Below are 144,179 nucleotides of genomic sequence, written 5' to 3'. Positions count from 1 at the left end.
TTTAGACGCACCCGATGGTACTCCTAGGTGACAAGGCTCAAGTGGAATCTTGTTTCGGTCTGTTTGGAGATAGTGTTAGTATCAGTGTAAGATAGGTGCACGGTTTGTGCCAAACGTACCATAGGATCATAAATCGTTTTCGACGCACCCGATGGTACTCCTAGGTGACAAGGCTCAAGTGCAATCTTGTTTCAGTCCATTTGGAGATAGTCTTAGTATCAGTGCAAGATAGGTGCACGGTTTGTGCCAAACAAGTCTTGGAAATCATTTTAGAAGCACCCGATGGAACTCCTAGATGACGAGGCTCAAGTGGAATCTTATTTTGGTCCGTTTGGAGATAGTGTTAGTATTTGTGCAAGACAGGTGCATGGTTTGTTCCAAACAAGGCTCGGAAATCATTTTGACCACACCCGATAGAACTCCTAGGTGACGAGGCTCAAGTGGAATCTTGTTTCGGTCTGTTTGGAGATAGTGTTAGTATCAGTGCAAGATAGGTGCACGGTTTGTGCCAAACGTACCATAGGATCAGAAATCATTTTGGACGCACCCGATGGTACTCCTAGGTGACGAGGCTCAAGTGGAATCTTGTTTTGGTCCCTTTGGAGAAAGTGTTAGTATTAGTGCAAGACAGGTGCACGGTTTGTTCCAAACAAGGCTCAGAAATCATTTTGACCACACCCGATAGAACTCCTTGGTGACGAGGCTCAAGTGGAATCTCATTTCGGTCTATTTGGAATTAGTGTTAGTATTAGTGCAAGATGGGTGCATGGTCTGTGCCAAACGTACCATAGGCTCAGAAATCATTTTGGACATACCCGATGGTACTCCTAGGTAACGAGGCTCAAGTGGAATCTTGTTTCGGTCCGTTTGGAGATAGTGTTAGTATCAGTGCAAGATAGGTGCATGGTTTGTGCCAAACAAGGCTCGGAAATCATTTCAGAAGCACCCGATGTATCTCGTAGATGACCAGGCTTAATTGGAATCTTGTTTCTGTCCATTTGGAGTTAGTGTTAGTATTAGTGCAAGATAGGTGCACGGTTTGTGCCTAATGTACCATAGGCTCAGAAATTGTTTTGGACACACCCGATGGAACTCCTAGGTGACGAGGCTCAAGTGGAATCTTGTTTCAGTCTGTTTGGAGATAGTGTTCATATCAATGAAAGATAGGTGCCCGGTTTGTGCCAAACAAGGCCTGGGAATCATTTTAGAAGCACCCGATGGAACTCCTAGGTGACGAGGCTCAAGTGGAATCTTGTTTCAGTCAGTTTGGAGATAGTATTAGTATTAGTGCAAGATAAGTGCATGGTTTGTTCCAAACAAGGCTCGGAAATTATTTTGACCGCACCCGATAGAACTCCTAGGTGACGAAGCTCAAGTGGAATCTCGTTTCAGTCTGTTTGGATATAGTGTTAGGATTTGTGCAAGATAGGTGCACGGTTTGTGCCAAACGTACCATAGGATCAGAAATCATTTTGGACGCACCCGATGGTACTCCTAGGTGATGAGGCTCAAGTGGAATCTTGTTTCAGTCCGTTTGGAGATAGTGTTAGTATCAGTGCAAGATAGGTGCACGGTATGTGCCAAACAAGTCTCGGAAATCATTTCAGAAGCACCTGATGGAACTCCTAGATGATGAGGCTCAAGTGGAATCTTGTTTCGGTCCATTTGGAGATAGTGTTAGTATTAGTGCAAGACAGGTGCACGGTTTGTTCCAAACAAGGCTCGGAAATCATTTTCACCGCACCCGATAGAACTCCAAGGTGACGAGGCTCAAGTGGAATCTTGTTTCGGTCTGTTTGGAGATAGTGTTAGTATCAGTGCAAGATAGGTGCATAGTTTGTGCCAAACGTACCATAGGATCAGAAATCATTTTGGACGCACCTGATGGTACTCCTAGGTGATGAGGCTCAAGTGGAATCTTGTTTCAGTCCGTTTGGAGATAGTGTTAGTATTAGTGCAAGATAGGTGCATGGTTTGTACCAAACAAGTCTCGAAAATCATTTCGGAAGCACCCGATGGAACTCCTAGATGATGAGGCTCAAGTGGAATCTTGTTTCGGTTCGTTTGGAGATAGTGTTAGTATTAGTGCAAGACAGGTGCACGGTTTGTTCCAAACAAGGCTCGGAAATCATTTTGACCGCACCCAATAGAACTCCAAGGTGACGAGGCTCAAGTGGAATCTTGTTTTGGTCCGTTTGGAGATAGTGCTAGTATCAATGCAAGATAGGAGCATGGTTTGTGCCAAACATACCATAGGATCAGAAATCATTTTGGACACACCCGATGGTACTCCTAGGTGATGAGGCTCAAGTGGAATCTTGTTTCGGTCCGTTTGGAGATAGTGTTAGTATCAGTGCAAGATAGGTGCACGGTTTGTGCCAAACATACCATAGGATCAGAAATCATTTTGGACGCACCCGATGGTACTCCTAGGTGACGAGGCTCAAGTGAAATCTTGTTTTGGTCCGTTTGGAGATAGTGTTAGTATTAGTGCAAGACAGGTACACCATTTGTTCCAAACAAGGCTCAGAAATCATTTTGACCGCACCCGATAGAACTCCTTGGTGACGAGGCTCAAGTGGAATCTTGTTTCGGTCCATTTGGATATAGTGTTAGTATTAGTGCAAGATGGGTGCACGGTCTATGCCAAACATACCATAGGCTCAGAAATCATTTTGGACGCACCCGATGGTACTCCTAGGTGATGAGGCTCAAGTAGAATCTTGTTTCGGTCCGTTTGGAGATAGTGTTAGTATCAGTGCAAGATAGGTCCACGGTTTGTGCCAAACATGGCTCAGAAATCATTTCGGAAGCACCCGATGGATCTCGTAGATGACGAGGCTTAAGTGGAATCTTGTTTTGATCTGTTTGGAGTTAGTGTTAGTATTAGTGCAAGATAGGTGCACGGTTTGTTCCAAACAAGGCTCGGAAATCATTTTGACCGCACCTGATAGAACTCCTAGGTGACGAGGCTCATGTGAAATCTCATTTCGGTCCGTTTGGATATAGTGTTAGTTTTAGTGCAAGATAGGTGCATGGTTTGTGCCTAATGTTCCATAGGCTCAGAAATCATTTTGGATGCACCCGATGGAACTTCTAGGTGACGAGGCTCAAGTGGAATCTTGTTTCAGTCTGTTTGGAGATAGTGTTAGTATCAATGAAAGATAGGTGCACGGTTTGTGCCAAACAAGGCTTGGAAATCATTTCAGAAGCACCCGATGGAACTCCTAGGTGACGAGGCTCAAGTGGAATCTTGTTTCAGTCCGTTTGGAGATAGTATTAGTATTCATGCAAGATAAGTGCATAGTTTGTTCCAAACAAGGCTCAGAAATCATTTTGACCGCACCCGATAGAACTCCTAGGTGACGAGGCTCAAGTGGAATCTCGTTTCGGTCCGCTTGGATGTAGTGTTAGGATTAGTGCAAGATAGGTGCACGGTTTGTGCCAAACGTACCATAGGATCAGAAATCATTTTGGACGCACCTGATGGTACTCCTAGGTGACGAGGCTCAAGTGGAATCTTGTTTCAGTCCATTTGGAGATAGTGTTAGTATTAGTGCAAGATAGGTGCACGGTTTGTGCCAAACAAGTCTCAGAAATCATTTTGGAAGCACACGATGGAACTCCTAGATGACGAGGCTCAAGTGGAATCTTGTTTCGGTCCGTTTGGAGATAGTGTTAGTATTTGTGCAAGACAGGTGCATGGTTTGTTCCAAACAAGGCTCGGAAATCATTTTGATCGCACCCGATAGAACTCCTAGGTGACGAGGCTCAAGTGGAATCTTGTTTCAGTCCATTTGGAGATAGTGTTAGTATCAGTGCAAGATAGGTGCACGGTTTGTGCCAAACGTACCATAGGATCAGAAATCATTTTGGACGCACCCGATGGTACTCCTAGGTGACGAGGCTCAAGTGAAATCTTGTTTTGTTCCGTTTGGAGATAGTGTTAGTATTAGTGCAAGACAGGTACACCGTTTGTTCCAAACAAGGCTCGGAAATCATTTTGACCGCACCCGATAGAACTCCTTGGTGACGAGGCTCAAGTTGAATCTCATTTCGGTCCATTTGGATATAGTGTTAGTATTAGTGCAAGATGGGTGCACGGTCTATGCCAAACATACCATAGGCTCAGAAATCATTTTGGACGCACCCGATGGTACTCCTAGGTGATGAGGCTCAAGTAGAATCTTGTTTCGGTCCGTTTGGAGATAGTGTTAGTATCAGTGCAAGATAGGTCCACGGTTTGTGCCAAACATGGCTCAGAAATCATTTTGGAAGCACCCGATGGATCTCGTAGATGACGAGGCTTAAGTGGAATCTTGTTTTGATCTATTTGGAGTTAGTGTTAGTATTAGTGCAAGATAGGTGCACAGTTTGTTCCAAACAAGGCTCAGAAATCATTTTGACCGCACCCGATAGAACTCCTAGGTGACGAGGCTCATGTGAAATCTCATTTCGGTCCGTTTGGATATAGTGTTAGTTTTAGTGCAAGATAGGTGCATGGTTTGTGCCTAATGTTCCATAGGCTCAGAAATCATTTTGGATGCACCCGATGGAACTTCTAGGTGACGAGGCTCAAGTGGAATCTTGTTTCAGTCTGTTTGGAGATAGTGTTAGTATCAATGAAAGATAGGTGCACGGTTTGTGCCAAACAAGGCTTGGAAATCATTTCAGAAGCACCCGATGGAACTCCTAGGTGACGAGGCTCAAGTGGAATCTTGTTTCAGTCCGTTTGGAGATAGTATTAGTATTCATGCAAGATAAGTGCACAGTTTGTTCCAAACAAGGCTCAGAAATCATTTTGACCGCACCCGATAGAACTCCTAGGTGACAAGGCTCAAGTGGAATCTCGTTTTGGTCCGCTTGGATGTAGTGTTAGGATTAGTGCAAGATAGGTGCACGGTTTCTGCCAAACGTACCATAGGATCAGAAATCATTTTGGACGCACCCGATGGTACTCCTAGGTGACGAGGCTCAAGTGGAATCTTGTTTCAGTCCATTTGGAGATAGTGTTAGTATTAGTGCAAGATAGGTGCACGGTTTGTGCCAAACAAGTCTCAGAAATCATTTTGGAAGCACACGATGGAACTCCTAGATGACGAGGCTCAAGTGGAATCTTGTTTCGGTCTGTTTGGAGATAGTGTTAGTATTTGTGCAAGACAGGTGCATGGTTTGTTCCAAACAAGGCTCGGAAATCATTTTGATCGCACCCGATAGAACTCCTAGGTGATGAGGCTCAAGTGGAATCTTGTTTGGGTCCGTTTGGAGATAGTGTTAGTATCAGTGCAAGATAGGTGCACGGTTTGTGCCAAACGTACCATAGGATCAGAAATCATTTTGGACGCACCTGATGGTACTCCTAGGTGATGAGGCTCAAGTGGAATCTTGGTTTGGTCTGTTTGGAGATAGTGTTAGTATTAGTGCAAGACAGGTGCATGGTTTGTTCCAAACAAGGCTCGGAAATCATTTTGACCACACCCGATAGAACTCCTTGGTGACGAGGCTCAAGTGGAATTTTGTTTCGGTCTGTTTGGATATAGTGTTAGTATTAGTGCAAGATGGGTGCACGGTCTGTGCCAAACGTACCATAGGCTCAGAAATCATTTTAGATGCACCCGATGGTACTCTTAGGTGACAAGGCTCAAGTGGAATCTTGTTTCGGTCTGTTTGGAGATAGTGTTAGTATCAGTGTAAGATAGGTGCACGGTTTGTGCCAAACGTACCATAGGATCATAAATTGTTTTCGACGCACCCGATGGTACTCCTAGGTGACAAGGCTCAAGTGGAATCTTGTTTCAGTCCATTTGGAGATAGTCTTAGTATCAGTGCAAGATAGGTGCACGGTTTGTGCCAAACAAGTCTTGGAAATCATTTCAGAAGCACCCGATGGAACTCCTAGATGACGAGGCTCAAGTGGAATCTTATTTTGGTCCGTTTGGAGATAGTGTTAGTATTTGTGCAAGACAGGTGCATGGTTTGTTCCAAACAAGGCTCGGAAATCATTTTGACCACACCCGATAGAACTCCTAGGTGACGAGGCTCAAGTGGAATCTTGTTTCGGTCTGTTTGGAGATAGTGTTAGTATCAGTGCAAGATAGGTGCACGGTTTGTGCCAAACGTACCATAGGATCAGAAATCATTTTGGACGCACCCGATGGTACTCCTAGGTGACGAGGCTCAAGTGGAATCTTGTTTTGGTCCGTTTGGAGATAGTGTTAGTATTAGTGCAAGACAGGTGCACGGTTTGTTCCAAACAAGGCTCAGAAATCATTTTGACCACACCCGATAGAACTCCTTGGTGATGAGGCTCAAGTGGAATCTCATTTCGGTCTGTTTCGAAATAGTGTTAGTATTAGTGCAAGATGGGTGCACGGTTTGTGCCAAATGAAACATTGGCTCAGAAATCATTTTGGACACACCTGATAGTACCCCTAGCTGATGAGGCTCAAGTGGAGTCTTGTTTCGGTCCATTTGGAGATAGTGTCAGTATCAGTGCAAGATAGGTGCACGGTTTGTGCCAAACAAGTCTCAGAAATCATTTCGGAAGCACCCGACGGAACTCCTAGATGATGAGGCTCAAGTGGAATCTTGTTTCGGTCCGTTTGGAGATAGTGTTAGTATTAGTGCAAGACAGGTGCATGGTTTGTGCCAAATGAAACATAGGCTTAGAAATCATTTTGGATGCACCTGATGGTACTCCAAGGTGACGAGGCTCAAGTGGAATCTTGTTTTGGTCCGTTTGGAGATAGTGTTAGTATGAGTGCAAGATAGGTGCACGGTTTGTGCCAAACGTACCATAGGATCAGAAATCATTTTGGACGCACCCGATGGTACTCCTAGGTGCTGAGGCTCAAGTGGAATCTTATTTCGGTCCGTTTGGAGATAGTGTTAGTATTAGTGCAAGATAGGTGCACGGTTTATGCCAAGCATACCATAGGATTAGAAATCATTTTGGACGCACCCAATGGTACTCCTAGGTGACGAGGCTCAAGTGGAATCTTGTTCCGGTCCGTCTGGAGATAGTGTTAGTATCATTGCAAGATAGGTGCACTGTTTGTGCCAAACAAGGCTTGGAAATCGTTTCGGAAGCACTCGATGGATCTCGTAGATGACGAGGCTTAAGTGGAATCTTGTTTCGGTCCATTTGGAGTTAGTGTTAGTATTAGTGCAAGATAGGTGCATGGTTTGTGCCTAATGTACCATAGGCTCAGAAATTGTTTTGCACGCACCCGATGGAACTCCTAGGTGACAAGGCTCAAGTGGAATCTTGTTTCAGTCCGTTTGGAGATAGTGTTCGTATCAATGAAAGATAGGTGCCCGGTTTGTGCCAAACAAGGCTCGGGAATCATTTCGGAAGCACCCGATGGAACTCCTAGGTGACGAGGCTCAAGTGGAATCTTGTTTCAGTCAGTTTGGAGATAGTATTAGTATTAGTGCAAGATAAGTGCAGGGTTTGTTCCAAACAAGGCTCAGAAATTATTTTGACCGCACCCGATAGAACTCCTAGGTGACGAGGCTCAAGTGGAATCTCGTTTCGGTCTGTTTGGATATAGTGTTAGGATTTGTGCAAGATAGGTGCACGGTTTGTGCCAAACGTACCATAGGATCAGAAATCATTTTGGACGCACCCGATGGTACTCCTAGCTGACGAGGCTCAAGTGGAATCTTGTTTCAGTCCGTTTGGAGATAGTGTTAGTATTAGTGCAAGATAGGTGCACGGTTTGTGCCAAACAAGTCTCGGAAATCATTTCAGAAGCACCTGATGGAACTCCTAGATGATGAGGCTCAAGTGGAATCTTGTTTCGGTCCATTTGGAGATAGTGTTAGTATTAGTGCAAGACAGGTGCACGGTTTGTTCCAAACAAGGCTCGGAAATCATTTTCACCACACCCGATAGAACTCCAAGGTGACGAGGCTCAAGTGGAATCTTGTTTCGGTCCGTTTGGAGATAGTGTTAGTATCAGTGCAAGATAGGTGCACGGTTTGTGCCAAACGTACCATAGGATCAGAAATCATTTTGGACGCACCGGATGGTACTCCTAGGTGATGAGGCTCAAGTGGAATCTTGTTTCAGTCCGTTTGGAGATAGTGTTAGTATTAGTGCAAGATAGGTGCATGGTTTGTACCAAACAAGTCTCGAAAATCATTTCGGAAGCACCCGATGGAACTCCTAGATGACGAGGCTCAAGTGGAATCTTGTTTCGGTTCGTTTGGAGATAGTGTTAGTATTAGTGCAAGACAGGTGCACGGTTTGTTCCAAACAAGGCTCGGAAATCATTTTGACCGCACCCAATAGAACTCCAAGGTGACGAGGCTCAAGTGGAATCTTGTTTCGGTCCATTTGGAGATAGTGCTAGTATCAATGCAAGATAGGAGCATGGTTTGTGCCAAACGTACCATAGGATCAGAAATCATTTTGGACACACCCGATGGTACTCCTAGGTGATGAGGCTCAAGTGGAATCTTGTTTCGGTCCGTTTGGAGATAGTGTTAGTATCAGTGCAAGATAGGTGCACGGTTTGTGCCAAACGTACCATAGGATCAGAAATCATTGTGGACGCACCCGATGGTACTCCTAGGTGACGAGGCTCAAGTGAAATCTTGTTTTGGTCCGTTTGGAGATAGTGTTAGTATTAGTGCAAGACAGGTACACCATTTGTTCCAAACAAGGCTCGGAAATCATTTTGACCGCACCCGATAGAACTCCTTGGTGACGAGGCTCAAGTGGAATCTTGTTTCGGTCCATTTGGATATAGTGTTAGTATTAGTGCAAGATGGGTGCACGGTCTATGCCAAACATACCATAGGCTCAGAAATCATTTTGGACGCACTCGATGGTACTCCTAGGTGATGAGGCTCAAGTAGAATCTTGTTTCGGTCTGTTTGGAGATAGTGTTAGTATCAGTGCAAGATAGGTCCACGGTTTGTGCCAAACATGGCTCAGAAATCATTTTGGAAGCACCCGATGGATCTCGTAGATGACGAGGCTTAAGTGGAATCTTGTTTTGATCTGTTTGGAGTTAGTGTTAGTATTAGTGCAAGATAGGTGCACGATTTGTTCCAAACAAGGCTCGGAAATCATTTTGACCGCACCCGATAGAACTCCTAGGTGACGAGGCTCATGTGAAATCTCATTTCGGTCCGTTTGGATATAGTGTTAGTTTTAGTGCAAGATAGGTGCATGGTTTGTGCCTAATGTTCCATAGGCTCAGAAATCATTTTGGATGCACCCGATGGAACTTCTAGGTGATGAGGCTCAAGTGGAATCTTGTTTCAGTCTGTTTGGAGATAGTGTTAGTATCAATGAAAGATAGGTGCACGGTTTGTGCCAAACAAGGCTTGGAAATCATTTCAGAAGCACCCGATGGAACTCCTAGGTGACGAGGCTCAAGTGGAATCTTGTTTCAGTCCGTTTGGAGATAGTATTAGTATTCATGCAAGATAAGTGCACAGTTTGTTCCAAACAAGGCTCAGAAATCATTTTGACCGCACCCGATAGAACTCCTAGGTGACGAGGCTCAAGTGGAATCTTGTTTCGGTCCGCTTGGATGTAGTGTTAGGATTAGTGCAAGATAGGTGCACGGTTTGTGCCAAACGTACCATAGGATCAGAAATCATTTTGGACGCACCTGATGGTACTCCTAGGTGACGAGGCTCAAGTGGAATCTTGTTTCAGTCCATTTGGAGATAGTGTTAGTATTAGTGCAAGATAGGTGCACGGTTTGTGCCAAACAAGTCTCAGAAATCATTTTGGAAGCACACGATGGAACTCCTAGATGACGAGGCTCAAGTGGAATCTTGTTTCGGTCCGTTTGGAGATAGTGTTAGTATTTGTGCAAGACAGGTGCATGGTTTGTTCCAAACAAGGCTCGGAAATCATTTTGATCGCACCCGATAGAACTCCTAGGTGACGAGGCTCAAGTGGAATCTTGTTTCGGTCCGTTTGGAGATAGTGTTAGTATCAGTGCAAGATAGGTGCATGGTTTGTGCCAAACGTACCATAGGATCAGAAATCATTTTGGACGCACCTGATGGTACTCCTAGGTGACGAGGCTCAAGTGGAATCTTGGTTTGGTCCGTTTGGAGATAGTGTTAGTATTAGTGCAAGACAGGTGCACGGTTTGTTCCAAACAAGGCTCGGAAATCATTTTGACCACACCCGATAGAACTCCTTGGTGACGAGGCTCAAGTGGAATTTTGTTTCGGTCTGTTTGGATATAGTGTTAGTATTAGTGCAAGATGGGTGCACGGTCTGTGCCAAACGTACCATAGGCTCAGAAATCATTTTAGACGCACCCGATGGTACTCCTAGGTGACAAGGCTCAAGTGGAATCTTGTTTCGGTCTGTTTGGAGATAGTGTTAGTATCAGTGTAAGATAGGTGCACGGTTTGTGCCAAACGTACCATAGGATCATAAATCGTTTTCGACGCACCCGATGGTACTCCTAGGTGACAAGGCTCAAGTGGAATCTTGTTTCAGTCCATTTGGAGATAGTCTTAGTATCAGTGCAAGATAGGTGCACGGTTTGTGCCAAACAAGTCTTGGAAATCATTTCAGAAGCACCCGATGGAACTCCTAGATGACGAGGCTCAAGTGGAATCTTATTTTGGTCCATTTGGAGATAGTGTTAGTATTTGTGCAAGACAGGTGCATGGTTTGTTCCAAACAAGGCTCGGAAATCATTTTGACCACACCCGATAGAACTCCTAGGTGATGAGGCTCAAGTGGAATCTTGTTTTGGTCTGTTTGGAGATAGTGTTAGTATCAGTGCAAGATAGGTGCACGGTTTGTGCCAAACGTACCATAGGATCAGAAATCATTTTGGACGCACCCGATGGTACTCCTAGGTGACGAGGCTCAAGTGGAATCTTGTTTTGGTCCCTTTGGAGATAGTGTTAGTATTAGTGCAAGACAGGTGCACGGTTTGTTCCAAACAAGGCTCAGAAATCATTTTGGACGCACCTGATGGTACTCTTAGGTGCTGAGGCTCAAGTGGAATCTTATTTTGGTCCGTTTGGAGATAGTGTTAGTATTAGTGCAAGATAGGTGCACGGTTTGTGCCAAGCATACCATAGGATCAGAAATCATTTTGGACGCACCCAATGGTACTCCTAGGTGACGAGGCTCAAGTGGAATCTTGTTCCGGTCCGTTTAGAGATAGTGTTAGTATCATTGCAAGATAGGTGCATGGTTTGTGCCAAACAAGGCTTGGAAATCGTTTCGGAAGCACTCGATGGATCTCGTAGATGACGAGGCTTAAGTGGAATCTTGTTTCGGTCCATTTGGAGTTAGTGTTAGTATTAGTGCAAGATAGGTGCATGGTTTGTGCCTAATGTACCATAGGCTCAGAAATTGTTTTGGACGCACCCGATGGAACTCCTAGGTGACGAGGCTCAAGTGGAATCATGTTTCAGTCCGTTTGGAGATAGTGTTCGTATCAATGAAAGATAGGTGCCCGGTTTGTGCCAAACAAGGCTCGGGAATCATTTCGGAAGCACCCGATGGAACTCTTAGGTGACGAGGCTCAAGTGGAATCTTGTTTCAGTCAGTTTGGAGATAGTATTAGTATTAGTGCAAGATAAGTGCACGGTTTGTTCCAAACAAGGCTCGGAAATTATTTTGACCGCACCCGATAGAACTCCTAGGTGACGAGGCTCAAGTGGAATCTTGTTTTAGTCCATTTGGAGATAGTGTTAGTATTAGTGCAAGATAGGTGCACGGTTTGTTCCAAACAAGGCTCGGAAATCATTTTCACCGCACCCGATAGAACTCCAAGGTGACGAGGCTCAAGTGGAATCTTGTTTCGGTCTGTTTGGATATAGTGTTAGTATTAGTGCAAGATGGGTGCACGGTCTGTGCCAAACGTACCATAGGCCCAGAAATCATTTTAGACGCACCCGATGGTACTCCTAGGTGACAAGGCTCAAGTGGAATCTTGTTTCGGTCTGTTTGGAGATAGTGTTAGTATCAGTGTAAGATAGGTGCACGGTTTGTGCCAAACGTACCATAGGATCATAAATCGTTTTCGACGCACCCGATGGTACTCCTAGGTGACAAGGCTCAAGTGGAATCTTGTTTCAGTCCATTTGGAGATAGTCTTAGTATCAGTGCAAGATAGGTGCACGGTTTGTGCCAAACAAGTCTTGGAAATCATTTTAGAAGCACCCGATGGAACTCCTAGATGACGAGGCTCAAGTGGAATCTTATTTTGGTCCGTTTGGAGATAGTGTTAGTATTTGTGCAAGACAGGTGCATGGTTTGTTCCAAACAAGGCTCGGAAATCATTTTGACCACACCCGATAGAACTCCTAGGTGACAAGGCTCAAGTGGAATCTTGTTTCGGTCTGTTTGGAGATAGTGTTAGTATCAGTGCAAGATAGGTGCACGGTTTGTGCCAAACGTACCATAGGATTAGAAATCATTTTGGATGCACCCGATGGTACTCCTAGGTGACGAGGCTCAAGTGGAATCTTGTTTTGGTCCCTTTGGAGATAGTGTTAGTATTAGTGCAAGACAGGTGCACGGTTTGTTCCAAACAAGGCTCAGAAATCATTTTGACCACACCCGATAGAACTCCTTGGTGACGAGGCTCAAGTGGAATCTCATTTTGGTCTGTTTGGAAATAGTGTTAGTATTAGTGCAAGATGGGTGCACGGTCTGTGCCAAACATACCATAGGCTCAGAAATCATTTTGGACATACCCGATGTTACTCCTAGGTAACGAGGCTCAAGTGGAATCTTGTTTCGGTCTGTTTGGAGATAGTGTTAGTATCAGTGCAAGATAGGTGCATGGTTTGTGCCAAACAAGTCTCGGAAATCATTTCAGAAGCACCCGATGGATCTCGTAGATGACCAGGCTTAATTGGAATCTTGTTTCTGTCCATTTGGAGTTAGTGTTAGTATTAGTGCAAGATAGGTGCACGGTTTGTGCCTAATGTACCATAGGCTCAGAAATTGTTTTGGACACACCCGATGGAACTCCTAGGTGACGAGGCTCAAGTGGAATCTTGTTTCAGTCTGTTTGGAGATAGTGTTCATATCAATGAAAGATAGGTGCCCGGTTTGTGCCAAACAAGGCCCGAGAATCATTTTAGAAGCACCCGATGGAACTCCTAGGTGACGAGGCTCAAGTGGAATCTTGTTTTAGTCTGTTTGGAGATAGTATTAGTATTAGTGCAAGATAAGTGCACGGTTTGTTCCAAACAAGGCTCGGAAATCATTTTGACTGCACCCGATAGAACTCCTAGGTGACGAGGCTCAAGTGGAATCTCATTTCGGTCTATTTGGATATAGTGTTAGGATTTGTGCAAGATAGGTGCACGGTTTGTGCCAAACGTACCATAGGATCAGAAATCATTTTGGACGCACCCGATGGTACTCCTAGGTGACGAGGCTCAAGTGGAATCTTGTTTTAGTCCGTTTAGAGATAGTGTTAGTATTAGTGCAAGATAGGTGCACGGTTTGTGCCAAACAAGTCTCAGAAATCATTTCAGAAGCACCCGATGGAACTCCTAGATGACGAGGCTCAAGTGGAATCTTGTTTCGGTCCGTTTGGAGATAGTGTTAGTATTAGTGCAAGACAGGTGCACGGTTTGTTCCAAACCAGGCTCCGAAATCATTTTGACCGCACCCGATAGAACTCCAAGGTGACGAGGCTCAAGTGGAATCTTGTTTCGGTCCATTTGGAGATAGTGTTAGTATCAGTGCAAGATAGGTGCACGGTTTGTGCCAAATGTACCATAGGATCAGAAATCATTTTGGACGCACCCGATGGTACTCCAAGGTGACGAGGCTCAAGTGGAATCTTGTTTCGGTCCGTTTGGAGATACTGTTAGTATCAGTGCAAGATAGGTGCACGGTTTGTGCCAAACGTACCATAGGATCAGAAATCATTTTGGACGCACCCGATGGTACTCCTAGGTGCTGAGGCTCAAGTGGAATCTTATTTTGGTCCATTTGGAGATAGTGTTAGTATTAGTGCAAGATAGGTGCACGGTTTGTGCCAAGCATACCATAGGATCAGAAATCGTTTTGGACGCACCCAATGGTACTCCTAGGTGATGAGGCTCAAGTGGAATCTTGTTCCGGTCCGTTTAGAGATAGTGTTAGTATCATTGCAAGATAGGTGCACGGTTTGTGCCGAACAAGGCTTGGAAATCGTTTCAGAAGCACTCGATGGATCTCGTAGATGACGAGGCTTAAGTGGAATCTTGTTTTGGTCCATTTGGAGTTATTGTTAGTATTAGTGCAAGATAGGTGCATGGTTTGTGCCTAATGTACCATAGGCTCAGAAATTGTTTTGGACGCACCCGATGGAACTCCTAGGTGACGAGGCTCAAGTGGAATCATGTTTCAGTCTGTTTGGAGATAGTGTTCGTATCAATGAAAGATAGGTGCCCGGTTTGTGCCAAACAAGGCTCGGGAATCATTTCGGAAGCACCCGATGGAACTCCTAGGTGATGAGGCTCAAGTGGAATTTTGTTTCAGTCAGTTTGGAGATAGTATTAGTATTAGTGCAAGATAAGTGCACGGTTTGTTCCAAACAAGGCTCGGAAATTATTTTGACCGCACCCGATAGAACTCCTAGGTGACGAGGCTCAAGTGGAATCTTGTTTCGGTCTGTTTGGATATAGTGTTAGGATTTGTGCAAGATAGGTGCACGGTTTGTGCCAAACGTACCATAGGATCAGAAATCATTTTGGACGCACCCGATGGTACTCCTAGGTGACGAGGCTCAAGTGGAATCTTGTTTCAGTCCGTTTGGAGATAGTGTTAGTATTAGTGCAAGATAGGTGCACGGTTTGTGCCAAACAAGTCTCAGAAATCATTTCAGAAGCACCTGATGGAACTCCTAGATGATGAGGCTCAAGTGGAATCTTGTTTCGGTCTATTTGGAGATAGTGTTAGTATTAGTGCAAGACAGGTGCACGGTTTGTTCCAAACAAGGCTCGGAAATCATTTTCACCGCACCTGATAGAACTCCAAGGTGACGAGGCTCAAGTGGAATCTTGTTTCGGTCCGTTTGGAGATAGTGTTAGTATTAGTGCAAGATAGGTGCACGGTTTGTGCCAAACGTACCATAGGATCAGAAATCATTTTGGACGCACCTGATGGTACTCCTAGGTGATGAGGCTCAAGTGGAATCTTGTTTCAGTCCGTTTGGAGATAGTGTTAGTATTAGTGCAAGATAAGTGCATGGTTTGTACCAAACAAGTCTCGGAAATCATTTCGGAAGCACCCGATGGAACTCCTAGATGACGAGCCTCAAGTGGAATCTTGGTTCGGTTCGTTTGGAGATAGTGTTAGTATTAGTGCAAGACAGGTGCACGGTTTGTTCCAAACAAGGCTCAGAAATCATTTTGACCGCACCCAATAGAACTTCAAGGTGACGAGGCTCAAGTGGAATCTTGTTTCGGTCCGTTTGGAGATAGTGCTAGTATCAATGCAAGATAGGAGCATGGTTTGTGCCAAACGTACCATAGGATCAGAAATCATTTTGGACACACCCGATGGTACTCCTAGGTGATGAGGCTCAAGTGGAATCTTGTTTCGGTCCGTTTGGAGATAGTGTTAGTATCAGTGCAAGATAGGTGCACGGTTTGTGCCAAACATACCATAGGATCAGAAATCATTTTGGACGCACCCGATGGTACTCCTAGGTGACGAGGCTCAAGTGAAATCTTGTTTTGGTCCGTTTGGAGATAGTGTTAGTATTAGTGCAAGACAGGTACACCATTTGTTCCAAACAAGGCTCGGAAATCATTTTGACCGCACCCGATAGAACTCCTTGGTGACGAGGCTCAAGTGGAATCTCGTTTCGGTCCATTTGGATATAGTGTTAGTATTAGTGCAAGATGGGTGCACGGTCTATGCCAAACATACCATAGGCTTAGAAATCATTTTGGACGCACCCGATGGTACTCCTAGGTGATGAGGCTCAAGTAGAATCTTGTTTCGGTCCGTTTGGAGATAGTGTTAGTATCAGTGCAAGATAGGTCCACGGTTTGTGCCAAACATGGCTCAGAAATCATTTCGGAAGCACCCGATGGATCTCGTAGATGACGAGGCTTAAGTGGAATCTTGTTTTGATCTGTTTGGAGTTAGTTTTAGTATTAGTGCAAGATAGGTGCACGGTTTGTTCCAAACAAGGCTCGGAAATCATTTTGACCGCACCCGATAGAACTCCTAGGTGACGAGGCTCATGTGAAATCTCATTTCGGTCCGTTTGGATATAGTGTTGGTTTTAGTGCAAGATAGGTGCATGGTTTGTGCCTAATGTTCCATAGGCTCAGAAATAATTTTGGATGCACCCGATGGAACTTCTAGGTGACGAGGCTCAAGTGGAATCTTGTTTCAGTCTGTTTGGAGATAGTGTTAGTATCAATGAAAGATAGGTGCACGGTTTGTGCCAAACAAGGCTTGGAAATCATTTTAGAAGCACCCGATGGAACTCCTAGGTGACGAGGCTCAAGTGGAATCTTGTTTCAGTCCGTTTGGAGATAGTATTAGTATTCATGCAAGATAAGTGCACAGTTTGTTCCAAACAAGGCTCAGAAATCATTTTGACCGCACCCGATAGAACTCCTAGGTGACGAGGCTCAAGTGGAATCTCGTTTCGGTCCGTTTGGATATAGTGTTAGGATTAGTGCAAGATAGGTGCACAGTTTGTGCCAAACGTACCATAGGATCAGAAATCATTTTGGACGCACCCGATGGTACTCCTAGGTGACGAGGCTCAAGTGGAATCTTATTTCAGTCCGTTTGGAGATAGTGTTAGTATTAGTGCAAGATAGGTGCTCGGTTTGTGCCAAACAAGTCTCAGAAATCATTTCGGAAGCACACGATGGAACTCCTAGATGACGAGGCTCAAGTGGAATCTTGTTTCAGTCCATTTGGAGATAGTGTTTGTATTAGTGCAAGACAGGTGCATGGTTTGTTCCAAACAAGGCTTAGAAATCATTTTGACCGCACCCGATAGAACTCCAAGGTGACGAGGCTCAAGTGGAATCTTGTTTCGGTCCATTTGGAGATAGTGTTAGTATTAGTGCAAGATAGGTGCACGGTTTGTGAAAAACGTACCATAGGATCAGAAATCATTTTGGACGCACCCGATGGTACTCCTTGGTGACGAGGCTCAAGTGGAATCTCATTTCGGTCTGTTTGGAAATAGTGTTAGTATTAGTGCAAGATGGGTGCACGGTCTGTGCCAAACGTACCATAGGCTCAGAAATCATTTTGGACGCACCCGATGGTACTCTTAGGTGACGAGGCTCAAGTGGAATCTTGTTTCGGTCCGTTTGGAGATAGTGTTAGTATCAGTGCAAGATAGGTGCATGGTTTGTGCCAAACAAGGCTCGGAAATCATTTCAGAAGCACCTGATGGATCTCGTAGATGACAAGGCTTAATTGGAATCTTGTTTCTATCCATTTGGAGTTAGTGTTAGTATTAGTGCAAGATAGGTGCACGGTTTGTGCCTAATGTACCATAGGCTCAGAAATTGTTTTGGACACACCCGATGAAACTCCTAGGTGACGTGGCTCAAGTGGAATCTTGTTTCAGTCTATTTGGAGATAGTGTTCGAATCAATGAAAGATAGGTGCCCGGTTTGTGCCAAACAAGGCTCGGGAATCATTTCGGAAGCACCCAATGGAACTCCTAGGTGACGAGGCTCAAGTGGAATCTTGTTTTAGTCTGTTTGGAGATAGTATTAGTATTAGTGCAAGATAAGTGCACGGTTTGTTCCAAACAAGGCTCGGAAATCATTTTGACCGCACCCGATAGAACTCCTAGGTGACGAGGCTCAAGTGTAATCTCATTTCGGTCCGTTTGGATATAGTGTTAGGATTTGTGCAAGATAGGTGCACGGTTTGTGCCAAACGTACCATAGGATCAGAAATCATTTTGGACGCACCCGATGGTAATCCTAGGTGACGAGGCTCAAGTGGAATCTTGTTTTAGTCCGTTTGGAGATAGTGTTAGTATTAGTGCAAGATAGGTGCACGGTTTGTGCCAAACAAGTCTCAGAAATCATTTCAGAAGCACCCCATGGAACTCCTAGATGACGAGGCTCAAGTGGAATCTTGTTTCGGTCCATTTGGAGATAGTGTTAGTATTGGTGCAAGACAGGTGCACGGTTTGTTCCAAACAAGGCTCAGAAATCATTTTGACCGCACCCGATAGAACTCCAAGGTGATGAGGCTCAAGTGGAATCTTGTTTCGGTCCATTTGGAGATAGTGTTAGTATCAGTGCAAGATAGGTGCACGGTTTGTGCCAAATGTACCATAGGATCAGAAATCATTTTGGACGCACCCGATGGTACTCCAAGGTGACGAGGCTCAAGTGGAATCTTGTTTCGGTCCGTTTGGAGATAGTGTTAGTATCAGTGCAAGATAGGTGCACGGTTTGTGCCAAACGTACCATAGGATCAGAAATCATTTTGGACGCACCCGATGGTACTCCTAGGTGCTGAGGCTCAAGTGGAATCTTATTTTGGTCCGTTTGGAGATAGTGTCAGTATTAGTGCAAGATAGGTGCACGGTTTGTGCCAAGCATACCATAGGATCAAAAATCGTTTTGGACGCACCCAATGGTACTCCTAGGTGATGAGGCTCAAGTGGAATCTTGTTCCGGCCCGTTTGGAGATAGTGTTAGTATTAGTGCAAGACAGGTGCATGGTTTGTTCCAAACAAGGCTCGGAAATCATTTTGACCGCACCCGATAGAACTGCTTGGTGACGAGGCTCAAGTGGAATCTCGTTTTGGTCCATTTGGATATAGTGTTAGTATTAGTGCAAGATGGGTGCACGGTCTGTGCCAAACATACCATAGGCTCAGAAATCATTTTGGACGCACCCGATGGTACTCCTAGGTAACGAGGCTCAAGTTGAATCTTGTTTCGGTCCGTTTGGAGATAGTGTTAGTATCAGTGCAAGATAGGTGCACGGTTTGTGCCAAACAAGGCTCGGAAATCATTTCGAAAGCACCCGATGGATCTCGTAGATGACGAGGCTTAAGTGGAATCTTGTTTCGATCTGTTTGGAGTTAGTGTTAGCATTAGTGCAAGATAGGTGCACGGTTTGTTCCAAACAAGGCTCGGAAATCATTTTGACCGCACCCGATAGAACTCCTAGGTGACGAGGCTCAAGTGAAATCTCGTTTCGGTCCGTTTGGATATAGTGTTAGTTTTAGTGCAAGATAGGTGCATGGTTTGTGCCTAATGTACCATAAGCTCAGAAATCATTTTGGACGCACCCGATGGAACTCCTAGGTGACGAGGCTCAAGTGGAATCTTGTTTCAGACCGTTTGGAGATAGTGTCAGTATCAATGAAAGATAGGTGCACGGTTTGTGCCAAACAAGGCTCGGAAATCATTTCAGAAGCACCCGATGGAACTCCTAGGTGACGAGGCTCAAGTGGAATCTTGTTTTAGTCTGTTTGGAGATAGTATTAGTATTAGTGCAAGATAAGTGCACGGTTTGTTCCAAACAAGGCTCGGAAATCACTTTGACCACACCCGATAGAACTCCTAGGTGACGAGGCTCAAGTGGAATCTCATTTCGGTCCGTTTGGATATAGTGTTAGGATTTGTGCAAGATAGGTGCACGGTTTGTGCCAAACGTACCATAGGATCAGAAATCATTTTGGACACACCCGATGGTACTCCTAGGTGACGAGGCTCAAGTGGAATCTTGTTTTAGTCCGTTTGGAGATAGTGTTAGTATTAGTTCAAGATAGGTGCACGGTTTGTGCCAAACAAGTCTCAGAAATCATTTCAGAAGCACCCCATGGAACTCCTAGATGACGAGGCTCAAGTGGAATCTTGTTTCGGTCTGTTTGGAGATAGTGTTAGTATTAGTGCAAGACAGGTGCACGGTTTGTTCCGAACAAGGCTCAGAAATCATTTTGACCGCACCCGATAGAACTCCAAGGTGACGAGGCTCAAGTGGAATCTTGTTCGGTCCATTTGGAGATAGTGTTAGTATCAGTGCAAGATAGGTGCACGGTTTGTGCCAAATGTACCATAGGATCAGAAATCATTTTGGACGCACCCGATGGTACTCCAAGGTGACGAGGCTCAAGTGGAATCTTGTTTCGGTCCGTTTGGAGATAGTGTTAGTATCAGTGCAAGATAGGTGCACGGTTTGTGCCAAACGTACCATAGGATCAGAAATCATTTTGGACGCACCCGATGGTACTCCTAGGTGCTGAGGCTCAAGTGGAATCTTATTTTGGTCCGTTTGGAGATAGTGTCAGTATTAGTGCAAGATAGGTGCATGGTTTGTGCCAAGCATACCATAGGATCAAAAATCATTTTGGACGCACCCAATGGTACTCCTAGGTGATGAGGCTCAAGTGGAATCTTGTTCCAGCTCGTTTGGAGATAGTGTTAGTATTAGTGCAAGACAGGTGCATGGTTTGTTCCAAACAAGGCTCGGAAATCATTTTGATCGCACCCGATAGAACTGCTTGGTGACGAGGCTCAAGTGGAATCTTGTTTCGGTCCATTTGGATATAGTGTTAGTATTAGTGCAAGATGGGTGCACGGTCTGTGCCAAACATACCATCGGCTCAGAAATCATTTTGGACGCACCCGATGGTACTCCTAGGTAACAAGGCTCAAGTGGAATCTTGTTTCGGTCCGTTTGGAGATAGTGTTAGTATCAATGCAAGATAGGTGCACGGTTTGTGCCAAACAAGGCTCGGAAATCATTTCGAAAGCACCCGATGGATCTCGTAGATGACGAGGCTTAAGTGGAATCTTGTTTCGATTTGTTTGGAGTTAGTGTTAGCATTAGTGCAAGATAGGTGCACAGTTTGTTCCAAACAAGGCTCGGAAATCATTTTGACCGCACCCGATAGAACTCCTAGGTGACGAGGCTCAAGTGAAATCTCGTTTCGGTCCATTTGGATATAGTGTTAGTTTTAGTGCAAGATAGGTGCATGGTTTGTGCCTAATGTACCATAAGCTTAGAAATCATTTTGGACGCACCCGATGGAACTCCTAGGTGACGAGGCTCAAGTGGAATCTTGTTTCAGACCGTTTGGAGATAGTGTTAGTATCAATGAAAGATAGGTGCATGGTTTGTGCCAAACAAGGCTCGGAAATCATTTCAGAAGCACCCGATGGAACTCCTAGGTGACGAGGCTCAAGTGGAATCTTGTTTTAGTCTGTTTGGAGATAGTATTAGTATCAGTGCAAGATAAGTGCACGGTTTGTTCCAAACAAGGCTCGGAAATCACTTTGACCGCACCCGATAGAACTCCTAGGTGACGAGGCTCAAGTGGAATCTTATTTCGGTCTGTTTGGATATAGTGTTAGGATTTGTGCAAGATAGGTGCACGGTTTGTGCCAAACGTACCATAGGATTAGAAATCATTTTGGACGCACCCGATGGTACTCCTAGGTGACGAGGCTCAAGTGGAATCTTGTTTTAGTCCGTTTGGAGATAGTGTTAGTATTAGTGCAAGATAGGTGCACGGTTTGTGCCAAACAAGTCTCAGAAATCATTTCAGAAGCACCCCATGGAACTCCTAGATGACGAGGCTCAAGTGGAATCTTGTTTCGGTCTGTTTGGAGATAGTGTTAGTATTAGTGCAAGACAGGTGCATGGTTTGTTCCAAACAAGGCTCAGAAATCATTTTGACCGCACCCGATAGAACTCCAAGGTGACGAGGCTCAAGTGAAATCTTGTTTCGGTCCATTTGGAGATAGTGTTAGTATCAGTGCAAGATAGGTGCATGGTTTGTGCCAAATGTACCATAGGATCAGAAATCATTTTGGACGCACCCGATGGTACTCCAAGGTGACGAGGCTCAAGTGGAATCTTGTTTCAGTCCGTTTGGAGATAGTGTTAGTATCAGTGCAAGATAGGTGCACGGTTTGTGCCAAACGTACCATAGGATCAGAAATCATTTTGGACACACCCGATGGTACTCCTAGGTGCTGAGGCTCAAGTGGAATCTTATTTTGGTCCGTTTGGAGATAGTGTCAGTATTAGTGCAAGATAGGTGCACGGTTTGTGCCAAGCATACCATAGGATCAAAAATCGTTTTGGACGCACCCAATGGTACTCCTAGGTGATGAGGCTCAAGTGGAATCTTGTTCCGGCCCGTTTGGAGATAGTGTTAGTATTAGTGCAAGACAGGTGCATGGTTTGTTCCAAACAAGGCTCGGAAATCATTTTGACCGCACCCGATAGAACTGCATGGTGACGAGGCTCAAGTGGAATCTTGTTTCGGTCCATTTGGATATAGTGTTAGTATTAGTGCAAGATGGGTGCACGGTCTGTGCCAAACATACCATAGGCTCAGAAATCATTTTGGACGCACCCGATGGTACTCCTAGGTAACGAGGCTCAAGTGGAATCTTGTTTCGGTCTGTTTGGAGATAGTGTTAGTATCAGTGCAAGATAGGTGCACGGTTTGTGCCAAACAAGGCTCAGAAATCATTTCGAAAGCACCCGATGGATCTCGTAGATGACGAGGCTTAAGTGGAATCTTGTTTCGATCTGTTTGGAGTTAGTGTTAGCATTAGTGCAAGATAGGTGCACGGTTTGTTCCAAACAAGGCTCGGAAATCATTTTGACCGCACCCGATAGAACTCCTAGGTGACGAGGCTCAAGTGAAATCTCGTTTCGGTCCGTTTGGATATAGTGTTAGTTTTAGTGCAAGATAGGTGCATGGTTTGTGCCTAATGTACCGTAAGCTCAGAAATCATTTTGGACGCACCCGATGGAACTCCTAGGTGACGAGGCTCAAGTGGAATCTTGTTTCAGACCGTTTGGAGATAGTGTTAGTATCAATGAAAGATAGGTGCACGGTTTGTGCCAAACAAGGCTCGGAAATCATTTCAGAAGCACCCGATGGAACTCCTAGGTGACGAGGCTCAAGTGGAATCTTGTTTCAGTCTGTTTGGAGATAGTATTAGTATTAGTATTAGTATTAGTGCAAGATAAGTGCATGGTTTGTTCCAAACAAGGCTCAGAAATCATTTTGACCGCACCTGATAGAACTCCTAGGTGACGAGGCTCAAGTGGAATCTTGTTTTGGTCCATTTGGATATAGTGTTAGGATTAGTGCAAGATAGGTGCACGGTTTGTGCCAAACGTACCATAGGATCAGAAATCATTTTGGACGCACCCGATGGTACTCCTAGGTGACGAGGCTCAAATGGAATCTTGTTTCAATCCATTTAGAGATAGTGTTAGTATTAGTGCAAGATAGGTGCACGGTTTGTGCCAAACAAGTCTCAGAAATCATTTCGGAAGCACCCGATGGAACTCCTAGATGACGAGGCTCAAGTGGAATCTTGTTTCGGTCTATTTGGAGATAGTGTTAGTATCAGTGCAAGATAGGTGCACGGTTTGTGCCAAACGTACCATAGGATCAGAAATCATTTTGGACGCACCCGATGGTACTCCTAGGTGACGAGGCTCAAGTGGAATCTTGTTTTGGTCCGTTTGGAGATAGTGTTAGTATTAGTGCAAGACAGGTGCACGATTTGTTCCAAACAAGGCTCAGAAATCATTTTGACCACACCCGATAGAACTCCTTGGTGACGAGGCTCAAGTGGAATCTCATTTCGGTCTGTTTGGAAATAGTGTTAGTATTAGTGCAAGATGGGTGCACGGTCTGTGCCAAACGTACCATAGACTCAGAAATCATTTTGGACGCACCCGATGGTACTCCTAGGTGATGAGGCTCAAGTGGAATCTTGTTTCGGTCCGTTTGGAGATAGTGTTAGTATCAGTGCAAGATAGGTGCATGGTTTGTGCCAAACAAGGCTCGGAAATCATTTCAGAAGCACCCGATGGATCTCGTAGATGACAAGGCTTAATTGGAATCTTGTTTCTGTCCATTTGGAGTTAGTGTTAGTATTAGTGTAATATAGGTGCATGGTTTGTGCCTAATGTACCATAGGCTCAGAAATTGTTTTGGACGCACCTGATGGAACTCCTAGGTGACGAGGCTCAAGTGGAATCTTGTTTCAGTCTGTTTGGAGATAGTGTTCGTATCAATGAAAGATAGGTGCCCGGTTTGTGCCAAACAAGGCTCGGGAATCATTTCGGAAGCACCCGATGGAACTCCTAGGTGATGAGGCTCAAGTGGAATCTTGTTTTAGTCTGTTTGGAGATAGTATTAGTATTAGTGCAAGATAAGTGCACGGTTTGTTCCAAACAAGGCTCGGAAATCATTTTGACAGCACCCGATAGAACTCCTAGGTGACGAGGCTCAAGTTGAATCTCGTTTCGGTCCGTTTGGATATAGTGTTAGGATTTGTGCAAGATAGGTGCACGGTTTGTGCCAAACGTACCATAGGATCAGAAATCATTTTGGACGCACCCGATGGTACTCCTAGGTGACGAGGCTCCAGTGGAATCTTGTTTTAGTCCGTTTGGAGATAGTGTTAGTATTAGTGCAAGATAGGTGCACGGTTTGTGCCAAACAAGTCTCAGAAATCATTTCAGAAGCACCCAATGGAACTCCTAGATGACGAGGCTCAAGTGGAATCTTGTTTCGGTCCGTTTGGAGATAGTGTTAGTATTAGTGCAAGACAGGTGCACGGTTTGTTCCAAACAAGGCTCGGAAATCATGTTGACCGCACCCGATAGAACTCTAAGGTGACGAGGCTCAAGTGGAATCTTGTTTCGGTCCATTTGGAGATAGTGTTAGTATCAGTGCAAGATAGGTGCACGATTTGTGCCAAACGTACCATAGGATCAGAAATCATTTTGGACGCACCCGATGGTACTCCAAGGTGACGAGGCTCAAGTGGAATCTTGTTTCGGTCCGTTTGGAGATAGTGTTAGCATCAGTGCAAGATAGGTGCACGGTTTGTGCCAAACGTACCATAGGATCAGAAATCATTTTGGACGCACCCGATGGTACTCCTAGGTGATGAGGCTCAAGTGGAATCTTGTTTCGGTCCGCTTGGAGATAGTGTTAGTATTAGTGCAAGATAGGTACACGGTTTGTGCCAAGCATACCATTGGATCAGAAATCGTTTTGGACGCACCCAATGGTACTCCTAGGTGACGAGGCTCAAGTGGAATCTTGTTTCAGTCCATTTGGAGATAGTGTTAGTATTAGTACAAGATAGGTGCACGGTTTGTTCCAAACAAGGCTCGGAAATCATTTTGACCGCACCCGATAGAACTGCTTGGTGACGAGGCTCAAGTGGAATCTCGTTTCGGTCCATTTGGATATAGTGTTAGTATTAGTGCAAGTTGGGTGCACGGTCTGTGCTAAACATACCATAGGCAGAGAAATCATTTTGGACGCACCTGATGGTACTCCTAGGTAACGAGGCTCAAGTGGAATCTTGTTTCGGTCCGTTTGGAGATAGTGTTAGTATCAGTGCAAGATAGGTGCACGGTTTGTGCCAAACAAGGCTCGGAAATCATTTTGAAAGCACCCGATGGATCTCGTAGATGATGAGGCTTAAGTGGAATCTTGTTTCGATCTGTTTGGAGTTAGTGTTAGTATTAGTGCAAGATAGGTGCACGGTTTGTTCCAAACAAGGCTCGGAAATCATTTTGACCGCACCCGATAGAACTCCTAGGTGACGAGGCTCAAGTGAAATCTCGTTTCGGTCCGTTTGGATATAGTGTTAGTTTTAGTGCAAGATAGGTGCATAGTTTGTGCCTAATGTACCATAGGCTCAGAAATCGTTTTGGACGCACCCGATGGAACTCCTAGGTGACGAGGCTCAAGTGGAATCTTGTTTCAGTCCGTTTGGAGATAGTGTTAGTATCAATGAAAGATAGGTGCAGGGTTTGTGCCAAACAAGCTCTGGAAATCATTTCAGAAGCACCCGATGGAACTCCTAGGTGATGAGGCTCAAGTGGAATCTTGTTTCAGTCTGTTTGGAGATAGTATTAGTATTAGTATTAGTGCAAGATAAGTGCACGGTTTGTTCCAACAAGGCTCAGAAATCATTTTGACCACACCCGATAGAACTCCTAGGTGACGAGGCTCAAGTGGAATCTCGTTTTGGTCCATTTGGATATAGTGTTAGGATTAGTGCAAGATAGGTGCACGGTTTTTGTGCCAAACGTACCATAGGATTAGAAATCATTTTGGACGCACCCGATGGTACTCCTAGGTGACGAGGCTCAAGTGGAATCTTGTTTCGGTCCGTTTGGAGATAGTGTTTAGTATCAGTGCAAGATAGGTGCACGGTTTGTGCCAAACGTACCCATAGGATCATAAATAGTTTTGGACGCACCCGATGGTACTCCTATGTGATGAGGCTCAAGTGGAATCTTGTTTCAGTCCATTTGGAGATAGTCTTAGTATCAGTGCAAGATAGGTGCACGGTTTGTGCCAACAAAGTCTCGGAAATCATTTTGGAAGCACCCGATAGAACTCCTAGATGACGAGGCTCAAGTGGAATCTTGTTTCGGTCCGTTTGGAGATAGTGTTAGTATTTGTGCAAGACAGGTGCATGGTTTGTTCCAAACAAGGCTCGGAAATCATTTTGATCGCACCCGATAGAACTCCTAGTGACGAGGCTCAAGTGGAATCTTGTTTCGGTCCGTTTGGAGATAGTGTTAGTATCAGTGCAAGATAGGTGCACGGTTTGTGCCAAATGTACCATAGGATCAGAAATCATTTTGGACACACCTGATGGTACTCCTAGGTGACGAGGCTCAAGTGGAATCTTGGTTTGGTCCGTTTGGAGATAGTGTTAGTATTAGTGCAAGACAGGTGCACGGTTTGTTCCAAACAAGGCTCGGAAATCATTTTGACCACACCCGATAGAACTCCTTGGTGACGAGGCTCAAGTGGAATCTTGTTTCGGTCTGTTTGGATATTGTGTTAGTATTAGTGCAAGATGGGTGCACGGTCTGTGCCAAACGTACCATAGGCTCAGAAATCATTTTGGACGCACCCGATGGTACTCCTAGGTGACGAGGCTCAAGTGGAATCTTGTTTTGGTCCGTTTGGAGATAGTGTTAGTATCAGTGCAAGATAGGTGCACGGTTTGTGCCAAACAAGGCTCGGAAATCATTTCGGAAGCACCCGATGATCTCGTAGATGACAAGGCTTAAGTGGAATCTTGTTTCGGTCCATTTGGAGTTAGTGTTAGTATTAGTGCAAGATAGGTGCATGGTTTGTGTCTAATGTACCATAGGCTCAGAAATTGTTTTGGACGCAACCGATGGAACTCCTAGGTGACGAGGCTCATGTGGAATCTTGTTTCAGTCCGTTTGGAGATAGTGTTCGTATCAATGAAAGATAGGTGCCCGGTTTGTGCCAAACAAGGCTTGGTAATCATTTCGAAAGCTCCCGATGGAACTCCTAGGTGACGAGGCTCAAGTGGAATCTTGTTTCAGTCCGTTTGGAGATAGTATTAGTATTAGTGCAAGATAAGTGCATGGTTTGTTCCAAACAAGGCTCGGAAATCATTTTGACCGCACCCGATAGAACTCCTAGGTGACGAGGCTCAAGTGGAATCTTGTTTTGGTCTGTTTGGATATAGTGTTAGGATTTGTGCAAGATAGGTGCACGGTTTGTGCCAAACGTACCATAGGATCAGAAATCATTTTGGACGCACCCAATGGTACTCCTAGGTGATGAGGCTCAAGTGGAATCTTGTTTCAGTCCGTTTGGAGATAGTGTTAGTATTAGTGCAAGATAGGTGCATGGTTTGTGCCAAACAAGTCTCAGAAATCATTTTGGAAGCACCCGATGGAACTCCTAGATGACGAGGCTCAAGTGGAATCTTGTTTCAGTCCATTTGGAGACAGTGTTAGTATTAGTGCAAGACAGGTGCACGGTTTGTTCCAAACAAGGCTCGGAAATCATTTTGACCGCACCCGATAGAACTCCAAGGTGACGAGGCTCAAGTGGAATCTTGTTTTGGTCCATTTGGAGATAGTGTTAGTATCAGTGCAAGATAGGTGCATGGTTTGTGCCAAACGTACCATAGGATCAGAAATCATTTTGGACGCACCCGTTGGTACTCCTAGGTGACGAGGCTCAAGTGGAATCTTGTTTTGGTCCGTTTGGAGATAGTGTTAGTATTAGTGCAAGACAGGTGCACGGTTTGTTCCAAACAAGGCTCAGAAATCATTTTGACCGCACCCGATAGAACTCCTTGGTGATGAGGCTCAAGTGGAATCTTGTTTCGGTCCATTTGGATATAGTGTTCATATTTGTGCAAGATGGGTGCACGGTCTATGCCAAACGTACCATAGGCTTAGAAATTGTTTTGGACACACCCGATGGTACTCCTACGTGACGAGGCTCAAGTGGAATCTTGTTTCGGTCCGTTTGGAGATAGTGTTAGTATCAGTGCAAGATAGGTGCATGGTTTGTGCCAAACAAAGCTCGAAAATCATTTTGGAAGCACCCGATGGATCTCGTAGATGACGAGGCTTAAGTGGAATCTTATTTCAATCCGTTTGGAGTTACTATTAGTATTAGTGCAAGATAGGTGCACGGTATGTTCCAAACAAGGCTCGGAAATCATTTTGACCGCACCCGATAGAACTCCTAGGTGACGAGGCTCAAGTGAAATCTCATTTCGGTCCGTTTGGATACAGTGTTAGTTTTAGTGCAAGATAGGTGCATGGTTTGTGCCTAATGTACCATAGGCTCAGAAATCATTTTGGACGCACCCGATGGAACTCCTAGGTGATGAGGCTCAAGTGGAATCTTGTTTCAGTCCATTTGGAGATAGTGTTAGTATCAATGAAATATAGGTGCACGGTTTGTGCCAAACAAGGTTTGAAAATCATTTCAGAAGCACCCGATGGAACTCCTAGGAGACGAGGCTCAAGTGGAATCTTGTTTTAGTCCGTTTGGAGATAGTATTAGTATTAGTGCAAGATAAGTGCACGGTTTGTTCCAAACAAGGCTCGGAAATCATTTCGGAAGCACCCGATGGATCTCGTAGATGACGAGGCTTAAGTGGAATCTTGTTTCGATCCGTTTGGAGTTACTGTTAGTATTAGTGCAAGATAGGTGCACGGTATGTTCCAAACAAGGCTCAGAAATCATTTTGACTGCACCCGATAGAACTCCTAGGTGACGAGGCTCAAGTGAAATCTCATTTTGGTCCGTTTGGATACAGTGTTAGTTTTAGTGCAAGATAGGTGCATGGTTTGTGCCTAATGTACCATAGGCTCAGAAATCATTTTAGACGCACCCGTTGGTACTCCTAGGTGACGAGGCTCAAGTGGAATCTTGTTTTGGTCCGTTTGGAGATAGTGTTAGTATTAGTGCAAGACAGGTGCACGGTTTGTTCCAAACAAGGCTCAGAAATCATTTTGACCGCACCCGATAGAACTCCTTGGTGATGAGGCTCAAGTGGAATCTCGTTTCGGTCCATTTGGATATAGTGTTCATATTTGTGCAAGATGGGTGCATGGTCTATGCCAAACGTACCATAGGCTCAGAAATTGTTTTGGACACACCCGATGGTACTCCTACGTGATGAGGCTCAAGTGGAATCTTGTTTCGGTCCGTTTGGAGATAGTGTTAGTATCAGTGCAAGATAGGTGCATGGTTTGTGCCAAACAAAGCTCGAAAATCATTTTGGAAGCACCCGATGGATCTCGTAGATGACGAGGCTTAAGTGGAATCTTATTTCGATCCGTTTGGAGTTACTATTAGTATTAGTGCCAGATAGGTGCACGGTATGTTCCAAACAAGGCTCGGAAATCATTTTGACCGCACCCGATAGAACTCCTAGGTGACGAGGCTCAAGTGAAATCTCATTTCGGTCCGTTTGGATACAGTGTTAGTTTTAGTGCAAGATAGGTGCATGGTTTGTGCCTAATGTACCATAGGCTCAGAAATCATTTTGGACGCACCCGATGGAACTCCTAGGTGATGAGGCTCAAGTGGAATCTTGTTTCAGTCCATTTGGAGATAGTGTTAGTATCAATGAAATATAGGTGCACGGTTTGTGCCAAACAAGGTTTGAAAATCATTTCAGAAGCACCCGATGGAACTCCTAGGAGACGAGGCTCAGTGGAATCTTGTTTTAGTCCGTTTGGAGATAGTATTAGTATTAGTGCAAGATAAGTGCACGGTTTGTTCCAAACAAGGCTCGGAAATCATTTCGGAAGCACCCGATGGATCTCGTAGATGACGAGGCTTAAGTGGAATCTTGTTTCGATCCGTTTGGAGTTACTGTTAGTATTAGTGCAAGATAGGTGCACGGTATGTTCCAAACAAGGCTCGGAAATCATTTTGACTGCACCCGATAGAACTCCTAGGTGACGAGGCTCAAGTGAAATCTCATTTCGGTCCGTTTGGATACAGTGTTAGTTTTAGTGCAAGATAGGTGCATGGTTTGTGCCTAATGTACCATAGGCTCAGAAATCATTTTGGACGCACCCGTTGGTACTCCTAGGTGACGAGGCTCAAGTGGAATCTTGTTTTGGTCCGTTTGGAGATAGTGTTAGTATTAGTGCAAGACAGGTGCACGGTTTGTTCCAAACAAGGCTCAGAAATCATTTTGACCGCACCCGATAGAACTCCTTGGTGATGAGGCTCAAGTGGAATCTCGTTTCGGTCCATTTGGATATAGTGTTCATATTTGTGCAAGATGGGTGCACGGTCTATGCCAAACGTACCATAGGCTCAGAAATTGTTTTGGACACACCCGATGGTACTCCTACGTGACGAGGCTCAAGTGGAATCTTGTTTCGGTCCGTTTGGAGATAGTGTTAGTATCAGTGCAAGATAGGTGCATGGTTTGTGCCAAACAAAGCTCGAAAATCATTTTGGAAGCACCCGATGGATCTCGTAGATGACGAGGCTTAAGTGGAATCTTATTTCGATCCGTTTGGAGTTACTGTTAGTATTAGTGCAAGATAGGTGCACGGTATGTTCCAAACAAGGCTCGGAAATCATTTTGACCGCACCCGATAGAACTCCTAGGTGACGAGGCTCAAGTGAAATCTCATTTCGGTCCGTTTGGATACAGTGTTAGTTTTAGTGCAAGATAGGTGCATGGTTTGTGCCTAATGTACCATAGGCTCAGAAATCATTTTGGACGCACCCGATGGAACTCCTAGGTGATGAGGCTCAAGTGGAATCTTGTTTCAGTCCATTTGGAGATAGTGTTAGTATCAATGAAATATAGGTGCACGGTTTGTGCCAAACAAGGTTTGAAAATCATTTCAGAAGCACCCGATGGAACTCCTAGGAGACGAGGCTCAAGTGGAATCTTGTTTTCAGTCCGTTTGGAGATAGTATTAGTATTAGTGCAAGATAAGTGCACGGTTTGTTCCAAACAAGGCTCGGAAATCATTTCGGAAGCACCCGATGGATCTCGTAGATGACGAGGCTTAAGTGGAATCTTGTTTCGATCCGTTTGGAGTTACTGTTAGTATTAGTGCAAGATAGGTGCACGGTATGTTCCAAACAAGGCTCGGAAATCATTTTGACTGCACCCGATAGAACTCCTAGGTGACGAGGCTCAAGTGAAATCTCATTTCGGTCCGTTTGGATACAGTGTTAGTTTTAGTGCAAGATAGGTGCATGGTTTGTGCCTAATGTACCATAGGCTCAGAAATCGTTTTGGACGCACCCGATGGAACTCCTAGGTGATGAGGCTCAAGTGGAATCTTGTTTCAGTCCATTTGGAGATAGTGTTAGTATCAATGAAATATAGATGCACGGTTTGTGCCAAACAAGGTTCGAAAATCATTTCAGAAGCACCCGATGGAACTCCTAGGAGATGAGGCTCAAGTGGAATCTTGTTTCAGTCCATTTGGAGATAGTATTAGTATTAGTGCAAGATAAGTGCACGGTTTGTTCCAAACAAGGCTCTGAAATCATTTTGACCGCACCCGATAGAACTCCTAGGTGACAAGGCTCAAGTGGAATCTCATTTTGGTCTGTTTGGATATAGTGTTAGGATTAGTGCAAGATAGGTGCACGGTTTGTGCCAAACGTACCATAGGATCAGAAATCATTTTGGACGCACCCGATGGTACTCCTAGGTGATGAGGCTCAAGTGGAATCTTGTTTCAGTCCGTTTGGAGATAGTGTTAGTATTAGTGCAAGATAGGTGCATGGTTTATGCCAAACAAGTCTCGAAAATCATTTCGGAAGCATCCGATGGAACTCCTAGATGACGAGGCTCAAGTGGAATCTTGTTTTGGTCCGTTTGGACATAGTGTTAGTATTAGTGCAAGACAGGTGCATGGTTTGTTCCGAACAAGGCTCGGAAATCATTTTGACCGCACCCGATAGAACTCCAAGGTGACGAGGCTCAAGTGGAATCTTGTTTTGGCCTAGTTTGGAGATAGTGTTAGTATCAGTGCAAGATAGGTGCACTGGTTTGTGCCAAACGTACCATAGGATCAGAAATCATTTTGGACGCACCCGATGGTACTCCTAGGTGATGAGGCTCAAGTGGAATCTTGTTTCGGTCCATTTAGAGATAGTGTTAGTATCAGTGCAAGATAGGTGCACGGTTTGTGCCAAACGTACCATAGGATCAGAAATCGTTTTGGACGCACCCAATGGTACTCCTAGGTGACGAGGCTCAAGTGGAATCTTGTTTCAGTCCGTTTGGAGATAGTGTTAGTATTAGTGCAAGATAGGTGCACGGTTTGTTCCAAACAAGGCTCAGGAAATCATTTTGACTGCACCCGATAGAACTCCTAGGTGACGAGGCTCAAGTGGAATCTCGTTTTTGTCCGTTTAGATATAGTGTTAGTATTAGTGCAAGATAGGTGCACGGCCTGTGCCAAACGTACCATAGGCTAGAAATCGTTTTGGACACACTCGATGGTACTCCTAGGTGATGAGGCTCAAGTGAAATCTTGTTTCGGTCCATTTGGAGATAGTGTTAGTATCAGCTCAATATAGGTGCACGGTTTATGCCAAACAAGGCTTAGAAATCATTTCAGATGCACCCGATGGAACTCCTAGGTGATGAGGCTCAAGTGGAATCTTGTTTCAGTCTGTTTGGAGATCGTGTTAGTATTAGTGCAAGATAAGTGCACTAGTTTGTTCCAAACAAGGCTCAGATATCATTTTGCCCGCACCCGATAGAACTCCTAGGGTGACGAGGCTCAAGTGGAATCTTGTTTTCGGACCGTTTGGAGATAGTGTTAGTATCAGTGCAAGATAGGTGCACGGTTTGTACCTAATGCACGGTTCAGAAATTGTTTTGGATGCACCTGATGGTACTCCTAGGTGATGAGGCTCAAGTGCAATCTTGTTTCTGTCATTTTGGAGATAGTGTTAGTATCAGGTGCAAGATAGGTGCACGGTTTGTGCCAAACAAGGCTCGGAAATCATTTCGGAAGCACCCGATGGATCTCGTAGATGACGAGGCTTAAGTGGAATCTTGTTTCGGTCCGTTTGGAGTTAGTGTTAGTATTAGTGCAAGATAGGTGCATGGTTTGTGCCTAATGTACCATAGGCTCAGAAATCGTTTTGGTACGCACCCGATGGAACTCCTAGGTGACGAGGCTCAAGTGGAATCTTGTTTCAGTCCGTTTAGAGATAGTATTCAGTATCAATGAAAGATAGGTGCCCGGTTTGTGCCAAACAAGGCTCGGAAATCATTTCGAAGCACCAGATGGAACTCCTAGGTGACGAGGCTCAAGTGGAATCTTGTTTCAGTCCTGTTTGGAGATAGTATTAGTATTAGTGCAAGATAAGTGCACGGTTTGTTCCAAACAAGGCTCGGAAATCATTTTGACCGCACCCGATAGAATTCCTAGGTGACAAGGCTCAAGTGGAATCTCGTTTCGGTCCGTTTGGATATAGTGTTAGGATTTGTGCAAGATAGGTGCACGGTTTGTGCCAAACAGTACCATAGGATCAGAAATCATTTTGGACATGCACTCGATGGTACTCCTAGGTGCCGAGGCTCAAGTGGAATCTTGTTTCAGTCCGTTTGGAGATAGTGTTAGTATTAGTGCAAGATAAGTGCACGGTTTGTTCCAAACAAGGCTCAGAAATCATTTTGCCCGCACCCGATAGAACTCCTGGGTGACTGAGGCTCAAGTGGAATCTTATTTCGGACCATTTGGAGATAGTGTTAGTATCAGTGCAAGACAGGTGCACGGTTTGTGCCTAATGCACGGTTCAGAAATCGTTTTGACGCACCCGATGGTACTCCTAGGTGACAAGGCTCAAGTGGAATCTTGTTTTGGTCCGTTTGGAGATAGTGTTAGTATTAGTGCAAGATAGGTGCACGGTTTGTGCCAAACGTACCATAGGATCAGAAATCATTTTGGACGCACCCGATGGTCCTCCTAGGTGACGAGGCTCAAGTGGAATCTTGTTTCGGTCCATTTGAAGATAGTGTTAGTATCAGTGCAAGATAGGTGCACGGTTTGTGCCAAATGTACCATAGGATCAGAAATCGTTTTGGACGCACCCGATGGTACTCCTAGGTGACAAGGCTCAAGTGGAATCTTGTTTCGGTCCGTTTGGAGATAGTGTTAGTATTAGTGCAAGACAGGTGCATGGTTTGTTCCAAACAAGGCTCAGGAAATCATTTTGACCACACCCGATAGAACTCCTTGGTGACGAGGCTCAAGTGGAATCTCGTTTCGGTCCAGTTTGGATATAGTGTTAGTATTAGTGCAAGATGGGTGCACGGTCTGTGCCAAACATACCATAGGCTCAGAAATCATTTTGGACGCACCCGATGGTACTCCTAGGTGACGAGGCTCAAGTGGAATCTTGTTTTAGTCTGTTTGGAGATAGTGTTAGTATCAGTGCAAGATAGGTGCACGGTTTGTGCCAAACAAGGCTCAGAAATCATTTCAGAAGCACCCGATGGATCTCGTAGATGACGAAGCTTAAGTGGAATCTTGTTTTGGTCCGTTTGGAGTTAGTGTTAGAATTGATTTGGGTGTTGTGAAAAAGGTTTGATTAGTTTGACTTGCCATTGTACCATGAAGGAAAGTTGTATTCAAATTCTGAATTTTTGTATCCATCATCGAGCATCATGTTTCGTATTCTGCATCATGTTAAATATGGCATTGTTATTACGTGTAGTGAACGAAGTTGAACACGTGGTAGTTAATCAAGTTGTTGAGGAGGTTAATCCGTCTATTGAGGTCGGATCGAATACTTGTGAAACATCGCAGGAGTCGGACTTTTCCGTCAACGAAGGCAAGCCCCGAATGCATACAACCCTACCTTGTGTTTTACAAATTAATTTCGCTTTTGCTTTCCGTTACTGCATTAAGTAATTAGGAGTTAAGTAAGAGTCTAATTGGTGCATTACCAACCTTGTTATTCCATATTTACCATATTACCAGTTTTAAATTCATATATGCCTAGTTTTGCTTAGCTATGCGTAGCACGATGAAGTCAGGTGATTAACTATCACATGCAAGTTTCAAATGGAACCTTTGTTACTTATGTTATCATGTGATATGGGAATGTGGAGTAATAATTCTAGACCGGGCGGACTCGGTGTGTGTGAGCCACAAGACATGGAGGTCTTGTGAGCGGGTTCTTTCCGCTTGTGTCGATTAAGGCACGTCCGTTGTTGAATTGCATGAGGTGAGAATTTGTAGTACTAACCACATACTCCGGTAAGCCTGAACTTGGTGATTCTATTACGAGAATGGCTACTCGTGCACTGGGAGTGGAGAGATGGCGGGAATAGCGTGTACCCACGTGGCAATGGGCTAGATTGGTGGAGTATTGTATTCTCGGGTGGCGCAGACCCATTCTTGCTTTAGAGGATCCGAGAGTAGGTTGATATATGTAGGTCAGGGACCTGCATATGTCGTGTGGTCTGGAATCCCCAGCTAGGGTTTAATCGGTTCGAATCGTCGTTGCTCCTCGGTTATGGAGACTCAACTCACTGTTCATCATCGTAGTACTAATAACTGGAACTCAAATAAGACTTGTGAAGGTGTTGGATATAAAGTTTCATGATCTCATCATGGATCGTGTCAGCTTTGTATATGATTTTATGAAGTTTTCTATATAAAGAATTTTGTTAAAAAGCTTTTACGCCAAAGGACTTTGATTATTGTTAAAGCCATACCTTGAATCCCATGAACCGGCATTCCTGAGTTCTATCAGTTTTTTTTGGTTAAGTCTTGTTGAGTACTTTTGTACTCAGGGTTCGTTGACCCTTGTTGCATGTGAGCCTCATGAGCAGATCTGTTTTGGATCGTGCTGCATGACAGTTGTACCTTGTGATGACGTTGAGAAGTAAATGTGTGATCCTTGGGCAGGATGTTTATTTTGGGTGTTATGTATATGTTAATTATGCCACTCCACTACTACTATGGTTTGTAATAATTATCGAACTTAGTTTGTAAGGTTTGAAACAACTGGTTTGTAAACTATGTTATCGTAAGACTTCCACTGTTTTTACTCTGGTGTCGATATTTGAAGAAATGTTGTAATACTGCAATAACTTTGTAATGTGATCCTGCTCGGAAATCGTGGATGATTCGGGGTTCCCCGAGGACACCCGACAGACTTCTTAAGTTACCAGAAACATATGCATTGTTGTCAAAGGTCGTTGGACAGTGACAAGTGCATGTGGGTCCTATAATTTAGGAGGTTCTGCCACAAAAGACGCCTGAGCATACCGGCCGAGAGCAAAAGAGTTGAAAACATGCTTGAGCCCACCGATGAGGGTAGCTAATAAGCTAACACCCAAACCAAAAAGCAAAACGACTGAAAATAAGCCTAAACATAAATCAGAGCAATTCAAAGACAAGACCCTCCATCCCAAGAAGTGCCACATGGTTTCGCTCAAGAAAGCACTCGAACAACGCTTTATTCCTACTCGACAAGACTTGGAGAAAACAAGACGAGGCTTCTAGAGCTCTACCATGAAGCGCTCGAGGACTTATTGGTCCTAGGATATTTTTGCAATGAGAGATAGGACCAGATGCTAACCACACTACGAGCTAAGCCAAGAAGAAGAAGCTGGAGATATCCTAAGTCTTTTCAGTACTAACAAGAACATGAAGTTTATCGAGACAACGGTCTACACAGGGATGTTTACAAATCATAGACAAGCACTCGATAGATCAAGGAAGCCTGCTAAAACATCAACCTACATATACCGAGTTGTTTACAAGGCGCAAACTAAAGCCAGAGAAGAACATGACAGATCAATAGGGCTGGTCAAGACAATGATCTACCCAACCTGGGTTGTTTACGAGACAAAGAAATACAAACAAAGAAGACATCAACAAAGAACAAAAAATATCATTTTAGTTTTCAAGTATAGTGTTTTGTTACAGAAGCTAGAATACAAGAGTCGATTACATCAGGCATCAGGAGAAGAAATATCAATGTCAAGATTATCTACAATCTTCCTGGCCAAGTCATCAACTTCAGGCTCCAACCTCTCAACAGCATCCAAGTACTCTTGGCTCTCGGCTTCATCGGCAACCTTGGACAAAGGAAAGTCCAGAGAAAGAACTCGGACCTAGGCAAGGACATTCCTGGTACACAGATGGGCACACCTCTTCACGAACCCCTTGAAACGAGTCAGCACTTGGGGAATAAATGGAGCCTAAGATTGATCGTCATCCACTGGAGTCCGGAGAAGGTCAGCTACTGACCAAAAAGACTTCCACAAAGCATTCCAGTTATCAGTAGCCGTTGCCAACCTACCAGTCAAGTCTTGAATAGTCTTTTGGGCCTGCATAAGATCCCTGTTAGCTCCACGCCTAATCAACTTAGCAAGCGCGAGTTCTTCTTCAGCTCGAGTAATTACCTCCTCAGCTTTATTGTGGTTAGTGCAGACGAGTGTCTTCATCTCTTCGACACCCTCCGAGAGCTTCTGCTTTTCAACTCGGAGAGCTAGGAGAAGCAACAAAAACAAGTCAACAAAAAAAGAAGTTAGAATACAAAAGGAAACAAGCGGAACCCGTGATACCTTTGCACTCGTTCTTCATGGATTCCACCGCAGCATCCTTTTGCTTCTCCGCCTCCACCACCCAGGCACGAAGAGCCTTCTCCTCCTTTTGGTGTGTTTGGCGCTCAGTCTCCAACTCGGCCCGGAGGAGGTCAAGATCGGCCTTCAGGGCGCTCACCTCAGAAGATAACTTTTTCTCATTTTCAAACGAGAAAAAGAAGCCAGTATGATCATGAGAGAAGGACTGAGCAAAAAGAGACAAAGAAAAACAAGACATAAGGGCAGAGGAAAAATGAACATCCAAAGAAGGAATGGCAGAAAAACTTACCTGGAGCTTTTCCCCAAAAGAAGTCGCAAGGGTCGATAAGCTTCCCCAGGCGGTAGTCAGCTCCGACAGCCGATGAGTGGCATCAAAATGCTGCACCACATCATTAGCAAAGGGTGGACCACCGAAGGTAAGAGAAGGAGAAGGAGAAGCCGGTCGAGGCGAAGAAGGCACGACTAGAGCTATCTCCTGGGAAGCCAAGTCCAATCCCTCAGATGGACCCACCGCCATGGCCACGGTCAGTTCGAGAGCTGGCAAATCAGTAGCTATAGATTCTATCCCCCTCACAGCCACCTCAGCGCCTGTGCATTCTGAGTCCTAAGACTCAGTATGCAAGGGCACACTAGAGGTTTGACAAGAAGTCGACTAGAGGCACGGGGAAGATGAAGGCCTGAAAGATGACAAGGAAACCCATCAAAAAAGAATAAAAAAAGGAAGAACAGAAGCAGAGAAATAATACCAGAATTCACTCACTCAGCTATCTTCTTCCTCATTAAACTAAAAGAAGACCTCACTGGGGGAACCACGGCAGCAAAAACATCCCCCATCACTCGGCGGTAGGAACGGCGTAGCCGGTACCGGAGCCTCGGAAGAACTCGGTACCGGGGCTACGAAAGAACTCGGTACCAGAGCTACAGAAGAACCTGGTGCAGGAGCCTCAGAAGAACTGATACCCGACGACCGCTTACTACAAAGAGATCGAGACCAATGTCAAAATAAAAAGAAGGTTTCAACTACAGGAAAATAAGAAAATAACTCACTGCCGCATGATAAGGGGTGCATCATCATCCTCTTCTTCCTCAGTCTCGACCAAGGCCACCATAGCACCAGCTAAAAAAGGACAAAAGTACTCGGTTAAAGACAAAAACAATCAACAGAAGGACAGAGCGTATTAATGTGCTCACCTAAGAGCATGCTAGCTATAACTTGAGTACCTGAAGAAGTACTCGATTGGTGAGCTTTCTTGGCAATGGGCACACTAGAAGAAGAACCAGCCACTCGCCCCCTCTTGCCAACGCTACGAGTAGCTCGAGGAACTAAACGAGGAACGTACTCTACATATACATCAGGGTTCATGGAAGAAACACTAGGAAACATTACGACGATTTGCAACTGACTGGTTAAAGAAGCCCCAGCAAGACTACCCCTAGCCCCCATAATGGTAGGGAGGTCGTGAAGGGGAATCGGGTCAACAAAGTTACGCCTCAATTCCTACAAAAAGAATAAGACAAGGAAGATTAAGCAAAAATGGATACAGCAAAAAGAAATACAAAAGTACCCGCACAAAGAGAAAACAACTTACAGCTAGAGGCGGGTTCTTTGCACAGTACTCGAAGACGGTAAGCAGGACAACGCTTGCTCCTTTTAGCATCTTCTAAAGGCGCTCGAGTACCCCCTCGTCGGTCAACTCAAGGGCAGGGACCATGCGTGAAGGATCCTCAGCCCCAGAGTACTCGAAGCCAAAGTTATCTCGCTCCTTCAGAGGCTGAATATGACGGTGAAGAAAACTCAAGACGATTCTAAAATCGGTCAAGCCCTGCTGCTTCAGAGTGCTTATCTGCTTAAGGAACGGCTGGATCACCTGGAGCTTGTCCGATGTCAGGGAGTTCTTTTCCCACCGGTCATTAACCGAGGGACTGGATCCAAAATGAACGATAAGAGAAGGAATCAAATTGGCGGCATAGAACCAGTCAACACGCCAATCCCTCATAGAATCAACCAGGTCATAGTCAAAGAACTTGCTTTTAAGACCCTAGCGAAACTGAATCCCGTAGCCACCAAGAACATTGGTGTCTTCGCGATGGGGTTGAGGCTGCAGACAAAAGAAGTGACGGAAGAGCGAAAGAGAAGGAGAAATTCCAAGGAAAGCTTCACAGAGATGTACAAAAATAGAAAAATGGAGGACAGCATTGGGAGCAAGATGATTCAAGTTAACCCCAAAATAATTGAGAAATCGATGAAGGAAGGTGAAAGCAGGAAGGCAAAGTCCAGCACAGATAAAGGAGACAAAAAGAATGATCTCACCAGGACCTGGAGCAGGGACCCGATGCTCACCTAGAGCTCTCCATTCGACAATGTCCTTGCTCTAGATCAAGCCATCGTTGACAAGCTCACGAAGCTGGTCTTCTGTTGTTGTTGGAGCTGGCCAAAACTTCTGGGTAGCCCTCATGGCCATGAACTCTTGGTTCTCGATCACGGAGAGGGATGACTCCTCGTCCATGAAGGTTGCCTGGGACTTGCTCGTAGCTTTCTTCCTACCCATGTACTAATGGGGGCAAAAAGGCACTAGGGAAAGAGAAGGCACGGACGGCGGCGCTCAGATGGTGGCGGCAATGGCGACGGTGGAGTTGTGAAAGCTAGGGTTTTTTAAGGCGAAGGCAGAGTACCAAAGAAAAGGAGGACAAAGGCCTTTAAATAGATTTTACACCGGTAAGAACACGGCCCACCAGGCCCATTAAAACACGGTGTGAGAACGCAACGGTCCATTTACTGACATAGCTAAAATGACGGAAGGCACAAATCCACAATGGTATAGTTCAACAGGCAGATTTCAGACTTATCCATCCAGTAAAACGGTAGAGTTACCATGTGGCTGCAAAAAGAACTCATCAACCATGAAGCAATGGGAGGTTACCTCACAAGGAACATAACAACCCGGTTCTAACATAAAGAACTCGGGAATCTCATAGACAACCAGGACATCAGCAGAATAAAGAATGGCAACCCAGAACTGCCAGATGAAGGAACAAAGCCCACATCACAAGACTTCCTCCAACTACTGCCACATACATCCTAGTACATTGCTGCTGTGGGATTAGTCTACCTCTAATCCCTATCATAAGACTTCCTCCAACTACGACAAGATATATGAGAACTACAAAATGCGCCTAGAGGCTGCTCTACTTCGCAAACTACAATATTCATAACTACAGAGACTTCAGAACAAGCAATAGAATGCTCAATGAATCAAAATAGCACTCTATGGGGCTATTTATAGAGCGAAGGAGCAGTGCACATGGACCAAGAGCACCAACAGAATAAGCCTAACAAAGGACACAGTGAAAAGATAGAACTCAATAATAAAAGGGAACTCAGGCGTGAAGGAACAGTACTCAACAATAAGAATATTCATGAGAATATACCAACACAGTACAACCCATGAACAAAAGGCATTTACACTTAACCACCACCATACAACTACACCTGACAACAGCACACTACCAGAGAATATGCCAAGATTCTGTATCTGAGCTCTTTTTGAACAATGCTCGGGGGCTGCAACAGGGGAAGTTTTCAATTCATTGAACAACTCAAATTCAAGACCCTCCAACTTTTTGTTCCAAATAGCAAGAGGCTTGGAGGGCTACACTCAGAATTTTCAAACAGCATAAAGATTCAAGACCCTCCAACTTTTTGTTCCAAACAGCAAGAGGCTCAGGGGCTACACTCAGTGAGTGCACTTTTTTATTCAAAAAAGTGCACATCACTCATAAGACTTCTTCAAGATAGACGACTTCAAGGCCACACGACGAAAAGAACCCAGAAATAGCTATATCCGAGCTCTTCTCGACAAAGAACCCAGATACACGCTCGGGAACCTTTCGATGAAGAATCAAGGCGATTTCAAGAAAAGACCCTCAAGCTCCTTGTGCCAAACAGCAAGAGGCTCGGGGGCTACATCCAAATAGGAGTACTTTTTTCTTCAAAAAGGTACACACCACGCAAAGATCTCATGAAGCGCTATATGGTTTCACTCAAGAAAGCACTCAGACGACGCTTGTTCCTACTCGACTAAGACCTGAAGGAATAAGATGAGGCTTCCAGAACTCAACCATGAAGTGCTCGAGGGCTTGTCGGTGTGGGACCCACGGGATACCCCGTACGAAAGGGAGAACTAGTCTAACTAGGACTCTTCTCCTATAATCTTAGTAGTAGTATTACTCTGTAATCCTACTAGGAACTCTTATTGTAAACTGACTAGGGCTCTGGCCTCCTGACTATATAAAGGAGGGCATGGCTTCCTTGGATCGGGAGTTTAGAGGATAATTGTACAACACAACACTGGACAATCAATCCAACACAAAGGCTAACGCCGAATTGGATGTAAGGCTATTACTCGATCAAAGATCGAGGGTCCGAACCAGGATAAATCGACTGTCTCTTGTGTTTACCGTCGAGTTCTGCATACGCCAAAGCCTGAACATACTGCCCCAGGGACCCCCGTGGCAGGCTATCAGGTGGTCAAACATTGACACTTGAGCCTTATTTATTTACTGATAGTCTCAATTCACGAGTTTGGTGTACCAATGTTAGATACTTTACTGGTAAAATATATTAGATACTTTTCTCTTATCAACTTTTTTTATGGCCACTGAATTTTTGGCTTGCTAATTTTTTTATTACACTATATGGTAATCAGATGTTTAGCATCAAGCCTTTGCACCTCTAGACCTCGCTCGCTGAATTGGTGTTCCCGTAACAGCAACACCAAGCCAAGTCACTAAGTTATCTCTGCACTGCAAAATGCATGTAGATTGATCTTTGTTCATTTTTGAACAATCTGATGTAGGCAGGCAAGAAAAGAATGATGATTTCTCACTGAAGTTAAACCTTGAAAAGGAGGGATTTCTCACTGAACTTGCCTTGAATTGTTGCAATTTATTGCCATGGCTTACATTTATAAACTCTAGAGGATGAGTCAATGGTTGGCATTGATACACTGATGCTTGATGCAAAGCACAATCACCTACCATGTTATTGAGCTTAATATAATGATATTGTAACTAAAGTAACTTTTTATGTCTTGGCATGGCCATGTTGAGTCCAGGTTATAAATATGAAGCTCAGATAATTTTACTGGCAAAAATAGAAAGATGACAAGCAGTTCAGTTTTTAGGTTATACATATAAAGCTCAGATAATTTTACTGGCAAAAATAGGAAGATGACAATCAGTTCAGTTTTATGGGAATGTGACAATTCATAGACATTGTTTTCTTAAAAAAATTATGGTCCTCTCTCTTCAATTGGATTAGTGATGATGTAAAAAAAAGTTAAAAACCAACAATGTCTCTCCATCACATGTTTTCTTAAAAAACAAAGTGAATAGTCAACAAAAATATGGCAGGGCATTGCTTATGTGTTACTTATCTGAGTCAATAAAAATTTGGAAAGGTCTATATAGTAGAGTCGGTGAGCTTGCGACGTCGTGCTCTTCATGACCGTGTTAATTTTATGAACTTTGCTTTTTGGATTGATGTCATTTTAATGTGGGTATTTAACTTCACAGTATTGTTATCTTATTGTGCAATCTGTGTATTTTTAATATAAAAATTTAGTTGTTCCGTAACGACGCACGAGCACACTATATGTCCCGCATTTTTTGGAACGTTTATCAAGGTTGGTCATCCGGTTTATGTACTGCAATCACTATCTTCTTAGGCTTTAGCCATATTCATGGCTATACATTTATGCAAAAATTGCCTCCACAAGAAACTAACAAACGTATGTATATCCAACAGACATCGTACTAATTTAGATGCATGTGGTTGTCTGTCTAGACTTGCTCCTGCTCTCGTGAAATGAACTTTGCTTTTTGGCATTGATTATGCCTTTGTCTGATTATTTACTCAGTTAATGAGTGTACATTTATCTATCATAGGTTATTATTTTTTCAGTTAATGAGTGTACATTTGTCTATCATAGGTTTGCTCAAAAGAAATAAAAAAAAGATCTTGTTCTCATGTTCACTTGAATGGTTGAGCTGATGTTCAATTTAACAAATACCGTACTTGATAAACCGCTATGGTCGACAGATCCTCAACACCAAGCTACAAAGTATTTTCTTCGCTAGAGTCCTACTCACCATCTTTGCACAAGACACATAATTTGGCTAGGTACCTAGCATATCTCTCTTTTTTATTTGCATGCGGGCAGGGATGGAAAAATATTGATTGTTTTAGTTTCGCATGGAGATAGGAAAAGATGCAGCTTGAGATGAAGGCATCAGGCGTTCCCAATCTAGGTGATCGTGAGTGACGTGCGTATAGTCTTTAAGTCATTATTTTGTTTCTTTTTATTTTTTTCAATTTAGCTTGATTTGTTCTGTTGATTATGTTAATGGTACTGTGTGCATTCATTTATTCATTGCTTGGGTGCTCCACGGAGGTCGTGTTCTGCCGAGTTGGAGTCGACAGCGTATGGACACTGCTCAACACCAAACTAGAGTTCTTCGTGGGGTCCATCGTCCACTATCAAGACAAGTTCTTGGCGATCGACTGCACTAGAGAAATCTCCGTCTGCAACAACAACGCCGTTGGCGCTACTCCAACCGCGATGCTACTGCCATCGCTGTCGCCACCTGCGGGGCTCTGCCACCGTAGCTACCTAGAATCAAACAGTGAGCTGCACATTGTGGGTGTCATGGTGAGCACGTTCCACGAGACACAGAGCTTCACCTACAGCAGTGCGATCTACAAGTGCAACCTCCACGACCGTACGCCGAAGTGGTCCAGGGTGAGGGACATCGGTGATCAGACACTGTTCGTGTCTAAATATTTCCATAAAAGCTTCAGTGGAACAAGTGTATCCAAGTACAAGGAGAACAAAATCTACATGTCTAAGCTATTGTATGGGGATCCATACGACTTAGTCCATTGACTAGAAATCGTTGATATTGCTACCGGCGCATCCGAAGTGAAGCCCGTCTAGGAAAAGATGCAGGGTTCCGAGGCTCTAGGTTGGATTCGACCCAATCTCTGGAAGCTTTAGAGTTTGTGAGCCTGCGACGCCGCACACTCCGTGACTGTGTTAAATTCATAAACTTTGCTTTTTGGATTAAATGTCACTTTAACGTTGGTATTTAATTTTTACAGTATTGTTATCTTATCGTGCGATCCGTATGTTTTTAGTATAAAATATTAGCTATCGCGTAGCAACGTACGGGCACGCTACCTATTTCCTACAAACTTCCAAAACATATGTAACATGCACGTTCTGAACATATATCTAACTACCTTCGGGTCGCCGCATTTTCATTGCCTCTGCACGCGATGGTGTGTGATTCATACTAGTATAATACGTTGTGGGATATTAGGGGGCGAAGAAGATAAAATTGTTTGTTTTTATGGTGGTTTGAGGCATGAAATATAGGATATTGTTTATTATAATGACTTTTATACTATCAAACGTTTGTTCCAGCTTGCTATGCTTGCAGAAAAAAAAATTACATGGATGTCAGTAAAGGATCCGAAACAACTTTGGTGACAACCTCACAAATCAGGTATTAGCCGGGGCGGAGCAAGTGATAGATCAAGCATTTGTGAAGGTGGACACTGCGATGAGCAAGCAACAGCCGCCTCCACCAGTGCAATAGTGTCACCACCAACTCCCACACCCACCTGGGGGTCTGGTAAAATTGTAAACCCTGCTGAAATTAGACAATGTGAGAGAGAGAGAGAGAGAGCGCGCGCTGCAAACGGTAAAGAAGTGTGATTTAAATTGAAAACTACACAAGTACCTGAATTGGAAGGTTGGTGGGACCATCCCTAGGGAGTCGGCCGACCACCCCTATGGGCCTAGCAGGGTTAATAGTGTATTTTGGAATTATTAAACTACAAACGGTTGGGTTGTCGATGGTAAATATTGCCATGGAGTCTGCATTTTTGTTTGCTTTCAGACGTTCTTGGACAGTTGGTTCTTCAACTATTAACTTGCAAATAGTTAGTGCTAAAGCTTAAGTCTTCTTGTATTAAATGGATGTTGGTAACTCTCACCTGAAGGGGAAGTGCTGAGAGGCATCTACTGGGGCCAAGGGTTCCAAACAAGCAGGACAATAATCTTGCCAGCAAAAACAAGCTCCTAGCAATGTTACCAAACAGCTTGCCAAGAAATCTTGCTCATCCTGACAAAACTGCCAAACAAGCCTCTTGCCACAGCTAACCTTTAATAAGGAATTTTGCTCATCCAAGCAAGGCAAGATGCGTAGAACCAAGCAGACCCTAACCCTTGTACGGATTAATTTTAAATATATAGGAAATCCGGCTTCAGCAGCTGAAGCTCCTTTAGAAAGTTGGGTAATGTAGGTAATACTGCAGTAAAATATGATGAGTTTAGTAAAAATAGAAGAACAAATTCATACAGTTATTTTGTATTTCTAGGCTTAATTCATTCCTTTGCGTCAGGCTAGGAAATTTCATCTATGAGGTTTTATCGAGTCTACCCAAGAATTTCAAATTCACGTCTCTACTCTAACCGAAGAAATGATAAGTTAAATCATGGCCAAAATCCAAAAATGTGATTCAAACTTAACGGAATTAGTAACCTTTCCCACCAAAGAAAATACAGAGGAATTGCTGAACATTTTTGCTCATGAGAGCCACGATAAGAACCATTGCTTCACCAGAAGGCTTATTTATTTGCAAAAATTACACTGGTCTCCAGAATCGGAGGAAGCAGTACAAAAATCACCAGATCTGGTATAACATAGCAGTAAACGAATTTACATTCAACCTTTTAACTAGGAGGCAAAGGAAGCTAGTTATATCAGCACTCTTGCCGCAGAGCTCTACTACTGTACCCACCCGATCGACATCAAATTCACCATGAGCATTAAGATCCTTTCACCGATCTATGTTATGCATAGCATTGTGACCATCCCAATTGCCTTCAAAATCTGCAAAAAATAACCAGCAATTACACATGGAAATATCAAACTGAAGAAACAATATATTTTTCAATTGTAAATTTTCAACCACTGCAAATACAAGCTCAGATACAAAATGCTAAAGTACATGTTCCACCCAGAAGCTTAAAACTATCAATTAGCATGACACCACAACTTCCAGGGCTGCTATCACAAATGAAAAATTAAGCTAGCATTAACATGAATAGTGCGGTCAACATTTTAGGTCTGACCCATGTAAGATGCAGATTGCCCCCTAGGTTTACAAAATGAAAAGGTTCGACGACTCATTTTAATATCTTAATATCAACAGATTTAAAATAGGTGTGGCATTCGAGGATTATGTCCATTATGCCAATGAAGTTGCTCTTGTTATTTCATAACAGCATGCAGAAGATATCTTGCAATGCTATGTTTTAACTATGGAAAACAAATGCTGATAGTTCCCCAAAACAGGTCGAAAAAGTATAACTGGGAAAATTTCAGATGGCAACAAGTACAAACCATTGTACCAAAAGGAATGGCTGGTTACTCGTGTATAGATTATACTCCCACCATTCCATATCTATAGTGTAAAGGAGCGAAGGAATTGAAACTAGTCTCACCCAAATATTTCCTACCCACCTTAATTCTTGTCACTCAAATCTACTTTAAACTTCAACGCATCTAACTCTTCCACACTGATCTGACAAGTGGACTCGATCGGAAACTCTTTACATTTACAACTTGTTTGTCTCTTACATTGGCTTCCCACGCCTGTTTTTTCCCACCGAAAGAAATTTTACCTGCCTGCTGTACACGTCTCCCTTCCCGATCCACCCTCTCTGCCGCCTGTGCACACACGACTCCCCTCCTCTCATGCGGTTCTCTCTTCCTCGATCACGGATGCATATCCTTCCTTCTATCTCCCCTTGCTTTTCTTTCTTTCCCTCGGATAACTGCTCACTCCATCCCATCTTCCTGCACTCCGGCATCGCCGCTCCCCTAAGACGTCCCCTCCTCTCGTGTGGTTCTCTCTTCGAGCACGACAGATCCAGCGGGGCCAGGGGACGAAGCGAGCGTCGTGTGGCCCTGAGCACACCTCGGGGCAGAGGAGAGGATGGCCTGACGGCTCCACGGCCAGAGTGCGTGCGTGCGGCAGCGATCAAAGCCCTTATGCGCGGAGACACCGGCAGTGCCGAGCGCAATGCACAGCATGGCAGCGGCGGCCATGGATCTGATGCGCGCAGCGGCGTCTGCTGCTACCCGAGCGTGCGCGGCGGCCGGAGATTAGCACAGTGGCAGCACTTATGCGCGTGGTGCAGGCGCGACGGTCGCATCTCAGATGGTGGCGGCCAATCTCATGGCTGCTCGTTGAGATATGGTTTGGGGATTCTTCTTCTTCTTTTTTAATGATTTGCATCTCAGGTTTCGTGTTAGTCCGATCCCCTTCCTGTGTGCTGTACTCCCCGTATCCAAACTAATGGATCAACTAATCATACTTGAGGTTTCTTTAATTTGGGGATTTGAATCTTACTTAAGAGAACACGAAAATGGATCTCAAATAAGCCGATTGCTAATTGTTTCTTGATTCGGCAACAACCTTAGATATAATCTCATCTCATTGTTAAAAGTATGGACCAATTGATTTAGGCAAGAAAACTCAACTTAATCATGTTTAAAAATTAATCTAATTCTTAGGAGGTAAAGCTAGAAGGGCGGGCCTGGTGCAAGCGGTAGAGTCTTACCGCCTGTGACCGGAAGATCCCGGGTTCGAGTCGCGGTCTCCTCGCATTGCACAGGCGAGGGTAAGGCTTGCCACTGACACCCTTCCCCAGACCCCGCACAGAGCGGGAGCTCTCTGCACTGGGTACGCCCTTAGGAGGTAAAGCTAGACATCTTTATGCATGAAAAAAGGAACTGAAACATGCATTCTCTATTGTGCGCCCGTGCGCTACGGCGACCACTACTATTCCTGAAACACACCAAATGGTATGTTATTTAGGCTTTAAGTTTCAGACATGATTTTGACGGAAATGGCAATGAGGGAAGTACAAAAATTTCGATGGCGATGAGAGGAGGTAAAATTTCCAATGGCACTGAGGGAATTGGCTCGAAATAAAATGTACTACCAACTCATGTCTCTTTTGTGAATGGCAAGATTGAGTTCGCCTCTATTACTGTAAGGTAGCCGTTTAACTGTATTGACTATGGTGACTGAGTGAACTACCTGCTTTTTTTGCTGACAAAATAAGCGCGACTACGTTTCAATTCCATTTTAGCTTCAGTCACTCGTTCATATATGGCCAATCGTTTATTTTAACCCTATGAATATACATGATCATTTTGGTGTTGGCTGCAAATTAGATCGCCACACCATCATATCCAGCTTGTTGAGAACAGTCCATATGTACGTGCTAGAAAGGTAGACTTCATGCATGGTTTCTTTTCTATTCTTTAATGGCCCTTTTTCATTTCGGAGTATTTCTGTTAGCTTGTTTCGTTCAACAAAATTGGGATGCACTATTTTGTTCATGATCATTTCAATCAAGATCAATCTTGTATAAATTCTTTTGTGGTCTATCCATTTGCAGGTTTCTCACAGTGCAAACTAAAGGCTTTGGTGTTATCCAGTTGTTTTAAAGATCAAATAATGTGGAGCTTATGTGGGCACTTATTTTTCAAAAAAAACATGCAGGACCAGAATCTTCCCCGCGTAAATGTTTCTCCTACATCTCTTGGAAGATAGATTAGAGGATCCTATGTGAGCAAAGATTTAGCCAGCTTATAAAGTAGTGTTTATATTTGGATGTATTGTTAGAAAAGCAGGCTCCAATTTGGATGCTGATAGGACTTGATGCCCTACCGGCGTTACTGCGTAGGTTATAGGGGGTGGAAGAGGGGAGGACGTAGTCTGTACTCTCGACGCCGGCGGGGGGCCGTGGCGGCTGCTGCTGCAACCCTAGAACTCTCGTGGTGCTACAGTAGCGACGCACTGTTCACGCGCGACAACAGCAGGAGGCGGCTAGGGTTAGGAAATCCCGGCTCCCTTCAGGAAGCCGGAAACAACTCTGTTTCTGCTTAATCCAATCTCAAAGTCTTTACAAGTATTTATACTTCTCTCTAATAATAATTTCTCTAATAATAATAGGAATAAATAAAATAACTATGGGCTTTTAGGCCCCTAGGCCCCCCCTGGCCGGCAGCCCCTAGCCAGTCATGGGCCTACGCCTTGTATAATGGGTGCCGGTCACAACATCTCTCCCCGCCGGCGCAAACAGCTCGTCCTCGAGCTGGAAGTCGGGGTAGAGGGTGCGGAACTCGTCGACAGAATCCCATGTTGCCTCCTCGGAGAAGCCACGCCACTGGATGAGTACGTGCCAGGCACCCCGGCGTTGTTGAGCCCGGAGCACCTTGGCAGGAGCTGGCAGTAGCCGACCGTCCAGGGTCGACTCAAGGACGCCCAGCGCTGCTGGCGAGTCCCCTTTGTGGCGCTTGAGCAAGCCCACGTGGAAGACATCATGTAAACGAGCACCCTCCGGGAGCTGCAGACGGTACGCCACCCGGCCAATGCGTTCCAGGACGCGGAAGGGCCCTACGTAGCAGGGACCGAGCTTGCCTTTGGCGCCCGGCTCGAGGGACTGCGCCGTGCGGTGCAGCAACCGCAGCCAGACCCAATCACCCACTTGGAACTCCACATCGCGATGCCCTGCATCATAATACCTCTTGGACAGCTGCTGGGCCTGCAAAAGACGTTGGCGAACCTCTGCCAGGACCTCATCCCGGGATCGTAGACGAGCATCAGCAGCCTCCGTACATGCCGTCCCTGGCGTGTAGGGCAACATTGGCGGAGGAGGACGACCGTAGAAGACCTCGAAGGGAGTGGCGCGCAGGGCGGTGTGGAAGGAGGTATTATAGCAATACTCCGCCCACGAGAGCTAGTCCACCCATGCACGCGGGCGATCGCCCGTCACACAACGCAAGTACATGGCGATGACCTTGTTGACCACCTCAGATTGGCCATCCGTCTGCGGGTGGAACGCCGTACTCATGCGGAGTTTAACGCCGGCCATCCGAAAGAGATCCTGCCACACGTGCCCGGTAAACACGGGGTCCCGATCACTGACAATGGACAGCGGGAACCCATGAAGGCGGACAATGCCGTCGAAGAAGGCCTGGGCGACGGTCGTGGCGGTGTAGGGGTGGCCGAGCGCGATGAAGTGGGCGTACTTGGAGAAGCGATCCACCACGGTGAGAATGACAGACTTGCCACCGACCTTGGGCAGCCCCTCAATGAAGTCCATCGAGATGTCGGCCCACACTTGGGACGGCACCTCGAGGGGCTGCAGCAGCCCCGCCGGTTGCAACGTCTCCGTCCTATTCTTCTGGCAGGTGGTGCAAGAACGCACCCAATCTTGAACCAACACGCGATCCCGTGGAATGTAGAAATCGGCGCGGAGGCGATGGAGGGTCTTCTGGACTCCCTCATGGCCAGCCGAATGCGCCAGGAGGAGCACCTGGTGGCGCAGGTCCCCATGGTACAAAGATGCGGGACCCATGGAGAAGGAGCCCGTCGTCGAGGTGCCACGGCTCCGAGAGCTCGCCGGCCCAGAGCTGCTGGAGGAGCTACTGGCCATCGGGCGCGATCGCTGTTGCCCGCCTGATGTCATCCAGGAGGGCAAAGGTCGGCCTGGACAGGGCATGAACAGCCACAGTCTCCCCCTCCATGGTGGCCGTGGCCCCCTCCTCTGCATCCCGGCGAGACAGAGCGTCCGCCACGGTGTTCAGACGCCCCGGGCGGTACTCCACAGAGAAGTCGAAGCCGAAGAGCTTGCTGATCCATTGGTGCTGCGGAACGGTAGATAGGCGCTGATCAAGCAAAAATTTGAGACTGTAGTGGTCAGTACGAACCATAAAATGACGCCCCCACAAGTATGGACGCCAATGGCGCACTGCCTGCACCAGGCCGATCAGCTCCCGCTCATACGCTGCAAGCTTCAAGTGCCGGGCAGCAAAGGGCCTGCTGAAGTAGGCGAGGGGTCCCGCGCCCTGATGTAGGACAGCACCGAACCCCGCACCCGACGCGTCGCAGTCGACGACAAAGGTCGTGGCGAAGTCCGGCATCTGGAGAACGGGCCCTGTGGTCAAGGCGCTCTTGAGCACCTTGAATGCTGCTGCTGCGTCGTCGTCCCATGCAAACGTGTCTCGCCGTAAGAGACGCGTGAGCGGTGCTGCGATGAGGCCGAAGTCCCGGATGAACTTCCGGTAGTAGCCCACGAGGCCCAAGAAGCCGCGGAGGCCCCGGGCGGAGTGTGGCGTCGACCATGCCGCAACAGCGGCGACCTTGTCGACGTCCATGGCGACGCCGCCCTCGGAGATCACATGGCCTAGATAGGCCACCGATGTCGCCCCAAATGAGCACTTGGAGCGCTTCAGGTGAAGATGATGTGCCCGCAGCGCATTGAGGACGATGTTGACTTGCTGCAGGTGCTCAGCCCACGAAGAGCTGTAGATCAAAATATCGTCGAAAAATACCAGCACGAACCTCCGTAGGTAGGGTCGGAGCACATCGTTCATCAAGGCCTGGAAAGTTGCTGGGGCGTTGGAGAGCCCAAACGGCATCACCAAGAACTCGTAGTGGTCGTGATGCATGCGGAAGGTAGTCTTGTCGATGTCGTCGGAATGCATCCGCACCTGATGATACCCAGAGCGCAGATCGAGCTTGGTGAAGAAGCGAGCGCGATGGAGCTCGTCAAGCAGCTCATCCACCACCGGAATCGGGAACTTCTCCTTGGAAGTCTTGGCGTTGAGGGCGCGGTAGTCGATGTAGAAGCGCCAAGACTTGTCCGCCTTCCGTACCAACAAGACGGGTGCAGAGAACGGAGAGGTGCACACTGTCGTTCCAGCTCGTCCTTCTGCAGCTGGGGGTAGCGGTACGGGCGCACCGCGACCGAGGCGGTGCCGGGCAACAGGTGGATGCGGTGGTCGTACGGGCGCACCGGTGGGAGCCCTGTGGACTCGTCGAAGACGGCGCTCTGCTGCTGCTGCAGCAAGTCCATCAGCTGCTGCTGGGCCTCGGCGGAGAGTGCAGCGAGGTGCTGCTGTGGGACCGCCGTGTCGTGGCTGCGCACGCCCTGCCAAAGGACGCGTCTGCCCTCCGTATCGCTGCCGTCGACATATGTTCCGATTCAACAGATTCGTTTTCCTCCAGCTTGTAGAACTTCGGGGGGTGGCGCCCATGATCACCCCCCCTACTCGCCGCCTTGATTAGCACCCGTAGGGAAGCTGTCGATGGTTGGAGAGGCGATGGAGTGCGGCAGGAGGCTACTGCCATGGAGGACCGTGCCATCGACACCTCCATAGAGGGTGCCTACTGCGAACGGCCCACCGTGAGCGACGACAGCGCCGGCGGTATGAACGCCCGTGGTGTCGCCGTGGAGTAGATTGGCTCTGTCGTGGAACTGAGCGACGGAGGAAAACAAATCTGGTGAATCGGAACATATGTCGACGGCAGCGATACGGAGGCCGGCGGCGAGGGCAGTGCCGCGCTGGGCATCCCGTAGGGGTACGAGATGGCCAGGTAGGATGCGGTTGATGACGACGGCGGAGGGGGTGGTGGCGGCTTGTGTGGGCAGCGGCGGCGTGATGGTCAGCTGTCCCTGGAGGAGCGCCCGCAGCGTTTCCTGGACCTCCCGCATGCAGTGGCTGAGGTCCACGATTGCCGCCGTCGTCTGCTCCGGCGAGAATACCGGGGCCGGCGTAGCCACCGATCCTAGCGGCAGCGACGGGGTCACCACCACGCCTGAAGTTGCGGGAGGCGCTGTGGTGGAGAGCGGCGTGGCGGAGATCGCCGGCGAAGGCGTGGACGTGGAGGCAGCGGGGAAGGCCATGATCGGCAAGGTCTCTGATACCAGGCTGATAGGACTTGATGCCCTACCGGCATTACTACGTAGGTTATAGGGGTGGAAGACGAGACGACGTGGTGTGTACTCTCGACGCCGGCGAGGGGCCGTGGCGGCGAGAGCGCGGCAGCTGCTGATGCAACCCTAGAACTCTCGTGGTGCTACAGTAGCGACGCACTGTTCACGCGCGACAACAGCAGGAGGCGGCTAGGGTTAGGAAATCCCGGCTCCCTTCAGGAAGCCGGAAACAACTCTGTTTCTGCTTAATCCAATCTCAAAGTCTTTACAAGTATTTATACTTCTCTCTAATAATAATTTCTCTAATAATAATAGGAATAAATAAAATAACTATGGGCTTTTAGGCCCCTAGGCCCCCCTGGCCCGCTAGTCATGGGCCTACGCCTTGTATAATGGGTGCCGGTCATAACAGATGCATTGTTAGAAAGCAGGCTCAAAAGATGCCACTGAAATGATTATTCATGTAGTATAAATGATGTATGTATGTTCCTTTTTGGTTGTGACTTATTAATTGATGGTCCTTAATAATCTAAGTAACAACATTGCTTTTAGCATAAGTTTTAGCTAAAGAAAATGAAGGGCAGGCCTGGTGCAAGCGGTAGAATCTTACCGCCTGTGACCGGAAGGTTCCGGATTCTAGTCGCGGTCTCCTCGCATTGCACAGGCGAGGGTAAGGCTTGCCACTAACACCCTTCCCCAGACCCCGCACAGAGCGGGAGCTCTCTGCACTGGGTACGCCCTTTTTAGCTAAAGAAAATAAATATTTTTGTCAAGGTACATGGTGTATCTTATTGTACTTGTACTATATATGAAAATAAATACCAATTAAGTTATTGTGACCTCTTGAAATCCTCTCACCGAAGTTGTCGTCAATCCTGTTTATTAGCTGTTTAGTTATTTTTTTATTTTCAAAAAATAATTTAATAAATATTGTGTACTGAATCCCTTGTGATGAATTTTTTTAGACACGTGTTGACACGCACGTGCATATTCACTAGTTATAGGAAACAGGATACAATTTGAGAGAGAATAGCAATAAACTATTTATCTCATTTGTGTAGATTATAGTAGCATCACCAACATCAAAATAGTAACCTAGAATAGCACAATCATTGATATCCACTATTTTTTGGGTTGCCAGTGAGGGGATCCTTGGTGCCACCAGAATTTAAATCCAACTAGGGAGAGTGACAGCAAGAAATATGTTAATTCTTTCGCCTATTTCTAATACCACAGACATGTTACGAAGCAACCAACTGCTAAATTAGGGCTTCCAAATTCAAAATACACCAAAGCCAAAAGGTCAGGGGTGAGCAACCTTACGAGGTCACGAGGAGCTCCTGGAGGGTCATAGCACCAGTCATGCACCACAAACTGCCCACCTCAGCCATCTTGTATAAGAGGTTCTGAACATCTGGGTGAGTTCCTTCCTGTGCTTCCAGAAGGATGATCAGGGAATTAAGTCCTTTCCTAACTGCATTATATATTCTCTAATGGAATGGTGACCAGACTAGCGTTAGATTGTTTTTCATCTATTTATTTCATGAGACGTGATACAACCCCATCAGTGTATAAAATAGGACTGTTGTTCAGGAAGCACGTAAGTTATACCAATTGATTGTATTCAAAATACTCCCTGCAGTCCGGTTCCTAGGCGTTTGGGAGTTTTGGCAAAAGTCCAGTAAGTTTGGCATACAGGGTTTTCAATGAGCCTTAAAAGACTAATAATTAATTAGGGTCATGGCAGCCTAAGCATCTTTTACATGGCCATGTAGTTAAGCCTCCTGTTGGGCTGTAAACCGTGCGCTAGTAGTAATTTCAGTACAACTGCATACATGCGTGCATGCAGGCCAGGAAACGAATCCAATACAAGGCTGCCATGTGGCATGTAGAGGCCCATATGAGATCAGCCTCCGACGCTGGTTTAATATGATTCCTTGGCCTCCTCACACTCCTTGGTATCTGGAATTTGAGCTTGGCGCCTTACAAACTAGACTGGAGGAAGTTAGAGGTGGAAGATATGCATTGAAGACCGTGCAAAATCAAATTTGTCAAGTATTTGTGAACGGAGTGAGTAGATTCACTAGGTCAATAAACGAACCCTATTACCTTACCATAAACTCTCCGTAAACCCACCAAGTCTGACCTGTTACCTCTTATTAACAGGGTGGCTGATAATCTTCCTGGATGGAAAGCATCACTTATGAATAAGGCCGGTCGTTTGGTCTCAGTATGGGTGGTACTCACTGCTATCCCGATCTATCTTATGGTTGCCATGGATTTACCAAAATTGGTGTTAAAAGCCATTGATAGAAAAGACAAGGCTTCTTGTGGAAGGGCGGCTAATGGGGGTAACTGTCTAGTCTCATGGGAAAAGGATCAACGCCCAATTCAGTTTGGGGGGCTAGGCATTCATAACCTTGAAACTTTGGGCTGGTCACTCCGTATCAGATGGCTGTGGGCACAAAAGCTTGATGAGGAACATCTTTGGGCAGGTTTACCAGTGCAAGTCCCACGTATTGCAGAGCATTGCTCCCAACCTGATCAAGATCATTCCCAAGAGAGCCTTGAAACAACGTACAGTGGCACAAGCTTTACAGAACAGAAGTTGGGTGGCTGACACCAAGGGGGCCTTGACAATTGAAGTTTGTTGGAATACTTGCAACTCTGGGACATGATTGACAATTTTGCTCTTCAACAGGACACTTCCGATCAGCACCAATGGAGACTTACACGATCAGGCTCTTTAGCAAATCAGGCTATGTGGCATTTTTCACAGGGACCATCAAATTTGCACCTTGGAAGCGAATCTGGAAATCTCGGGCCCCTCTTCATTGCAAATTCTTCGTCTGGCTCGCGGTCAAGAATCGCTGCTGGACGGCTGCAAAGCAAGGGCTTCCATCCCTTGTGTGATCAGGCTGATGAAACAATCCAGCATATCCTGATTGGTTGTGTTTGCAAGGCAGGTTTGGACAGCTATCTTTTCTGTGTTGGGATTGCTTCCTTTTGCACCACAACCAGAAGACTCCCATTTTAGTAGCTGGTGGAGCACGACAATCAAGGCGGTTCCAAAGGAGATAAAGAAAGGGCTTAACTAACTCATTATCTTAGTTGCTTGGGAGATCTGGAAACATAGGAATGACTCGGTATTTGAGAGAGGTAGTCCCTGCATTCAAAAGGTTGTACTTGTAGTCTATGAATGTAATCTGTGGTATTGGGCTGGTGCTAAGGCATTACAACAGCTCCTTTGTAGGTCATTGCCACCGCCTGCTTAGGCTCCAGATGGCATTTTTTGTCGTGTTTTTTCTTTGCAGCGAGTGCTGCTGTTAGCCATGTATTAGGTGTGGCCTAAGGAATTGGCTTTGCCTCTCCTTTGGTTTTTTTTCTTTTTTTGTCTCTACTTAATGAAATGGCACGCAGTTCTCCTGCCTAGTTTGAGGAAAAAAATAAACCAACCCTAGAGCCTAGCCTGAACAGAAACCAGACAGACTCTGTTCACATCAAAACTAATCAGATATGTATAGCACAGCTGACCATAGGAAGATGTGCCTCCATGGACCTAGCAGGCCACACATAATTGTTAGTCGCTGAATTCTTACTCTTTGTAGTAGCAGAATTTTTACTCTCATCGAGAGAGGATGACACTAGGAGTTGGGGCAATTTTCTGGTTTATTTCTCACACAAATGCCATACCAACCTGAGGGGTTGGGGATACATATTTATAGGCTGCTAGCCAGCCAAGCATATGCCAAGATGCTAGTCTAAGATGCTAAGATGTTGTCCTCTAAGATGTTGTCCTAGATGCTAAGATGTTGTCCTTGTGGCAGCAACAGCCAGCAACCCCACAAAGACCAGACCAGCTAGACTTATCCATCATTCTCCCCCTAAGTCTTGTGCGTCGTCTTGTGGGAAAGTTGAACCATCCCGGTCCTCGAGCAGAGCTCAAGGAACTTGATCCTCCCAAGGGACTTGGTGAGCAGGTCCATAAGCTGGTCCTTGGTGTTGATGTAGCTCGCCTTGATGCTCCCTTCCTCTAAACAGCCTCGGATGAAGTGGTACCTCACCCGGATGTGCTTGTTGCGTTCATGGAAAACGGGGTTCTTTGCCAGGGCGGACTTACTATCCACCCTAAGCTCCACCGCTCTAGTGTCTCTGCCGAGGAGATCACCAAGCAGTCGAGCGAGCCAGAGCGCCTGAGTCGAAGCGGTGGAGGCCGCTATGTACTCGGCCTCGCAGCTGGACAGGGCCACCACCTGCTGCTTGATTGACTGCCAGCTAACGAGGCACTTGCCGAGGAAGAAAAGGATCCCGCTCGTGCTCTTGCTGGTGTCGATGTCGCCGGCATGGTCGTTGTCGCTGTACCCGATGAAGTGTGCCGCCCCAGGGCACCTAGGGTAGTAGAGGCCGTGATCGAGAGTCCCCGCAACGTAGCGGATGATCCTCTTCACAGCCTGCTGGTGCTCCGTCGTCGATCGCTGCATGAACCGACTAACGTAGCCGACGGAGAATGCCAAGTCCGGCCGTGTGTGGGCGAGGTAGCAAAGGCTCCCCACAAGACGCCGGTACTGCGTAGCGTCCACCTCCTCCGTCGTTTTGTCGCGGCTCAGCTTCAGCCTCTCCTCCATCGAAGTGAGAGCTAGGTTGCAGTCGGTGAGCCCAGCTAGCTCAACGACGCGCTTGGCGTAGGCGGTCTGTCGAAGCGTGATCCCAGAGTCATCCTGGTGCACCTCGATTTCCAGGTAGAAGGAGAGAGGCCCCAGGTCACTCATCTGGAAGGTGGCCTTCATCTCTTCCTTGAATACCGCCACCTCCGCATCCTTGGTGCCGGTGATCACCAAGTCATCGACGTAGACACCCACCAGCAGAGCATTTCCTCCACTGCCCCGTCGATAGATGGCCGCCTCGTGCGGGCTTTGCTCGAAGCCCATACCCTTTAGCATGGAATCCAACTTGGCATTCAACGCCCTCGGTGCCTGCCGCAAGCCATAGAGGGCCTTGCGCAGGCGGACGTAGACCTCCTCCTTCAAGTCGCCGTTAAGGAACGCCGACTTGACGTCCATGTGATGAACACGCCAGCCCTCCTAGGTAGCTAGCGCAAGGAGGAGTCGCACGGACTCCATCTGTGCCACGGGAGCAAAGGCGTCTTCGAAGTCGACCCCCTCCTGCTGCACGAAACCTCGTGCCACCAAGCGAGCCTTGTGCTTGACGATGGCGCCGGCTTCATCCCTCTTCAGCTTGTACACCCACTTAAGGGTGATCGCGCGATGACCACGAGGAAGGTCAGCAAGCTCCCAGGTGCGGTTCTTCTCGACCGCGTCCATCTCCAACTGCATCGCGGCGCGCCATGCCGCATCTCTCGGCCTCTACAAACGATCGAGGCTCGCTATCGTCACACGCAAGGTGCAACTGCGCCTCCAGGTCGTGAGGCACCGGTCCCGGCACCGGCTGGTCGCCGAGAAGGTTCTCCATCGTATGGTACCGCAACGGCTCGCCGTCGTTGTACGCGTCGATGCGCTCCTCGTCGTGAGAGAGCGGAGTAGCAAGCTCAACCGGGTTGTGCTCGACACAAGCTGGTGTTGGAGTAGACGTGTCCGGAGAGGTGCCTGTCGGTGCTAGAGTGCGTGGCGGTGCCAGCTGTGGTGGAGCCGGCGAAGGACTCATCGCAGCCGAGGTCCTGGCTGGAGAGCGTGGTGCTATCGGAGTAACAGGCACCGGGGTTGGAGGCTCGGGGAATAGGGTAGACGCGCTCGCCGAAGAAGAGCTGCCTACTCCCCCAGCTCCCTCGAAGTGGACGTACTCGACAGTGAAGTCGTCGTACGTCGAAGCCGAGCCGTCGTCCACCGCCTTGTCCCACGCCCATCCTCGCCCTTTGTCGAACACAACGTCGCGCGCCGTGCGCACACGCTGTGTCTTTGGGTCGAGGATGCGGTAGGCCTTCGAGCCCTTCGCGTAGCCGATGAACACTCCCGGAATGCTCCTGTCGTCGAGCTTGCTGATGTGGCCAAGCTCCTTGGCGAACGCGAGGCAGCCGAAGACCCGCAAGTGGAAGACCGCCGGCTTGCACCCATGCCAAGCCTCGTACGGCGTCCTGCCGTCAAGCGCCTTGGTAGGCGAGCGGTTGAGGATGTAGACGGCCGACACCACCGCCTCTCCCCAGAAGACATCCGGCATCCCCCTCTGCTTAAGAAGGGCCCGAGCCATCCCCACAACCGTCTCGTTGCGCCGCTCGACGACGTTGTTCTGCTGTGGGCTGTACGGCGTGGAGTAGTGGCACTGAATGCCCTCATCAGCGCAGTACGACGTGAATTCAACCGCCGTGAATTCGCCGCCGTTGTCGGTGCGCAGCACGCGCAGCTTGCAGCCGCACTCCGCCTCCGCAGCAGCCTGCGAGCGCCTGATGGCGTCCGCAGCCTCTCCCTTGCTGCCGAGGACCATCACCCACATGTAGCGGGAGAGGTTGTCGACGAGCAGCAGGAAGTAACGTCGTCCTCCCGGTGTGGCCCGTGTCACTGGGCCACACAAGTCCCCGTGCACAAGCTCGAGCCTCTCCTTGGCTCGAAAGCTCGCCCGCTGGGGAAAGGGGAGTCGCTTCTGCTTCGTCAACACGCAGACGTCGCAGAGCTACTCCACATGGTCGAGGCACGGCAGGCCTCGCACCATCTCCGTGGCATTGAGCCGCTTCAGGGCCTCGAAGTGAAGGTGCCCGAAACGCTCGTGCCACTGCCACGCCTCGTCGTCCCGACGAGCAGCGAGACAGAGGGGTTGCGTCACCTGCACGTTAAGGACGTAGAGTCGATTTGCGCTTCTGGATACCTTGGCAAGAAGGCGACGACGGCGATCCCAAATCCTCATCACTCCATCCTCAACCACCACGCGCGAACCGTTCTCATCCAGCTGGCCCAAGCTGATGATGGAGTTCCTCAACGCGGGGATGTAGTAGACTCCGGTGAGCAGCCTGTGCTCACCAGACACAGCGGTGAAGATGACGGAGCCAACACCCTTGATCTCCACGCCGGAGGCAACCCCAAACTTGACGGAGCCTCGGACGCTAGAGTCAAGCTCGGTGAAGAACTCCCGTCGACCGGTCATGTGATGGGTGGCGCCGGTGTCGAGGCACCACCCGTCAGTCCTGTCGTTGCCGGAGCCGTCGCCGAGGAGGGCGTGTGCTTTTGGCTCATCAAGGTGGAGAGCCGTTGTGGCCGGTGCCGCTGGAGGTAGCTCGATGCTTGCATGTGCCATGAACAGAGTCGGCTCCTCCGCCTGTGCGACGTGGGCCTAGCCGCGTCGTGGCTGTCGACAGTCCTTGGCCCAATGGCCAAGCTGGCCGCAGTCGCGGCAAGCGTCGTCTCGTGCCGGCTTGTGCTTGCTGGCGGCGCCGCCCTGGGCGCCTCTGCGGGCATCACCCTCGGCACGTCCTCGCGCCCCAACCTGGGCATCTCTGCGCGCCTTGCGCGACTTGCCACGCTTGCGGCTGCCAGTCGCGGAAGAAGGCTCCCCTTCTTCCGGTCACCTTGGCAGGCATCCCACTGCTCCCGGGTGAGAAGGAGCTTCCCGCTAGTGGTGATGAGTCCCGAGAGAGACTGTGGCTCATCGTTGTCGACGACCTTGAGACGACCTATCGCCTCCTCGATCGACATCGTGGAGAGATCCAGCAGGGACTCGATCGAGTGAGCCATCTGCTTGTACTTCTCGGGGACGCAGCGGAAGAGCTTTTCGACAGCTCTCTCGTCGCCGTAGGTGTCATCGCCGAACTGCACCATCTTCTGCAACAGAGTGTTGAGACGAAGAGCAAAGTCGTCAACGTCCTCACCTAGCTTGAAGGCCAGGTTCTCCCACTCCTTGCGAAGTGCCTGCAGTGTGGACTTGCGGGCGCGGTCGCTGCCGATGCATGCCGCAGCGATGGCGTCCCAAGCCTCCTTGGCAATCCGCTTGTTGGTAAGCGAGAAATGAGGGCATCCAGCGCCCGTCGATCTAGGTCGTAGTCGACGTCGCCGTACCGGACTGCCTCCCACATGTGCCGCACCTGGAGCTTTACCCTCATCACTGCAGCCCATTCGACGTAGTTGGTCTTAGTGAGGGTAGGCCACCCACCGTCGGGGGCGACGTCCCTGACGACAGCCTAGAGCCCATGGTAACCACGGTACCGATCCGGGGAGAGAGAGCCACACTGCCTGTGAAGGCCGCGCTCTCCATCGACCCGTCCGCCACCGTTGTCGTGCACGCCTCCTCCAGAAGCGCCACTGCCGTGCGCGCCTCCTTCAGGAGCGCCGCCGCCGTGCGCGCCTCCTCCAGGAGCGCCGCTGGCGCGTCCGCTCCTGTCTGGGCTGCCGCCGCGCTCGTGGGGTGCGCGGCTGCCCACTGCGCCGCCCGCGCTCGTCCTGCCTCCCTCCCCAGCAGCTCGAGGTCCGCGTCGGCGCTGTCGTCAGCAAAAACGGAGCTGCTAATGCTGACGCGGCAGGGCCTCGACTTCTGCTGCCGGCCGCACGCGCTGCATCCGTCACCGCCGCTGCTTCCGCCTCCGCTCTGGCTGCTGCCCGCTCCGCCGCTGCCAGCCTCAACGCCCTTGCCGCCGCTACTCGCTCGCGTTCCTCTGCCGCGGCAAGTTTGCCTCCTGCCGACGCCGCATGCTCGAGGCGACCGAGCGCTGAGATTGCCCTGGCGGACATGACGCGCTACCAGGGGGCTGCTGCATGGAGAGAGGGCTGCTTCAGACGAGCTGCGCAGAGGGAGAGGAGTGAGCAGGAGCGGCCGGAGCTGCTGGGGCTGTTGCGAGGCTGGGAAAGAAGATGAGCAGGAGATGCTTAGGCTACAGGATAATACGGCTCTGATACCAGTTGTTAGTCGTTGAATTCTTACTTTTGGTAGTAGCAAAATTCTTACTCTCATCGAGAGAGGATGACACTAGGAGTTGGAGAAATTTTCTGGTTTATTTCTCACACAAATGCCATGCCAACCTGAGGGGTTGGGGATACGTATTTATAGGTTGCTAGCCAGCCAAGCATATGCCAAGATGCTAGTCTAAGATGCTAGTCTAAGATGCTAAGATGCTGTCCTCTAAGATGTTGTCCTAGATGCTAAGATGTTGTCCTTGTGGCAGCAACCACCAGCAGCCCCACAAAGACCAGACCAGCTAGACTTATCCATCAATAATAACATGCATAATTTTATGCTAACCAGATCATCTCCTAGTTCGTGTGGCAGACTAGCAGCTACAAGCAAACAAGTCATAACAGTCCTATTTAGTGTTAGAATATAAGTGAATTGCCCACCTCTCCCATCAGCTTAAGCTTTTGGGTTGAACTGGTCAGTGTATGCAACTTAATATGGTATCAAAGCCAGAGGTCTCGAGTTCGAATCCTGATTAGCGCAATTAAATAAAATAATTACTGCTCGCTCCTATTCCACGTCTAAGGCTTGAGAGAGCCTCCACGTGAGGGGGAATGTTGGAATATAAGTGAATTGCCCACCTCTCCCATCAGCTTAAGCTTTTGGATTGAACTGGTCGGTGCATGCAACTTAATATTTAGTTACTAGTTTGATAATTGATTTGGTCTATTTTGATGTGAAGCTACAGTATCTATAGATGGTAGTTTCAAGTCAATTCAGCATATTATCTTACCATTGCTATTTCAATAGTAATGTGTTAGAAAATTGTTGGCCCAGCTTCCCAATAGATTTGAAACCTTGCAATAATGAAAGCGTAAGTTTACCAATTACTAATATCTTGCATGTATCTAGCACAAAAACTATCCTCTTCTTTTTGGTCCAGGATTTTATAAACAACCAACAGGCGGAGCAAGTCTTCAGAAAACTGAATACCACTAAGAACCATGTGGTAAACTCAGGGTTCCTATACCAGATCTTTAAATAAAGCAATAAAAAATCCTGAGTAGTTTTTCAATTGCATTGAAGGAAACAATATCAATTTGGACCAGTTAGATTTGTAATACAGAAAATAGAAGCTTGAAGTGTTGTGAAATAAGACATACAGAGTGCGTATGATTAATATAAGATGTCGCAAAGAAATAATCACTTCCATACCTGTACATTGTCAAGCAGAAAACAAATGACCCAGTGCACTCTTTACAACCTCCTTAGGAACCAATCAACCAAAGCCGAAACCTTCACTAGCTTCATGAATGGCAAGAAGCAGTCGTTCTTCTAATTGCTCCTTTGAGGTATATTCCAGTAAATCCAACTGGTTAAAGCTGTGTATTCAATGTGCACTTATCATAATTACTAAACGAGCAGACAGTAGCATAATAAAGAGGTACAAAAGTGGAAGGCAGTAAATGAACGTATTGATAAGTTACCAGGTATGAGCAGATGGAAGTCGGTCTGGAGCTCCATACGCCTTGTGAATCTGAAATCTCTGGGGGCCAGAAATACCTTGTAGCGCTTTGAAACCCTCCAATGGTACCTATACAAATAAATTCCATGTGTGTTATTGATTGAAGTTTTAGAGCAATATATACTGTTCAAGATTTATGAGACTTTTTAGATGAAACTACAGTTTCACTGTAGTCTTATTGAAGCAGCTTTTGACCTTAGATGTTCCGGTAACAAACTGCAGTAGTCTCGCCATGTCTTCCTTGCTGAATGCTTTAACAACTTCCCAGAACCACTGGATGACAGGAGATGCAGCTGAATATCCTATATATTCCGTGTTAACCTTCAGATCATCCACTGCAAGGAAAAATAAAACACAATAAGATGAAAGGAAATAAATAACTTATGCAATAAGATGATGAATTACTCCAGACAGATGAACTCCACTCACGGTCAATTTCAGGAAGACCACTGATCAGCAGCTCAAGTTCTTTATCATTGAATAGCGATATTAGATCCCTTGGAACTAACTCTGTGAAGCCTTCAAGGAAACCATTAATTTGAGGACGAATTGCAGTGGTCAGTATATGTTCCGCTACAAGGTCAACATATTCTTGCTTTGTTTCCTCAGTAACCCTGATGTTTCTTCCACCCGGTTTTAGCTCATAATCGGTAACCTGAATTGAAAAGTTATTAAACTGCACAACTAAGATAAAAGCTGATGCAAGCAGAAAAGGTTTCGGCTAAAAACCATGATGGCTTTTCAATACCTCAGTCTTCTCGTAGAGAATATGCTTTTCCTCATCAGGATCCATGCTGAATGTTAAATCGGGAAGGTCACTTACATCATTCTGTTCAAAAAGGGCATAATTAAGGAACTGCATAGATCCACATATAAATTAATTAATAAATAAGAAACTGCAGAAGATGAACCCAAACCTCCAGCATCCACTTCAAATTTTTGTAGTAATCAGGATCAATAGCCTCTATATCATGATATGTTACTTTAGCACCTAAGATATGTTTGTAAAATGAGCGGGTAAAGTGGACATCCAACAATTGGCCATCAAATAATGCTTTAGCAACCTGTGCAAACAACTAGGTCTCAGAAAAAGGGAAAACAAATGAAGCGGTATTGAACTATTGTGGAGTGTCAAGAAATTACCACTCGACCAACAAACTTGAAGTAAGAAAGGTGCTCCGTTTGAAAAACAGAGTTAGGATTAGGCTGGAAAGTCGCGTTGTTTCCAACTGTAGTGAAGAGAAGAGCTCCTTTGTCAAAAATAACTCTAGAGAGCAGCTGGTACCATTCCCTAGTTAGTCCTCCAGCATCTATGCCCTCTTCCCCTTGAAATTGCACAGTCAAGCGACCTTTGAGATCCTGGGTACGACGTAATCTCAACTGATTATATGAGTCCTCCAAAACATAAGCCCTGCGAACACTAATGCGTAGAGGAGCTGAAAGATGCTGATCATGCTGCTGTCTGATCCGCGACCGGAAGTAAGCACGTTTGTTGTCAAAATCTATCAGCCTTGGCACTTTCAACATCATAGAAAGTGACTTCTCCAGTAAGCTTGGACTTTGTCGAATGAAAACATTGAGTAGCCGTCGATGCTTTTCTGCAACCTTTATAAAAGTAACATTGCAGATCCCACCAGTCTTCAGTGATGGTGAAGATGAACTTCCAGCAGATTCTTTTACTTCGGGGGCAGTAACACTGTAATCTGATTGTGTAACTGGTTGATTTGTTTGAAGCTTCTCGCATAAGACAAAGAATGATTCTATGAACGGCAACAAGCGTTGAGTGCCTGGAGGAAGCGATGATGAACCAGAGGATGAAGCACCAACTTCTAAAGCATGCATCAATGGGGCATGGTAAGCGAGTGATGAATTGTGTACAAATTTTGCCTCTGTGGCACTTATACAATCACTTAACTCTTGCCACAAAGGTTCAAGACCGACATTCAGATCCCACAAAATAGACTGCTCTTCCTGTCGTAAATCTTTTTCATATCCACTATCCATCACACCCGAAGTCAGTGTAGATAGGACTTGCAGTACCCGCAAGATCGCAGCTCCAGCCATAGAGCAAGTACTGAGCCCAAGCATTTGAGTGTTCTTCAGTGTTACAAGCTCCTCAACTGCTGAAGAACTTAAACTCTGAGCAACACCAGCTAACTCAATGGAAAAGAATTTCCGATGCGATGCTGCAACACTAGCCAATTGTTTCACCACCTCCGCAGCAAGTGAGTACACTTTATCTGGAAGACTGAATATTTCAACAAGAAAACATAAGCATATTTGTCTAAAGCTCTGAAAAGAGGACATTTTTCAAATATCTAAACTATGAACTAAGAATGAATTTTCCACATATCACACATCAGATTTACACCCAAACAATAACTTCTCTGAGTATTCCAGCAGTAAAAGGTATAATTAATATAAAGCATATCAATTAGTTGCAAATTACTACACATGGACAAGTTTTGCTGCATACATTAATCTAAAAAACAAATGGTGACCACTGTTAAGGATACAAGAAACAAATTTCACAAGAGATGGAAAGGAAAACAATGTGTCCTTAAAGTAACATTCTAATTGGATCAAAACAAATATACAGAAGGTAAGAAACTTCCTATGATGCTTGATTATCTTATCTACAGTGACGCATCTTGATTACACACTGATCAGCCTAGGGTTCACCTTCATTCTACCTAATTGGGCAACCTTCTCTCCACTCTACCTAGTTGAGAGTTAGTAAGGAATTTTTGGTATGTGAACCTTCTTCCCAAACCATTGCCCTCACAGACTATCAGCCAAAAATATACTTTCCTGGGTTCACCTTGAAAATGATCAGTTGAGAAGAAAAAAAGCATCTAATTCAGCAGGAAATACATGAAAACTCTAAGCATTTATAGTAAATCATCATTTGTGCACGCTATGCAAAATTAAGTAAATAAAATAGAAGGGTAAGGCAAACACTAACCCCTCAAGTGCAAGAATATTGCACAGATTATGTAACTCAGCATCAGGAAGCTGAGTAAGGATTTCATGCACATTATCATTCTGTTTAGCACAAGATGGTGGGACCTCAACATCTCTGCTTTGGTTATTATCCAGGATATGACCTTGTTCCAGAGTAGATGGTTCCACCTGTGTTTGAGATGGTGTCCCATCAACTAATTCAATATCTGAACTGTTAGTTATCTGTGCAGAGTGAGGTGGACAATCAATTTGGGATGCAGCATTGTTAACAACTACTTCCAGCAAACACATCACCTGGAGCACAAAATTAAAAGGTATGAGAAATATTTTAAGTGAACAAAAAGCTAACATACACTAAAAAAGTGCTGATAAATACCTGCTCAAGATATACGCGACTCCGCAGAAATAAGGGTTTATTTAGAAGCTTAAGAAACAATAGAATAGGTGTATAACCCTCTGAAGATGGTTGCATCATGTTCGGCGTTGAACTTTCTTGAGATGTCTCTTTATTGTGCTGTAATGTCAAACAGTTTGAACTAGCTGAAGGATTGAAATAGATCAAAAGATCCGCAACAGATGGATGGTTAGAAGCAAGATATGTCAGGATTTCAAGAAGTCGGCCGTGTTACAAGTGGAGGTAGACCTGGAGAGATGAAGTGCAAGCATATAAGGTGGCTTAAGTACCCAATAACATTGTTGAACAATACAACAGTGAAGAAAAAAGGAAGATAATACAGAGAGTATTAGGGAGAGCCAAAGGTTATAAAACAAATTACAAAAGGGAAAATAGAGAGAATACTACCATTTGCAGAGTAAGGTTGTGCGTAAACAATGTTCCACTGACATCCATGTAATCTATATGTAGCCATGCAATCAGATACGCTAAGCCCCTCAGATTCAGGTTTAATCATGTTGAGCAGATGGCCAACCAAGGTAACACGTGTGACACTATGTGCGCATAAATTGAACATAAGCCTTTGAAGAAGGCCTTTGCTGAGTGGCTGCAAAATTGTGGAATAGTTAAGCAGTTTAGCTGAAGGAAATATGGGCAAAAACTTAGTAATAAGGAAAAGCATGTGACAATTAGCAACATTTTCAAGTCATCTTTATTGATAATAAGGAGAAGCGAGTGACAATTAGCAACATTTTCAAGTCGTCTTATTGATGTCTTATTTGCAAAAGCTATTTTTGTGCATGCCCACTAAAATTCTGACCAGGGACTGATTTTGCATAACAATCAAAAAATAAATTTACATTGAAAATAAAGGAACAGGACAAATATTACCAATCAAAAATATGCATAGCTTAAGAGCTTCCTGGATGTCCACACAATCAAAAATATGCATAGCTTCCAATAATATGCTATTGTCCATAGATGAGACACATATATAGGTTTATACCTACCACACATCTCAATTCAATTTACAGATTATTATTTCATAGATGGTGAGATTTCCATAATGTAACAATCTAGCAGAGACATGGTTGCTCATTATTCTTATTGCCTTGAGCAAGTAGGATGTAGAGAAAAGATAGCAAAGCAGACAGCACAGTGGGAGTGGGGGAATAATAGATGCAAAACTCATCCCCCATAAACATTTAATTTTGCAAGTTCATTTCCAATGTAAACTTACTCCCTCCATCCCAAAATAAACGCAAAGTTTGACTAGAAATATAGAAAATAGTATCAATATTTGTATCTCCAATATAAGTTTATTATAAGTATATTTCATGCTCAATCTAATGATACTTATTATACATCATAAACATTAGCATATTTTTCTATATATTTGATAAAACTTCAAAAGATTTGACTCATTGAGAAGCAAAATGTACGTTTATTTTGGGACGGAGGCTGTATGTGAATGGACAGTTTGACACATTAAAGCTTCACAACCAAATATATTTAAGAGATCTTTCAGCAAGAAAGTTTTTGCAGCTGCCTGCTCACAGTTCTTGTAACCATAGTGATGAGAAAATGCACACCAAGGAATCCTGAGTTTGCTTTTAGAATTTTACAGGGGTGTATAACAGATCCCCACCATGCAAGCCTCTATCATTTCATTTAACATTTTGGAAACTAGCGCATTACAAATTTACAAGGTGAGTTTTGCACTATGCAAGTAAATATATGTGCATGCAATATTACATTAAATCATAAAACTATAGAACAATGCCCAAAACCACCCTATTCCCTTGAGAATTAGCTGATTGCAAGTTTACAATGTGAGGTTTGCACTATGCAACTAAATATATGCATGCAATATTACATTACATCATAAAACTACAGAAGAATACCCAAAACCACCCTATTCAAGAAAAAAATACAGTTATCTAGATACTAGAGCATATGCAGTGTGAACATTACCGGAGCAAGCTGCAGAAGGCGAATAAGTGCCTGCAGAGCTTCTGAGTCCAGAAGCGGGGTCCCCTCCACATCTTTACCCTTTGAACCGCCTGGTGTAGTAGAAATAACCCTTCTACCCACAGTAACACCAACAGCTCTGTCTATAATTGTCTGATTATCAGTTGGCAGACTCCTCCCTCCAAGCCTGTAGCTTCCACCAAAAAGGCTCCCTCTAGCACGATAGCGACTCAACTCTCTGTCCCGTAGCATTTGAGCTTCAGCAAGTAAAGCTGAAGGAAGCGCAGACAGAACAGCTTCGGATGAGGTCAAAAGCACCTGTGCAGTAAAACAGGCCAGTATTAGTATTAAAACAGGTATGTAAATTAAACCTTACCTCTCCATCATGCAAATAAGGATTGGAAATTTGCTAAAATTGAAGCATTACCTCTTCACGTAAATCAGGAGGGAAAGTTGCTATAATCGAAGCATTATCCATATCTACTGGCTGCCCAACTGGTTGAGAGTGGGCAATCCTCTGTGCTCGCTGCTGGGCTAGAACCTCAGCCTGTATATCTGGTGGAAGAGCAGCCAAAAACTCAGGATCTATTTCTTCTGCAGCTGGGGGGAGTATAGGAAGCAGCTGGGGCAGAACGGTTCTGCTGAGAAACAAGGACTTCGGCACGAAGATCCTCAGGCAATGCTTCAAGAAATGTGGGATCAATTTCATTAGCACTGGAGGCCTCATTATTAGCATTAGGTTGCTCTGTCTGAGGCTCAGCTTCTTCATGCCTCCTAGAAGACAAATCATTGCCATCAGAAGCAGGAGCTGAGTTCTCAACTTCATTTTCAGCAATATCAACGCTGTTCATGTCAACATCAGCATCCACTGCTGCAGAATCCACATGAGCATCACTCAGCTCAGGAGCAGCAGTTGCAGACGTGACAAGTGCATGGCAGCTTGACTCCAGATCAGATGGGGCTTCCCTAGGATCATTACCCAAGTGAACTTGTTGAGATGCTTCAATCTCATTTTGCATAATATGACCATAACTTTCATTACCAGACAAGGAATCTCTTTCAGGATGACCATCGAGCTGTGTATCAGCAATACACATCATTTCATCACTCTGAGGTATAGCGTTAGGATCATCAGGTGCTGTTTGCCGCACCGCTTCTTCAACATGATTATCATAAATGGAACCAACAAGCTGCTGATTTACGTGCACATCTGTAGGACAGAGGACATCATTAGCAGGAGCAAGTCCTTGGTTAACAGTACGAACTGGCTGATGGCTGCCAACAGGTTGAGAAAGAGGATCGGTTGCTACAGGTTCAGCATTTCCTGTATCTGGTAACGCTAATTGTGCATTCACACCATTGCCAGTCTGTTCAGGCTGCACCTGAGGAGCATTATTTGAATTACTAGCCACAGTTAACTGTGACACAAAATGACCCTCAACTGCCTGAGCAACAGCAGCTGCATGATTACCTGCCTGTGGTTGACAATCATCAGTCCACAAATTATCTCCAGGGCCCCGCCTAATTCGGAGGGAATTTAAACCAAGTGAGAAATCTATCAAAGGTGGCGGAGCAGTACTTACAACACGTTCACCAAACACGGCGGGAGCAGTTTCTGGTGGAAAGCCAGCATCTAACATGTATAAGGGGATGTCTGAATTCCCAAAAGACAGCGTGTGAAAATCTCTTGAGGAGGGTCCTCCAGAGGGCCACGCTAAACTAGTTCCCTCCCTAGATTGTGCTGGCCTGACAAGCAGTGGATGAAGAAAGGCATTCCCATCAGTCCTTGGTCGATCAAGAAGTGACCTACTTCCGCTTTGGCGCCGCCGCTCAAGACCAAATGAACGATGCAGGTTAAATGAATCATCTGTCCCCACACCATGAAATGACTCAGAAGATACATCAATAAAACCACTGGAGTCTGCACGACCCCTGGAAAATCGCAGATGATGATCCATTCCAGTTAAGCTTTCCCTCCATCTTACTTCTATAACACGGTTCTCAAGAAAGTCATCATCTTCTTCATCCATAAGGTCATCATTGTATTCATCACCAATTGCATTGTTCTCCTGGTCCTCGATATCTGTGTCAGCTATGGACATCAAACCAGCTCCCTCATCTGCTATTTCTTCATCATCATCATCTTCATCCTCATCTTCTTCATCCTCACCTTCCTCCCCAAGATCCTCATCTTCCACACCCATTTCATCATCAACTTGATGTTGCACTGAGAAAGCCAAACCAACATCAGTACTAGTAGCCATTACATTACCTTTCAATAGCTTCTTCTCGCATGAACTGCACAGCTCTCATTGGAGGATTGCCATTAGAAGTATTATTGTCGGCTAGATCAACTCCCATTTCTTGTTCAGTGGGTTGGTCAAGGTTTTCATTATTGTTCCCACAGACATGAGACAGTTCTTGAGCTTGCTGACTTGCAGATTGGATGATGCCGTTAGGATGATGATGTGTGTCGTCTGTAGTTTGTTCATGGATTACAGTGTCATCAGCTTCACGTGTTTGTTCATGTGACCCTGGTAATCTGTTATTGGTAAATCGATCTGTCTTGAGGACTTGATCGCTGGCATAAGCAGTCCTAGTGAGGCTATCCAAAGCCTTCAATATCAGGTTGACAACCCTTGCAGCATCTGGGTGGTCAAGATCAATTACTTTCAGCAAACCAGAAAGAGATTGCACCATTCCACCATCTACCATAGGTTTTGCAATATCAGGTGAGCAACCAAGAAAAGGCAAGTTGCTCTGACTATTCCGCGACAATATGGAATTCACAAGCTCAGAGAAAACCAAAACTTTTCTGTCAGGTATTAAAGATCCTTTGGAGGTGTTGCTTGCTGAACCAATGAAATAGTTAAATGCCTTTACAATTTCAGAAACAACCCTTCTACGACCTTCAGCAGATCTGCAGCATAAAGCTACCAAGAACCAGGAAGCTCTCTCAGACAACTTACCAATCCAATCATCTGAGGCATCAGCCATTTTGACCGAAGGTAGAGGAAGTAGACATAGAATATATGATGCAGTAAACCACTGTGTCCAGCAACTTGATCGCAACTTCGTGACTGTGATATCTCTGTATCCCGTCTCAGACTCTATGGGGCTATTTATAGAGCGAAGGAGCAGTGCACATGGACCAAGAGCACCAACAGAATAAGCCTAACAAAGGACACAGTGAAAAGATAGAACTCAATAATAAAAGGGAACTCAGGCGTGAAGGAACAGTACTCAACAATAAGAATATTCATGAGAATATACCAACACAGTACAACCCATGAACAAAAGGCATTTACACTTAACCACCACCATACAACTACACCTGACAACAGCACACTACCAGAGAATATGCCAAGATTCTGTATCTGAGCTCTTTTTGAACAATGCTCGGGGGCTGCAACAGGGGAAGTTTTCAATTCATTGAACAACTCAAATTCAAGACCCTCCAACTTTTTGTTCCAAATAGCAAGAGGCTTGGAGGGCTACACTCAGAATTTTCAAACAGCATAAAGATTCAAGACCCTCCAACTTTTTGTTCCAAACAGCAAGAGGCTCAGGGGCTACACTCAGTGAGTGCACTTTTTTATTCAAAAAAGTGCACATCACTCATAAGACTTCTTCAAGATAGACGACTTCAAGGCCACACGACGAAAAGAACCCAGAAATAGCTATATCCGAGCTCTTCTCGACAAAGAACCCAGATACACGCTCGGGAACCTTTCGATGAAGAATCAAGGCGATTTCAAGAAAAGACCCTCAAGCTCCTTGTGCCAAACAGCAAGAGGCTCGGGGGCTACATCCAAATGGGAGTACTTTTTTCTTCAAAAAGGTACACACCACGCAAAGATCTCATGAAGCGCTATATGGTTTCACTCAAGAAAGCACTCAAACGACGCTTGTTCCTACTCGACTAAGACCTGAAGGAATAAGATGAGGCTTCCAGAACTCAACCATGAAGTGCTCGAGGGCTTGTCGGTGTGGGACCCACGGGATACCCCGTACGAAAGGGAGAACTAGTCTAACTAGGACTCTTCTCCTATAATCTTAGTAGTAGTATTACTCTGTAATCCTACTAGGAACTCTTATTGTAAACTGACTAGGGCTCTGGCCTCCTGACTATATAAAGGAGGGCATGGCTTCTTGGATCGGGAGTTTAGAGGATAATTGTACAACACAACACTGGACAATCAATCCAACACAAAGGCTAACGCCGAATTGGATGTAAGGCTATTACTCGATCAAAGATCGAGGGTCCGAACCAGGATAAATCGACTGTCTCTTGTGTTTACCGTCGAGTTCTGCATACGCCAAAGCCTGAACATACTGCCCCAGGGACCCCCGTGGCAGGCTATCAGGTGGTCAAACATTGACACTTGAGCCTTATTTATTTACTAATAGTCTCAATTCACGAGTTTGGTGTACCAATGTTAGATACTTTACTGGTAAAATATATTAGATACTTTTCTCTTATCAACTTTTTTTATGGCCACTGAATTTTTGGCTTGCTAATTTTTTTATTACACTATATGGTAATCAGATGTTTAGCATCAAGCCTTTGCACCTCTAGACCTCGCTCGCTGAATTGGTGTTCCCGTAACAGCAACACCAAGCCAAGTCACTAAGTTATCTCTGCACTGCAAAATGCATGTAGATTGATCTTTGTTCATTTTTGAACAATCTGATGTAGGCAGGCAAGAAAAGAATGATGATTTCTCACTGAAGTTAAACCTTGAAAAGGAGGGATTTCTCACTGAACTTGCCTTGAATTGTTGCAATTTATTGCCATGGCTTACATTTATAAACTCTAGAGGATGAGTCAATGGTTGGCATTGATACACTGATGCTTGATGCAAAGCACAATCACCTACCATGTTATTGAGCTTAATATAATGATATTGTAACTAAAGTAACTTTTTATGTCTTGGCATGGCCATGTTGAGTCCAGGTTATAAATATGAAGCTCAGATAATTTTACTGGCAAAAATAGAAAGATGACAAGCAGTTCAGTTTTTAGGTTATACATATAAAGCTCAGATAATTTTACTGGCAAAAATAGGAAGATGACAATCAGTTCAGTTTTATGGGAATGTGACAATTCATAGACATTGTTTTCTTAAAAAAATTATGGTCCTCTCTCTTCAATTGGATTAGTGATGATGTAAAAAAAAGTTAAAAACCAACAATGTCTCTCCATCACATGTTTTCTTAAAAAACAAAGTGAATAGTCAACAAAAATGTGGCAGGGCATTGCTTATGTGTTACTTATCTGAGTCAATAAAAATTTGGAAAGGTCTATATAGTAGAGTCGGTGAGCTTGCGACGCCGTGCTCTTCATGACCGTGTTAATTTTATGAACTTTGCTTTTTGGATTGATGTCATTTTAATGTGGGTATTTAACTTCACAGTATTGTTATCTTATTGTGCAATCTGTGTATTTTTAATATAAAAATTTAGTTGTTCCGTAACAACGCACGAGCACACTATATGTCCCGCATTTTTTGGAACGTTTATCAAGGTTGGTCATCCGGTTTATGTACTGCAATCACTATCTTCTTAGGCTTTAGCCAGATTCATGGCTATACATTTATGCAAAAATTGCTCCACAAGAAACTAACAAACGTATGTATATCCAACAGACATCGTACTAATTTAGATGCATGTGGTTGTCTGTCTAGACTTGCTCCTGCTCTCGTGAAATGAACTTTGCTTTTTGGCATTGATTATGCCTTTGTCTGATTATTTACTCAGTTAATGAGTGTACATTTATCTATCATAGGTTATTATTTTTTCAGTTAATGAGTGTACATTTGTCTATCATAGGTTTGCTCAAAAGAAATAAAAAAAAGATCTTGTTCTCATGTTCACTTGAATGGTTGAGCTGATGTTCAATTTAACAAATACCGTACTTGATAAACCGCTATGGTCGACAGATCCTCAACACCAAGCTACAAAGTATTTTCTTCGCTAGAGTCCTACTCACCATCTTTGCAGAAGACACATAATTTGGCTAGGTACCTAGCATATCTCTCTTTTTTATTTGCATGCGGGCAGGGATGGAAAAATATTGATTGTTTTAGTTTCGCATGGAGATAGGAAAAGATGCAGCTTGAGATGAAGGCATCAGGCGTTCCCAATCTAGGTGATCGTGAGTGACGTGCGTATAGTCTTTAAGTCATTATTTTGTTTCTTTTTATTTTTTTCAATTTAGCTTGATTTGTTCTGTTGATTATGTTAATGGTACTGTGTGCATTCATTTATTCATTGCTTGGGTGCTCCACGGAGGTCGTGTTCTGCCGAGTTGGAGTCGACAGCGTATGGACACTGCTCAACACCAAACTAGAGTTCTTCGTGGGGTCCATCGTCCACTATCAAGAAAGTTCTTGGCGATCGACTGCACTGGAGAAATCTCCGTCTGCAACAACAACGCCGTTGGCGCTACTCCAACCGCGATGCTACTGCCATCGCTGTCGCCACCTGCGGGGCTCTGCCACCGTAGCTACCTAGAATCAAACAGTGAGCTGCACATTGTGGGTGTCATGGTGAGCACGTTCCACGAGACACAGAGCTTCACCTACAGCAGTGCGATCTACAAGTGCAACCTCCACGACCGTACGCCGAAGTGGTCCAGGGTGAGGGACATCGGTGATCAGACACTGTTCGTGTCTAAATATTTCCATAAAAGCTTCAGTGGAACAAGTGTATCCAAGTACAAGGAGAACAAAATCTACATGTCTAAGCTATTGTATGGGGATCCATACGACTTAGTCCATTGACTAGAAATCGTTGATATTGCTACCGGCGCATCCGAAGTGAAGCCCGTCTAGGAAAAGATGCAGGGTTCCGAGGCTCTAGGTTGGATTCGACCCAATCTCTGGAAGCTTTAGAGTTTGTTAAATTTATAAATTTTGCTTTTTGGATTAAATGTCACTTTAACGTTGGTATTTAATTTTTACAGTATTGTTATCTTATCGTGCGATCCGTATGTTTTTAGTATAAAATATTAGCTATCGCGTAGCAACGTACGGGCACGCTACCTATTTCCTACAAACTTCCAAAACATATGTAACATGCACGTTCTGAACATATATCTAACTACCTTCGGGTCGCCGCATTTTCATCGCCTCCGCACGCGATGGTGTGTGATTCATACTAGTATAATACGTTGTGGGATATTAGGGGGCGAAGAAGATAAAATTGTTTGTTTTTATGGTGGTTTGAGGCATGAAATATAGGATATTGTTTATTATAATGACTTTTATACTATCAAACGTTTGTTCCAGCTTGCTATGCTTGCAGAAAAAAAAAATTACATGGATGTCAGTAAAGGATCCGAAACAACTTTGGTGACAACCTCACAAATCAGGTATTAGCCGGGGCGGAGCAAGTGATAGATCAAGCATTTGTGAAGGTGGACACTGCGATGAGCAAGCAACAGCCGCCTCCACCAGTGCAATAGTGTCACCACCAACTCCCACACCCACCTGGGGGTCTGGTAAAATTGTAAACCCTGCTGAAATTAGACAATGTGAGAGAGAGAGAGAGAGCGCGCGCTGCAAACGGTAAAGAAGTGTGATTTAAATTGAAAACTACACAAGTACCTGAATTGGAAGGTTGGTGGGACCATCATAGGGAGTCGGCCAACCACCCCTATGGGCCTAGCAGGGTTAATAGTGTATTTTGGAATTATTAAACTACAAACGGTTGGGTTGTCGATGGTAAATATTGCCATGGAGTCTGCATTTTTGTTTGCTTTCAGACGTTCTTGGACAGTTGGTTCTTCAACTATTAACTTGCAAATAGTTAGTGCTAAAGCTTAAGTCTTCTTGTATTAAATGGATGTTGGTAACTCTCACCTGAAGGGGAAGTGCTGAGAGGCATCTACTGGGGCCAAGGGTTCCAAACAAGCAGGACAATAATCTTGCCAGCAAAAACAAGCTCCTAGCAATGTTACCAAACAGCTTGCCAAGAAATCTTGCTCATCCTGACAAAACTGCCAAACAAGCCTCTTGCCACAGCTAACCTTTAATAAGGAATTTTGCTCATCCAAGCAAGGCAAGATGCGTAGAACCAAGCAGACCCTAACCCTTGTACGGATTAATTTTAAATATATAGGAAATCCGGCTTCAGCAGCTGAAGCTCCTTTAGAAAGTTGGGTAATGTAGGTAATACTGCAGTAAAATATGATGAGTTTAGTAAAAATAGAAGAACAAATTCATACAGTTATTTTGTATTTCTAGGCTTAATTCATTCCTTTGCGTCAGGCTAGGAAATTTCATCTATGAGGTTTTATCGAGTCTACCCAAGAATTTCAAATTCACGTCTCTACTCTAACCGAAGAAATGATAAGTTAAATCATGGCCAAAATCCAAAAATGTGATTCAAACTTAACGGAATTAGTAACCTTTCCCACCAAAGAAAATACAGAGGAATTGCTGAACATTTTTGCTCATGAGAGCCACGATAAGAACCATTGCTTCACCAGAAGGCTTATTTATTTGCAAAAATTACACTGGTCTCCAGAATCGGAGGAAGCAGTACAAAAATCACCAGATCTGGTATAACATAGCAGTAAACGAATTTACATTCAACCTTTTAACTAGGAGGCAAAGGAAGCTAGTTATATCAGCACTCTTGCCGCAGAGCTCTACTACTGTACCCACCCGATCGACATCAAATTCACCATGAGCATTAAGATCCTTTCACCGATCTATGTTATGCATAGCATTGTGACCATCCCAATTGCCTTCAAAATCTGCAAAAAATAACCAGCAATTACACATGGAAATATCAAACTGAAGAAACAATATATTTTTCAATTGTAAATTTTCAACCACTGCAAATACAAGCTCAGATACAAAATGCTAAAGTACATGTTCCACCCAGAAGCTTAAAACTATCAATTAGCATGACACCGCAACTTCCAGGGCTGCTATCACAAATGAAAAATTAAGCTAGCATTAACATGAATAGTGCGGTCAACATTTTAGGTCTGACCCATGTAAGATGCAGATTGCCCCCTAGGTTTACAAAATGAAAAGGTTCGACGACTCATTTTAATATCTTAATATCAACAGATTTAAAATAGGTGTGGCATTCGAGGATTATGTCCATTATGCCAATGAAGTTGCTCTTGTTATTTCATAACAGCATGCAGAAGATATCTTGCAATGCTATGTTTTAACTATGGAAAACAAATGCTGATAGTTCCCCAAAACAGGTCGAAAAAGTATAACTGGGAAAATTTCAGATGGCAACAAGTACAAACCATTGTACCAAAAGGAATGGCTGGTTACTCGTGTATAGATTATACTCCCACCATTCCATATCTATAGTGTAAAGGAGCGAAGGAATTGAAACTAGTCTCACCCAAATATTTCCTACCCACCTTAATTCTTGTCACTCAAATCTACTTTAAACTTCAACGCATCTAACTCTTCCACACTGATCTGACAAGTGGACTCGATCGGAAACTCTTTACATTTACAACTTGTTTGTCTCTTACATTGGCTTCCCACGCCTGTTTTTTCCCACCGAAAGAAATTTTACCTGCCTGCTGTACACGTCTCCCTTCCCGATCCACCCTCTCTGCCGCCTGTGCACACACGACTCCCCTCCTCTCATGCGGTTCTCTCTTCCTCGATCACGGATGCATATCCTTCCTTCTATCTCCCCTTGCTTTTCTTTCTTTCCCTCGGATAACTGCTCACTCCATCCCATCTTCCTGCACTCCGGCATCGCCGCTCCCCTAAGACGTCCCCTCCTCTCGTGTGGTTCTCTCTTCGAGCACGACAGATCCAGCGGGGCCAGGGGACGAAGCGAGCGTCGTGTGGCCCTGAGCACACCTCGGGGCAGAGGAGAGGATGGCCTGACGGCTCCACGGCCAGAGTGCGTGCGTGCGGCAGCGATCAAAGCCCTTATGCGCGGAGACACCGGCGGTGCCGAGCGCAATGCACAGCATGGCAGCGGCGGCCATGGATCTGATGCGCGCAGCGGCGTCTGCTGCTACCCGAGCGTGCGCGGCGGCCGGAGATTAGCACAGTGGCAGCACTTATGCGCGTGGTGCAGGCGCGACGGTCGCATCTCAGATGGTGGCGGCCAATCTCATGGCTGCTCATTGAGATATGGTTTGGGGATTCTTCTTCTTCTTTTTTAATGATTTGCATCTCAGGTTTCGTGTTAGTCCGATCCCCTTCCTGTGTGCTGTACTCCCCGTATCCAAACTAATGGATCAACTAATCATACTTGAGGTTTCTTTAATTTGGGGATTTGAATCTTACTTAAGAGAACACGAAAATGGATCTCAAATAAGCCGATTGCTAATTGTTTCTTGATTCGGCAACAACCTTAGATATAATCTCATCTCATTGTTAAAAGTATGGACCAATTGATTTAGGCAAGAAAACTCAACTTAATCATGTTTAAAAATTAATCTAATTCTTAGGAGGTAAAGCTAGACATCTTTATGCATGAAAAAAGGAACTGAAACATGCATTCTCTACTGTGCGCCCGTGCGCTACGGCGACCACTACTATTCCTGAAACACACCAAATGGTATGTTATTTAGGCTTTAAGTTTCAGACATGATTTTGACGGAAATGGCAATGAGGGAAGTACAAAAATTTCGATGGCGGTGAGAGAAGAGGTAAAATTTCCAATGGCACTGAGGGAATTGGCTCGAAATAAAATGTACTACCAACTCATGTCTCTTTTGTGAATGGCAAGATTGAGTTCGCCTCTATTACTGTAAGGTAGCCGTTTAACTGTATTGACTATGGTGACTGAGTGAACTACCTGCTTTTTTTGCTGACAAAATAAGCGCGACTACGTTTCAATTCCATTTTAGCTTCAGTCACTCGTTCATATATGGCCAATCGTTTATTTTAACCCTATGAATATACATGATCATTTTGGTGTTGGCTGCAAATTAGATCGCCACACCATCATATCCAGCTTGTTGAGAACAGTACATATGTACGTGCTAGAAAGGTAGACTTCATGCATGGTTTCTTTTCTATTCTTTAATGGCCCTTTTTCATTTCGGAGTATTTCTGTTAGCTTGTTTCGTTCAACAAAATTGGGATGCACTATTTTGTTCATGATCATTTCAATCAAGATCAATCTTGTATAAATTCTTTTGTGGTCTATCCATTTGCAGGTTTCTCACAGTGCAAACTAAAGGCTTTGGTGTTATCCAGTTGTTTTAAAGATCAAATAATGTGGAGCTTATGTGGGCACTTATTTTTCAAAAAAAAACATGCAGGACCAGAATCTTCCCCGCGTAAATGTTTCTCCTACATCTCTTGGAAGATAGATTAGAGGATCCTATGTGAGCAAAGATTTAGCCAGCTTATAAAGTAGTGTTTATATTTGGATGTATTGTTAGAAAAGCAGGCTCCAATTTGGATGCTGATAGGACTTGATGCCCTACCGGCGTTACTGCGTAGGTTATAGGGGTGGAAGAGGGGAGGACGTGGTCTGTACTCTCGACGCCGGCGGGGGGCCGTGGCGGCTGCTGCTGCAACCCTAGAACTCTCGTGGTGCCACAGTAGCGACGCACTGTTCACGCGCGACAACAGCAGGAGGCGGCTAGGGTTAGGAAATCCCGGCTCCCTTCAGGAAGCCGGAAACAACTCTGTTTCTGCTTAATCCAATCTCAAAGTCTTTACAAGTATTTATACTTCTCTCTAATAATAATTTCTCTAATAATAATAGGAATAAATAAAATAACTATGGGCTTTTAGGCCCCTAGGCCCCCCCTGGCCGGCAGCCCCTAGCCAGTCATGGGCCTACGCCTTGTATAATGGGTGCCTGCCGGTCACAACATCTCTCCCCGCCGGCGCAAACAGCTCGTCCTCGAGCTGGAAGTCGGGGTAGAGGGTGCGGAACTCGTCGACAGAATCCCATGTTGCCTCCTCGGAGAAGCCACGCCACTGGATGAGTACGTGCCAGGCACCCCGGCGTTGTTGAGCCCGGAGCACCTTGGCAGGAGCTGGCAGTAGCCGACCGTCCAGGGTCGGCTCAAGGACGCCCAGCGCTGCTGGCGAGTCCCCTTTGTGGCGCTTGAGCAAGCCCACGTGGAAGACATCATGTAAACGAGCACCCTCCGGGAGCTGCAGACGGTACGCCACCCGGCCAATGCGTTCCAGGACGCGGAAGGGCCCTACGTAGCAGGGGACCGAGCTTGCCTTTGGCGCCCGGCTCGAGGGACTGCGCCGTGCGATGCAGCAACCGCAGCCAGACCCAATCACCCACTTGGAACTCCACATCGCGATGCCCTGCATCATAATACCTCTTGGACAGCTGCTGGGCCTGCAAAAGACGTTGGCGAACCTCTGCCAGGACCTCATCCCGGGATCGTAGACGAGCATCAGCAGCCTCCGTACACGCCGTCCCTGGCGTGTAGGGCAACATTGGCGGAGGAGGCCGACCGTAGAAGACCTCGAAGGGAGTGGCGCGCAGGGCGGTGTGGAAGGAGGTATTATAGCAATACTCCGCCCACGAGAGCCAGTCCACCCATGCACGCGGGCGATCACCCGTCACACAACGCAAGTACATGGCGATGACCTTGTTGACCACCTCAGATTGGCCATCCGTCTGCGGGTGGAACGCCGTACTCATGCGGAGTTTAACGCCGGCCATCCGAAAGAGATCCTGCCACACGTGCCCGGTAAACACGGGGTCCCGATCACTGACAATGGACAGCGGGAACCCATGAAGGCGGACAATGCCGTCGAAGAAGGCCTGGGCGACGGTCGTGGCGGTGTAGGGGTGGCCGAGCGCGATGAAGTGGGCGTACTTGGAGAAGCGATCCACCACGGTGAGAATGACAGACTTGCCACCGACCTTGGGCAGCCCCTCGATGAAGTCCATCGAGATGTCGGCCCACACTTGGGACGGCACCTCGAGGGGCTGCAGCAGCCCCGCCGGTTGCAACGTCTCCGTCCTATTCTTCTGGCAGGTGGTGCAAGAACGCACCCAATCTTGAACCAACACGCGATCCCGTGGAATGTAGAAATCGGCGCGGAGGCGATGGAGGGTCTTCTGGACTCCCTCATGGCCAGCCGAATGCGCCAGGAGGAGCACCTGGTGGCGCAGGTCCCCATGGTACAAAGATGCGGGACCCATGGAGAAGGAGCCCGTCGTCGAGGTGCCACGGCTCCGAGAGCTCGCCGGCCCAGAGCTGCTGGAGGAGCTACTGGCCATCGGGCGCGATCGCTGTTGCCCGCCTGATGTCATCCAGGAGGGCAAAGGTCGGCCTGGACAGGGCATGAACAGCCACAGTCTCCCCCTCCATGGTGGCCGTGGCCCCCTCCTCTGCATCCCGGCGAGACAGAGCGTCCGCCACGGTGTTCAGACGCCCCTGGGCGGTACTCCACAGAGAAGTCGAAGCCGAAGAGCTTGCTGATCCATTGGTGCTGCGGAACGGTAGATAGGCGCTGATCAAGCAAAAATTTGAGACTATAGTGGTCAGTACGAACCATAAAATGATGCCCCCACAAGTATGGACGCCAATGGTGCACTGCCTGCACCAGGCCGATCAGCTCCCGCTCATACGCTGCAAGCTTCAAGTGCCGGGCAGCAAAGGGCCTGCTGAAGTAGGCGAGGGGTCCCGCGCCCTGATGTAGGACAGCACCGAACCCCGCACCCGACGCGTCGCAGTCGACGACAAAGGTCGTGGCGAAAGTCCGGCATCTGGAGAACGGGCCCTGTGGTCAAGGCGCTCTTGAGCGCCTTGAATGCTGCTGCTGCGTCGTCGTCCCATGCAAACGTGTCTCGCCGTAAGAGACGCGTGAGTGGTGCTGCGATGAGGCCGAAGTCCCGGATGAACTTCCGGTAGTAGCCCACGAGGCCCAAGAAGCCGCGGAGGCCCCGGGCGGAGTGTGGCGTCGACCATGCCGCAACAGCGGCGACCTTGTCGACGTCCATGGCGACGCCACCCTCGGAGATCACATGGCCTAGATAGGCCACCGATGTCGCCCCAAATGAGCACTTGGAGCGCTTCAGGTGAAGATGATGTGCCCGCAGCGCATTGAGGACGATGTTGACTTGCTGCAGGTGCTCAGCCCATGAAGAGCTGTAGATCAAAATATCGTCGAAAAATACCAGCACGAACCTCCGTAGGTAGGGTCGGAGCACATCGTTCATCAAGGCCTGGAAAGTTGCTGGGGCGTTGGAGAGCCCAAACGGCATCACCAAGAACTCGTAGTGGTCGTGATGCATGCGGAAGGTAGTCTTGTCGATGTCGTCGGAATGCATCCGCACCTGATGATACCCAGAGCGCAGATCGAGCTTGGTGAAGAAGCGAGCGCCATGGAGCTCGTCAAGCAGCTCATCCACCACCGGAATCGGGAACTTCTCCTTGGAAGTCTTGGCGTTGAGGGCGCGGTAGTCGATGTAGAAGCGCCAAGACTTGTCCGCCTTCCGTACCAACAAGACGGGTGCAGAGAACGGAGAGGTGCACACTGTCGTTCCAGCTCGTCCTTCTGCAGCTGGGGGTAGCGGTACGGGCGCACCGCGACCGAGGCGGTGCCGGGCAACAGGTGGATGCGGTGGTCGTACGGGCGCACCGGTGGGAGCCCTGTGGACTCGTCGAAGACGGCGCTCTGCTGCTGCAGCAGCAAGTCCATCAACTGCTGCTGGGCCTCGGCGGAGAGTGCAGCGAGGTGCTGCTGTGGGACCGCCGTGTCGTGGCTGCGCACGCCCTGCCAAAGGACGCGTCTGCCCTCCGTATCGCTGCCGTCGACATATGTTCCGATTCAACAGATTCGTTTTCCTCCAGCTTGTAGAACTTCGGGGGGTGGCGCCCATGATCACCCCCCTACTCGCCGCCTTGATTAGCACCCGTAGGGAAGCTGTCGATGGTTGGAGAGGCGATGGAGTGCGGCAGGAGGCTACTGCCATGGAGGACCGTGCCATCGACACCTCCATAGAGGGTGCCTGCTGCGAACGGCCCACCGTGAGCGACGACAGCGCCGACGGTATGAACGCCCGCGGTGTCGCCGTGGAGTAGATTGGCTCTGTCGTGGAACTGAGCGACGGAGGAAAACAAATCTGGTGAATCGGAACATATGTCGACGGCAGCAATACGGAGGCCGGCGGCGAGGGCAGTGCCGCGCTGGGCATCCCGTAGGGGTACGAGATGGCCGGGTAGGATGCGGTTGATGACGACGGCGGAGGGGGTGGTGGCGGCTTGTGTGGGCAGCGGCAGCGTGATGGTCAGCTGTCCCTGGAGGAGCGCCCGCAGCGTTTCCTGGACCTCCCGCATGCAGTGGCTGAGGTCCACGATTGCCGCCGTTGTCTGCTCCGGCGAGAATACCGGGGCCGGCGTAGCCACCGATCCTAGCGGCAGCGACGGGGTCACCACCACGCCTGAAGTTGCGGGAGGCGCTGTGGTGGAGAGCGGCGCGGCGGAGATCGCCGGCGAAGGCGTGGACGTGGAGGCAGCAGGGAAGGCCATGATCGGCAAGGTCTCTGATACCAGGCTGATAGGACTTGATGCCCTACCGGCATTACTACGTAGGTTATAGGGGTGGAAGAGGAGACGACGTGGTGTGTACTCTCGACGCCGGCGAGGGGCCGTGGCGGCGAGAGCGCGGCAGCTGCTGATGCAACCCTAGAACTCTCGTGGTGCTACAGTAGCGACGGCACTGTTCACGCACGACAACGGTAGTTGGCGGTTAGGGTTAGGAAATCCCGGCTCCCTTCAAGAAGCCGAAAACAACTCTGTTTCTGCTTAATCCAATCTCAAAGTCTTTACAAGTATTTATACTTCTCTCTAATAATAATTTCTCTAATAATAATAGGAATAAATAAAATAACTATGGGCTTTTAGGCCCCTAGGCCCCCCTGGCCCGCTAGTCATGGGCCTACGCCTTGTATAATGGGTGCCGGTCATAACAGATGCATTGTTAGAAAGCAGGCTCAAAAGATGCCACTGAAATGATTATTCATGTAGTATAAATGATGTATGTATGTTCCTTTTTGGTTGTGACTTATTAATTGATGGTCCTTAATAATCTAAGTAACAACATTGCTTTTAGCATAAGTTTTAGCTAAAGAAAATGAAGGGCGGGCCTGGTGCAAGCGGTAGAATCTTACCGCCTGTGACCGGAAGGTCCCGGATTCTAGTCGCGGTCTCCTCGCATTGCACAGGCGAGGGTAAGGCTTGCCACTAACACCCTTCCCCAGACCCCGTACAGAGCGGGAGCTCTCTGCACTGGGTACGCCCTTTTTAGCTAAAGAAAATAAATATTTTTGTCAAGGTACATGGTGTATCTTATTGTACTTGTACTATATATGAAAATAAATACCAATTAAGTTATTGTGACCTCTTGAAATCCTCTCACCGAAGTTGTCGTCAATCCTGTTTATTAGCTGTTTAGTTATTTTTTTATTTTCAAAAAATAATTTAATAAATATTGTGTACTGAATCCCTTGTGATGAATTTTTTTTAGACACGTGTTGACACGCACGTGCATATTCACTAGTTATAGGAAACAGGATACAATTTGAGAGAGAATAGCAATAAACTATTTATCTCATTTGTGTAGATTATAGTAGCATCACCAACATCAAAATAGTAACCTAGAATAGCACAATCATTGATATCCACTATTTTTTGGGTTGCCAGTGAGGGGATCCTTGGTGCCACCAGAATTTAAATCCAACTAGGGAGAGTGACAGCAAGAAATATGTTAATTCTTTCGCCTATTTCTAATACCACAGACATGTTACGAAGCAACCAACTGCTAAATTAGGGCTTCCAAATTCAAAATACACCAAAGCCAAAAGGTCAGGGGTGAGCAACCTTACGAGGTCACGAGGAGCTCCTGGAGGGTCATAGCACCAGTCATGCACCACAAACTGCCCACCTCAGCCATCTTGTATAAGAGGTTCTGAACATCTGGGTGAGTTCCTTCCTGTGCTTCCAGAAGGATGATCAGGGAATTAAGTCCTTTCCTAACTGCATTATATATTCTCTAATGGAATGGTGACCAGACTAGCGTTAGATTGTTTTTCATCTATTTGTTTCATGAGACGTGATACAACCCCATCAGTGTATAAAATAGGACTGTTGTTCAGGAAGCACGTAAGTTATACCAATTGATTGTATTCAAAATACTCCCTGCAGTCCGGTTCCTAGGCGTTTGGGAGTTTTGGCAAAAGTCCAGTAAGTTTGGCATACAGGGTTTTCAATGAGCCTTAAAAGACTAATAATTAATTAGGGTCATGGCAGCCTAAGCATCTTTTACATGGCCATGTAGTTAAGCCTCCTGTTGGGCTGTAAACCGTGCCCTAGTAGTAATTTCAGTACAACTGCATACATGCGTGCATGCAGGCCAGGAAACGAATCCAATACAAGGCTGCCATGTGGCATGTAGAGGCCCATATGAGATCAGCCTCCGACGCTGGTTTAATATGATTCCTCGGCCTCCTCACACTCCTTGGTATCTGGAATTTGAGCTTGGCGCCTTACAAACTAGACTGGAGGAAGTTAGAGGTGGAAGATATGCATTGAAGACCGTGCAAAATCAAATTTGTCAAGTATTTGTGAACGGAGTGAGTAGATTCACTAGGTCAATAAACGAACCCTATTACCTTACCATAAACTCTCCGTAAACCCACCAAGTCTGACCTGTTACCTCTTATTAACAGGGTGGCTGATAATCTTCCTGGATGGAAAGCATCACTTATGAATAAGGCCGGTCGTTTGGTCTCAGTATGGGTGATACTCACTGCTATCCCGATCTATCTTATGGTTGCCATGGATTTACCAAAATTGGTGTTAAAAGCCATTGATAGAAAAGACAAGGCTTCTTGTGGAAGGGCGGCTAATGGGGGTAACTGTCTAGTCTCATGGGAAAAGGATCAACGCCCAATTCAGTTTGGGGGGCTAGGCATTCATAACCTTGAAACTTTGGGCTGGTCACTCCGTATCAGATGGCTGTGGGCACAAAAGCTTGATGAGGAACATCTTTGGGCAGGTTTACCAGTGCAAGTCCCACGTATTGCAGAGCATTGCTCCCAACCTGATCAAGATCATTCCCAAGAGAGCCTTGAAACAACGTACAGTGGCACAAGCTTTACAGAACAGAAGTTGGGTGGCTGACACCAAGGGGGCCTTGACAATTGAAGTTTGTTGGAATACTTGCAACTCTGGGACATGATTGACAATTTTGCTCTTCAACAGGACACTTCCGATCAGCACCAATGGAGACTTACACGATCAGGCTCTTTAGCAAATCAGGCTATGTGGCATTTTTCACAGGGACCATCAAATTTGCACCTTGGAAGCGAATCTGGAAATCTCGGGCCCCTCTTCATTGCAAATTCTTCGTCTGGCTCGCGGTCAAGAATCGCTGCTGGACGGCTGCAAAGCAAGGGCTTCCATCCCTTGTGTGATCAGGCTGATGAAACAATCCAGCATATCCTGATTGGTTGTGTTTGCAAGGCAGGTTTGGACAGCTATCTTTTCTGTGTTGGGATTGCTTCCTTTTGCACCACAACCAGAAGACTCCCATTTTAGTAGCTGGTGGAGCACGACAATCAAGGCGGTTCCAAAGGAGATAAAGAAAGGGCTTAACTAACTCATTATCTTAGTTGCTTGGGAGATCTGGAAACATAGGAATGACTCGGTATTTGAGAGAGGTAGTCCCTGCATTCAAAAGGTTGTACTTGTAGTCTATGAATGTAATCTGTGGTATTGGGCTGGTGCTAAGGCATTACAACAGCTCCTTTGTAGGTCATTGCCACCGCCTGCTTAGGCTCCAGATGGCATTTTTTGTCGTGTTTTTTCTTTGCAGCGAGTGCTGCTGTTAGCCATGTATTAGGTGTGGCCTAAGGAATTGGCTTTGCCTCTCCTTTGGTTTTTTTTCTTTTTTTGTCTCTACTTAATGAAATGGCACGCAGTTCTCCTGCCTAGTTTGAGGAAAAAAATAAACCAACCCTAGAGCCTAGCCTGAACAGAAACCAGACAGACTCTGTTCACATCAAAACTAATCAGATATGTATAGCACAGCTGACCATAGGAAGATGTGCCTCCATGGACCTAGCAGGCCACACATAATTGTTAGTCGCTGAATTCTTACTCTTTGTAGTAGCAGAATTCTTACTCTCATCGAGAGAGGATGACACTAGGAGTTGGGGCAATTTTCTGGTTTATTTCTCACACAAATGCCATACCAACCTGAGGGGTTGGGGATACATATTTATAGGCTGCTAGCCAGCCAAGCATATGCCAAGACTGCTAGTCTAAGATGCTAAGATGTTGTCCTCTAAGATGTTGTCCTAGATGCTAAGATGTTGTCCTTGTGGCAGCAACAGCCAGCAGCCCCACAAAGACCAGACCAGCTAGACTTATCCATCATTCTCCCCCTAAGTCTTGTGCGTCGTCTTGTGGGAAAGTTGAACCATCCCGGTCCTCGAGCAGAGCTCAAGGAACTTGATCCTCCCAAGGGACTTGGTGAGCAGGTCCATAAGCTGGTCCTTGGTGTTGATGTAGCTCGCCTTGATGCTCCCTTCCTCTAAACAGCCTCGGATGAAGTGGTACCTCACCCGGATGTGCTTGTTGCGTTCATGGAAAACGGGGTTCTTTGCCAGGGCGGACTTACTATCCACCCTAAGCTCCACCGCTCTAGTGTCTCTGCCGAGGAGATCACCAAGCAGTCGAGCGAGCCAGAGCGCCTGAGTCGAAGCGGTGGAGGCCGCTATGTACTCGGCCTCGCAGCTGGACAGGGCCACCACCTGCTGCTTGATTGACTGCCAGCTAACGAGGCACTTGCCGAGGAAGAAAAGGATCCCGCTCGTGCTCTTGCTGGTGTCGATGTCGCCGGCATGGTCGTTGTCGCTGTACCCGATGAAGTGTGCCTGCCCCAGGGCACCTAGGGTAGTAGAGGCCGTGATCGAGAGTCCCCGCAACGTAGCGGATGATCCTCTTCACAGCCTGCTGGTGCTCCGTCGTCGATCGCTGCATGAACCGACTAACGTAGCCGACGGAGAATGCCAAGTCCGGCCGTATGTGGGCGAGGTAGCAAAGGCTCCCCACAAGACGCCGGTACTGCGTAGCGTCCACCTCCTCCGTCGTTTTGTCGCGGCTCAGCTTCAGCCTCTCCTCCATCGAAGTGAGAGCTAGGTTGCAGTCGGTGAGCCCAGCTAGCTCAACGACGCGCTTGGCGTAGGCGGTCTGTCGAAGCGTGATCCCAGAGTCATCCTGGTGCACCTCGATTTCCAGGTAGAAGGAGAGAGGCCCCAGGTCACTCATCTGGAAGGTGGCCTTCATCTCTTCCTTGAATACCGCCACCTCCGCATCCTTGGTGCCGGTGATCACCAAGTCATCGACGTAGACACCCACCAGCAGAGCATTTCCTCCACTGCCCCGTCGATAGATGGCCGCCTCGTGCGGGCTTTGCTCGAAGCCCATACCCTTTAGCATGGAATCCAACTTGGCATTCAACGCCCTCGGTGCCTGCCGCAAGCCATAGAGGGCCTTGCGCAGGCGGACGTAGACCTCCTTCCTTCAAGTCGCCGTTAAGGAACGCCGACTTGACGTCCATGTGATGAACACGCCAGCCCTCCTAGGTAGCTAGCGCAAGGAGGAGTCGCACGGACTCCATCTGTGCCACGGGAGCAAAGGCGTCTTCGAAGTCGACCCCCTCCTGCTGCACGAAACCTCGTGCCACCAAGCGAGCCTTGTGCTTGACGATGGCGCCGGCTTCATCCCTCTTCAGCTTGTACACCCACTTAAGGGTGATCGCGCGATGACCACGAGGAAGGTCAGCAAGCTCCCAGGTGCGGTTCTTCTCGACCGCGTCCATCTCCAACTGCATCGCGGCGCGCCATGCCGCATCTCTCGGCCTCTACAAACGATCGAGGCTCGCTATCGTCACACGCAAGGTGCAACTGCGCCTCCAGGTCATGAGGCACCGGTCCCGGCACCGGCTGGTCGCCGAGAAGGTTCTCCATCGTATGGTACCGCAACGGCTCGCCGTCGTTGTACGCGTCGATGCGCTCCTCGTCGTGAGAGAGCGGAGTAGCAAGCTCAACCGAGGTTGTGCTCGACACAAGCTGGTGTTGGAGTAGACGTGTCCGGAGAGGTGCCTGTCGGTGCTAGAGTGCGTGGCGGTGCCAGCTGTGGTGGAGCCGGCGAAGGACTCATCGCAGCCGAGGTCCTGGCTGGAGAGCGTGGTGCTATCGGAGTAACAGGCACCGGGGTTGGAGGCTCGGGGAATAGGGTAGACGCGCTCGCCGAAGAAGAGCTGCCTACTCCCCCAGCTCCCTCGAAGTGGACGTACTCGACAGTGAAGTCGTCGTACGTCGAAGCCGAGCCTGTCGTCCACCGCCTTGTCCCACGCCCATCCTCGCCCTTTGTCGAACACAACGTCGCGCGCCGTGCGCACACGCTGTGTCTTTGGGTCGAGGATGCGGTAGGCCTTCGAGCCCTTCGCGTAGCCGATGAACACTCCCGGAATGCTCCTGTCGTCGAGCTAGCTGATGTGGCCAAGCTCCTTGGCGAACGCGAGGCAGCCGAAGACCCGCAAGTGGAAGACCGCCGGCTTGCACCCATGCCAAGCCTCGTACGGCGTCCTGCCGTCAAGCGCCTTGGTAGGCGAGCGGTTGAGGATGTAGACGGCCGACACCACCGCCTCTCCCCAGAAGACATCCGGCATCCCCCTCTGCTTAAGAAGGGCCCGAGCCATCCCCACAACCGTCTCGTTGCGCCGCTCGACGACGTTGTTCTGCTGTGGGCTGTACGGCGTGGAGTAGTGGCACTGAATGCCCTCATCAGCGCAGTACGACGTGAATTCAACCGCCGTGAATTCGCCGCCGTTGTCGGTGCGCAGCACGCGCAGCTTGCAGCCGCACTCCGCCTCCGCAGCAGCCTGCGAGCGCCTGATGGCGTCCGCAGCCTCTCCCTTGCTGCCGAGGACCATCACCCACATGTAGCGGGAGAGGTTGTCGACGAGCAGCAGGAAGTAACGTCGTCCTCCCGGTGTGGCCCGTGTCACTGGGCCACACAAGTCCCCGTGCACAAGCTCGAGCCTCTCCTTGGCTCGAAAGCTCGCCCGCTGGGGAAAGGGGAGTCGCTTCTGCTTCGTCAACACGCAGACGTCGCAGAGCTACTCCACATGGTCGAGGCACGGCAGGCCTCGCACCATCTCCGTGGCATTGAGCCGCTTCAGGGCCTCGAAGTGAAGGTGCCCGAAACGCTCGTGCCACTGCCACGCCTCGTCGTCCCGACGAGCAGCGAGACAGAGGGGTTGCGTCACCTGCACGTTAAGGACGTAGAGTCGATTTGCGCTTCTGGATACCTTGGCAAGAAGGCGACGACGGCGATCCCAAATCCTCATCACTCCATCCTCAACCACCACGCGCGAACCGTTCTCATCCAGCTGGCCCAAGCTGATGATGGAGTTCCTCAACGCGGGGATGTAGTAGACTCCGGTGAGCAGCCTGTGCTCACCAGACACAGCGGTGAAGATGACGGAGCCAACACCCTTGATCTCCACGCCGGAGGCAACCCCAAACTTGACGGAGCCTCGGACGCTAGAGTCAAGCTCGGTGAAGAACTCCCGTCGACCGGTCATGTGATGGGTGGCGCCGGTGTCGAGGCACCACCCGTCAGTCCTGTCGTTGCCGGAGCCGTCGCCGAGGAGGGCGTGTGCTTTTGGCTCATCAAGGTGGAGAGCCGTTGTGGCCGGTGCCGCTGGAGGTAGCTCGATGCTTGCATGTGCCATGAACAGAGTCGGCTCCTCCGCCTGTGCGACGTGGGCCTAGCCGCGTCGTGGCTGTCGACAGTCCTTGGCCCAATGGCCAAGCTGGCCGCAGTCGCGGCAAGCGTCGTCTCGTGCCGGCTTGTGCTTGCTGGCGGCGCCGCCCTGGGCGCCTCTGCGGGCATCACCCTCGGCACGTCCTCGCGCCCCAACCTGGGCATCTCTGCGCGCCTTGCGCGACTTGCCACGCTTGCGGCTGCCAGTCGCGGAAGAAGGCTCCCCTTCTTCCGGTCACCTTGGCAGGCATCCCACTGCTCCCGGGTGAGAAGGAGCTTCCCGCTAGTGGTGATGAGTCCCGAGAGAGACTGTGGCTCATCGTTGTCGACGACCTTGAGACGACCTATCGCCTCCTCGATCGACATCGTGGAGAGATCCAGCAGGGACTCGATCGAGTGAGCCATCTGCTTGTACTTCTCGGGGACGCAGCGGAAGAGCTTTTCGACAGCTCTCTCGTCGCCGTAGGTGTCATCGCCGAACTGCACCATCTTCTGCAACAGAGTGTTGAGACGAAGAGCAAAGTCGTCAACGTCCTCACCTAGCTTGAAGGCCAGGTTCTCCCACTCCTTGCGAAGTGCCTGCAGTGTGGACTTGCGGGCGCGGTCGCTGCCGATGCATGCCGCAGCGATGGCGTCCCAAGCCTCCTTGGCAATCCGCTTGTTGGTAAGCGAGAAATGAGGGCATCCAGCGCCCGTCGATCTAGGTCGTAGTCGACGTCGCCGTACCGGACTGCCTCCCACATGTGCCGCACCTGGAGCTTTACCCTCATCACTGCAGCCCATTCGACGTAGTTGGTCTTAGTGAGGGTAGGCCACCCACCGTCGGGGGCGACGTCCCTGACGACAGCCTAGAGCCCATGGTAACCACGGTACCGATCCGGGGAGAGAGAGCCACACTGCCTGTGAAGGCCGCGCTCTCCATCGACCCGTCCGCCACCGTTGTCGTGCACGCCTCCTCCAGAAGCGCCACTGCCGTGCGCGCCTCCTTCAGGAGCGCCGCCGCCGTGCGCGCCTCCTCCAGGAGCGCCGCTGGCGCGTCCGCTCCTGTCTGGGCTGCCGCCGCGCTCGTGGGGTGCGCGGCTGCCCACTGCGCCGCCCGCGCTCGTCCTGCCTCCCTCCCCAGCAGCTCGAGGTCCGCGTCGGCGCTGTCGTCAGCAAAAACGGAGCTGCTAATGCTGACGCGCAGGGCCTCGACTTCTGCTGCCGCCGCACGCGCTGCATCCGTCACCGCCGCTGCTTCCGCCTCCGCTCTGGCTGCTGCCAGCTCCGCCGCTGCCAGCCTCAACGCCCTTGCCGCCGCTACTCGCTCGCGTTCCTCTGCCGCGGCAAGTTTGGCCTCCTGCCGACGCCGCATGCTCGAGGCGACCGAGCGCTGAGATTGCCCTGCGGACATGACGCGCTACCAGGGGGCTGCTGCATGGAGAGAGGGCTGCTTCAGACGAGCTGCGCAGAGGGAGAGGAGTGAGCAGGAGCGGCCGGAGCTGCTGGGGCTGTTGCGAGGCTGGGAAAGAAGATGAGCAGGAGATGCTTAGGCTACAGGATAATACGGCTCTGATACCAGTTGTTAGTCGTTGAATTCTTACTTTTGGTAGTAGCAAAATTCTTACTCTCATCGAGAGAGGATGACACTAGGAGTTGGAGAAATTTTCTGGTTTATTTCTCACACAAATGCCATGCCAACCTGAGGGGTTGGGGATACGTATTTATAGGTTGCTAGCCAGCCAAGCATATGCCAAGATGCTAGTCTAAGATGCTAGTCTAAGATGCTAAGATGCTGTCCTCTAAGATGTTGTCCTAGATGCTAAGATGTTGTCCTTGTGGCAGCAACCACCAGCAGCCCCACAAAGACCAGACCAGCTAGACTTATCCATCAATAATAACATGCATAATTTTATGCTAACCAGATCATCTCCTAGTTCGTGTGGCAGACTAGCAGCTACAAGCAAACAAGTCATAACAGTCCTATTTAGTGTTAGAATATAAGTGAATTGCCCACCTCTCCCATCAGCTTAAGCTTTTGGGTTGAACTGGTCAGTGTATGCAACTTAATATGGTATCAAAGCCAGAGGTCTCGAGTTCGAATCCTGATTAGCGCAATTAAATAAAATAATTACTGCTCGCTCCTATTCCACGTCTAAGGCTTGAGAGAGCCTCCACGTGAGGGGGAATGTTGGAATATAAGTGAATTGCCCACCTCTCCCATCAGCTTAAGCTTTTGGATTGAACTGGTCGGTGCATGCAACTTAATATTTAGTTACTAGTTTGATAATTGATTTGGTCTATTTTGATGTGAAGCTACAGTATCTATAGATGGTAGTTTCAAGTCAATTCAGCATATTATCTTACCATTGCTATTTCAATAGTAATGTGTTAGAAAATTGTTGGCCCAGCTTCCCAATAGATTTGAAACCTTGCAATAATGAAAGCGTAAGTTTACCAATTACTAATATCTTGCATGTATCTAGCACAAAAACTATCCTCTTCTTTTTGGTCCAGGATTTTATAAACAACCAACAGGCGGAGCAAGTCTTCAGAAAACTGAATACCACTAAGAACCATGTGGTAAACTCAGGGTTCCTATACCAGATCTTTAAATAAAGCAATAAAAAATCCTGAGTAGTTTTTCAATTGCATTGAAGGAAACAATATCAATTTGGACCAGTTAGATTTGTAATACAGAAAATAGAAGCTTGAAGTGTTGTGAAATAAGACATACAGAGTGCGTATGATTAATATAAGATGTCGCAAAGAAATAATCACTTCCATACCTGTACATTGTCAAGCAGAAAACAAATGACCCAGTGCACTCTTTACAACCTCCTTAGGAACCAATCAACCAAAGCCGAAACCTTCACTAGCTTCATGAATGGCAAGAAGCAGTCGTTCTTCTAATTGCTCCTTTGAGGTATATTCCAGTAAATCCAACTGGTTAAAGCTGTGTATTCAATGTGCACTTATCATAATTACTAAACGAGCAGACAGTAGCATAATAAAGAGGTACAAAAGTGGAAGGCAGTAAATGAACGTATTGATAAGTTACCAGGTATGAGCAGATGGAAGTCGGTCTGGAGCTCCATACGCCTTGTGAATCTGAAATCTCTGGGGGCCAGAAATACCTTGTAGCGCTTTGAAACCCTCCAATGGTACCTATACAAATAAATTCCATGTGTGTTATTGATTGAAGTTTTAGAGCAATATATACTGTTCAAGATTTATGAGACTTTTTAGATGAAACTACAGTTTCACTGTAGTCTTATTGAAGCAGCTTTTGACCTTAGATGTTCCGGTAACAAACTGCAGTAGTCTCGCCATGTCTTCCTTGCTGAATGCTTTAACAACTTCCCAGAACCACTGGATGACAGGAGATGCAGCTGAATATCCTATATATTCCGTGTTAACCTTCAGATCATCCACTGCAAGGAAAAATAAAACACAATAAGATGAAAGGAAATAAATAACTTATGCAATAAGATGATGAATTACTCCAGACAGATGAACTCCACTCACGGTCAATTTCAGGAAGACCACTGATCAGCAGCTCAAGTTCTTTATCATTGAATAGCGATATTAGATCCCTTGGAACTAACTCTGTGAAGCCTTCAAGGAAACCATTAATTTGAGGACGAATTGCAGTGGTCAGTATATGTTCCGCTACAAGGTCAACATATTCTTGCTTTGTTTCCTCAGTAACCCTGATGTTTCTTCCACCCGGTTTTAGCTCATAATCGGTAACCTGAATTGAAAAGTTATTAAACTGCACAACTAAGATAAAAGCTGATGCAAGCAGAAAAGGTTTCGGCTAAAAACCATGATGGCTTTTCAATACCTCAGTCTTCTCGTAGAGAATATGCTTTTCCTCATCAGGATCCATGCTGAATGTTAAATCGGGAAGGTCACTTACATCATTCTGTTCAAAAAGGGCATAATTAAGGAACTGCATAGATCCACATATAAATTAATTAATAAATAAGAAACTGCAGAAGATGAACCCAAACCTCCAGCATCCACTTCAAATTTTTGTAGTAATCAGGATCAATAGCCTCTATATCATGATATGTTACTTTAGCACCTAAGATATGTTTGTAAAATGAGCGGGTAAAGTGGACATCCAACAATTGGCCATCAAATAATGCTTTAGCAACCTGTGCAAACAACTAGGTCTCAGAAAAAGGGAAAACAAATGAAGCGGTATTGAACTATTGTGGAGTGTCAAGAAATTACCACTCGACCAACAAACTTGAAGTAAGAAAGGTGCTCCGTTTGAAAAACAGAGTTAGGATTAGGCTGGAAAGTCGCGTTGTTTCCAACTGTAGTGAAGAGAAGAGCTCCTTTGTCAAAAATAACTCTAGAGAGCAGCTGGTACCATTCCCTAGTTAGTCCTCCAGCATCTATGCCCTCTTCCCCTTGAAATTGCACAGTCAAGCGACCTTTGAGATCCTGGGTACGACGTAATCTCAACTGATTATATGAGTCCTCCAAAACATAAGCCCTGCGAACACTAATGCGTAGAGGAGCTGAAAGATGCTGATCATGCTGCTGTCTGATCCGCGACCGGAAGTAAGCACGTTTGTTGTCAAAATCTATCAGCCTTGGCACTTTCAACATCATAGAAAGTGACTTCTCCAGTAAGCTTGGACTTTGTCGAATGAAAACATTGAGTAGCCGTCGATGCTTTTCTGCAACCTTTATAAAAGTAACATTGCAGATCCCACCAGTCTTCAGTGATGGTGAAGATGAACTTCCAGCAGATTCTTTTACTTCGGGGGCAGTAACACTGTAATCTGATTGTGTAACTGGTTGATTTGTTTGAAGCTTCTCGCATAAGACAAAGAATGATTCTATGAACGGCAACAAGCGTTGAGTGCCTGGAGGAAGCGATGATGAACCAGAGGATGAAGCACCAACTTCTAAAGCATGCATCAATGGGGCATGGTAAGCGAGTGATGAATTGTGTACAAATTTTGCCTCTGTGGCACTTATACAATCACTTAACTCTTGCCACAAAGGTTCAAGACCGACATTCAGATCCCACAAAATAGACTGCTCTTCCTGTCGTAAATCTTTTTCATATCCACTATCCATCACACCCGAAGTCAGTGTAGATAGGACTTGCAGTACCCGCAAGATCGCAGCTCCAGCCATAGAGCAAGTACTGAGCCCAAGCATTTGAGTGTTCTTCAGTGTTACAAGCTCCTCAACTGCTGAAGAACTTAAACTCTGAGCAACACCAGCTAACTCAATGGAAAAGAATTTCCGATGCGATGCTGCAACACTAGCCAATTGTTTCACCACCTCCGCAGCAAGTGAGTACACTTTATCTGGAAGACTGAATATTTCAACAAGAAAACATAAGCATATTTGTCTAAAGCTCTGAAAAGAGGACATTTTTCAAATATCTAAACTATGAACTAAGAATGAATTTTCCACATATCACACATCAGATTTACACCCAAACAATAACTTCTCTGAGTATTCCAGCAGTAAAAGGTATAATTAATATAAAGCATATCAATTAGTTGCAAATTACTACACATGGACAAGTTTTGCTGCATACATTAATCTAAAAAACAAATGGTGACCACTGTTAAGGATACAAGAAACAAATTTCACAAGAGATGGAAAGGAAAACAATGTGTCCTTAAAGTAACATTCTAATTGGATCAAAACAAATATACAGAAGGTAAGAAACTTCCTATGATGCTTGATTATCTTATCTACAGTGACGCATCTTGATTACACACTGATCAGCCTAGGGTTCACCTTCATTCTACCTAATTGGGCAACCTTCTCTCCACTCTACCTAGTTGAGAGTTAGTAAGGAATTTTTGGTATGTGAACCTTCTTCCCAAACCATTGCCCTCACAGACTATCAGCCAAAAATATACTTTCCTGGGTTCACCTTGAAAATGATCAGTTGAGAAGAAAAAAGCATCTAATTCAGCAGGAAATACATGAAAACTCTAAGCATTTATAGTAAATCATCATTTGTGCACGCTATGCAAAATTAAGTAAATAAAATAGAAGGGTAAGGCAAACACTAACCCCTCAAGTGCAAGAATATTGCACAGATTATGTAACTCAGCATCAGGAAGCTGAGTAAGGATTTCATGCACATTATCATTCTGTTTAGCACAAGATGGTGGGACCTCAACATCTCTGCTTTGGTTATTATCCAGGATATGACCTTGTTCCAGAGTAGATGGTTCCACCTGTGTTTGAGATGGTGTCCCATCAACTAATTCAATATCTGAACTGTTAGTTATCTGTGCAGAGTGAGGTGGACAATCAATTTGGGATGCAGCATTGTTAACAACTACTTCCAGCAAACACATCACCTGGAGCACAAAATTAAAAGGTATGAGAAATATTTTAAGTGAACAAAAAGCTAACATACACTAAAAAAGTGCTGATAAATACCTGCTCAAGATATACGCGACTCCGCAGAAATAAGGGTTTATTTAGAAGCTTAAGAAACAATAGAATAGGTGTATAACCCTCTGAAGATGGTTGCATCATGTTCGGCGTTGAACTTTCTTGAGATGTCTCTTTATTGTGCTGTAATGTCAAACAGTTTGAACTAGCTGAAGGATTGAAATAGATCAAAAGATCCGCAACAGATGGATGGTTAGAAGCAAGATATGTCAGGATTTCAAGAAGTCGGCGTGTTACAAGTGGAGGTAGACCTGGAGAGATGAAGTGCAAGCATATAAGGTGGCTTAAGTACCCAATAACATTGTTGAACAATACAACAGTGAAGAAAAAAGGAAGATAATACAGAGAGTATTAGGGAGAGCCAAAGGTTATAAAACAAATTACAAAAGGAAAATAGAGAGAATACTACCATTTGCAGAGTAAGGTTGTGCGTAAACAATGTTCCACTGACATCCATGTAATCTATATGTAGCCATGCAATCAGATACGCTAAGCCCCTCAGATTCAGGTTTAATCATGTTGAGCAGATGGCCAACCAAGGTAACACGTGTGACACTATGTGCGCATAAATTGAACATAAGCCTTTGAAGAAGGCCTTTGCTGAGTGGCTGCAAAATTGTGGAATAGTTAAGCAGTTTAGCTGAAGGAAATATGGGCAAAAACTTAGTAATAAGGAAAAGCATGTGACAATTAGCAACATTTTCAAGTCATCTTTATTGATAATAAGGAGAAGCGAGTGACAATTAGCAACATTTTCAAGTCGTCTTATTGATGTCTTATTTGCAAAAGCTATTTTTGTGCATGCCCACTAAAATTCTGACCAGGGACTGATTTTGCATAACAATCAAAAAATAAATTTACATTGAAAATAAAGGAACAGGACAAATATTACCAATCAAAAATATGCATAGCTTAAGAGCTTCCTGGATGTCCACACAATCAAAAATATGCATAGCTTCCAATAATATGCTATTGTCCATAGATGAGACACATATATAGGTTTATACCTACCACACATCTCAATTCAATTTACAGATTATTATTTCATAGATGGTGAGATTTCCATAATGTAACAATCTAGCAGAGACATGGTTGCTCATTATTCTTATTGCCTTGAGCAAGTAGGATGTAGAGAAAAGATAGCAAAGCAGACAGCACAGTGGGAGTGGGGGAATAATAGATGCAAAACTCATCCCCCATAACATTTAATTTTGCAAGTTCATTTCCAATGTAAACTTACTCCCTCCATCCCAAAATAAACGCAAAGTTTGACTAGAAATATAGAAAATAGTATCAATATTTGTATCTCCAATATAAGTTTATTATAAGTATATTTCATGCTCAATCTAATGATACTTATTATACATCATAAACATTAGCATATTTTTCTATATATTTGATAAAACTTCAAAAGATTTGACTCATTGAGAAGCAAAATGTACGTTTATTTTGGGACGGAGGCTGTATGTGAATGGACAGTTTGACACATTAAAGCTTCACAACCAAATATATTTAAGAGATCTTTCAGCAAGAAAGTTTTTGCAGCTGCCTGCTCACAGTTCTTGTAACCATAGTGATGAGAAAATGCACACCAAGGAATCCTGAGTTTGCTTTTAGAATTTTACAGGGGTGTATAACAGATCCCCACCATGCAAGCCTCTATCATTTCATTTAACATTTTGGAAACTAGCGCATTACAAATTTACAAGGTGAGTTTTGCACTATGCAAGTAAATATATGTGCATGCAATATTACATTAAATCATAAAACTATAGAACAATGCCCAAAACCACCCTATTCCCTTGAGAATTAGCTGATTGCAAGTTTACAATGTGAGGTTTGCACTATGCAACTAAATATATGCATGCAATATTACATTACATCATAAAACTACAGAAGAATACCCAAAACCACCCTATTCAAGAAAAAAATACAGTTATCTAGATACTAGAGCATATGCAGTGTGAACATTACCGGAGCAAGCTGCAGAAGGCGAATAAGTGCCTGCAGAGCTTCTGAGTCCAGAAGCGGGGTCCCCTCCACATCTTTACCCTTTGAACCGCCTGGTGTAGTAGAAATAACCCTTCTACCCACAGTAACACCAACAGCTCTGTCTATAATTGTCTGATTATCAGTTGGCAGACTCCTCCCTCCAAGCCTGTAGCTTCCACCAAAAAGGCTCCCTCTAGCACGATAGCGACTCAACTCTCTGTCCCGTAGCATTTGAGCTTCAGCAAGTAAAGCTGAAGGAAGCGCAGACAGAACAGCTTCGGATGAGGTCAAAAGCACCTGTGCAGTAAAACAGGCCAGTATTAGTATTAAACAGGTATGTAAATTAAACCTTACCTCTCCATCATGCAAATAAGGATTGGAAATTTGCTAAAATTGAAGCATTACCTCTTCACGTAAATCAGGAGGGAAAGTTGCTATAATCGAAGCATTATCCATATCTACTGGCTGCCCAACTGGTTGAGAGTGGGCAATCCTCTGTGCTCGCTGCTGGGCTAGAACCTCAGCCTGTATATCTGGTGGAAGAGCAGCCAAAAACTCAGGATCTATTTCTTCTGCAGCTGGGGGAGTATAGGAAGCAGCTGGGGCAGAACGGTTCTGCTGAGAAACAAGGACTTCGGCACGAAGATCCTCAGGCAATGCTTCAAGAAATGTGGGATCAATTTCATTAGCACTGGAGGCCTCATTATTAGCATTAGGTTGCTCTGTCTGAGGCTCAGCTTCTTCATGCCTCCTAGAAGACAAATCATTGCCATCAGAAGCAGGAGCTGAGTTCTCAACTTCATTTTCAGCAATATCAACGCTGTTCATGTCAACATCAGCATCCACTGCTGCAGAATCCACATGAGCATCACTCAGCTCAGGAGCAGCAGTTGCAGACGTGACAAGTGCATGGCAGCTTGACTCCAGATCAGATGGGGCTTCCCTAGGATCATTACCCAAGTGAACTTGTTGAGATGCTTCAATCTCATTTTGCATAATATGACCATAACTTTCATTACCAGACAAGGAATCTCTTTCAGGATGACCATCGAGCTGTGTATCAGCAATACACATCATTTCATCACTCTGAGGTATAGCGTTAGGATCATCAGGTGCTGTTTGCCGCACCGCTTCTTCAACATGATTATCATAAATGGAACCAACAAGCTGCTGATTTACGTGCACATCTGTAGGACAGAGGACATCATTAGCAGGAGCAAGTCCTTGGTTAACAGTACGAACTGGCTGATGGCTGCCAACAGGTTGAGAAAGAGGATCGGTTGCTACAGGTTCAGCATTTCCTGTATCTGGTAACGCTAATTGTGCATTCACACCATTGCCAGTCTGTTCAGGCTGCACCTGAGGAGCATTATTTGAATTACTAGCCACAGTTAACTGTGACACAAAATGACCCTCAACTGCCTGAGCAACAGCAGCTGCATGATTACCTGCCTGTGGTTGACAATCATCAGTCCACAAATTATCTCCAGGGCCCCGCCTAATTCGGAGGGAATTTAAACCAAGTGAGAAATCTATCAAAGGTGGCGGAGCAGTACTTACAACACGTTCACCAAACACGGCGGGAGCAGTTTCTGGTGGAAAGCCAGCATCTAACATGTATAAGGGGATGTCTGAATTCCCAAAAGACAGCGTGTGAAAATCTCTTGAGGAGGGTCCTCCAGAGGGCCACGCTAAACTAGTTCCCTCCCTAGATTGTGCTGGCCTGACAAGCAGTGGATGAAGAAAGGCATTCCCATCAGTCCTTGGTCGATCAAGAAGTGACCTACTTCCGCTTTGGCGCCGCCGCTCAAGACCAAATGAACGATGCAGGTTAAATGAATCATCTGTCCCCACACCATGAAATGACTCAGAAGATAAATCAATAAAACCACTGGAGTCTGCACGACCCCTGGAAAATCGCAGATGATGATCCATTCCAGTTAAGCTTTCCCTCCATCTTACTTCTATAACACGGTTCTCAAGAAAGTCATCATCTTCTTCATCCATAAGGTCATCATTGTATTCATCACCAATTGCATTGTTCTCCTGGTCCTCGATATCTGTGTCAGCTATGGACATCAAACCAGCTCCCTCATCTGCTATTTCTTCATCATCATCATCTTCATCCTCATCTTCTTCATCCTCACCTTCCTCCCCAAGATCCTCATCTTCCACACCCATTTCATCATCAACTTGATGTTGCACTGAGAAAGCCAAACCAACATCAGTACTAGTAGCCATTACATTACCTTCAATAGCTTCTTCTCGCATGAACTGCACAGCTCTCATTGGAGGATTGCCATTAGAAGTATTATTGTCGGCTAGATCAACTCCCATTTCTTGTTCAGTGGGTTGGTCAAGGTTTTCATTATTGTTCCCACAGACATGAGACAGTTCTTGAGCTTGCTGACTTGCAGATTGGATGATGCCGTTAGGATGATGATGTGTGTCGTCTGTAGTTTGTTCATGGATTACAGTGTCATCAGCTTCACGTGTTTGTTCATGTGACCCTGGTAATCTGTTATTGGTAAATCGATCTGTCTTGAGGACTTGATCGCTGGCATAAGCAGTCCTAGTGAGGCTATCCAAAGCCTTCAATATCAGGTTGACAACCCTTGCAGCATCTGGGTGGTCAAGATCAATTACTTTCAGCAAACCAGAAAGAGATTGCACCATTCCACCATCTACCATAGGTTTTGCAATATCAGGTGAGCAACCAAGAAAAGGCAAGTTGCTCTGACTATTCCGCGACAATATGGAATTCACAAGCTCAGAGAAAACCAAAACTTTTCTGTCAGGTATTAAAGATCCTTTGGAGGTGTTGCTTGCTGAACCAATGAAATAGTTAAATGCCTTTACAATTTCAGAAACAACCCTTCTACGACCTTCAGCAGATCTGCAGCATAAAGCTACCAAGAACCAGGAAGCTCTCTCAGACAACTTACCAATCCAATCATCTGAGGCATCAGCCATTTTGACCGAAGGTAGAGGAAGTAGCACATAGAATATATGATGCAGTAAACCACTGTGTCCAGCAACTTGATCGCAACTTCGTGACTGTGATATCTCTGTATCCCGTCTCAGAATTATCCCTACTGCATGCACATACATGAGGAGTATTTCACTCATCAACTTAAGTACAAATGCAAACTTTGACAGCAAGGCAGATCTCTCAGAGAGGGCATCACCATCCAGCTCTTGGCCATCATCAACTTTAGATTTGCCCTTCGTATTTGGTTCATCAACATCCATTGGAGTCAACAGGGAGTAACCATCAAACCGATGTTCTTTGCTTGCAGATGGATAGCTCATAATGATCTCAAGAAGCTGATCAATCACTTGAGAAAGACTAGCAGGAACCTTTTTGTGGTTCCGTGAACATCTGTTTGGTGTATCAACTGATTTAACCTCAGCAGTCAACCGAACAGGCTCATTACATGGCACACCACTTTCTGTTACACGAACTTTCTGTTTCTCCCTGTCTTTCTCCTTGTCCTTCAACAACACTACATTCATTCTCCCTCCTGAATAATCCAATTGGCAGACTGAAGTTACAGCCTTCATGAAGATCACAGGATCTCTAGATATCAGTGGGGACATAATTGTCAGAAATGAGCGAGGAGTACGACTCCCACGGTTATTTAATGACTGTCGTATCTCCAATTCCATGGCACTCTGCAAGGTCTGGGGATCCTCAATGAGGTGGCGCACAATGGCAGATGCTAAGGTCTCAAAGCCAGGAAAGATGCAAGTGCCTGGGAGATTTAAAAGAGATGCTAACCCACCACTTTCAAAGAAGTGGGCAGCAAGAGCATGTGTTTTTGTCAAGCGAACACTGAGCTGAAGCACAGCTTGCATAACTGTTGCAGGCACACATAGCTTAATGAATTCACAGCAGAAAACCAGTGCCTTTTGGCTCTCTTGATCATTCAAATAGCCAGTAGATTTCCCCAAAACCTTTTTAAAGACATTAGCACTTGCATCATCTGCTGAATCAATAATTTCAGTTCTATTTTCAGCAGTTGGTAATGGATTTGCCTTACTGTCAGCACTGGATGCATCAGAAATTGACTTGGATATACCATCCATTGTTTCCATATAGAGTTTTGGATTAAATTGTAGCATGTTATCCAATATAAGCAACAGAGCACTGATAGAATTCCAAGTCTGATCTGTCTGGTCTGTCCTTGATTTAAGACTTTCTAACATGTTAAGAACTTGGGAGATGACACCATTTTCGGCACTAATTTCACGTATGCCACTGTCTTCACTCAGAAGCAAAGCCAACAAATGAGCAACAGAATACAAAGCGCCCATATCACCCGTGGTATCTGACGATAAACATCTTAGTTGCTCAAAAAGATACAGTACTACTCGCTTGCAGTATTCACCCTTATTCCGGTTGCATAGTGTCACTAGAAGGTCAGTCAATGGGAAAGCCATGGTGGAATCACTAGAGTGGAAAAGCTTTGTCGATACAGTAAGGATGTCATCCAAAGGGAGCACAAATACACCTTTTTCTTCAGCAATGGCTGTATCATTCTTATGGCTCCCATCCGCCTTGGGCGTTTCAATGGAGCTTCCAAGTGACAAAGCTAACGCTTGTGCTAGCTGCACATCTTCCTGAACAAATTCTTCTGGATGGCTGAATAACCAATCTGTTGCCATCTCCACGCTGTTAGTTCTGATGCTTCTAAGAGATTCTTCTGCCCTAGCCCTTGAAAATCCCATTTCAACAATTGTAGCAATAGCAGATTCATCAAGAGGGGGGCTAGTAACACGCTGGTTGGCAACTCCAACACTACTGCGGCTTTGCTTCATATCTCCAACAACAGAGCATATATTGTTCATAATTGACACCAGGGAGGTAACAAGAGCTGGGCTGCACTCAGGAAACATTGTATGATTCCAAACAGGAAGAACTGCATCAAGAACTTGAGATTGGAGCATGCGAGCAAATGATTCTGGATCTAAAGGCACAGGGAATAGATTAATTGACAGCTCAGTTACAATAGGCTGGACAAGAAGCTGATTATGAGAAGAGGATGGAGACAATAAGAATGTAGAGTTCACACAATATTCTAGAAATTTACAGTAACTCTGTAATGTATCCAGCAGCCAGGAATTGTGAGACACCTTCTCACTAACAGAGGAACCTTGATTTGTGGCAGCAGCCAAGACAGAGAAAGGAAGTGTCCATAGTAGCTGACTGGTGGCTTCAAAGGTCGTTAGAACTTCCTTGAATGTTCCGTTCACATAGAAGCTATTAACGAGTGCAGAATTGCATAAGCGACGTCTGCTGTCAAATGTAAGCACAGCCATATCTTCCACAACCTTTCCAAGGTAACGGCATTTCACAGATAAAGACATCTCAAAACCTGCAGTAGAATGTCCAGAGAAACCAAGAGCACTAAGGAAAAATTGTGCTAGTGCAGTCACCAGACTTCTCGAAGCTGGGTTAAGGTTAGAGTCAGCCCGACGCCGAGCCACTAATCCTTTGACAAGGATAGAAAGGAAGGAACGCATGGTATAGCCAAATTTCGTCAGAAGTTCAGAAACAACAACATCAGGGCTTTTCTTTAGAGCATCATGACTCCTTGATGTCTCTGCTGGAAAACAAGGACCATCCAAATCAGTATTTGTTGCATCCAACACTCCATTTAGGCGCCCACTTATCCTGGATAATGAGTGTCGACCATGGCGGTGCATATTGACAGCGGATCGCACAGTTGAAACAAAATCTTGCTCCATGCTCCAGGGTGATAAAGAAGCCCTTGCTGAAACAGGATTCGTATATCTTGAAAATGGTGCTGTATTTGTGTCATCGTCACTATCCCTTTCAGAAATTGAAGCATCCCCAGCCAAATCATCTTGATCTGCCTCTTGCTTATCCACCTTAGAATCACTGAGTAAAGATATCTGCCATGTGACTTCAATATAAACCTTCCCCAATTCCTTCAATATCTCAGCATCAGCAAAAGCCAGTTCTGAGACCATAATGGTAGTTCCCTTCAGGAGAAAAGTTGCAAGAGACAAAAGCCCTTCAAGGGTAGAAAGTGACTTCAGAAGAGCTGATTGCTTTGTAGGTTCGCCATCAACCAGCTTAGTTCCAGAGATCGAACCCAACAATTCATTGGTCATATTAAGGTGGTCTCTAAAGAATGAGCACACTGCTCGTGCAAGAGAAACAGAATGCTGAGGTGAGAAGTTATTGAATGCAACAGAAATACTCTGACCAATTGAAACAGATACAGGTATTGATGACAACTTAAAGAGTTGAAGAACAGCTTCAATGCCTTTTTTCTCAATAAATAGCCTACATGTATCAGTATTTTGCAGAACAGTTTCAAGGAGACGAGCAACATTGCATATGCACTCAGGAAGAAATAACTCAATGGATGATGATGTCAAAGCATCTAGAGGAGCATCAACTGTTTTGACTGAACATCCTACCTCAGGAGGTACACCCTCACTCTGTGTTGTAGCTACCTCCACATCAGTATCCATGGGAACAGCTGCAGAGGAATTATCAGATTCCTTACAGGAAATAGAGTCTCCACCACACCCTACTTTAGAAATAGTGTTCAAGATTTCAATAAACATGCTAACTCCAGAGGATCGTAATGATGATGCATGACGCATTAATTCATCAAGTCCGCTTGATAAGGCCCCCGTTGTGTCACCACTAAGAGCTTTCAGATATGATCTAGAGGTAAAGATTTTCACAAAACATCTTAAAGCATTGCGGTCCTTTACCAATTGAAGACCATTATTGTTCAGGCACAATGCATCCAAACACTGTGGTATACATGAGACTGCATCAGAGTTATAAAGTACACCACCCATTATGGCATCAAGAAATGCTTGTGGCAAACCAGCTGCATCAAGAACAGTATAGCATGTTGGATCTTTATGTATGAGATCACTCATAACACTTGCAGCAAGTGAGAAAACACCACCACCAAAGTCCTTGCCTCTCTTAAAAATCTTACATAAACATGGGGGTAACACATTCTCTTCTGAACCATCAACACGAGCAGAACTACCGGGCACATATGTTGCCAGAGATATTGTACGTAGTAAAACTTTCATTAAGTTCTTCCTATGATACAAAATCAAGGATTCAGAACATGAAGGCTGTATATCTTGCACAGGTGGACAGCTTTCAACCTCTTTTCCTTTATTGTTAGAATGAGACTCTTCAAATTTTTTTGAAACAACCTCAACTTGAGATACTTCTATCTTAAGACGAGCAATAGTGTCATCTAGTCCACCTAGATCTCTGAACAATGCTGAAGAAGGATTGTGATAATCCAGGAAGCTCTCAATGACATGCAGTGCTGTACTAACTATATGTAAATGCTGTGTGTTTGTGTCTTTGAGAAGAGGCAAAATAGTGGGTATAAAGCCTGCTTCTTGTAGAGCTAGAGAACCTGGTGTTGATGATACCAGCATTGATACAAGCGAGATAAGTGCTTCGGCAAATATTATGGACCATTTCATAGAACCATTGATGATAGAGTCCACTGCTTTCTGCATGAGACTAGGAAGGATACCACGATGACCACCAGAAGTTACTGAGGACAATACAGTAGGCTGGTGAGATCGATCTTGGCACAGTGCAACTAATGAAAGGATTCCCAGTATCCTAATTTTTTCTGGTATCTCATCCTCGTAGCTAAGAAGTGATAACAGCTCATCAATGAATTCTGGTTCGTTGCTCAAAAATGTTGATAGACCTTCCGAATCATGGCCTGCTTGGACAAGAACAATAAAGGCATACAGGCGGATACAGATATACTGGTGTCGACATGTTAAAGAGTCAAATGCCCTTGCAAATCTCAGTCTTGTAAGAAGAGGGAACCTTAAAGCTTGTGGCACACTGTAATCCTTGATTAATTTGTCTAGTATTTCAAGATCAGTCTCCTTGTAAGTATTGACATTCGATAAATGAATTACTTCCAACCTGTTCTCCTCTGGACACTGGGATTTCGCTGATTTATCAGCAGCACGATAGAACTCAAAATGGAGAGTGGAGCCAACCTCAGTGGAAACTGGATCAGATACACTGGGCAGAGAACATGCTATTAATCCAAGGCCACCTTCTTTTCCACCCCAACCCTGAGAGAAGGCAAATAGCTTTGAAGCGAGAGACGATCTGCGTATTGAGCTTTTCCCAACTGACTTGTCCACAAAAGCCATTAATGTCTGCAAGCTTGCTTCAATAATATCCGCATCTGTAGATGCTAAAAGGGCAGACAGATGCTGCTGTAACCAAAAATACATAAATTAGCAGTATACTACTGGAAATGAATAAAACCAGAAAGTTATGCTGCTCCCTTATAGTAAATAAATACAAAGGGGAAAAACAAGTAGGTCAGCAGATAAACAGGACATGCATAGAGTGTTGACCTCAAAAAAAATATAGAAGTGTCTATTTGTACAATTTTCCAATATTAGTTTTGATACTCGGAGAATTTGAAGGACTGCTTCTCGAGGAAATGGGGGATCCACATCAAGAAAATTATCTTCAAGATGCAAATCTTTCCTTGATTTGATATAACTCTCAAAGAAAGAATCAAAGTGATTGAAAAGGTCCACCCAGTGATGGAAATCCCCCTACACCAATTTGGTAGCAAGAGATTAGAATTAATAACATCACCACAAAAGAAGCTATACATAAAAAGTCTGATTTACACACCTTGTCGAATTCCCATGCAAAATTCTTCAGCGGCAATTCTACATTCTCAAGAGGAACGGTGGTAACACTGTTGATGAAAGATTTTATATTTGGAGGCTGCAAACAAAACAACATACATTGGTGAAAGGTACAGGATAGGAAAAAAAAGGATCTGCTACATGCTGGATTAACGATCATATGTAAAGCAATAAGCAAATGCAACCAACTTGTGCACACAATTGTTTCATATAATATCACATGCTGCTTAGGTTTCATTAACAGATGAGTTTGATAAACAGAAATTATGCTCCCATTAGATTTAGTAACTCAAATCTCAATGTGCCATTGGAAGAAGTTGGGACTTGAATTTAATAGAGATAATTGCACCGGAGGCCCTGGACTTGCGTGGTCGTCTCACCCTAACGCACTAAGGCAGAGGTGAGGCAACCATGCAGGTTCAAGGGGACGAGGCAGTAACTGGAATTTGGGGTGCAAGGTGATATCTGATATGAATATAAAAATGCAATCCAAGGTCTATTAAGGTTTAGGGGCCTGAGACAATAATGCAAAATCTGGGGACTCTAAGGTGCAATTTATCAATTTAAAATTTTTGTCCAAAACCGGAGGAGGGACCAAAGCTAGCTAAATCTTAACTCCAAATCAAGATCAGTTGGGACTCTCCTGATCTAGTAGGGATCAATGCACAATACATCTCATACTCTTCTCATTTGAAAATCTTTGCCTCTAAACATTTCTCATCAAAGTCTTAGAATGTTGACCATAACAGGTGTTAATTACACAGCTTTTATTTGTTAAACTAAATGCCCTTGTTTAGTTTTGCAAACATCAAGAGACAGAAAAAGAACCAAAGAAAAGAAATCCAGGTCTGCGCATGCTAGGTTTGGCCAACTGCAGATCTATGACAAACGTTAAAAGCAAAGAAGCCCACCAAGATTGCATCAAACAGTTTGATAGTCAGAAAAATGAGGTGGGGTGTTCGTTAATACATCTTCTCATTATTAGTTCCTAATAATCACTAGAAATTATAAGTAAATAATGTCTTCTCAGCCAATTCTAAATTGTTTTTCTCAAATAAATCTCCTAACTATCTAATGTTAAGTGTCTAAATAAAGTAAATATGATGTGAAGCGTTAACCTATGAACAATGTTCCTTTTTATCTTCAATTTGAACATTTAGCATTTTTTTGAGATGAAAAGATTAAAGATTGATTTATTGTAGTTTTTTAAGCCTACATCAAAGTCAATAATATTTTAAACCGACATTAAGATTTGATGGTGGAACCATATACTTTTTTGTAACCACTTGATGATCCCCCCCCCCCCCCCCCCACCCCAATATCTAAATCCTGGCTCCGCCCCTGTATCTGAGGTCTAAAGTTTCTTCTTGTAATCATAAAGACATAATTATTGTTGCAAGGATTGCGGAGACTGAATAATACACAAGGAACCCTGTGATCCCCGAAAATAAAAAATACCATGGGCGTGTAGCATACTTAAACCCAAAAAACCTACTATCACCGGGAACTGGAATCACCACTAACAGCGGTAAACCTCACAGGTAGTAGAACTCCCGACAATAACCTAATTTCAGGTTTAACTACCGCACATACGAGGTTTGTCCAACTGCAGATCTAAGACATCTTGTAATCACAAACTACTGTTGCAAGGATTGTAGACACTGAACACTACAAAAGACACGATGGCAGTCTAGCGGTTCACCAACACCAAAGCACCCTGGCACGCAACTTCCTAACCGCCCAAAAGGAACAAGAATCTACACCACGAGCTAAGCCGCACCAGTAGAAAGAAACCTGGGAGCAATACCCTAATCCGTTCGCCTTCGCAACCGCCGCGATCAGGCGATCGGCACATAGATCGCGGGGATCGAGTGGTAGTAGGGTAACCGAGGGGCCAAGGCAACGTACCACTTCTACCGCGCGTCGCCGCTTGAGCTTCATACCGCAATTCGCATCGCCGGGAAGGCAAAGACCTCCGCCGCGCCGTCCGCCTCCGCAGGGGGCAACCCACTGCGCCGTCGCCTCCGCAGGGGGCAAGCCGCTGCGCCGTCTGCCTCCGCCTGGGGTCGCTGCGCCGTCGCCTGAGGCAGTCGCTGCCGAGGCTCCGGGTGGTTAGGGTTTTTCGGGGGCGCTGGCGCGATCGCGGGGGAGAGAAGGCGAGGAATGGTATCGGATGCGCGTGTCGTCCTGGAGCGAGGCGAGGCGAAGTAAAGGAGAAGCAGCGTTGTTACGCACGGCGACGGGGAGTTATGTGACGGTCACGGTGACGAAACTAGGCATGCCAGGGCTGGACTCTCTTCGTGCCACGGGTTCTAAAAAGATCAGGATGAAAAAAAAAAAAAAAAAAAAAAAAAAAAAAAAAAGAGAGTGAAATGAGCTCATTCTAAATTTCTTCGCAATAATTAAGTTCTACGGTTAGCCCAATTAACTCCTTATGTCTAGAAAATGTTTCTATTAATCTAACGCATAAAAGTTTAAGCGACCTATGTTCCAATCCTACTCTAGCATGGCAATTCTATGAAAGTAAATGATAAGAATTGAATTGCTCAAAGTAAATGGATCAAAATAAAAAGAGAAAGAGGAACGCGGCGATGTTTTATCGAGGTATCGGAGAGTCGCCACTCCCCACTAGTCCTTGTTAGAGCACCCGCGCAAGGGTGTAGCTCTCCCTTGATCCGCGCAAGGATCAAGTGCTCTCTACGGGTTGATTCTTTGACACTCCATCGTGGTGAATCACCCACAACCGCTCACAACTTAAGTTGGGTCATCCACAAGCTCCGCCGGATGATCACTAAGTTCCCAATCACCACCAAACCGTCTAAGTGATGACGATCACCAAGAGTAACAAGTGCGAACTCTCACTTGACCAAGACAAGCCTAATAAAAAGGGTGGAATGCACACTTTGCTACTCTTGCTTTCACTAATGAAGGCTATCTTTGGGATTCTCAAATCACAATCACCTTACTAGGATCTTGTTCTTCTTGACATTCTCAAAGGTGTTTCTCAACTGTTGAAATGAGCAAAAGTACCCTCACACACGAGTGGAGAAAGTATTTATAAACCCGGCTGAAAAACAAACCGTTATGTGCCTCTTCGGGGTGACCGAACGCTCTGATCATGTTGACCGGATGCTCCGGTCAGTTCTTCCCGAACTTCAGTGATTAAGTTGTGACCGGACGCGTCCGGTCATGATTTTCCTTCTCTGAAACCTTATTGGAGTTGACCGGATGCTGGGACTCAGTGTCCGGTCACTTCACCTCTCAGCGTCCAGTCGCACCAGACGATTTACCTTGATCAAATGAACTGACCGGACTCTGCGCCAGCGTCCGGTCAACCCGGAGCCAGCGTTCGGTCAGTATTTGACCCTTCATTCACTTCCAACTCTCAATCATATGTGAATGAAGTTTGCTCCAATGAATCTAAGGGCTTTTTAGGAGCTACCTAGTGCTAGATTTAGTAAGTGTGCATCATACCTAACTCACTAGACTCACATAGGTTAAACTACCCATCCATACCCCTCTTAACAGTACGGCCAAAGAAAAAAACAAAGACCTAAACTACTCTAAGTGTCTCTTCAACTTCCAATTGACACTTAGAACTAGTCCATCCTTAACCTTGTCGTCCATCCTTTGAAAACCGAAATGATTTTCATCGTAGAGGCATGACCACCATGATAGCCCAATCGATCTCTATTACCATGACTTAACTTAATTGCCTCTGCAAAACACACGTTAGTCATAGTAATCATGTATTGTCATTAATCACCGAAACCCAACTAGAGGTCTAGATGCTTTCAATCTTCTCTTTTTTTGTGATTGATGACAATACTACCTCGAGTATGTGAAAGAGTTGAGGTTTTTAACATGCTTGGTTCATATAAGCTTTTGACAATAAGAATAAAGGAGTTAGGCAAGTTTAAATGACCCAAGCCAACATGATGTATTCAAAAGATATGAAATAAGCATGAGTATAAATAATAAAGCTCATTTGCATCGGAGTAAAACACGGAAGCAAAGCAAATGAGCATAACACTAGTGATATGACATATAAAAGATTCAAAGTAGAGAGCACACATGTCAAATATCATGATCATGTAGATATCACTATCACATAAATATAGTTTGATGTATGAAAGTAAACACACACGAATGTATAATAGTGTATCACACATAAAAACTAAATATAATAGATAAACTAAGCTCCCCCTAGATAAGTAGTCGCTCCCCTTAAGTCTAGCATACTCGATCCCTCTCCCCCTTTGACAGTCAAACACCAAAACCTAAGGGTCGGTCGACGGGGCTACAGCGGACGAGTCGGGCACTGAGGTACGAGGAGCGAGCTGGAACTATGTGCCATCATCATCTGACCCTAAGCTCTGAGCTGTCTAACCCTGTGTAGCTAAAAGCGATGCTAAAGCGGTCTAGGTCAGGATCAGGGACTAGAGCGGTCGTAGACTATGCAGGTACCACTGAAGCAGGACAGCTCTGATGATGCAACAGAAGAAGGGAGCGTCTCTGTAGTCCCGGTAATAGGTGCAATTATAGAAGGACCTGAGACATGTAAATATGGCAGAGTAGACTGTCCTATCAACTCACTGAAAGTCGCTCCAAGGCTCCTGGAGACTGAGGTATCTGGCACTAGCAGCGAGAAAGACTGAGCTGGTGTGTAGCCCATCTGAAAAGGTGTGAACTACAGGGCTAGCACTGGCGAGACAAACCACTGGGACACCTGCTCTGTAGGTGAAGCAAAGTGTGCTGGTGGTTGTCCCTTACTCTGAAGCGACTAGGCTGTAATGCTAGAGTTATAGAAGTGGTGGCAGGCTGGCCAATCTGAGGTGAAGGCTGTGGCAGTGAAGCCCCAATAGCTGTCACAACATGCTGCATAAACCCAAGTAGTTGTTGCTACATGAGAAGTTGCTGCTAATGCATGGCCTGCTGCTTGCTGCTGTATAGCTTGTTGTTGTTGCTGGATTGCCTGCTTCTGTCGCTAAAACTCATCTTGCCTAGTCTAGAACTATGCAAAAGTAGCGGTGGTCTCCTGTGCCTGACGAGCCTAATCCTGCCTCATCCACTCAAGGATGGCAAGTAAAGCGGAGTCTGTCTGCGGTGTAGGTGGAGCTGAACTGGAGCTACCAGCCTCATGGTCATGTCGTCGTGGAGACATCTGAGGGATATCCCGGTAGTCCTCATCTGAGCTATCGCTGGGGTCGCTCTCGACCATCCTCTCTTACTGAGCATCAAGCTCCTCCTCCTCTATAGCTGCTATACCCTTGATGGTCTCATCCTGCTGAGCTATAGTCTCTGGCACCTCTGGACGTCGGCTCGACTGGCTGGGTGTCCTCACTGTACTATGTCGGATCATCTGTGTCATGTTGTATGCAGTGAACTCTGTAGTAGCACCACTATACTCTGCCAACATCTCAGATGGCCTCACAGTAACTGCCCTATGGATTATGAATGTAATCTAGTGAGCATATAGCAGCTATCTATGACCCTCTAAACCCCTCTGTAATAGTATCCTCCATCTCTGATAGAAGGAGATACCAAATGTCAAACACAGTCTGCTGCATCAGAGAGTTCAGTAGCCATAGTTGTATGCGAGTCAGGCCCTCACAATACCCCATCCTCAGAAGTAGTGTCCTCCTCATAATAATATCAAGCACTCTAGTAGTGGGAGTGAGATCACTAGGTGTCCTGCTAGACCCCTCGTCGAATGGCTCTATGAAGCAATGGTGGACTAGATCTATAGGGGGGACACTATACTGCCATGAGGGCGTCTGGGGGGCACTGTCTGTCCATAGCAAACCTTATGAAGCCAGACTGGCTGCTCCTGAAGCCTGAGAATCTCTCTGACCTTAGAGCTCATCAGCCTGTAATCTCTGCCTCTAAAAGCAAAGTGAATGAATTTGTGCTGCGGGTCAATCCAGAGTGAAGCATAGAACTGACGGACCTAAGATGGAACATATAAGTCTATCCGTCTAAGTAAATCTATCAGTCCTAATAGGTAAGCTAGGTAAGGGCAAATATGCTCTCTAGTTGCTGCTACAATTGACTCAATGTTACACTACCCTCTGAGATCTCAATATAGCCCCATTGTTAAGATATGTATTATAAAAGTCTTCCTACAGTGGTATGTAGAAGCCCTCTGAAGCTTGGTCATCCCTCCTCGGTAGGAGCCACTGCTCAAAGTCCATAAATCTGAGCTGTTGAACCTACTTGGCTGTGGTAGGCCCTCAAATCCAAGTGAGTCACTAAAGGCGGACCCTATGGTCTAGGCGGTGGACGTGAACCTCTCCGTTGTGTCTCTAACCTCGGTGTGATTGGAGCATGGGTACGACCAGAGTGACGAAGCTATGGCTGATGTGCCTACTCTGTCTTCTTGGCCTACTCTCCCTCCTGAGTTTGCTCTACTGGTTGCGGCTACTGTTATGACTCCCCCTGAGACTAACTCTCATCAATAGCCACACACCATCCTCCAACCATGACAGTCCCAGCTAGACCACCATGACGACGATCAACCTGCTCAAGTGCAGCCCTCGTAGATGGAGAAAGCTGATCTGCAATAACAACACCACTCCGAGCACCTCCTCTCTCTGTGCGCTCTGTGGCCTCTGCAACTGCGGCTGCTCTCGCTGTATCTATATCAGGATACTTGCGCTTCCTCATTGCTAGCTTCTTTATCGTCTTGCCTTTTGCATCTGTAGGCTAGGCGAGGCGGGGGCCTTAGATCCTCATCACCGGGACCTCCTTCGACATTCTTGACATGAGCCATCTGATGAAGCTGAAAAGAGCAACTTCCCTGACAAGAATCAACTGCCAACTGTCACTTCCGAGGCTTGGCCTCGATCCATACTCGCGAGCTTGGCCTCAAGTTAACTATTAACTACCAAAGGGACCACAATGACTCTGACTCATTGCATGATAGAATAGATAAGATATACAAATAAATACGATATATCTAGAGATACGAAACCCTAAGAAAGCAAGCAATAGATACGGAATCAGAAACAAGGGCTTGCTACCTTATGAACCAGCGAATCGACGAGAAGAGGAACGAATCGGGGAACCACCGAGTTGGCAACTGGACATCTAGGGTTATGATTGCGGCGAAGTTTAGTAGCGGAGATCCAATGTGGGCTTTAGAGCAATGCTTGCATGGCAAGGAGGAAAGCTAGGGTTCCGATGAGTCTGGTGGCAGCACTGGCGTGTGGATGGCGAAGCAGAGCGACGCTAGGGCATGACACAAAAGGGCTGCTGGCAGCGTGGGCTCAACACCATTGCTGGAGCACAGGCACATGGAGCAGAGACGCGGGTGGGCGATGCAACTCTGGCACGGCGGCATGGGAACAAGGCGCGTGGGGCGAGCAGAGGCACGGGCGCGGCGGCACAGGTGAGTGCTGTGGTCGGGCGGCGCTCCTGCGGCAGTGTGGAGTGAGGGCATGGGCACACAGTGGCTCAGGAGGTGGCAGCTAGGGCATGAGTGCTGTGCAGGCGGTGATGATGGCGTAAGCGGCTTTAGGTCTCGGCGCGACGTGATTTATGGTGGCCCCCAATGGATTAGATAAGGAAACAGAGAAGAAACCAGATCCCGTACATTTTCTACTGACCGGACGCTGCCACCCAGCGTCTGATCAATTCTAGAGAGGTCCAAAACCCCTAGAATCTCCACTGGATGTGTCCGATCACCACTGACCAGATGTAGGCAGAGTCCGGTCGATCCTGACTTTGTCTTCTTCGCTTGATCGGATGCTGGATTGCCATCTGACCGGACGCTGGAAAAGCACTGTTCCAGCATCTGGTCACTCCTTCTCAGCAGCAGTTCACCTCCTGTGAACTGACCGGATGCTGGACTTCAGAGTTCGATGTAGTGTCTGGTCACTCTTTTTCCAGCAAATCTTCAAAGTCCTTCATGTTGTCTGTTCCCAATCAAGTCCTAACTCTAATAAGATTCCAAATAAACACCAATTGGAACTGATGTGAGTGACCTCTCTTAAACCCTCAAATTTTTTAAAAATATTTTGCCTTAGGCTATAATTCTTTTTAAGAAAATAGGCAATAAGAGGGCAGTTGAAGATAAACGACAAAGCAACATTCATGCATGTGCAATGCAATACTTGAAAGTAAATCTAGTTGCTTGTCAAGTTTGATCCAAGGTTAAGCTTCTTCATGGGCTTTATGGCGGTTATCTTAACCATGTTAGACAAGCCCTATATGCATTACCAAAGATTAAATATGTTGTATATTACAATGCAATGCAAGTTACAACACAAGCTCATTTTTAGTGAAGTTACTAAAATCAATCACATTGAGCTTATTCCACAATCGACAAAAAGTCGCCTCATCTAGCGGTTTAGTGAAGATATCCGCCAATTGATCATCGGTCCTTACACCTTCTAATGAAATATCATTCTTTGCAACATGATCTCTAAGAAAGTGATGACGGATATCTATGTGCTTGGTACAAGAGTGTTGAAACAGATTATTTGCAAGTTTTACCGCACTTTCATTGTCGCATAAAAGAGTTACTTTTTCTAGAACTACACCATAGTCTAGCAAAGTTTATTTTATATAAAGTATTTGTGCACAACAAGCACCCGTGGCAATGTATTCTGCTTCGGTGGTGGACAAAGCCACACTATTTTGTTTCTTGGAGGACCAAGACACAAGTGATCTACCAAGCAAATGGCACCCTCCGGATGTACTTTTCCTATCAACTTTGCAACTGGCATAATCCAAATCAGAATAGCCAACTAATTCATATCTAGCTCCTTTGGGATACCAAAGACCAATGCTTGGTGTGTGCTTAAGGTACCTAAGGATCTTTTAACGGCAATTAAATGAGTTTCCTTAGGATTAGCTTGAAATCTAGCACACATACACACACTAAACATGATGTTGAGCCTAGATGCGGTTAAATATAACAAGCTACCAATCATAGAGCGGTAGAGAGTTTGATCAACCGTTTTACCTTTCTCATCTAGGTCAAGATATCCATTAGATAGCATTGGTGTCTTGATTGGCTTATATTCATTCATATTGAACCTCTTGAGAAGATCCTTGGTATACTTTTCTTGAGAGATGAAAATCCCTTCTCTCATTTGCTTGACTTAAAAACAAGAAAGAATGTAAGCTCTCCAATTATTGACATCTCGAACTCCTTTGACATCAATTTACCAAACTCTTTGCAATAATCTTCATTTGATGATCCAAAGATGATATCATCAACATATACTTGATAAATAAAGATTTCTCCATCAAGCTTCTTAGTGAATAGTGTGGTGTCAACATTCCCTAATGGATGAAGCCCTTCTCAATGAGGAAATCCCGAAGACGCTCATACTAAGCTCTTGGGGCTTGCTTAAGCCCATATAGCGCCTTGCACAACCTATAAACATGATTAGGATATCTAGGGTCTTCAAACCTGAGAGGTTGATCAATATAGACTAGTTCATTTATGAAGCCATTTAAAAATGCACTTTTAACATTCATTTGATATAATTCCATTTCATGATGAGGTGCATATGCAAGGAGGATACGAATGGCTTCAAGTCTTACAACCGGTGCAAAGGTCTCTCCAAAATTCAATCCTTCAACTTGAGAGAATCCCCTTTGCAACTAGTCTTGCCTTGTTCCTCACTACAATGCCTTGATCATCTTGCTTGTTGTGGAATACCTACTTTGTTCCAATGACTCTTGCACCTTGTGGTCGCTCTTCAAGAGTCCAAACTTTATTATGAGTGAAGTTGTTCAACTCTTCATGCATGGCATTGATCCAATCTGAATCTTGAAGAGCTTCTTCTACATTCTTAGGTTCAACACAAGAGACAAAAGAGTGATGTTCAATAAATGAAGCAAGCTTTTGAGATCGAGTCATTACACTCTTTGAAGGACTCCCTATGATGAGATCTTATGGATGAGTTTATAGTAGAGGTGAATTTCTTCTATCAACCATTTGAGGGGGAGGTTGTGGAGCATCAATATCATGTGCTTGTGCCACCATTTGATCATGAGAGACATGAGTATCTTCATTTTTTACTCTCCCATCTTTATCATCATATTGTGGCACATTTGATGAAAAAGGTGGATCAATCACTTGTACATCATATTCATCATCTTTGGGCTTGATGTCTCCAACCGGAATGTTCTTCATGGCCTCCCTCAATGGTTCATTACCTACATCATCAAGATTCTCATGTGCTCCTTAGGGAGCCGTTAGATTCATCAAATTCTGCATCATATGTTTTTTCAACTAAGCCTATGGTATGATTAAATACTCTATATGCTTTGGACTTTGATGAGTAACCAACAAGAAAACTAATATCACAACATCTTTGAAACTTCCTGTAACACCTCGGGTGTTTAAATATTAAAATCTGACATGTCATCATATGCATTGCAAAGCATTTGGCATTTGGTGAAAACTTTGAGATGCATACACTAATACAAGTTTATATTTATGTGGTATGTGTTGCAATGTATTGTTTGACTCAAGTTCAATGTTTGTTTGGATTTTGAATTTTTCGAGAAAACCCCGCTTTTCAACATTTAAATCCTACCCTAAAAATCCATTTCAAAATCTAAGCATATTTTGGGGTTGGGCCCAAAAGCAAAAGTATAGAGCTTGGCAAGTTATACAAAGTTTATTTTTGGAGTTTTTCAAGTTGTTTAGAAAAATTTTGAGTAATTCAAAAAGGCATAATTCGTTAAATTTCCCTATTTGAATTTAAAAGTTCATTTCAAAATCTAAACCGAATTAGGAGATGGTTATAAAAGCAAAGTTGTAGAACTTTTGATTTTGAACAACTTTTATTTTTGGAGATTTTTGAGTTGTTATGAAAATTTGGGAGTAATTTGTGATTTTTGGCGAATGGCAAACTTGTAATTTTGATGAACAGTGTTCACCGCTTGCGCTACACCGCCGGCGAGCTTCGGCTTGCTTCCAGTCGCGCGCGTGGCCATCTGGGCGGCGCGTTGGCGCGCTGAAGGCTTCGTCGTGGCTTCTTTGTGCTTCCTTGGCTGCCCTATAAAGCTCTGGAGCCGCCGCCGTTTTTCTTTCTTCGTTCTCTGTTTTTCCCGTCGCCGCTGCTCCATCTCCGGCGAGCCCGTGCCATCGTTGTCGTGCTCCACCGTCGCTGATAAACTAGTCCCAGCTCCGCCTGAACCTTGTGTGTCCATCTGACCCACCAATTTGGCTTGTCTTCACCGGGAACTCGAGTTTCATCGCCTTCTTCCTCGCGGTCGGTAACCTCACCGTCACATGCGCATCTCTGTGGCCAGAGCCCGTCGGTGAGCCATTGCCCTTGATTGGTGTACCTTTAGCTTCGTCTAGATGCCGTAGTGCTCATTTCACTATTGATTGGCCGTTTTATCCACTGCAGTCGCCGACACACCATCACCGACGATCCTTGCTCCGCCGCCGTTGCTGTTCACGTCGACCCGCGTCTACGCTGCTTCTCCAGCCTTGCTTTCTGCTCTGTAGTGTTCGTGGTGAGCTCCTAATGCTTCCTATGCCCTTTGATTAACTGCTACTATACTCCTATCGCTGGCGTAATGTCACCGAGCCACCGCGTCCGCCATGGCCGACGCCAAGCTCGTAACTCGTAGTAATTCGTCTAGCTAGTGCCTTTAGTCGATGCGCCGTGATGATGTGGTCATTTTGGTATGTTGGCCGTCACCGTTGATCTCACCGTCGGCGAGAAATCGCTGGTCAGAGCCGTCACTGCCATAGTCAACGTCGGAGGTTGAAGATGACATGTGGGACCCGTTGTCAGTGACTCAGCGTTCAAATGGATTTTTCTATTTTCAGATTTGAATGAATAGTGTCTATTTTTGTTATTTTTGTGTAGATTTATTTAGAGCTCCAAAAATTATAAAAATTTTTGAGTGACTTCTCTGTGAGGTATAGTATTTAAAAAAAATATGAAATAGTGTTTTCAGTAATTTTTAAATGTGATAAAAATTGCTCAATTTATTCATAAATGGATTTCCATGATTTTTCTAGGCTTATTTATTTATCCAAAAATTATGAAATTTATTTTGCCACTTAGTTAACATGTAATGAACATGTACTAAAATTTTGAGCTCAATTGGAATAAGTTGATTTATTTCATAATTTTGAATTAAATAATTAATTCATAAAAGCGAATAGTAACCTTTAATGATTTAGGTTTTTGTTTGGAATTTTGGATTGAGTGATGACCTTGGGTCATTTGTTGTTAATGATCCTTGGCAGTTAATGTATGTGTTACGAAAAAGATTTAGTTTATTTGACTTGCAACTGTACCGCGAAGGAAAGTTGTATTCAAATTATTAATTTTGCATCCATCATCGAGTATCATATTTCGTATTCCGCATCATGTTAAACATGGCATTGTTATTACGTGTAGTGAACGAAGGTGAACATGTGGTAGTTAATCAAGTTGTTGAGGCGATTAATCCGTCTGTTGAAGTCGGATCGAATACTTGTGAAACGTCGCAGGAACCGGACTTTTCCGTCAACGAAGGCAAGCCCCGGATGCATACAACCCTACCTTGTGTTTTACAAATTAATTTTGCTTTTGCTTTCCATTACTGCATGAAGTGATTAGGAGTTAAGTAAAAGCCTAATTGTTGCATTACCACTCTTGTTATTCCATATTTACCATATTACCAGTTTTAAACTCGTATATGCCTAGTTTTGCTTAGCTATGCGTAGAACGATGAAAGTCGGGTGACCCCCTGCCACCTGCAAGTTTTAAATGGGACATTGGTCAATATTGTTAGCATGTGATATGGGAATGTAGAGTAATAAATCTAGATCGGGCAGACTCGGTGTGTGTGAGCCACAGGACATGGAAGTCTTGTGAGCGGGTTCTTTCCGCCTGTGTCGATTAAGGCACGCTCCTTGTTGAATTGCATGAGGTGAGAATTTGCGGTACTAACCACATACTCCGGTAAGCCTGAACTTGGCAATTCTATTACGAGAATGGCTACTCGCGCACTGGGAGTGGAGAGATGGTGGGAATAGCGTGTACCCACGTGGCCATGGGCTGGAATGGTGGAGTACTGTGTTCTCGGGTGGCGCGGACCCGTTCTTGTTTTAAAGGATCCGAGGGTAGGTTGATATATGTGAGTCGGGGACCTTGCATATGTCGTGTGGTCTGGAATCCCCAGCTGGGTTTAATCAGGTTCGAATCGTCGTTGCTCCTCGGTTAAGGAGACTCAACTCACTATTCATCATCGTAGAATTAATAACCAGAACTTGAATAAGGCTTGTGAAGGTGTTGGATATGAAGTTTCATGATCTCAGTGCGGATCAGTGTCAGCTTTGTATATAATTCTTGAGAAGTTTTCTATATTAAGAATGTTGTTAAAAGAGCTTTTACACAAAAGAACTTTGATCATTGTTAAAGCTATACCTTGAATCCCTGAGCCTGCATTACTGAGTTTATCAGTTAATATTTCGGATAAGTCTTGTTGAGTACTTTTGTACTCAAGGTTCGTTGACCCCTTGTTGTAGGTGAGCCTCATGAGCAGATCTATTTTGGATCGTGCTGCATGACTATCGTTCGTGCTGACGATGAGAAATAAATGTGTGATCCTTGGGCAGGATGTTTATATTGTGTGTTAAGTTTATGTTAATTATGCCACTCCACTACTACTATGGTTTATAATAATCATCGAACTTAGTTTGTAAGGTTTGAAACAACTGGTTTGTAAACTATGTTATCATAAGACTTCCACTATTTTTACTCTGGTTTTGATATTTGAATAAATGTTGTAATACTACAATGACTCTGTAACGTGATCCTGCTCAGGAAATCGTGGATGATTCGGGGTTCCCCGAGGACACCCGATAGTCTTTTTAAGTTATTGGAAATATATGCATAAATGTCAAAGGTCATCGGACAGTGACAGGTGCATGTGGGCCCTATAACTTAGGAGGTTCTGCCACAGAATGGTATCAGAGCAATCGTTACAAGGTTTTGTTGTATTGTTTTATAAAAACTTCAAAATGATTTGGATGACTAAATTTAACTTGGTAATTTAGTCCAAATTGCTTCTGACTTATCTTATTTCTTTCTTACCATTCTCTATTTGATTAAAAAGGTTTTGTGTGGTGGAGTAGTAATCATACTATGCCCTATATAAAAATAAATGTTGTTTATGTGCATTATAAATTTTTGATGTTTTTGTTCGTAAGAACGATTCATGTATCAGGAATAATTCACTCGTTACTTCCTTCACCTCTTAGTCTGGAATTAAGTTGTGAGTCTGGCTGGAGGAATGTAAACCATCTTAGCTACTTTCTGGATTTTGATCAATGGTCTTACTTGGATTAAATTGGCTACCTACAGTATGGCTCGTGCCAAGATGACGCCCCGTAAGTCCACCGGACCCAAAGGAGTTCCTCGTCACCAACTTGTCCCTAGAAATGATGGTGCTAGTAGTAGCAGCTCTAGGCCTGATCCCCAGGCAGAGATACTGAGGGTTTCTATGGAGTTAGCATAATCTACGAGAGATAGGGCTTTGGATGTTATACAAATAGGAGAATTACAGGGTCAATTGAGGCAGCTCACCACCACGTATAGGAACTGCGAAAGTATGTTAGTTCGTACGGTGGAAGGAAGAAATGAAGCTTGGCACAGAGAAAATGTAGCTAGAGCTAGAACTCATGAGCTAAAATTCTATGTAGAAGATTTAGAAGAACATAATACGTATCTACATGAGGAGGTTCATAGGCTTAGCAATCTACTAAATCCGAATCATGAGCCTCAAGCGGATGCCATGGACCCCGGTGTCATCCTTGCCGATGATGATGAATCGGGAGAGGAAGAAGAAGAAGATCCTGAAGAATTAGTAATGATTGATGAAAGTGACTGATGAAGGCGGTAATAATTCTGGAATGGATACCGAGCCTGAAGTTTGAAGAAATTGAGGAGAAGAGTAGAGTTGTATAATAATAGCTCTAGCTAAGTTATGTAGTTCTGTTTTCGTACTCAGTGGGTTTATTTGTACATTAGTAAACTCTATGTAAGGTGTCTAGAGTAAGCTTTGGTACAATTCAATAAAGGCATGTGAATAAAGTTTAGGTTTGTTATGAGCAGATGCGTCAGTACACGGGGTTCGTTTATTCCAGGGAACTTCACAAGATGAGGACGGTATTCCAGATCCGCCACCAGTTCCAACCAATTTAGCTGATGCTATAACTGCACTTGTCAATGTGACTGGCTGAAAATTCTCGTTTGCTTCATGAGATGGCTCAGAGTAATCAGAATCAGATGTACGGAAACCGTGGACTGCCACCATAACCGACAGGAGGCTACATATGTTGATTTTACAGACACAAGACCCCCGGTGTTCACCAAGGCAGATGAACCTATTGGAGGCTGATGACTAGCTTCGAACTATGGAACAGAAATTTGACCTTATCTCATGCACTAGAGTATCAGAAACCTACATTTGCCACCCAACAACTTAGAGGAGCAGCAAGTGCTTGGTGGGCAAACTTAGTGGCTATGCAACCTACTGGCATTCCAATAACTTGGGCTGAGTTCCTGTACTACTTTCAGAGCCCATTATATCCCTGAAGGAGTGATGGCTATGAAGCTAGATGAATTCCTTGCTTTGAAATAAGGAGATCAAACCAGTGATGCAATATGTGGGAAGATTTAATCATCTGTCCCAATATGCATCCGAACATGTCAATACTGATGCCAAGAAGAAGAGGTGGTTTATGAGAGGCCTGAATACCAAGTTGCAGACTATGATGACCACTTGCACCAATGTCACTTACCATGAGGACAGTAAATATTGCAATTGCTTCAGAATCAAAGTATTCGACAGTATAAGGAGCTCAAAAAGAAAAAGAGTGTGCCGTCTGGATCTTTTGGGGGAAATCCGAAGAGGCAGAGGGTGATTTATCATCCAGTACATCATAATCGTCCTCCTTATCGTCCGCCGCAGTTCCAAGCTGGGCAACAGTCAAATGTTCGTCCTGCTATAACCTATCCGAGTTCACAGTCAACCAATACTCCTGGTGGCAATGCTCCAACATCCCAGGGTCATAACTATCCATGCTACAATTGCGGAAGGACTGGTCATTTCTCTAGGGAATGTCCATATCCTAAGCAGGCTAATCAAAATTATCAGAAGGCCCCTGCTAATCAACAATAGGGTCAGGCACCAAACAAGAACAATAATCAGAATGCTCAGAAGGGCAAAGATGAGAGGAAGACAGGACAAGTGTTCTATATTCAAGCTGGAGAAATTCTAGAAGGGGAGCCAGTGATGATGGGTATGTTTTCTATTGCCAATCACCCTACAGTTATACTTTTTGATTCTGACGCATCGCATTCATTCATCAATAGAACATTTGTCAGTGAAGCATGAAATTGCAATTGGGGCAACAAAGGAAAGTTTCTTTATACAGTCGCCCGGGGGACGTCTATGTACTAAGGAAATGGCATACCAGGTACCCGTAAACCTGGGTGGGCATATTTTTCCCACTACCATGATTATCCTTAAGGATCAGGATATAGATGTAATTTTGGGAATGAATTAGATGTATCAGCATAAGGCTGTTATAGATGCTTTGAATAGGACCTTACGAGTGAATTTGCCTGATAGTAATTCTCAACTTCTTATCCAACTTCCTAACCCTAAGAAGATCAAGTGGGCAAGATTTATGCAACTGCTGTCAAAGAGATTAGAGATATTTCGGTAGTGTGTGAATTTCCGGATGTGTTTCCTGAAGATTTACCCTGTCTACCACCTGATAGGGATGTACAGTTCAATATAGAGTTACAACCTAGAACAGCTCCGATTTCTCGGAGAGCTTATAGGATGCCACATAAGGAATTGGCCGAGTTGAAAACTCAGTTACAAGAATTGATTGAGAAATGGTTTATCCAACCTAGTTCTTCACCTTGGGGATGTCCGGCAATTTTTGTGAAAAAGAAAGATGAGACTTTGAGGTTATGTGTCGACTATCAGTCCATTGAATGAAGTGACCATCAAGAATAAGTATCCATTATCCTCGGATAGATCTGCTTTTTGATCAATTGGCCGGAGCTAAAGTTTTCTCCAAGATAGATTTGAGATCAGGATATCACCAAATCAAGATAAAGCCTGAAGATATTCCTAAAACGGCATTTACCACAAGATATGGATTATATGAATACTTGGTAATGTCTTTTGGTTTGACAAATGCTCCAGCTCATTTCATGTATCTAATGAACTCAGTATTCATGCCTGAGCTAGACAAGTTTGTAGTGGTGTTTATTGATGACATTTTAGTATATTCCAAGAATAAGAAAGAACATGCGGAACATCTCAGAATTGGTCTGACCCATTTGAGAGAACATCAACTATATGCCAAGTTCAGCAAGTGTGATACTTGTCAAAAGGTGAAAGCTATACATTTGAGGTCTACTGGTGAGTTACAACCATTACCTATTCCATCTTGGAAGTGGGAGGACATAAGTATGGACTTTATTATTGGTCTACCCAAGACATCAAAGGGATTTGACTCAGTATGGGTTATTGTAGATCGACTCACTAAGTTAGCGCATTTTCTTCCAGTCAAGACAATATATCCTACGATCCAATATGCTAAAATGTACTTAGCAAGAATCATGAGTCTCCATGGAATATCCAAGACTATTGTGTCAGATAGGGGTACATAGTTTGTCTCCAACTTTTGGAAACAATTGCATTCTTCATTGGGTACTAAACTTCTGTATAGTACAGCTTATCATCCACAGACTGATGGACAGACTGAAAAGGTTAATCAAATACTTGAAGATATGTTAAGGTGTTGTGTCCTTAACTATTCTAATAAGTGGGACGAATGCTTACCTTTGGCCGAGTTCTCATACAATAATAGTTATCAAGAAAGCATTAGAATAGGCTCCATTTGAAGCACTCTATGGTCGTAGATGCAGAACATCATTGAGTTGGTCTGAACCTGGAGAAAGAAGATTCTTTGGAGTTGACCTTGTGAAAGAAACAGAAGACAAGGTTAGGCAAATACAGAGTAATTTGAAGATAGCTCAATCCCGACAAAAGAGTTATGCGGATAGAAGACTGGAGACCATTGGTATTTACCAAAGGAGATTTTGTATATCTGAAAGTATCACCAATGAAGGGAGTTACCCGTTTTGGTGTTAAAGGAAAGTTGGCACCTCGATACATTGGACCATATCAAATTTTAGAGAGGTATGGAAAAGTGGCATATCGCTTGCAATTACCTAAACATCTCACTAGCTGTGCATGATGTGTTCCATGTTTCTCAATTGAAGAAGTGTCTCCGAGTGCCTGAACAGAATGTTGAAGTTAAAGGAGTGGAACTAGAACCAGATTTAACTTATTCCGAATATCCTATCCGAGTGTTAGATCAGAAAGATCGTGTTACTCGAAGACGGAACAATCAAGTTCTATAAAATACAATGGAATCAACATTCAGAAGAGGAAGCTACTTGGGAATCAGAAGACTACTTGTTAGAAAAGTTTCCAGAATTCCTAGCGTCAATATAGAATAGAGTAATGTTAGTTGAGTTCGGTAGTACAAATTGTGTTTTGTAAAGGGACCTCAGCTATTTTATGGACAGAGTTTGTATGTGTTCTCGTGACACATTTCCTTTTCCATTACTTACCCTATGGCTTTGAATCTCGGGGCGAGATTTCTTTTAGGGGGAAGGATTGTAACACCTCGGGTGTTTAAATATTAAAATCTGACATGTCATCATATGCATTGCAAAGCATTTGGCATTTGGTAAAAACTTTGAGATGCATACACTAATACAAGTTTATATTTATGTGGTATGTGTTGCAATGTATTGTTTGACTCAAGTTCAATGTTTGTTTGGATTTTGAATTTTTCGAGAAAACCCCGCTTTTCAACATTTAAATCCTACCCTGAAAATCCATTTCAAAATCTAAGCATATTTTGGGGTTGGGCCCAAAAGCAAAAGTGTAGAGCTTGGCAAGTTATACAAAGTTTATTTTTGGAGTTTTTCAAGTTATTTAGAAAAATTTTGAGTAATTCAAAAAGGCGTAATTCGTTAAATTTCCCTATTTGAATTCAAAAGTTCATTTCAAAATCTAGACCGAATTAGGAGATGGTTATAAAAGAAAAGTTGTAGAACTTTTGATTTTGAACAACTTTTATTTTTGGAGATTTTTGAGTTGTTATGAAAATTTGGGAGTAATTTGTGATTTTTGGCGAATGGCAAACTTGTAATTTCGATGAACAGTGCTCACCGCTTGCGCTACACCGCCGGCGAGCTTCGGCTTGCTTCCAGTCGCGCGCATGGCCGTCTAGGCGTCGTGTTGGTGCGCTGAAGGCTTCGTCGTGGCTTCTTTGTGCTTCCTTGGCTGCCCTATAAAGCTCTGGAGCCACCGCCGTTTTTCTTTCTTCGTTCTCTGTTTTTCCCGTCGCCGCTGCTCCATCTCCGGTGAGCCCGTGCCATCGTTGTCGTGCTCCACCGTCGCTGATAAGCTAGTCCCTAGCTCCGCCTGAACCTTGCACGTCCATCTGACCCACCAATTTGGCTTGTCTTCACCTGGGAACTCGAGTTTCATCGCCTTCTTCCTCGCGGTCGGTAACCTCACCGTCGCATGCGCATCTCCGTGGCCAGAGCCCGTCGGTGAGCCGTTGCCCTTGATTGGTGTACCTTTAGCTTTGTCTAGATGCCATAGTGCTCATTTCACTGTTGATTGGCCGTTTTATCCACTGCAGTCGCCGGCACACCGTCACCGACGATCCTTGCTCCGCCGCTGTTGCTGTTCACGTCGACCCGCATCTACGCTGCTTCTCCAGCCTTGCTTTCTGCTCTGTAGTGTTCATGGTGAGCTCCTAATGCTTCCTGTGCCCTTTGATTAACTGCTACTGTACTCCTATCGCCGGTGTAATGTCGCCGAGCCACCGCGTCCGCCATGGCCGACGCCAAGCTCGTAACTCATAGTAATTCGTCTAGCTAGTGCCTTCAGTCGATGCGCTGTGATGATGTTGTCATTTTGGTACGTTGGCCATCGCCGTTGATCTCACCGTCGGTGAGAAATTGCTGGTCAGAGCCGTCGCTGCCATAGTCAACGTCGGAGGTTGAAGATGACATGTGGGACCCGTTGTCAGTGACTCAGCGTTCAAATGGATTTTTCTATTTTCAGATTTGAATGAATAGTGTCTATTCTTGCTATTTTTGTGTAGATTTATTTAGAGCTCCAAAAATTATGAAAATTTATTTTGCCACTTAGTTAACATGTAATGAACATGTACTAAAATTTTGAGCTCAATTGGAATAAGTTGATTTATTTCATAATTTTGAATTAAATAATTAATTCATAAAAGCGAATAGTAACCTTTAATGATTTAGGTTTTTGTTTGGAATTTTGGATTGAGTGATGACCTTGGGTCATTTGTTGTTAATGATCCTTGGCAGTTGATGTATGTGTTACGAAAAAGATTTAGTTTATTTGACTTGCAACTGTACCGCGAAGGAAAGTTGTATTCAAATTATTAATTTTGCATCCATCATCGAGCATCATATTTCGTATTCCGCATCATGTTAAACATGGCATTGTTATTACGTGTAGTGAATGAAGGTGAACACGTGGTAGTTAATCAAGTTGTTGAGGCGGTTAATCCGTCTGTTGAAGTCGGATCGAATACTTGTGAAACATTGCAGGAACTGGACTTTTCTGTTAACGAAGGCAAGCCCCGGATGCATACAACCCTACCTTGTGTTTTACAAATTAATTTTGCTATTGCTTTCCGTTACTGCATGAAGTGATTAGGAGTTAAGTAAAAGCCTAATTGGTGCATTACCACTCTTGTTATTCCATATTTACCATATTACCAGTTTTAAACTCGTATATGCCTAGTTTTGCTTAGCTATGCGTAGAACGATGAAAGTCGGGTGACCCCCTGCCACCTGCAAGTTTTAAATGGGACATTGGTCAATATTGTTAGCATGTGATATGGGAATGTGGAGTAATAAATCTAGACCGGGCGGACTCGGTGTGTGTGAGCCACAGGACATGGAGGTCTTGTGAGTGGGTTCTTTCCGCCTGTGTCGATTAAGGCACATCCGTTGTTGAATTGCATGAGGTGAGAATTTGCAGTACTAACCACATACTCCGGTAAGCCTAAACTTGGCAATTCTATTACGAGAATGGCTACTCACGCACTGGGAGTGGAGAGATGGCGGGAATAGCATGTACCCACGTGGCCATGGGCTGGAATGGTGGAGTACTGTGTTCTCGGGTGGCGCGGACCCGTTCTTGTTTTAGAGGATCTGAGGGTAGGTTGATATATGTGAGTCGGGGACCTGCATATGTCGTGTGGTCTGGAATCCCCAGCTAGGTTTAATCGGTTCGAATCGTCGTTGCTCCTCGGTTAAGGAGACTCAACTCACTGTTCATCATCGTAGAATTAATAACCGAAACTTGAATAAGGCTTGTGAAGGTGTTGGATATGAAGTTTCATGATCTCAGTGCGGATCGTGTCAGCTTTGTATATAATTCTTGAGAAGTTTTCTATATTAAGAATGTTGTTAAAAGAGCTTTTACGCAAAAGAACTTTGATCATTGTTAAAGCTATACCTTGAATCCCTGAGCCTACATTACTGAGTTTATCAGTTAATATTTCGGATAAGTCTTGTTGAGTACTTTTGTACTTAGGGTTCGTTGACCCCTTGTTGTAGGTGAGCCTCATGAGCGGATCTGTTTTGGATCATGCTGCATGACTATCGTTCGTGCTGACGATGAGAAGTAAATGTGTGATCCTTGGGCAGGATGTTTATATTGTGTGTTAAGTTTATGTTAATTATGCCACTCCACTACTACTATGGTTTGTAATAATCATCGAACTTAGTTTGTAAGGTTTGAAACAACTGGTTTGTAAACTATGTTATCATAAGACTTCCGCTGTTTTTACTCTGGTTTTGATATTTGAATAAATGTTGTAATACTGCAATGACTCTGTAACATGATCCTGCTCAGAAATCATGGATGATTCGGGGTTCCCCGAGGACACCCGACAGTCTTTTTAAGTTATTGGAAACATATGCATAAATGTCAAAGGTCGTCGGACAGTGACAGGTGCATGTGGGCCCTATAACTTAGGAGGTTCTGCCACACTTCCCTAGGTGTTGCCGCTTCTTGTAGATGTAGCATTTGTAACCAAACACCCTAAAGAAGGAGACGCCCGGCTTCTTTCCATTGGGTAACTCATAAGGTGTCTTACCAAGAAACTTTTGAAGGAATAGACGATTTAATGCATAGCATGCGGTGTTGATTGCTTCCACCCATAGAGCTTCAGGGGTGTTGTACTCATCTAACATTGTTCTTGCAAGAGTGATCAAAGTCCAGTTCTTCCTCTCAACTACACCATTTTGTTGAGGAGTGTACGTTGTGGAGACTTCATGTTTGATCCCAACTTTATCACAATAAGCTTCAATATTTGTGTTGTTAAATTCTTTTCCATTGTCACTTCTTATCTTCTTGAGCTTCACTTCAAATTCATTTTGAGCTCTCTTGGCAAACTTCTTGAAGCAAGATGCAACTTCGGATTTATCATGAAGGAAGAGTACCCATGTATACCTTGAATAGTCATCAACAATCACAAGACAATAGAGATTTCCTCCCAAACTCTTGTATGTTGTTGGTCCAAATAAGTCCATGTGTAGGAGTTCTAGCACTCTTGTGGTTGACATAAAAGCTTTTGTTGGATGGATATTTACAACTTGCTTGCCGGCTTGACATGCACTACAAAGCTTGTCCTTCTCAAACTTCACATCCTTCAACCCTCTCACCAAATCATTCTTCATTAACTTCTTGAGTGAACTCATACCAACATGAGCAAGTCTTCTATGCCATAGCCATCCAAGTGTTGTTTTGGTGAATAGGCAAGTCTTTAAATTTGCATCTTCGGAGGTGAAATCCACTAGATATAAGTTGTTGTATCTAAATCCATTAAATATCACTTGATTATCATCTACTTTGGATACAACAACCTCCTTCTCGGTGAACAAGCATTGGAAGCCAAGATCACACAATTGTCTAATGGATAGCAAGTTGAAACTCAATGAAGCAATATAAAGCACATTTGAGATGGAATGATCATTTGATATTGCCACTTTGCCCAATCCTTTAACCTTGCCCTTTGAGTTATCTCCAAATGTTATTTTCTCTTGTCCATCTACCTCTTCATCTAGTGAGGTGAACATATGAGGATCACTGGTCATATGTTGAGTGCAACCACTATCAATAACCCAATGACTTCCACCGGTCTTGTAGTTCACCTACACACAAGAGATTCAAGCTGTAGGAACCCAAACTTGTTGAGGGCCCTTCATCTTCTCAACAAGTGACTTAGCCACCCAAATCTTCTTAGGCCTATTCTTGTTAGGGGGTCCTAAGAATATGACTTTCATCTTTCTACTAGAATCCTTTCTAAGCATGTAGTAAGCATTGAAGGCAAATGGTCTAGCATGCTTGGGTAAGGGTTGTGGCGGTAGAAGTTTGGCACTCATGAGCAAAGTGGCCTTCTTGTCCACACTCAAAACATCTCTTTAGCTTTGGCTTTGGCTTTGATTGTTGTTGTTGAACTTGAGCCTTCTTCTTCTCTACACTTGCCACATATCCAATGCCACTTCTATCCATCTTCATGATGGTGTTCATAAGTAGCTCACTTTGGAGATGCTTGCCTCTTGTAAACTTGTTCAATCCCATCTTGAGACGCTCTTTCTCCATCTTGAGCTTCTTGTTCTCTTCCTTGAGAATATCATTGTTCTTTTCTTCCTTGAGATTCTTATTCTCTTCTTTGAGCTTCTCATTCTCAAGGATCAAACCTTCATCATGATCAAGAGTTTCTAGCACAATGGTGTTGTGGCTTTTCATCTCTTCAAGATCTTTCATGAGCTTTTCATTCGCATTCTTGAGCTTGACATATTCATCATAGTTATTGCACTCAACCACTTGCTTGCCTTTGCCACTAGATCCTTGCTCAATGCTCTCATCAATTAAATCATCACATGATGTAGCTATATCAATCTTAACAACATGGTTAGTAGCATCATGTGGCTCATTTGGTAAAAATTCTTGAGCAATAATAAGAGTATCATGATTGATCTTAAGAGTAGTGTATTCATATTTTAGCTTGTTGTGGCTAGTGATGAGCTCATTGTGCACCCACTCAAGTTTATCATGTTTATCTTTAAGCTCTTTCTTAGAAGATTTGAGCTTCTTGAGTTTGGATGATATAGCATCATTTGTTTCTTTAAGCTCAACATTAGCCTTTTCCAATGTATCGCATTTTGCTAAGAGTGAATCATTTTTAGCATCAAGCTTTTCATTTTTAGCTCTACTCTTTCTAATGATCTTAGTGTATTTTCTTAGTATTTTGACAAGATCATCATATGAAGGTGAATCATCATCATCGCTATTGCTATCATTGTCACTAGCTTGCTCATCATCACTACTATCATCATTATTAGTTACCTTGCGTTCACCCTTGGCCATAAGGCATAGGTGTGTAGAGGATAATAGCGATGGTGGCGGTGAAGATGGAAGATCAATAGCAATGGTGGCCACCTTCTCATTGTCGCTATCATCATCGGATGATCCACTAGATGAATTAATGTCTGTGAGCCAATCACCGACGATGTTGGCCTTTCCACTCTTCTTCTTCTTGTGGAAGTCCCTCTTTTTGCCATCTCTCTTCTTGTATGGCTTGTTCTTCTTCTTCTCATCTTCATCTTCATTACTTGAGTCATCTTTCTTGCCCTTGTTCTTGTTCTTGAACTTGTCTTTCTTGGGCTTGGGGCATTGATGTGCTAGATGACCAAGTTCACCCCAATTAAAGCAATTCATTTTGGAGATTGGCTTTCTTCTAGAGCTTGTGAAGAACTTCTTCTTGCCGTCGAACTTGATGCCACTCTTGTTTAGCTTCTTTAGCATCTTGGGGGCTTTCTTCACCATGAGAGCAAGATTTTCATCTTCATCTTCTTCATCACTTGAGCTCTCATACTCAAGTCTTGCTTTGCCCTTGTCTTGGCTAGCTTTGAATGCTAAGTCCTTCTCTTTCTTCTTGGTAGAGGATAAGCCATCTTGTGGCGTGATGTGCATGTACATCTTATGAGCATTGATCTTTCCCAAGATTTGTGTCGGTGTAGCGGTGGAAAGATCACCTTGGTGTAGCATGGTCACAATTTGCCCATATTTGTCAATGGGGAGGACACTCAAGATCTTTCTCATAACGTCGGATGGTGACATTTGAGTAAGTCTAAGCCCGTTGACTTCCTCTACAAGAACATTTAAACGTGAATACATCTTATTAGCACATTCTTTGGGAAGCATCTCAAATGAATTTAGCTTTTTAATCACAAGATGATAGCGTTCCTCATGCTCACTCTTGGTTCCCTCATGGAGAGCACAAATGTCCGACCATAGTGCATGGGCATCTTTGTGGTTCCTTACGCGGTTGAACACATCTTTGCAAAGGCCTCTAAAGATGGTGTTTCGAGCCTTTGCATTCCACTTTTCATAATTAACCTCATCGCCTTATAAGTTAGTAGCATCCTGAGGTTTTGGGAAGCCTTGTAAGGCAGCTCTAAGAATACCAACGTCTAGAGCTTCTAAGTATGCCTCCATGCGATTTTCCAATATGGAAAGTCATCTCCCTAAAAGATAGGAGGAGGTCCATCCCCATGAGACATCTTGCTCTAAGTGATTAAGCTTAAAAATGTGAGCACGAGGCTCCGATACTAATTGAAAGGATCAAGATGCCCAAGAGGGGGTGAATTAGGCTAATTCTAAATTTTCTTGCAATAATTAAATCCTACGGTTAGCCCAATTAACCCCTTGTGCCTAGAAAAGTGTTTCTATCAATCTAACACACAAAGGACTTGCAACCTATGTTCCAAACTTACTCTAGCATAGCAATTCTATGAATGTAAAAATAAGTATTGAATTGCTCAAAGTAAATAGAGAGAGAGAGAAACGCGGTGATGTTTTGCCGAGGTATCGGAGAGTCGCCACTCCCCACTAGTCCTTGTTGGAGCACCTGCGCAAGGGTGTAGCTCCCCCTTGATCCACGCAAGGATCAAGTGCTCTCTATGGGTTGATTCTTCAACACTCCGTCGTGGCGAATCACCCAAAACCGCTCACAACTTGAGTTGGGTCACCCATAAGCTCTGCCGGGTGATCACCAAGCACCCAATCACCACCAAGCCATCTAGGTGATGGCGATCACCAAGAGTAACAAGCACGAACTCTCACTTGACCACTCGAAGCCTAATGAGAACGGTGGATGCACACTTTGCTACTCTTGATTCACTAATGAGGCTACTCTCTTGGATTCTCAAATCTCAATCACCACACTAGGACCTTGCTCTTCTTGGCACTCACAAACATGTTTCTCAGCTATTGGAATGAGCAAAAGTGACTCCATACACGAGTGGAGCTTCTATTTATAAGGTAGCCTAAAAAACGAACCGTTATGTGCCTCTACGGGGTGACCGGATGCTCCGGTCATGTTGACCGAACGCTTCGGTCAGTTCAACCTGCACACCAGTGTTTAAGTGTTGACCGAACGCTGGCAGGGTCCGATCACCACTGACCGCCCTCACTGGATGCTTACTGTACTCAACCGGACACTAGATCCTAAGGGTCTGGTCAGCATTGACCAGTCACGTTTGGTCGCAGAATTCCTTCTCTGGAACCTTACTGGAGTCGACCGGACGCTGCCTCTCAGCGTTCGATCACTTGACCACTCAGCGTTCGGTCGCACCGAATACAATCTCCTTGATTAAATGAACTGACCGGACCCTGCGGCCAGCGTTCGGTCGCACCAGAGCCAGCGTCCGGTCAGCATTTAACCCTCCATTCACTTCCAACTCTCAAACATATGTGAATGAAGTTTGCTCCATAGGATCATAGGGCTATTGTGGAGCTACCTAGTGCTAGTTTTAACAAGTGTGCACCACACCTAACTCACTAGACTCATCTAGATCAAGCTACCTATCCATACCCCCCTTAATAGTACGGCCAAAGGAAAAACAAAGTCCTAAACTACTCTAAGTGTCACTCCAACTTCAATCAACACTTAGAACTAGTCATCCTTAACCTTGTTGTCCATCCTTTGAAAACCAAAATGATTCCCATCGTAGGGGCATGACCACCTTGATTGTCCAATTGATCTCCATTACCATGACCTAACTTAATTGCCTCTGCAAAACACACGTTAGTCATAGTAATCTTGTATTGTCATTAATCACCGAAACCCAACTAGGGTCCTAGATGCTTTCAATATTCATCATCATCACTATCGCTATCATCATTGCTAGCATGTTCATCACCACTACTATCATTATTTGATACCTTGCGATCACCCTTGGCCATAAGGCATAGGTGTGTAGAGGATGATGGCGGTGGTGGCGGTGAAGATGATGAAGTGTCAATAACAATGACGGCCACCTTCTTGTTGTCACTATCATCATCGAATGAGCCACTAGATGAATCAATGCCTGTGAGCCAATCACTGATGATGTATGTCTTTTCACTTTTCTTCTTCTTATGGAAGTCCTTCTTGCCATCTCTCTTCTTGTATGGCTTGTTTTTCTTCTTCTCATCTTCTTCTTCATTGCTTGATTCATCTTTCTTGCCCTTGTACTTGTTCTTGTACTTGTCTTTCTTTGGGCTTTGTGCATTGATATGCTAGATGACCAAGTTCTCCACAATTATGGCAATCCATCTTCGAGATTGGCTTCCTTCTAGAGCTTATGAAGAACTTCTTCTTGCCATTGAACTTGATGCCACTCTTGTTGAGCTTCTTTAGCATCTTGATGGTTCTTTTCACCATGAGAGCAAGGCTTGCATCATCAACTTCATCATCACTTTAGCTCTCATACTCAAGCCTTGCTTCGCCCTTCTCTTGGCTAGCTTTAAATGCTAAGTCTTTTTCTTTCTTCTTAGTGGAGGATGAGCCATCTTGTGGTGTGATGTGCATGTACATCTCATGAGCATTGATCTTTCCCAAGATTTGTGTTGGTGTAGCGGTGGAAAGATCACCTTGATGAAGCATGGTCACAATATACCCATATTTGTCAATGGGGAGGACACTCAAGATCTTTCTTACAACATCGGATGGTTGCATTTGAGTGAGTCCAAGCCCATTGACTTCCTCTACAAGAACATTCAAGCATGAGTACATTTCATTAGCACATTCTTTAGGAAGCATTTCAAAAGAGTTAAGCTTTTTCATGACAAGATGATAGCGTTCCTCACGCTCACTCTTTGTTCCCTCATGGAGCGCACAAACATCCGACCATAGTGCATGGGCATCTTTGTGGTTCCTCACCCGTTTAAACACATCTTTGCAAAGGCCTCTAAAGATGGTGTCTCGAGCCTTTGCATTCCATTTTTCGTAATTCACCTCATTGCCTTGTAGGTGTGTAGCATCTTGAGGTTTTGGGAAGCCTTGTGAGGTGGCTCTAAGTATTCCAACATCTAGAGCTTCTAGATATGCCTCTATGCGGATTTTCCAACATGGAAAATCATCCCCCTCGAAGATAGGAGAAGGTCCATCCCCGTGAGACATCTTTCTCTAGGCGGTTAAGCCTAAAAACATGAGCACGAGGCTCCGATGCCAATTGAAAGGATCAAGATACCTAAGAGGGGGGGGGGTGAATTGGGCTAATTCTAAATTTCTTCACAACAATTAAGTCCTACGGTTAGCCCAAATAACCCCTTGTGCCTAGAAGGTGTTTCTATTAATCTAACACACAAAAGTTTAGCAACCTATGTTCCAATCCCACTCTAGCATGGCAATTCTATGAAAGTAAATGATAAGAATTAAATTGCTCAAAGTAAAGAGAGAAGGAGGAATACGGCGATATTTTGCTGAGGTATCGGAGAGTCGCCACTCCTCACTAGTCCTCGTTGGAGCACCCGCGCAAGAGTGTAGCTCCCCTTTGATCCGTGCAAGGATCAAGTGCTCTCTACGGGTTGATTCTTTGACACTCCATCATGGTGAATCACTCACAACCGCTCATAACTTGAGTTGGGTCATCCACAAGCTCCACCGGATGATCACTAAGCTCCCAATCACCACCAAGCCATCTAGGTGATGGCTATCACCAAGAGTAACAAGCACGAACTCTCACTTGACCAAGACTAAGCCTAATGAGACTTTGCTACTCTTGCTTTCACTAATGAGGGCTCTCTTTGGGATTCTCAAATCTCAATCACCTCACTAGGACCTTGCTCTTCTTAGCACTCTCAAAGGTGTTTCTTAGCTATTAGGAATGAGCAAAAGTACCCCCACACATGAGTGGAGAAAGTAATTATAAACCCGATAGAAAAATGAACCATTATGTGCCTCTGTGGGGTGACCAGACACTCTGGTCATGTTGACCGGACGCTCCGGTCATGTTGACCAGATGCTCCAGTCAGTTCTCCCCGAACTCTAGTGATTAAGTTGTGACTGAACGCTGGATAATGTCCAGTCAACACTTACCGGATGCGTCCGGTCATGATTTTCCCTCTCTGGAACCTTATTGGAGTTGATCGGACACTGGGACTCAGCGTCCGGTCACTTCACCTCTCAGCGTTTGGTCGCACTAGATAATTTCACCTTGATCAAATGAACTGACTGGACTCTACGCCAGCATCTGGTCACCCCGGAGCCTGCGTCCGATCAGTATTTGACCCTCCATTCACTTCCAACTCTCGATCATATGTGAATGAAGTTTGCTCCAATGGATCTAAGGGCTTTTTAGGAGCTACCTAGTGCTAGATTTAGCAAGTATGCACCACACCTAACTCACTAGACTCACCTAGGTCAAGCTACCCATCCATACCCCCCTTAATAGTACAACCAAAGGAAAAAACAAAGTCCTAAACTACTTTAAAGTGTCTCTTCAACTTCAATCGACACTTAGAACTAGTCCATCCTTAACCTTGTCATCCATCCTTTGAAAACCAAAATGATTTCCATCGTAGGGGCATGACCACTATGATACCCCAATCGATCTCTATTACCATTACCTAACTTAATTACCTCTATAAAACACACGTTAGTCATAGTAATCACATATTGTCATTAATCACCGAAACCCAGCTAGGGGCCTAGATGCTTTCACGGCCTATGAGTCCTATGGGGGGCACAATCCTAGATACCCACGGCAGACCACATGGGCTATGCCCCTAGAGGCAGCCCAGCCCACAAGACGAAGCCTTGCGAGGCACTGATGCTGCTTGGCGCCTTCCGCAAAACATCAGAAAGATATCCTGAAGGTACTACGAGATCTATTAGGACACGTATGATCACATGATTCCTATAATCTATTATTACTTTCTGGTATCTCCTAGATCTAATCGACTTGTAACCCTGCCCCCTGGACTATATAAGATGGGTAGGGACCCCCTCCAAACTCACGCAATATCATATGATAGCCAATACAATCCAACAGACCTCATGACTAGGGTATTACGTCATACTGACGACCTGAACCTATCTAACTCATGTATCTCTATTGCCTTCTTGTTCTCGATTACACGCTTCTCTACTGATCAATCTACCTTGGTGGGATACCACTCGGAGGACTGCCAATGATATTCAGTTGACGTGCCAAGTAGGGGTGTGCGTGTTGTTTCTATATCGAACAAGATGGTACGTTATGCAAGCTCTTCATCCCTCCTACAGCCCGCCCAGATCTTCATGGTCAGATCGATCTCATGGATCATCAACGCCGACAGAGTCGGTGAGCTCATCGAGCCGGTGCAGATCAATACTGCGCCGATTGCCCTAACACCTGCGACTATGGATCCGATCTTGGAACCACCTTTGAGGTCGTCTTCACCGACAACTCGCCGCCCGCTCCCCTGCTACCAGAGGAGGCGAATCAACAACGATGATCTAATCGCATCCATCGATTAGGTCGGCCAGAAGCTCATCAATTGCCTCTCTATCATAGAATTGACTCTGACCGCTCTGGTTTAACATTGACCACCCTCTGATCTAGATCTATCGGAGGCTGCTCGGGAAACTCTAGGGGTTATGGCCCTACCCTTCGGGCTCACCAACGTCGCCACCACTTATCAAGTGGCTCTATGGGGCAAATTCGCTGACCAGGTTGGAGATGTCCATCCTCTCGCCAACCAGATCGTCGACCAGCTCCCGCTGGCTATCAACATGCTACACGTTGGCCCCTTGGAGCATCCCTCCAAACTATCTTGGAGGAGAATCTAGACTTCGAGTCCTAGGGCTCTATGGAGACTATTGTCGAAACCACCGCCGAACACCTTCCTTTCCCTCCTTTCCATGGGGGCGCAATCTTCATTGTTAGCGTCGATAGCCCTCCATGGGAAGGAGAAACCTGAGGAGGACCACACCGCCCACATCAATAGGAATGTCAATCGTGTGTAGCACTGAGCAAATGAGGCTGCCCTTGCGATGGCCTGAGGCTCAGCTTGACTCGCAAGGAAGGCCACGCCAACTCAAACACAACCTCAATGATAAATTTGTCCATGTTGACGGCCATGACGTCTACAAGACCCCATGCGCCAACCTAGCCATGGTCGCCAACGAGCTCGCTCAGCTCCCATAGACACCAGAGATTGCCAAGGTCACCGCCATGCTTAAAGTGGTGCACTAGCAGGTCAATGAGATCCACTAGGATTAGAGGCCTTCATACTCCACAAGCTTGATTTGTTGATCAGCCGTGCCAAGATCTAATTGCCGCCCAAGTCATTTCACCGACTAACACTACGACGACAGACAACCTCTCTAGGGGGAGTTAGGGGCAACCACATCAAACACCTTCGCTAACATGACTAGGAGGTTGACTAGGACGTCTGAGCACACCTCAATAATCTCCAAGATGCATGACGGCATATCGACGAGCACCACTTCGGTCGACACGAAGAAGTACGCCACTGTCAAGAGTATGAGCAAGAGTTCGATAACCTAGACATAGCTCTCGAGCAGCTCAATGCCGGTAATGCTGCAGATCATGGCACCAACAACCCCGAAGGGCCCTAGCGTTCACGAGGGCACTCCAAACACTCTAGTGGCCCCATGATTTTAAAATCACTAGGGTCGAGCCCTACGATGGAAGGATGAACTCCACACAGTGGCTACAGGTTACGCCACTATTGTGCACGCTATCGGGGGAGATACTAGTGTCATGGCGAATTATCTCCCCATCATGCTTATGCCAACTACGATGAATTGGTTCACAAGCCTCGCCCCAAACTCCACTAGATCTTGGGAAGAGCTGAAGAAGGTTTTCATCGATAACTACATGGCTATGTGTACTCGGCCGAGCACCAAGCACAATCTAAACCGCATCTACCAGAAGCTGTCTGAGCTCCTACGTAGCTATATCAGACGCTTTTCTGAGATGAGGAATTCTATTTGCAACATCATGGAAGCTGATGTTATCACCGACTTTGTTTGAGGACTCCATCACCATGATCTCTGCTCCAAGTTCAACCGCAAGCCACCCATAGGGATTGGTGAGATGATTACGACTGCCAACTAGTACGCCGACACCGAGGAAACCTGAGGTGCGCTTCAATGAGGATGCGGGCACTCATCGACCTAACTCGCCGCATCGATGATCACCACGATGACCAGTGCCACAGCGACCACCGCTACGACGACTGCAGTCACCATCGGGACAGTGCCCATGATCGACTTGAAGGATCCAAGTCTTGTTAATATTGTCGCCACCAACTAGACCAAATCATCACCGCTATTGATGAACCTCACACCAAGCTCAACTATGATGAGCAATACAAGAAGATCCTCGATGGCTCATGCCCTCTCCACTAGAATGCCAAGCATAAGATGAAGGACTGCCTCAGGCTTGGCTTAGGAGTTCTAGGCCAAAAAGCTAGGACGACCACAACAACAATGGAACCGGAGGCTGATCGACCACCTAGGGGCAACAACAACGCCTTCTAGGATCATGACAAGGTCATCGCCACCATCTTTTGGGGCCTCACCTTCACTGAAAGTAGAAGAGAACGGAAGCTCACCGCCCGTCGGGTGCTCACCGTCAATGCAGAAGACGCTGTCACCAACCCCAGCTATCGCCCCTAGTCCGAGGTCCCCATCACCTTCAGTAGGGCCGATCAGTGGGTGGATATTCCTTATATAGGGCATTTCCCCCTCGTCCTCGATGCAACCATCCAGAAAGTGTTTCTTAGAAAAGTGCTTGTCGACTGGTGGGAGCGCTCTGAACCCCCTTTTCGCCGGAGCCCTAAAGGAGCTGGGGCTCAGGATAGGAGATCTCACACCCTCTGACTTCTCCTTCTGGGGTGTGGTACATGGTAGGGTATTCAAACTGCTTGGAGAGATCACCCTACTAGTATAGTTCAGCATGGCTAGCAGCTACCATGTCAAACACATCAGCTTCTACGTCGCTGACTTCAACACCACCTACCACGCCATACTTGGTCAGCTAGCTCTAGCAAAGTTCATGGATGTACCATACTATGCCTATCTGGTGCTGAAGATGCCTTCGCCTGTAGAAGTCCTTGGCCCTATGGGCCAACCTCTTCATCGCCTACGCCTATGAGACAGAGAGTCTCTCTCTCACCGACGCCACCAACCTCTCCATCTAGATGGCCAACGTGGTCACCGACGCCAAGACGTTGCCCACCAATGACCTAGAGATCCCAGCGCTGGAGCCTCTGTGTGCCTCCACCAAGTCCAAAGAAACCAAATAGGTCGGCCTTGGCCTTGACGACCCCTCCAAGACCATGAAGATTGGGGCTCACCTTGACCCCAAATAGGAAAGCACGCTCATCTCCTTCCTATGTGCCAACACTGACATGTTTGCTTAGAAACCTGTAGACATGCCAGGGGTACCACGGGAAAAGACCGAGCACTCCTTGAATGTCTCACCGACCGCCAAACCGATCAAGCAAAAACTCCAACGATTCACTGCCAGACAAGAAGGAGGCTATTAGGGTAGAAATAAAATGGTTCCTAGCTGCTGGATTCATAAAAGAAGTGTATAATCCTGAGTGGTTAGCAAACCCTGTTCTCATTCAAAAAAAAGAATAAAGAATGGAGAATGTGCGTTGATTACACTGATCTTAACACACACTGCCCTAAAGACCCCTTCGGTATGCCTCAGATGGATGAGGTTGTAGATTCCACCACCGGCTACGAATTACTTTCCTTCCTCGACTATTACTCTAGCTATTACCAGATATCCCTCAAGGAAGAAGACCAGATCAAGACGTCGTTCATCATGCCCTTCAGTGCGTATTGTTATACCACCCTATCCTTCAGACTCAAGAACACCGGGGTGACCTACCAAAGGGCCATCCAGATGTGCCTTGATCAATAGATAGGCCACAACATCGAAGCTTACATCGACGATGTGGTCGTCAAGTCCAAGACCAACGATAATCTCATCGCTGACCTCGAAGAAACATTCGCTAACCTGAAAAGGTACAGATAGAAGTTGAACCCTTCAAAGTGCATCTTTGGAGTTCCATTCAGCATACTCTAGGCTACATCATCAGTGCCCATGGCATCGAACCTAACCCCGACATCTTCTTTGCCATCACCAACATGAAACAGCCAACGTCCATCAAGGATATACAAAAGCTCACATGTTGCATGGCTGCTCTCAGTCACTTTATGTCACGCCTCGGTGAAAAGGGACTACTGTTCTTCAAACTCCTCAAGGCCTCCTGAGTGCTTTTCCTAGTCGAAGGAGGTAGATACAGCTTTCGAGCAGGTCAAGTTGTTTTTAACGAAGCCTCCGATCATGACGGTGCCTCAACCTAGACAAAACTCTACTAATCTACATCAGCCGCCACCTCTTGCATCATTAG

The 144,179-nt window shown here is 45.5% G+C and overlaps 2 protein-coding genes, 1 long non-coding RNA gene and 1 pseudogene across 7 annotated transcripts; 1 reads left to right on the top strand and 3 right to left on the bottom strand.

Annotated features, from left to right (window-relative positions):
- Positions 1-46,465: 46,465 nt before the first annotated feature.
- On the bottom strand, positions 46,466-71,708 carry LOC136549713 (E3 ubiquitin-protein ligase UPL1-like; annotated as a pseudogene).
- Positions 71,709-76,736: 5,028 nt separating this feature from the next.
- LOC136551518 (uncharacterized) lies at positions 76,737-77,584 on the bottom strand. The gene is made up of 3 exons (XR_010782593.1): positions 77,287-77,584; positions 77,032-77,215; positions 76,737-76,940 (listed from the first exon to the last, which is right to left on the bottom strand). It is a non-coding gene; the product is annotated as an uncharacterized lncRNA (long non-coding RNA).
- Positions 77,585-77,817: 233 nt separating this feature from the next.
- Positions 77,818-111,565, bottom strand: LOC136549712 (E3 ubiquitin-protein ligase UPL1-like). Of its 5 annotated transcripts, none has more exons than XM_066541094.1 (17): positions 111,249-111,565; positions 109,324-109,419; positions 109,035-109,241; positions 101,028-108,890; positions 100,605-100,919; positions 99,040-99,238; positions 98,616-98,881; positions 98,241-98,533; positions 96,420-97,524; positions 96,194-96,340; positions 96,025-96,105; positions 95,706-95,931; positions 95,472-95,611; positions 95,239-95,345; positions 94,967-95,133; positions 86,241-86,352; positions 77,818-78,185 (listed from the first exon to the last, which is right to left on the bottom strand). In XM_066541094.1, exons 1-15 carry the CDS (start codon positions 111,279-111,281, stop codon positions 95,031-95,033), a joined length of 11,181 nt encoding a protein of 3,726 aa, XP_066397191.1. In that variant the 5' UTR covers positions 111,282-111,565; the 3' UTR covers positions 77,818-78,185; positions 86,241-86,352; positions 94,967-95,030. The 5 variants fall into 5 exon arrangements, with proteins under 5 accessions (XP_066397191.1, XP_066397192.1, XP_066397194.1 ...); XM_066541095.1 differs by having other exon boundaries at positions 86,246-86,352; XM_066541097.1 differs by lacking the exon at positions 86,241-86,352 and having other exon boundaries at positions 101,028-102,074; positions 102,183-108,890; positions 111,249-111,564.
- Positions 93,056-94,422, top strand: LOC136548526 (uncharacterized). The gene is made up of 2 exons (XM_066540018.1): positions 93,056-93,451; positions 94,405-94,422. The coding sequence occupies exons 1-2, from the start codon at positions 93,056-93,058 to the stop codon at positions 94,420-94,422; spliced, it is 414 nt and encodes a 137-aa protein (XP_066396115.1).
- Positions 111,566-144,179: the final 32,614 nt, after the last annotated feature.

This window comes from Miscanthus floridulus, chromosome 4, assembly GCF_019320115.1.
Source record: "Miscanthus floridulus cultivar M001 chromosome 4, ASM1932011v1, whole genome shotgun sequence".
Taxonomy (NCBI): Eukaryota; Viridiplantae; Streptophyta; class Magnoliopsida; order Poales; family Poaceae; genus Miscanthus; species Miscanthus floridulus.
This window is presented reverse-complemented; position numbering and strand designations above follow the sequence as displayed.

Coding starts and splice junctions, on each gene's coding strand:
- LOC136548526 (XM_066540018.1), top strand. CDS start 93,056: ATGGTAACCACGGTACCGATCCGGGGAGAGAGAGCCACACTGCCTGTG.
- LOC136549712 (XM_066541094.1), bottom strand. CDS start 111,281: ATGAAGCTCAAGCGGCGACGCGCGGTAGAAGTG. Junction 108,891..109,034: donor ACTTCTATATTTTTTTTGAG/GTCAACACTCTA, acceptor TTTTGGTTACAG/CAGCATCTGTCTGCCCTTTT. Junction 95,134..95,238: donor CTTCCATCTGCTCATACCTG/GTAACTTATCAA, acceptor TTGAATACACAG/CTTTAACCAGTTGGATTTAC.